General features: G+C 39.5%; 1 protein-coding gene across 2 annotated transcripts; it reads right to left on the reverse strand.

The window, feature by feature from the left end:
• Positions 1 to 28,403: 28,403 nt before the first annotated feature.
• On the reverse strand, positions 28,404 to 117,874 carry SAMSN1 (SAM domain, SH3 domain and nuclear localization signals 1). 2 transcript variants are annotated; one of them, XM_042458992.1, is made up of 10 exons: positions 117,815 to 117,874; positions 112,755 to 112,881; positions 111,498 to 111,877; positions 67,910 to 67,981; positions 66,761 to 66,916; positions 60,350 to 60,488; positions 56,184 to 56,335; positions 50,676 to 50,882; positions 45,034 to 45,184; positions 28,404 to 29,378 (listed from the first exon to the last, which is right to left on the reverse strand). In XM_042458992.1, exons 1-10 carry the CDS (start codon positions 117,872 to 117,874, stop codon positions 29,179 to 29,181), a joined length of 1,644 nt encoding a protein of 547 aa, XP_042314926.1. In that variant the 3' UTR covers positions 28,404 to 29,178. The 2 variants fall into 2 exon arrangements, with proteins under 2 accessions (XP_042314926.1, XP_042314925.1); XM_042458991.1 differs by lacking the exons at positions 111,498 to 111,877; positions 112,755 to 112,881; positions 117,815 to 117,874 and adding an exon at positions 96,554 to 96,676.
• Between the last annotated feature and the right edge of the window lie 26,305 nt (positions 117,875 to 144,179).

The following is a 144,179-nucleotide window of genomic DNA, read 5'->3' on the forward strand; positions in this document are numbered from 1 at the left end:
GCGCACACTAGGGTTTAGGGCAGTGCGGAAGCACCCCGCCCCGTCTTCTTAACCCTAGCCCGTCTCCGCTTAACCCTAGCCCCGTTCTTTCTTTCTTAACCCTCTCGGTAGGTACGCGCTCCGCACGTTACTTTTTAGCCCGTTATGTAGCGGTGCCTTTTTCGTTCTTACGAACTTTGCTCTTTCTTTTTGTCTTGCTTTCTTCTTTATGCGTCACCCCAACAACTAGCGTGTGTTTGTTGTGTTGTGGGCTTTCTAGAGAGAAATTCATTTTGTTCACACTAGTTTTTTCCTTCTTTGAAGCTAACTTGTATAGAAATCTTTATGTTACAGGAAACAAGTACGGCATTAGCATTAGTTATCATTCGTTACATTATTATTAGTTTCCCTCCCTTATCCTCAAGACACATTTTGTAGATCATGTGAGCGCAGCATAATTCAAAACCGACCATTATTCTTGATTATTATGTATTATTATTCTTATGTATCTCTTATTACGGTGCTTTATTTGATATAGCGCTGTATTTTGTAGAATTTGCACTGGCTGTGGCACCCCACTTGTGATGAATGAAATAGCCCTGCTCCATAGCGCACCAACCCTGGTATTCTTGGTACCAAGCCAATAAGCTTTTTTTTTACTAAAGGCATTGTTTTGGCCTGCCGAATGTGATTGTTAACCCTATCTACATGTGTTCTTAATAATTTCTTTAACTTGGTCTTAACTGGTATAAGCTTGTCTTGGTTTTTAACTTATTTAAAAAATTGTTCAATATGGGTTTAGTTCTTGGGGTTTTTATTATTTCTTTCTGTTATGAATTTGGGCCTTGATTGGCCCATTGGCCAATCTCACAGTGCATCAGACTGTGAGTTGTTTTAATTGATTTTATTGTGTGCTACTCTTGAAATCCTTGGATATTAGTGCCGCATATAAATATTTTTAAGTGAAGAAGTAGTACTGGCTCTCGAGATTGGGCTCCAAGCTGGAAGAAAGACCGGCTATAGCATTAAATAAGCAAGGAATCTTCTTTTTTGTTCGTCCAGGTTTATTACTGCATTATTGGTAGGATGGTCCAGCTCTAATATTCCTATTCCACTCTCACAAAACAGATCTAAATGGAAAACTGGCATCTTGACTGCAAATCTCAGTGACATGCAACTATTGTGGTTTAGGAGCAGCCAGTGGCATCACTAGAGGGCTGTGAGGAGTGTGGACCACAACAGGTAACTCCTCAGAGGAGTGTGGCACTTCGTCAGGATCTCTCCCACTGCAGGGTATATATAGTGAGTGGTGTCCACCCACCCTTCTTCTCCACTGCCCTGGCTCTCTCCCCCAAGAGGAAGCCAAGGCAACAAAAAGAAGGGGTGATCCCACACCCCTCATAGCTTCTCTTACGCTGCGCTGGCTATCTCTGCTGAGGAGGAAGTCAGACATGGAGAAGGAGAGGCAGCACAATCTTCTTCCATCCCCTCCCACTGACTCACTTGCCCGACCACCTCAAACAGTCCTGGGCAGGCATTTGGGCAGGTGGGCAGCAGATGAACAAGGGAGTCACATTGGCACACCCTGCCTCACTACTTTTCTCAGATGCCAGCACAATGGGTCTTTTAAAGCCCACTGCTTGGCACCAATACGTGACATGGCAGTGACGAGATTCTCACTCAGGACCAGAACCCTTTGGTGATTCCTTCCTTATCTGATTCCACTGCTGTCACCAACATGTGATGGCTTGGCAACTACCTCAGCAGCTGCCACCAATTATGTAGAGAGCACTATTACTATTTCACAGCATGTCTCTTCCAAATCTCTTAAACCTCTTTACACTGTGTGCCACCAAGTATGTGTGGAGACCCTCAACCTCGGATCTGTCACAAATGACTCCCACACTAGAACTTTCTTCAACTGCCAGCAATCTGGCATCTTGACACCAATTGTCAATTGATAACTCCACCATCACTATCTAAAGTGTCCTAAATAAGAAAAAGTCTTTCCCCTTTAGTAGTGTTTTACTTATGTTTGCTGGTGTGGATGATGTTACCTGTAAGCACACTTCAGGCAACTTGTTGAAACAACGGAAATAATTTTATTTCTAGGCAAGGTTGAATACAGTATCGTTCTTGTAGGATGTTATTAAAACTTGATGTGGTGTATAAATTGCTTCAGTAGTTACAAAATTTAGTTTCTTTCACTTGACTTTATAAACATTCCTTTATAGATTCCCCCCCCCCCCCAGAAACTTTATCTCCCCTCTGTATCTCTTAACCCTTGTGGTTATCTGTTACACCGACAACCATACTAACTGAACTTCCTCAGTTTCCTAAAATGTATTTCATCTATTCTTCAGATGACTTTAATAATTTCTACTTCCTCCTAGCGATTTATATATCTCACAAGATATTAACACATACACTTTGACTCCGTACTCCCCTAGTCCCCTAACTTGGGTAACTAAACCCCTTCTAACTGCACCTCACAGCAGTCTCCCTCAGCCTCCTTGGTTGCTAACTCCTCAGGGTACAATGATACACTCATCTAACTCACTCCTCTGCCTCTCTTTTCATACCTGTTCCTGGGAGCAGGCCCCATCTTTTCTAGCTTCACTCCCATTGACTGTTCTCAACATTCTAAACGGCCTGTGTTCTCCACACTTGCTATATTATAGACCAGTGATTCTCAAACTCTGATCCTCCAGATGTTTTGCACTTCAAGTCTAAGAAACCTAAGCCATCTTGGCCAGTGGTCTGGGATTCTGGGAGCTGAAGTTCAAATCACCTGGAGGACCAGAGTTTGGGAATCACTGTTATAGATGAAAATGAGATGGCCACCTGACAAGCCACAGAGCAGGGGTGCTGCCTCCATTGCTTTATAGTGATGTCTCTGGGGTGCCTTCAAAACCAGCCAGTATCTGTGTGATCCCAATATTTATAGCAATACAATTCCTGAAGCCATTTGGGATTCCAAGATGGTAGGTTCTTCCATCATTGGTACATGATGGACTAGTTCCAAATGATGAAGAAAGTGTGGGAATCATTACATTAAATGAAAAGAACTACCATAAATCTATTCATGCTTAACATAAAGGTAGACCTAAAGTCCAAAGATAGAAGGTCTGCACTTCTAAATGCTCTGGCACTATTTATGAATAATCATGTCTAAGGCTGAATCCTGTAAGTACAATGAAGGTGGGATAATCACATAGTCCAAAGCTCTCTGCATTCAAGGAACAAAGTTAAACGTAGCTTGTGATTATAAGCTTTCAGGAGGTTAAACATGTGCCAAAAGTCAGAGGAAATGGTTTTGAAAATATCAAACTTGAATATGTCTCTTAAAAGTTGCAGTTGCAAATTTCTGTCATAGTATAAAGAATAGGTCTGTGTTTCATGGAGACAAGATGTACAATCTTATACAATCTTGTACACTAAATGGGGAGTACTTTCTTAAGTATTCCCCATTTATAGGCACTGTGCAGTGTTTAACTGGGAGACGATCCCCCCCTCCGGTTGATCACAATCCCAACCTCCATGACTTTCAGGCAGAGGTGAGAGGTGTCATTAGTATGTGAACATCCATCATTATTTTACAGTAGGATATAGTTAATCAATGCATAGTGAAATAATGATTAATAAGGGATAATGTCCTGTTGGAATTGTTTAAAAACCAATCAATTTTTATCATTCTCTAGGTATGGTCACGTATAAACTATTAGGCACTATGCAAGATCATTTGTAAAGGCGCAGAAAGTCCAGCTCCAGCGGACCTTGTTCTAATTAGTAAAGTGAAAACTTCCAGCTCATCAACATAAGCCAAGGTCCTTAGTGTTATTGCTTCATAACTTTCCAGAAATCTCCAGTCATTTGGCATCCACTTTGCATTAGCTGTAGCCTTTGCTAAGGCTTTCAACATACCTGGAGGGTTCTGAGAGCTATTTCTGACAATACTGATGGAATCATTCCGACATTAGTCAGATTATTCTTACAAGACAAGCAAAAATGTTAGCCACAACTTGTCTCATTTTCTCAGCATCACCCCCGTATGCTGTCATGTGAGTAGCAAGTGTCTGTTTTGCCTGGAGAAAAAGTTTGTTGAAAGCAGATACTGTAAACCTACAGTCTTTGCACAGAGCCTGTACACCTCTCCTGAAAGTGATCCAGCTTTAAAAATAGAAACGATTCTTGACTGCACAAACCACAAAACAATAAAAATACACTGCCCAGCCCACTGCCTTTCTTCTGCCTGGCTGGTGTTTATAGGTCTATTGGGTTGCATCTTAGCTCTTTTTGCACTTCACCATTACTTTGTGCTCTGTTGTAATTCTTAGCTTTGTGTATATACTGTCTGTCATGTGTTTGTGTGTTAGTAAAAGATATCTATCCTTTGTTATACCTCAAAATAACTATAAGATTTTTGAATGGTGTTTTATCAGCTGCTATTTCCAGCCCTGCAATTGTAAGTGTTCGTGAGTACAAAGGGTGGTCAGCTTTTGATTCCATGCATCCTGCTAGGATCAGGAGACAGCAGATGAGCCAGGGGTAAAGTTTGCACTGCAGACATAATTTTTTGGTCTCCAATTCATGGTTTAAGAGTTTTATATTTCTTTCTACAGCACCAAATACACAGTGCCTTGCTACATGTAAGAATTGTACCAATCATTTCATTGTGTTATTTATTTATTTATTTATTTATTTAAATGTCGACTGATCATTTAAATACAATTTTGACATCTAACCCAGCATTATTAACTCCATTTGACTTCAGCTTTTCAAGACTTCATGTAGGGATTCTTCCCTTGGCCTGCCTGAAGAGCCTTGATATGCAGGAGAGTGATTACATATGATCTCCCTTTCAAGTACTTGAAACCAGGCAAGATCAGAAATGTTTGGGATGGGATGGTGGTGCTATGCCATTCTTGGATCTCCTGGTTTGTATTTTTAAAAAACAAAACAAAAACAAAAACAGCCATCAAATCAGATTGGGGGTGTGATGCAGGTGGCTGGAATTAACCCATTCATGCCTGCACTATTTCCCCATTCAAAATGTTTTTTCTCTTTCCCCAACTATTACCATTGTATGTTGAGGAGAAAAGCAGACACAACTCTACTAGTCTTTTCTTCCCAAACCTAGCAGGAGCTTCAATATGTGTGTGGAATATTGGGAAAGATTGGGAGGGAGTGTTTAACACCTTTCCTTGCCAAACACTATAGCCCTGCTTTGTTTATTAAAATATTTATGACTTACTCTGTCTTTGAAAATGTCAGGGTGGGTTACAGACAATAAAACCACTTACATAATGATAAAATATTTTAAAACAATTCAACATGATAAAGCAAGAATAACAACTCAGTAGTTCAGACTCAAGCAATGGCCACTGGGCCCCAAAAGCTTCTAGGAAGAAAGACAAAAAGTAACTTGATACGTAAAGGAGGTCAGCATTGAAGCCAATTGGCACTCCAAGGGCAGGGTGCACCTCAGTGGACATGCCATAGTAGAGAGGTCTCCCTCTTGTCTATATAGTTCGATTAAGGAGATCTATAAGGAGAGGGGCTTCCTCAAGTATTGTGCTTCCAAAACAAACAAACAAACAGTAACAAAAAAAAATTTGGGATCATCCTGTATCTGTGTTTTATTGTTAGGGCATATCTTAAAACAACAGCAAAAAGCTACACCAAAACCCCTTCAAGACTCCAAGTAATCACCCATATATTTATGTCTGTACCACAAAATAACAACAACAACAACTATTATTATTATTATTATTATTTACACCTAGAATATATTCCTTAACAATAAAGTAACATGTATTTGTCCCCACTGTGAATGAATTAGTGCACCATCCATGGTAATTACAGGCAGTAAAGGCTGTCACTGAAATGAAGAAATGCTCTTTCTTTCTAGTGATGGTGAGGATCCAGAGAGATGCTTCAGTTTGCCCTGTGGGACTTCTTCTCATGAGGTAGTAGAATTGGCTTTGATCGAGATTAGAGCTGCTCACATTATCTGATGTGGGAGACTAGCATTTCCCCCCTAATGCGGCAAGAACTGTTACCATATCTGGGTAAACTGGCTACAATTATTTCATTATTTCCTCAAAACTCTCAGTGGACTGTCAGCCAATGGCTCATAGACTGGCAAAATCCACAGACCACCACTTTGAATAGTGATGATTTAGGTAACACATATGTTCTGCGGTGTCACAGAGTATCTCCCATTCTTGACTTTTTTTTCATACTGGAAATTATCCAGGAAGAGTATTTCTGTTAGGGCAATTCAATCCCTTTTTTCAGGTGTGGATCTCCCACCTGCTATGTTTTGTTGTTAGGGCACATGTCTGATGATGGGTGTGATGACTTTTTTGGTTTTGGGAAACTCCCTCCTCTTGTCCTCTCCTCCCTTCTAATTGTGCCATTATAGCCATCCAAAATCAACAACTGTGCTTATTATGCGTAACCTTCTCCTTTAATTTTTTGGTGTTGTAACCTCAATTATGTTTCTTCATCCTACACAATATAGAGAGGTCGGATTTTATCTCCTTTATAATGTTCTATGCTTAATAGTACAATGGCTACATACACACTAGCCAGGTGCCCTCACAGGTTTGTTTCTGAGGTTCTAAGCTATTTCACCATGTTGGTACAGCACCCTGTCATTCTCATCCAAGGGATGTGTACTTGTGGAGAGTTGTTGACTGATGCTCTCTATAGGTTGTGTATTAGTGTTGTTGTTGTTTTAAATGTGTGGTGTTTCTGTGATTTTTACATATTGACTATCTTACCACTTTCATACTGTCCTGATTTTTTTTGTTTCTCTCACCCTCCACCATGATTTTCTGTTGGTAGGAATAATGAAGATGATGTCCTAGAAGTTATCAAAGGACATAGGGTGGGCATCTGGCAGAATTCGTTCAGGAAAAAAAATACAAGCCTTGGCAAGTATAGATAAGGCTTCTAAATACAGGCCTTGGCAAGTGTAAATAGGGTCTCACGCAACTACAGGAACTTCAAAAGGTTTTCCATTTGGGTGCTATGAACTAGTTGAAGCATCATGGATGTGAAGGAAACAAAAATAATGTTTTAGATGCATGTAAATGAAATGGATGGTGAAAAGTCTAACTCCTTAAAAAGGAAAGAAATATCTATCTAGATTTTCCCAGGATTTGAAACACAGCAGTAGTAAATGGAGGAAAAAACTAAATCCCCTCTTCATTCTTTCCCCTTTCATCACTCTGAATTCTGTTCTCCTGAGCCATCTTTTTAAAAAGGGTGTTGGGGCTCAGTAACAAACATGTTTATGTAATGTGTGTGGTGTCTTTCCACATTTCTCCTTGAGTCTGATCCCCTTTGGATATCACTGGGTGAATTTGGAATATGTGGCAAACCAAGCAACTGTGTAAATCCTGGCTTCTTGTATACAATCAATGTACTGGTGGATGCGGTTTGATTAACAAACCACCAAGCTTCAGTCTGTGGTTATTTATCATGCTGATCATGCATTACTAATAGCCTGAATGTGGGCTTTTACTACTCTTTGCTTTGTTTGTCTAGCAACAAACTAGAGACACAAACCAAAAAGAAATCATAGATTCTGCCTCTTGGAGTCAAACTAGAGAGGAAAAGGTGCCCACACGGAACATATTAACAAAATATAGTGAGATGCTCCATGGTTTGTGAAACTGCATATGTTGCAAATGGTAGTGACTGAGCAGCTGCTCATAACCAATAAGCCCAGATTCCCATGGTTCTCTGGCTTATATTGTCATGCAACTGCAACCATTGTTTCTTTCCTGATCATTGATTGTCACTGTCCTTTTTCATTCTGACCTACATCTTAACCCATCTCTCCAGCTGTACCTAGTACAAACCTAGTATGTTCACTCTGATCTAAACAAGTATACATACATGACATAAGTGGAGTCAGAGATATTATGACTGATAATGAATGCTGTCTATGCAAGAAGTCTAGGCTTTGTGGATGATCTATTCACCAGAAATGAATCAGCTTTTCCATATGTGTCTTCCTTCTGTTATTACTGCAACTTAAAACAAATGCTTTCAAAGTGCTGTTAAATTTAAATTATTCCATCGAAGTATTGCTTTCTAGTTTTCCATTTCAGCAGACACTGTTCCATCTGAATAGCAAAATGGACACTGGATCAGAGCAGTTAGAGACAGAAAAGCCCTATTAGGTTAGAGTCCATCACCCAGTAAGTGCAGGATGTAATACCTTGACAGAGGCCATATCAGATATTAAATTGATATAGTACATAAGTACTTCACATTAACTGCAATTATAAAGAAAGGGGACAGTCAGGGAGTGAATTTTTCATTGGAATAATAGCTTAGTAATCCTGAGAGCAAAAGGCAGTATCCATCAGATTAGTACATGAAAGAGTCCATAAAAATATACTAGAGATTGGAAAGTTTTAAAAATTTTTAGTGCAAGGTTTCATTGAAAATATATCATATTCCAAAGGCATCATATACTTTGTAGATTTTATGTATGCATCATCTCTATAACTATTATAATTGATAATTTACTTTGCCTTCTTTATCTAAATTACATACTGTTCTTTGGGAAGTCTAAGTTTAACTGAACTTACTTACATGCTTGGGCATTTCCCCCCCAATAAGCCAGTTTATACTCACAGCCTGACACTACAGGTAAACAGGTGTGAAAACTCGCCAAACAGTGTATACCAGTGAGCTATACAGATACTAGCATTTTGCTGAAGTAGATGTTATAAATATTTTGTTTGCTACATTCACACACAATGTGCTAATGATGACTCCAGCCACCTTGTCATCTTGCCCCTGGTTAATTTATGAGATAGCCTCTGCCAACATACTGGGGAACCCAAACATAGATTGTAATCTGTTCTGTACTCACATCTAGATTTCTTTCTTCTCAGCCACAATGTAAATACAGTTTTGAAATAAAAGATCCCAACATATTGTGGCTTGTGGGACTGCATTACATTGGGGAGAGGGCTTCTCATCTTTCATTTAAAAATGTTAGTATGAAATTCAATTCGTTTATTGAACCATATCTACTGTTTCTGATTTTCCACTACCATACATATCTGAGATGATATAATTACATCTACCTTGCATAGAGTATGTTGAAACAGTTCTAGGTAGGATGTAACTAGATTATGACTATATATTTTTCCCAAGAAGAATCATAATGCATTGACCTAAGGTGTTCAAATGCATTCCTGACAACAGCCACCATGTAGGCATCTAGGAACAATGTCTTGACCAGGATGCTGCAAATCAGGATTTTGAAGATTTTTGAAGAGTTTAACTCTTGAGGTCCTGGGAAAGTGTGTTTGGCAGCTGTTTCATAAAGCTAATTGGAAGGACTTTAAGGAATCATGCCGTGGAGAGCCATGTAATCCCCAATGGGCATGACACTGTACAGACAAAATAATGGTGGAAATATCTCATCTGAAATTATTATTCAAAACAAAGCACAAATGTTAATGGATGTGTCATAAATTTGTGTATTTTTAAGCAGAAATAATATTTGAACCTGATTTGTGAAAGTGTAAAGCAAAATTAATTTCTTGTATACAGCAATTAAAAAAAAATCATTAAAAGAATATTTGAAATACAATTCAGATTATACAGCTGCTATTGTCTAACATGGCTAAGAGAATACAACTTTTCCTGCACAGGAACAAAACCAAAATATTAAGATATTAGATGAAGCCCTTTTCATTCAGGCAGACCTCTGAGATCTAAATTATGTAGCAGTAGTATGTGTGAAGCAGTGTGCTGTATATAGTTATATATTTTTGTATTTTATTAATAAGTATGTCTTAAATGTGTTTCTTAACTTTTAACCATGTTTTTAATAACGAAATTATTTAATACTTTTTAAAACTTGTGTAAAATAAGATTTTTACCTTAAATCTTGTTTTAAATTAATGTAAGATGCCTTGGTTCAGATCTCAGGAAAAAGTTAGGGTTTACAATCAATAAATAAACAAATAATAAATAGCTCTACCCAAAGATGCTAGGAATTAAACCTGGGCAGATAAACATAATATGTGCTCTGCTAGTGATCTACAGACCTCATCCACTTACCATTCAGGTATATAGTTCCATTTTTATTTTTGTCATCCTTTTGAATTTCTCATTTGTGGATTATTTATATATTGGCAATAAAGTTACATAATATAACTCTTATCTATTCTCGTATACTGAGCAGATCTAAGGAAGCACATGCCATATAGAATCATAGAATCATATAGCTGGAAGGGGTCCTATGAGTCCTCTTGCTCACCTCAGGATCACCAGCTAGAGCATCCCCTACTGCCACAGCATCTTCTTGAAGACATCCAGAGAAGGAGAGGGGGGAAAACCATTTCTCTAGGGAGTTAGTTCCATTGCTGAACTGCTTTCACTGTCAAGAAGTTCCTTCTAATGTTCAATCAAAATCTACCCTCCTGTAACTTAAAGCTATTAGACCTAGTTCTACCCTCTGAGACAGGAGAAAGCGAGCCTGTCTCCCACACCTAGGGTTGCCATAACCCGGCAGGGGGTGGGAATTTCCCGCTTTTGGACTGTCTGCATGGTCACGCTACGGTTTGGGGCTTGTCCCGGGTTTGCCCCCGCCCCCGGGCTTTGTTATTGCGCTGCTGTGGCGGCGCCTTTGGCCACTCTTGCAGCAGCCGCCACCGTCACCACCACCAATGCAGCTGTTGCTGTGTGGCCTGCTGTGGCTGCTCCTCTGACCGCCGCCACCACCGGCGTGGCCTTAGCCACCGCCGCGGTTTGGATCCGTAAGCCGGGCCCTGTGCCCCATGCGCCCACACTCACAGTTCTGCGCGGGCGCGCGTAGGGCTCTGTCGGAGGCTGGAGCACCTCCTATTGGCTGGCAGGCTTGCCAATAGCGGAACAGCCCGCCCCCTGCTTCAGGAGTCTGTGACTACTGGCAGGGGGTGGGGCTGTTCCAGCTCTCTGACCCCATTGGCCACCCAAGTTAAAGAGGAGGAGCTCTCCTCTGTTTACTTCCTGCCCACCACGTGGGCCAGTGAGGGACTGAGGCGGCGGGCAGAGGAGGGCAGCGGGCAGCCCCCACCGAAGCAGCCGCAGCAGCAGCAAAAGCGCCAGAGCAGAGGACCAAAGGGGCGTTTTCAGCTTCAGGCCCCAGCCAGGCCCTGTCTCCCAGGCCCCAGCCAGGCCTTGGAGAAGGTTTAAAAATGTAGAATCTTTTTTTTTTTTATTTTTCTGGAAAGGAAATGAAAAAAAAAAAAAAAAACAGGTCCTACATTTTTAAACCTTGTCCTACATTTTTCCCGGTTTGGAGGTCCTCAGGGATGACAATCCTACCCACACCTCTTAATAATGTTTACTCATGTTCAGCTTGTGGTCTACTTGGACTCCTAGATTACTTTCACATGTAGTCTCATTCGGCCAGATGTTTCCCATCCTGTCTCTGTGCATTTTATTTTTCTGCCCTAAGTGCATTACATTTCTCCATGTTGAATTTCATTTTGTTAGTTTTGGCCCAGCTTTCTAGTCTATTCAGGTCATTTTGAATTCTGATCTTGTCCTCTGGAGTATTAGCTATTCCTCCAAATTTGGTGTCATCTGCAAATTTGATAAGTATGCTCCCAATTCTGTCATCCAGGTCATTGATAAAGATGTTGAATAACACTGGCCCCAGGATAGCTTGATTATGAAAGCATGTAAAAAGGAGTAGAATTGTCTTTGTTTCCCCACCCCACCTCATGTTTTCATTGTGCCTTGTAACAGTGTCTATGTTTGTCCAGTGATATCCATGCTACTGGGCACTCTGGGAAGTTTCTCTGCTTTGAAGACACATTTATGGATTATTTTTTATTGTACAGAAGCTTTGTTTCAAATATACAAAGTCATATTGACCTCATAAGTGGACTCAGGTTATATTCAACCTTAGTCACTGGAGTAACAGTATGAAAGTGTAGGCATTGTTTATTAACTTCTTATAGATTCACATACCTGCCTCTGTCCACTCTGCACAAACTGACATAATGGTAAAGAATACAAACTGACACTTCTCTTGCACTATAGAAATTCCTTTGACAAGTGTCAGTTTGCCCAAGAAACCACAGCAACTTTCCTTGCTGAAAGGTTGTGAATTCCAGCATTCTGTAGCTGCAGCAGCTCTCATAAATTTGGATATTGAACTGGAGAGCTGCAGCTGCCTTGGAGGTAATTGATTTCCTCCCTGAAGTAATTTAGCAGTGTTCACTTCAGAGAACATCTTTCTGATTATTGACTCTTTATTATTAGTCGTTTGCAAAATTATTGCTATAGCTATGAACGTCACAGTTCTCTCAGACATTGGCACCTTTCCTTAGGGCTTGCATTTCTGCCAAGCTGGCTTTAATAATCTGGTGCTTGCAAAGAAATATCCTGTTTCTTCATGCTTCCACCTCTGGAGAACTAGAAATGCAGGCACCTTTTCATACAAGACTGACCTTTCCAATTGGTTCTTTTATCAGCCTGTTGCCTCAGTCCTAACTGTATGGTCATCTTAAAAGAATGATTTGAAAGAGCTGAGTCAATGACAATCTTTCTGGAACAACTGCCTTTTTGCAAGGAGAAGAACATTTACACATGATTCAAATATCCTAGTAAATTTATGTGCCCTTGACTACATGTCACTTGCTGTTCACAGGGCATATACTGTCTATTTCCATTTTGTGAAAAAAATTCTCATGCTGCCTTGTCATTCCAAAATATAGAGAGTAAGATGTGGTGAGACAATGGCAGTGCCAAGCTAAGATATTTTTTTTCTGAAAGATTCAAAGGATAACATAGAACTCTCTAAATTCCATTGCACACATTTAAGTTGACCAGAATGTTATTTATATATTATTTCAGTAGAGGCAATGGGACAGCATCTTTGACCATACTTGAAGATCACAGAGTAGCTTAGGACTTGTGGGACAAGCTCAGTAGCACCCATTGCTTCTGCCTTCCAACATCTTCTCTTGCTCCCCAGTATCAGCTCCTTTACTTTGCCCACTAATAGGGCAGGATCTGCACTATTTGCTGTAAATTCCCCTAAGCAAGTCCTACAATTCTTCTGCCAGTGGGAATCAGCATGCATTTGGAGAAAATCCCTTGCTGTGAAGCAGTCTTGCAAGGTATGACACAAGTAGTTGCATGGCAAGGGAACTTCTTTGTGCTAGCAGCCGAGGACATCCTGGTGTGTGGCTGTTGTAAATGAAAGTAGACTGCACACTGTGGAGTTTATCGTGCTGCTAAACCCCCCCAGCAGGCAGCCTGGTCCTATCACATGAATTTTGCTGCTGAATCCACCAGCTGAATACAGCCTGGCTGCATCCAGGGTCCCAGGTGCACTCAGAAAGCTGCTTTTCAAAGTCAAAAGTTTTCTGACTTTGAAAAGCAACTTGCTGAGTGCTCCTGGGACCCAGGCTGCAGCAGGGCTGCATTCAACCAGCGGATTCGGCAGAAAAACAAGTGCAATAGGACCTGGCTGCCTCCCAAATTATAATTCAACTCAGGAGAGATAAGGTTTTTTAGCTGTGCAATAAGCTCTTATGTTACAGTGATCAGTAGGCAGTTAGGCCTGGCAAGGAGGCAAGCTGGGTAAATCAGAAGGAAATGGTGACTAATTCTACTGCTAGTATGTCCATATTATGTGACACATCAAATCAAATAAATGTTTTGGTTTTAAGAAAAGATGATTGACAGGAGTGCAGTTAGGTTGAATAGTGTCATATTATGCTGGCCAAAGTACCATTTTGCTGGCCAAAGTGTCTACTGGCTGTCATAGGAGTGGTGCTTTTTGAAAACCAAAAACTTTTGAAATGTCACAGTAAATTAGCAGTAGGCAACTCTTACCATATGACATCTCAGAGTTGCACTGTGACAACTAGGGGAATACTACATGGGATCGTGGCATGCAAACTTCTCAGAAGGGTGACTGTTTTATTTTCAAATCCTCCCCATCCAAAAATACAAGGGTGGTCATGTTGTCCATATAATGAAATACAAAATACACCTTGCAGTAATACTTTTATTAGGCCAACCAATAAATGAGGTTGCTAAAATGGGTACCCAGATTGTTGGGGGCAATTAGCTTACATTTTGTAAACTGCTTAGGGAGTGCTTAAGTGCACTTATAAGCAGTATAGAAAAGTACTTGCCATTAGTCCACACTGGCTTCTTCATCTGGCATCATCCAGTATGGGAACTTGTTCCCTCTTGATCCTCTCCACTACCACACCATATAGAATCCTTAATAATGCTTTTTGTACTAATGTTACTCATAAATTGTAATTCCTGTATATTACTGAATGTAATGCCAATAGTTGTGACATAGACTGCATCTACACTGCATAAATAATCCAGATTGAGACCACTTTAACTGCCCTAGCTCAGCACTAGGGGATTCTGAGAACTGTAGTTTTGTGAGACATTTAGCCTTCTCTGTCAGAGAGCTCTGGTGCCCAAACAAATTACAGTTCCCAGAATTTCATAGCATTGAACCATGGCAGTTAAAGTGATGTCAAACTGGATTATTTATGCAGTGCAGGTGCAGCCATAAGCAACAAAATTATACCTTTGAATTACAATGTCATACACACAGCCTAAATGTATTTACATCTACCTAGTTTCATGTGGTTAAAGTGAAAATTTGTAAGACATACTTTTAAATTACATTATATATATATATATATATATATATATATATATATATATATATATAGCCTGAGGCCTCTCCTTTCACTGAACCTTGCCCCACTCACATTTGAAAGTTTTAAAACTTCAGCATTTTAAAGGGACTCATGCAAATGCCACATCTTGTTTTTGCTAAAAGGTAAGGTGCAGTCTGCTCCCCTCTACAGTCCCTAGTGACACCCCTGAGATATGGTACTTCCAGTATAAGGTGAAACAATTTGAATTTGATTTCTACTGGCATGTTTTGCTTGTTGCAATCCTTACATTTGTCTCCCAAAATGGAAGTAGAGAAGCTTCCTGAGGAACTCAATGCAGTCTGCCTACAAAGTGGCTGCACACAGGATGAGCCAGTTCTTAAATGGAGACACTTTGTTGCTGTCAGTGGAGAAAACAATTGCAACATTTCCTTTACGTGTCTTTTTCTCTGACAGCTGCAGGGCCCTTAGGGGGCTGCTTCTCTATCGACTTTCCTTCAGGACCAGCTTAAACACCATATTTAGCCAATACCCAAACAAGATGTAGATCTGTGACTCTAACCTCTTCTGTATTTCTTTTAGCATCTTTGTCTGATGAAGTTATCAGTGAACTTCAAAAGGCTCATGTTATATATTTTGTGCCTTTTGTTTGCTTTAATAAAGGTGTTGCCACAATATATATTTAACTTCCTGTTTTATTGGTACTTCTGAACCATTACAAAGGATCATTGTGTAGCCTGAGCCAATTTGTTACAAGGGTGAACATAAAGATTTGAAGCACTTTGTTAAAGTGTTATTTCTGTAATAAGTCTTGTAAAAAATTATATTCAGACAAACTGACAGTGTTCTATTTTGCTGGGATGTCTACAAATACTGTTGGTACTGCAGAGGAATTCCAGAAATGTGGGCAGAAATGTTGGGATGGCACATTTGCATGCCTTTCAACTATCCCAGTTTGGCAGAGTCCTGATCAATCCTTTGTCACCTCACTTTGTCAGCTCCTTTTAAAATGTCTCAGTTTCTCTCTCTTCCTCTCACTTTTCCTCCTTTGGCCTTAACTTACTTCATTTGCTGCAAACTGACTTCAAAGTGCAAAAATAGTTGCCACTCAATTGACGGTGTGGGTGACGAGAAGAGGGGATGAAACCTTGCACTTCCCAATGGGCTTATACAAAAGCAAGCTGCTGCTTCATCTCCTAGCTTGTGTTTTCTTCCTTGTTAATAACTTTTGCCATCTTGATTGCACTCTGATGTTTCATGGTTTTATGTGTTCAGGATTTCATCTCTGAAAGGCTGGAGAGTATGCATTAAGTTCTGATAATCCCAAGCCATTTTGACTACCTCCTTCCATATAATCCTCCCCGCACACTCAGATTCTCAGGGAAAAACCTGACCCAGCTGTTTAATTTCAGTGATTTGTAATGGTTTGTAGTAGTTTACAGCCATCCCTCTCTGGCACTATTTTCTTTCCTTTTGGACAGATTTAGGACATGGTGAGGCCTAATGTATGTCAGGTATAAGAAGGCTCCATAAGATTCCATTTTTTAAAACAAAAACAAAAACATATTCCATGGGGCGGGGTGTATTCAGTATGCTGATGACACCCAGATATATTTCTCCATGTCTCGGTCTTCAGTTTTGACTTCAGATGGCATCTTGCCTCTCAATTATTGTATTAAAGTGGTAATGGATTGGCTGAGGGAAAACCAATTGAAGCTGAATCCAGACAAAACAGAGGTACTTATGGTATTGGCTCCGAACCCAGGCATCGGGATACAACCTCCAGTCCTAGAAGGGGTCACACTCTCCTCAAAGGACTGTGTTCGCAGTCTGGGGGTGCTCCTAGATTCGTCGCTTCACATGAAAAATCAGGTGAATGCGATGGTCAGGAGTGCCTGTTATCAGCTCCGGTTGATATGCCAGCTGCGCCCTTTCCTGAAGCTCTTCCTTGAGACTGTAGTACATGCACTGGTAACCTCACTCCTTGATTTCTGCAATGCACTCTACATGGGGCTACCTTCGTGCTTGGTCTGGAAATTTTAATTAGTTCAGAACATGGCAGCCAGATTGGTCTCTGGTACATCCAGAAGAGACCATATAACACCAATCTTAAGATGACTCCACTGGCCCATCAGTTTCCAGGCCCAGTACAAGGTGTTGGTTATTACCTTTAAAGCCTTAAATGGCTTGGGACCAACCTATCTTCAGGACTGCCTCCTTCCATATAATCCACCCTGCACAATTAGATTATCGGGGAAAAACTTGTTACAGCCTTGTAAAACAAGGCTGTCCACGACTTCCCAGAGGACCTTCTCAGCTGTCGCACTCAGATTGTGGAATGGCCTGCCGGATGAGATCCATCATATTACCACCCTAAACAGCTTTTAAAAAGCTATAAAGACAGATCTCTTCTGGCAGGCCTTTCCTGAATAGTTCTCTGGCCATCAGAAAGAAAATCTAATTGCTGACCTCTGACTTCACCACAGTTTATTGAATTGTTTTTAAGTATGTTTTATGTTTTAAATTCCATATTGTTTAATTGTATTTTAAGGGGTGGGTGTTTTGAGAGTTCAGACTGTATATTTTAACCTTTTAAGCCGCCCCGATTGCATTTTGTAGAGGCGGGATATAAATAAATTTTATATTATTATTATTATTATTATTATTATTATTATTATCTGAAGCCTTAAATTCTAGCTAACTTAGCTTTTACATAAATACAGCACTGCTTCCTCTTCAGTTTCTTCTGAATTACCAAATTATAAACTGAGGTGGGAGGAAAAGAGGGGAAGTGGCAGCTAAGCAGATTGACTATTTCTAAGATGTTCATTGCTCTCTGCAACAAAAACTTTGATGCATACTTGGAGTTGCACAGCTGGCTTTGAAAGTGTAGTTCTGTTCCCCCTGACTGAGTTTACTAGGAAGAATAACAACCCTCCCCAGAAACTATTTTCCTCTCCCCCACTTTACAATTTAGTGGTGGGGGTGGGTGGGTGATGAAAACTTGAGCTTCTTTGGGCAGTCCTTTTTGGGATTTACCAGTTTTCCTTCTGACTCACCAAGGCTTCTTTCACAATAAATAATTATAGCAATATAATTGCAGTTAAGGGAGAGCATTTAGCATTCTCAGCCAGAAATACCTAGTGCTTCACCAAACTATAAACCTTACTATTCCATAGAATGGAGGCATGGCAGTTAAAGTCATTCTCACCAGCTATCCCAGTTAATCCTCTCTCATTCCACTTTTTCAGTTGCTTTTAAAATGTCTTAGGGCCCAAACAGACAGGCCAAGGACTTTATTGCACCCGGTTTTTTTAGCGTTAAGGGTACGGGAAGAGGATGCTCGTGTGTGCGCGCGCGACCAGCCAGAAATGGATTTTACCACATGTCAAAGCGTTCTCCAAAAGGCCCTGTTCTGTTCCGTTGTGCTAAGCTGTCCTCCTTCAGTGCTGATGGGCGCCATTTTGCTCGGTTGGAAGACATCCGACCAGAACATTTCACATGCCTCAGCACTGAAGGAGGTTGGCTTGGTGCAACGGAACGGAATGAGGCCTTTTGGGGGAATGCTTTGACGTGCGGTAAAATCCATTTCTGGCCGGTCGCGTGCGCACACGAGCGTCCTCTTCCCGTACCCTTAATACTAAAAAAAACACCACAGGTGCGATAAAGTTCCAAAATAAAGCTGCTTCAGGTCACTTTGGAGGTATGCTGTTAAAATGACACACACACCTTAAGAGGTCAGATGCTGCTACGTGCGCTCCAGTCCTTAGGACACATGCAGCATTTAAACAGCATACATCCAAAGTGATCCGAAGCAGCTTTATTTTGGCCTGTCTGTTCAGGCCCTTAGTTTCTCTCTCCTTGTAGTTGCTGCAAACTTCCCAGTTGGTTCAGGCAAAAGCAAATGGCTGCAACCTCTCCTAGCTTGTGTGTTCTTCATTAATAACTTTTACTGTCTTGACCACACTGCAATATTGCTTGGCCACACATGTCTCATTTTTTATCTGTGAAATGTTGGAGGGTATGTAAAGTGGAATCATAGTACTAAAACTGCCTCTGTTTTTAGTCTTGCAGACAGAAATATAGTACTGTATTGTTTGATTACAATCCTACACTTCCAAAGATGTGTCTTGCAGTGCAAATATTTCTTTAAAGAAGTTTTTATAGCCTACATTTAAAGGAATTACTTCAACAGGGTGTAGTTCCAACAGCCTGAAAATGGAGACTTCTAGCGTGTCAGTAGCTGGCTGATGATCCTGCTTTGCCAGTAACAGGAGAAGAATTTCTTTGCCAGCTCATGCCTCAGGAGTTCCTGCTGTGACAGCATATCTTGTGTATGTGCTTGATTTAATGTCTCCAATTACCATATCTTTGTAATTATGATCCGTGTCTGATGAGGATGGTGGAACCTTTAAGGCCTTAAGCAAAGGATCTCTGATTCTTATAGGGATATAATGTCTTCCATTGATCTTCCCCTTTTTAATGTTTCATCAACTCTGCAGCCAATTGATCATTCCTTGAATAAAACTGTAGGATAACTGTATGCCAGCACTTGTGATTCATTTTCACTTAGCTAATCAAAATGTTGTTCCACAAGACCCTGGTGATGTTCAAGATGCTTTGTAGGAGGTATTGCCTCAACTCAATCAGCCTGCCTCAGATAGCATCTCTCTTGTAGTCTTATCAAAATCCAAGACATGAGTTATTAATCAGACTATCCTCTTTCAAATGTTTATCAGGTAGTCTATTAGGTTGTATTGCCAAAATATTTACCAATCAATAAGAAATTCCATGTTCTTTATTAACATTAGTGTCTGTCTCTACATTCCATATATTCATCCAAGCATCAGTAAACTTCCTGAAATGTCTTTGGATACATCATTTCTTTATCAATTTTTGATGCAGCAAAAACCACACAGTTGTGGAGCACTTTAACAAATTTATTTCAGCATCAGCTCATACGAGCTGTAGTCCACAAACAGGCCATGACAAATTTATTTGTCTTTAAGGTGCAACAGGACTCTTTTCAGTCATACAGTATTGAATAATTTTATACTAATTATTTAACAGTTCTCTCATAGTTTGCTGCTGATTATATTTTAGGTTGCTTCTTCCACTTCTCTGAAAGCTAGGAAGAAAAATACTGACCACATTTATTTAATCTAAATTTAGGAAACAGTTGCCTGCATTACTCAGTCATATGATATATTTCTTTCTCACAGATTTTCTAGAGTGCAGTTTCAGTTCTATGTCCCTGTGGACATGTGCAGTTTAAATAAATAGTATGAAAAACAAATGCGGAAGCTTTACTGTAAAAACATGTACATATAACAATTATGGATATTCCAAGATTTCCAAACATAAAAGTTTCACTTTGATAGCTATGTGGCAATAGGTGGCAGATTTAGAAAACATGCCCTACTACCATGGCAGTCTCCCCAGTATTTCCCTCAGCTTGATAAAATCAGCCTTCCTGAAGTCCAAGGTTTGTGGTATGGCTCTTCTTTGCCCTGCTCCACAAGTATGAATTCTAGTATTACATGGTGACTCCCTGCTAAAGTACCAATTGCTTTGATTCCAGTAACCAACTCCTTCCTGTTGATTAGGATCAAGTCCAGGATTGCTGCTCCCCTTGTTCCTTTCTCTACCTTTTGAAAGAAAAAATGATCAGCAAGGCACATCTGGAAATTGTTGACGAGCCTATGTATAACAAAGCCAGTCTCCCAGCAGATATCAAGATTATTGATGTTCTCCATAACTACCAATTCTTACTTATTGGAGATTTCTGAGATTTGTTTCTGAAAAGCATCATCCACCACCTTTTCTTGGTTGGTAGCCTTTAGTAAACTGCTTCCACAATGACAGTTGGTTTTTTGTGTTTTTTGCCTTCTTTTATTTTTACCCAAGTGCTCTTGATTGGTCCAGTTTGATCACTCGTGTAGATATCTGTAGAAATGAACGAGTCTTTAACATATAACATATTGCTACCTTCCTTTTTTCTCCTGACTATTCTTTTTGAACAGATTCTATTTCTCAGTTGTTATATTCCAAGAATGGGAGTCATACTAACAAGTCTCTGTTATACCCATAAAGTCTTGTTGCCTTCCTGTATTAGGAACTCTAGCTCATCTTGTATGTTTCCAAAACTCTGTTGTTTAATGTTGTTTGCATATAGTTATATTACTGTGCTTACTTCAGTGAGATCAAATGTTGCAAAGATACTGTTGCAATTGACCAGCTGTTGCAGATAAATGAGCCATATTCTGCAATATGCTTCTATTGGATCAGTTAACATCACCACTAGCAGTAAAACAATCCTCATAGAAGGTTATTCACGATGAGTTCTTTGTCAGTCACAAGGCAGGATGTGCCTTGGTCATTCTGATGAAATGTTGGTCAGACCACAGAATGAAGTTGTTGGAATCAATGGCTAAGAGGATAATGTGAAGTCAAAGGCTTTCATGACTGGCATCCATAGATTTTTTGTGGTTTTTTGGGGCTATGTGGCTGTGTTCAGGAAGAGTTTATTCCTGATGTTTCACCAGCATCTGTGGCTGCCATCTTCAGAGAATGCTGGCATGCAGTAGGGTGTATATACTGTGTGATCCTTGGTTGAGAGGAAGCGATTTACATGTTAATCTGTGGGTTGGTCTGTTGTTTAGTGACATGGCCTCAGGGTGGGAAGATATGTACAGAGGATTTGTGTCTATTTAATGGGTTGTTTACATTTGCACCAAAATCAAGACTCAGCACATGCAAATAAAAACTACCCAGGGTCAGTTTTTCCCCCCAGGCAGACAATGAATCACTAATTAAATAGACACAAATCCTCCTGGCATATCCTTCCACCCTGAGACCTTGACATTCAACAACAAACCAAGACACAGATTAACATGTAAATCACTTCCTTTCAACTAAGGGTCACACAGTATATACACCCTACTCACGTCCATGCCAGCATTCTCTGAAGATGCCAGCTAAAGGTGCTGGTGAAGGAATAACTTCTTCCAGAACATGGCCACATAGCCTGAAAAACCCACAAAAAATATAGCTAAGAGGATAGTTTATCTGTTATCTAGAATATCTGCCCAGATTTCTGTAATGGATAAACTGACATAAGGCTAAATATGAAGATGATGACAATAATGAAAAAAATAATATTTTACTTTCCATCTGTCTTAGATTATCATTTCCACTGTCCCCAGCCACAGCACAAACAGTGAGGATGCTGTCTTGGGATAATGGAAGTGGTAGTCCAGCACAACCAGAAAGCATCAGAAGAAGAGCTAACCTAGATTTTTACTTTTTTTTTTGGGGGGGGAGCCCATGATTTGACTTTATTAACACAAGAAATGATAGTTTAAGTTATGAACAGTAAAAATAAGATTGACATTGCTTGTCCTGTCGGAAAGAAATGTGAACAATGAAGGATTGCAAAGTTCCAAATTCCAAAATATTCTCTTGTTGTGATCTTCAGACTGCATCACAAGTCCTATTTGTCTGCATGGGACATGTGTTTGCTTGGTCCATGGATTTAACTAGACTTTGCATTAAGATCAGAGATTTTCAGTACAGAATGCAGATCAATTTTTTTTCCAAGCCAATTGTTTAGGTTTTAAATCCACACAGTAACTATATGCCTGCTTAGAGATTTGGGAGAATTTATTCATCTGTCCTTTGCCAGCTACTTAGAAGCAGTTTGAAATCATGTTGGGGCTTTGGGGATTTCCAGCTCCAAAGTAGCCTGGGGTATGAGACTTGTGGAAAAGATATCTACTGACAAATTGAATTATGTTTGTTTTCAGAAATAGTCAATGCACAGCTAATATATACTTAGAAGAAGCATACTTCTAATGTGAATTAGCTTTTCTATGAAAATGATTTTCAGTGAAATAGCAATAGATTATTATTTATAACACTACCATCCCCACATCTGTAGGCACATCTGTGCTTAAGTCTGTCCAGAAGTTCACCTACTTGGGAAGCATCATCTCCTCAGACGCCAAGATTGATAAAGAGATTGATCACAGACTGGCAAAGGCACATAGCGCATTCGGAAGTCTTCACAAAAGAGTCTGGAGTAACAAACACTTGAGGCGAAGCACAAAAATCAGTGTGCATAGAGCCATTGTACTGTCTATTCTCCTCTATGGGTCTGAAACATGGGTCACCTATTGCCAACACCTACGACTCCTTGAACGCTTTCATCAGCGCTGTTTACGCACAATTCTAAATATACACTGGACTGACTGTGTGACAAATGTTGCTGTCCTCGAGCAAGCAGGGATCACCAGCATTGAGGCCATGCTATTGAGGACGCAGCTGCGCTGGGCAGGACACATTTCTAGGATGAAGGACCATCACCTCCCCAAAATAGTATTCTACGGTGAACTCGCCATGGGTCAGCGTAAGAGGGGCGCCCCAAAGAAGAGATACAAGGACTCGCTGAAACAACATCTCAGGCTTGGCCAGATAGATCACCAACAATGGTCCTCCCTGGCCTCGCATCGGGAGGCATGGAGACGCACTATCCATGACGCTGCAGCCTTCTTTGAAAGCTCACGCCGAACGAGCCTCGAAGAGAAATGACAATGCAGAAAGAACTGCAACCTGGAAACATCACCCAAGGAGACTTTCTGCTTTGCTTTCTGCAACTGGACCTGCTTATCTCGAATTGGCCTTTTTAGTCACCAACGCGCTTGTACAAAGCGCGGGATGAGTCCTTCCTGAATCTTCGTTTGCGAAGCAAAGCCAGAGAGGATTATTTATAACCCACCTTTTGTATTTTTAAGAGCAACTTATAGAAGTATACTGATTGACAGGTCTGTTCTCGTTCATGATTGTTTTTACATAGTAAGTTGACATAGCTTAACTTTTTTAAAAAAAATAGTGCTAATTAGTTTGCTTTTCAACATGCATCAACATTCTTACTGGACTGAACATAGGAATACATAACAACAACAGCAGTTATGGTAATGTGGTGTAGAGTTATTTGCAAATGTCAACATGTGGATAGGAATAGTGTGGTAGATACTATGCCTTCCAGTTTTTAGAGGGGAGATTGGTCCGCAAAGGCTCCTGTGTAAACCTAGCAGTAATGGGATAGGAAGACATTTTCCATTATATACCAGTAACTGGTTTAAAGGTAGAAAGCAGTAAAGAGGAATAAATGGACTATTTTCGTGATAGGGTATTAGAGGTGTGGTCTTCCTAGAATAGTTGTTAGGATTTGTGCACTATATCTTATTCATAAACATGCTGGAATTGTGGCTGAGTAGTGAACTAGTGAAGTTTGCTGATGCCATTCGGTTTTTAGAGGGGGGGGGGGGAGGGGGGGGAGGAAACAGTACTGAGCTCCCAAAAACCTCTTTCCATGAGGTGAGTGGGGAAAAAACCAGGAAATACAATGTATTGTAAACAACTGTGGGGCCATTCCCACTTACTGGAAAATCTGTTTCCTGAACCGATTCCTGAAACCGGTTCGGAAAAAACATAGTTCCCACTATGTTTGTGCCGGTTTCAGGAATCGGTTCAGTGGCAGAGGGGCAGTTTGATGGCCCGGCACATCTCTGGCCTCTCCTGGCCCCAAAATCCCCAGCCCAATCTCCTTACCGGCATCTTTGGCTGCTGACTTGGTTCCCTGTGCTGGAAGGAAGTCGCAGAAAAGCCGGGAGAAAGCCAGGAAGGACGTTGCAAGGCTTCTGGCATCTCTGCGACCTCTTTCCAGCCTCCCCAGCCACAGGAAATTTTTAAAATGGCACGTGGAACCTGGTCAGAGGCCAAAGAAGCCAGTAAAGAGGCTAGGCCAGGGATTTGGGGGCCAGGAGCGGCCAGGCCATGCCACCTTCCCCCCTCCAGTGCTGGGCTGCCAGTGGAAACCAGGGCAGATTCAATTCCAATTCCTATTCAAATCCACCTGGTTCCCACTTGGGCTGAATTGATTTATTTCTAAATAAATAGATTCAGCCGAAAAAACACCCCATTTTCCCAGCGTCTTTTTGATGCGGGTTAAATGAGTAAAAAGCATGGCCCCCCTTTCTGAATCAATTTCTGAAATTGGATTCAGTGGGAACCAAGCCCCACTGAATCCGGATTTAAATGTAGTGGGAACAACGGCCTGAAAGATGGAGTACATTGGGACAAAAAATTCTAACTCCCAAACTGCACTGCTGAAGTCTGGGTCTACTGTGACCTGATCAGGAAAGAAATTTGTGGGTTATGCTGAATTGTTCAATAAATGTAAACATGTAGCAGCTGTGAAAAAAGGTAAATGATGTTAGGAATAATTATGAAAGTGATCAAAATAAAGCTACCAATAATGCCTTTATATAAATCTGTGATATAGTCATAACACTGTGTACAGTTTTAACCACCCTGAACACTAGACCCAGTGGCAGATCACAGCAGCAGTGAATCTACTTTTTTGTTTGAAATATACAGGATCTGTTCAAGGTGCTGGACCTGTTTTGGGGACAGAGCACCACATCTTGGATAACTCTGTTAAAGATTAAACCTTGGAAAATTTACCATTTTACTGACACTGATGTCACCAACCACTGCTGGAAAAAAATCTACCTGAAACTGGTCATGTGGATCTTGGACATTAAAAACAATCCCATAGTTCACTGCAGGAAAAAAGAAAGATTACAAATTGCTGATTCAAGAGAAGAGCAAGGTAATGATGATCCAGCACTCGGTCTTCCAAAATACTTGCTTTTATGGTATTTAGAGGGGGCTGTACCTTCACAAACCAATACTCCTGACTTCAACCAATTGCTTGTGCTTCAATTATTTCAAAACCACTGATGGGCCTTTCAATTAATGCTGTTTGCATAATTCTACACAAGGGCTTCCAAAGCTGCCCACTACATGGCAAACATTCTTCCTGATTAAGCAGAAGAGGTAAGCACTTGATTGACTTTTCCTATAAATGCTGACATGCTGAGGCCAAAGATAAAACCCCTTTACGATCTTGAAAGTATCCAGGCTTTCTTTCGCAAAGATTTCCATTTCCAGAGAAGTGTTAACATAGCCACAGATTAATTTTAACCTCTTCAAGCATTTGCACAGCACAGTGTTCAACCTTTCATGTTCACACTTAGTAACCTTCTATTTGCCTGGCATTATCACATGACATGTTGAACAATGAGATCTGCTTTTAAAGAAAAGCAGTCAGGATGCCAAATGGTTTTCTTCCAAAATGGACTATAACCCCAAATATTGGGACAAATGTTTTCAACTTTTATTTTTCTGCACTTGTTTGTGTATCAACCATGTGGCAGAGAATGAAAGAAAGCTCCTCAGCTGAGTTTATTTTAGTTGAGCACGTTAACTGGAATTGAGGTTAATTGACCTTTATATAATGGATACACAGGACAGTACTTACGCTGCGCACACAGAGAGCAAGTTTATTTGAAAAGCAAATTACATTAATTGACATTCATTGTGCAGCTTTCTGTTGTTTATTGCTAGCTGCTCATGTGAATAGTTTGTTGATGGTATAGATAGGACAAACATTTGTTTCTGATAAATAGGATTTTCAGTTGAGTAGGTTTTAATTACTCTACAACAACATAGCCTTTCATTTGAAGTTATAAGGTACTGTACACTATGGAGCTAATCCCTTCAAGCAGAATTTTTAAAAACCCAATTATAGCTCTTAAAAACTGTTCATGTTTGAGGCTCATAAGTCCAATACTCTTGACTTGAATATTATTGGTTCTCCCCAAATAGAATACACCCATTGAATCAACTGTTGAATGATGAGCCAACATATGTACATCCCATTGATTCAGGGGTTTTACTCTGATTGGAATTCATCAGGCCTTTGCCATTTCAAAACAGTAAAATAAGTGTGTTCCTCAACAGACAATAATAATATTTGTATTGTGCTTTTAGCTGCTCAAAATACTATTCATACCCCTCACAGCTGTAATCCTAACACTGACCCAGAAAGACAGGCTGATATATTTTCTCCTGTAATGCAAGTGGAGAAAGTGAGTCTGCAAGAAGATAGCATGTCCAATCCCACTGGGTTGTCCAATGCCAATGGCAGAACCAAGATTTAAACCAGGTGGTTCAGTCTCTTAGTCAGTATACTACTGTAGATCTCCTCTTATGCCAGCTAGCCCATTTTGTTCACTGTGATTGCCAGCAGCCCATCAGAGAGAAATCTTTACAATTATCTGGCTCTTTGAGATATCTAGTCTAGTATTGTGAGGATGCAGCACCAACACAGTGGCATCCGTGACCCTGGGAGTCTGGTGTGGTGTGGGAGTCTGATGGGGTGGGGTGGGGATAGCAGTGCCCAAAAGGGTGTGCTCAACCCTCTCCTTTACCGCCATTGTGGAGGCCTCCTCATGAGGAGACCACCACTGCTGTGGCAAAGCTGGAAAGGGTGTGCTCAGCCCTTCTCACCCTGTAGTAGGAGGAAGGCCCAACCTCTTCTGGCATATCACCTACCCCCCATACACCTCCTAAGGATGCCACTGCACTAACAAATTCCATGATGAATTTTGCCAGCATCCCTATTTATTGTTTCATCTTTCTTTATCACTTTTAGAAGAATTTCATGGGAAAGGAAATTTCTCAATATCTGTACAATCATTTCATAATACTGTTGTCAGCCTGATTAACATTTCACATTTTGAGCCACAAATGAATTTCAGCAACAAATGACAAATCTGCTAATAAAGTGAACAGGCTTTTTGTCATCCTCAGGATCTATATTCCTTAACCATGATAGCTACCAGCATAAATGGCTTTAAAGGGGAATTAGAAAAAATGCTGGAGAATTGAAGTATAAATGGCTACTAGTCATGAAGGCTTTATACTACTTCCAGGACCAGATACACTGTCTCTAAACACTGTTTGTTGGTGAACACAGAGAACTGTATTGCCCTCTTGTTCTGGGCTTGCAATAGTCATCTGGTTACCAGCTGTGAGGGGAAAAGATGATGGGCTAGATGGGCCTTTGATCCAGCAGGGCATCTTGTGGTTACCAGCACTACTTTTATTTGCAGATGGTTGTCTTGGTAATTATGGGCAATATTAATAGAGAAGGTTTTTCAATTCCCCTCTTAAGTAATGGCTATTGAGCAGGAGGTCCCAAACACACATCCACACTTTCTGTCCTATATATTTGATCACCAGAACAATAGTAATTCATCCTCTCATGGCCATTCACTTTGGACCTTTGCAAAGTTTCCTCACCCTGGGTGGTTTTCATTTGCATTTGCTCCATTTTGATTCTGCTGTTTTTCAGGACTGGTAGCCAAATGTTATTCACTTTAAGGGTTTATTCTTTCTTGTTTAAGTTGTCCAGGTGTTTATGGATTTCAATGGCATCCCTGTGCATTCTGACCTGATAGCTGTTGGCTTGGTCCAGAATTTCAGTGTTTTCAAATAGCATTTTATGCCCAGGATGGTTTATAAAGTGCTCTTCTACTGCTGATTTTTTTTTTTTTTTTGGCTAATCCAGTTTGCAGTGTCTCTTGTGTTCCTTGACTCACATTTGGATGCTACATAGGTGGCCCTTATGTAGATTTGTCCACAACTGCATGGTACAGTATATGTCACAGTCTTTCTACATTGGCACATGAAAACAGACATAAACTCAGTGATACTGGTTCATATTTAAGGAGAGTATTTTAAGAAAAAAAATGTGGGAGGGAGGAACCACCCTTGCAAAATAAATTCAGACAGTTCACAGAGAGATGGACAATATTATATATGCAATTTTATAAATCTTTAATTGACTGTTCACAAATAAATAGATACAGCTTAATGTCTATTATCTTCATATCATGGAAATGGGAGAAGGGTTTGTGAAAGAGATTAGGAATAATAAAAAAACTAGGGAATCCTTTATAAAAATGTGCAGATGAATTAAGTATTCAGAATACACATAGATTATAAATACTCTAATTTCTAATCATATTAATAATCCCTTTACTTTGTGGCAGTATAAATTGTTTAAAATTATTATTAGAGTTAACTCTGCACATTGTACTAATTAAATGAGGCCCAGAAAGATTCATATTAAAATATTTGGCTTGCTACATTTTAATAGGAGTGGTATTTTGATGTGAAGGAAATTACTTCATGGAAATATATTATTACATTTAAAAAAAGGACAAGGTAACTAATCTTTGCCTTACAAAATAACAATTATGTACACTGTTTACAATATTCAGAATGTTTCTTTTTGGAAATATACAGTCTTAGAACTATAAACCATTAGATAGTCATTCTTATAAGGTAGAAAAAAGGAATTTACTGTACAAATAATGTATAAAAATGCAATTAGTCTGTCTTTAGAAAAGGTACAAATAAAAGAACAGGATTTAAGAGACACATTCTTGTCTGTTTAAAGTTGGAAATCAGATAGCATGTATAGTCTTAAGATTGATTGTTAATGTCCATTTCTGCTTACTCATGCTAACAGATCAGTGCACTTGCTGAAGCTCCAGATTCAGTCCTAATAATTTTGCAGGAATAGTGAACAGATTCAGTTTGATTCTGTGATGGAGATTGTCTTTACCATGTCATGTAGGTTCTCTGTATCGAGGTCTTCTTTGCTGTTATCTGAGTTTTCTGGTGAGATGTAACAACCAGAGTCTCTTGGGCAGTCATTTAGCTGCGACTTGTTAAAGCTGAGGTCAGGGCTTAAGGTCTGTGGCACTTCCTGTGTTTCTTGCTCTTGTTCATCTGTAAAATTGAAACAATATGTTATTTCATCCCCTTGATAGTTATGTGGCTGCTTTGCAAGATCTGCAGAAAAAGCACAGGGTACTTTAAATAAAGCACTTATATAATAATGAGCCACATGTTGGGTACCAGTATAAGGGACATCTGGATTCAAATCCCAATTCACCCATTAAGGTCACAGTGGTAACCTTAATCTCTCAGCCTAACCTCTGTGACAGGATAGGCCCTCTCTAAATCATTTATTACTACTACTACTACTACTATTGTCATCATCCTGCCCTTATTCCTCATGGCAGCTGACAACATTAAAAAAAAACCCAATACAATTAAAACTATACAAAATAGTACATTAAAACCGAATGAAAATAGTACAACAATTAAAATAGATTACATATTAAAATATCAAAAACTTTAAAAAGATAAAAATGTTTAAAACACATTAAAACAATATAGCATCCCAGGGCATTCTTTAAACTCTTTCTGTTTTGAATGCCTGTCTGAAAAGGAAGGTTTTCGTCTGTTGGCGGAAGGCCATCAAGGAAGGGGCCATTCTGGTCTCCTTGGGCAGAGAGTTCCAGATGGCCATCTGTTGGGGAAGCTATGATTGTGAGTTCCTGCATAGCAGGGGTAGGACAGGATGGCCCTTGCGGTCTCTTCCAACTCTATGATCCTAGAACTAGAAAAGATTCTAAAATGTAAAGATACGTCCCCACCAACCGTACTTGTGATAGTGGTGGGATGGAGAGAAGGGCCTCCCCTGAGCATCTCAGAGCCCAGGTAGGCTCATATAGGGAGATACGGTCTGCCAAATAGCCTGGACCTGAGCAACATAGGGCTTTAGAGATCATCATCATCACTTTGAATTGTGCTCTGAAACAAACTGGCAGCCAGTGGAGCTGTTTCAACAGGAGTGTTGTGTGCTCTCTGTAACCTGCCCCTATTAGCAGCCTGGCTGCAGCTCTTTGGACCAGCTGAAGTATTCGAACACTCTTCAAAGGTAGCCCCAAGTAGAGTGCATTGCAGTAGTCCAAATGGGATGTAACCAAGGCATGCACCACTGAGGGCAGATTTAGCACCTCAAGGAATGGGTGCAGTTGGTGCAAAAGTTATAAATGTGCAAAAGCACTCCTGGTTACTGCAGATACCTGGGCCTCCAGGTTCAAAGCTGAGTCCAGGAATACTCCCAAACTGTGAACCTGTGTCTTCAGGAAAAGTGTGACCCCATCTAACACAGGCTGGATCCCTAGTCCCTGATCTGCCTTCTGACTGGCCAGGAACACCTCTGTCTTATCTGGATTAAGTTTCAACTTCTTTGCCCAGATCCAGTCCATTACAGAGACTGGTTTAGGACCAGGACAGCCTCCTTGATTTTAGGTGGAAAGGAGTAGTAGAGTTGAGTATCATCAGCATACTGAGGACACTGCACCCCAAAATTCCAGATGACCTTTCCCAGTGGCTTCATGTATATGTTAAACAGCATAGGGGAAAACATAAAACCCAGAGGGTCGAGCAGGAATCCCTTAGCACCACCTTCTGGGTTTGCCCTTCCAGGAAGGAATGGAGCCACTGTAAAACAGTACATCCAAGTTCCATCCCAGAACAGAAGGTACAGAAGGATAACATGGTCAATGGTATCAAAAACCACCAAGAAGTCCAGGAGAACTAACAGGGACACACTCCCCTGTCCAGTTCCCTGTATAATTCATCCACCAAGGCAACCAAGGCTGTCTCTGTTCCATATCCAGGCCTAAAACCAGATTGAAATGGATCCAGATAATCTGTTTCATCCAGAAACCCCTGGAGTTCAGAAGCCACTAGTCATTCTAAAACCTTGCCACCAAAATGGTAGGTTGGACACAGGTTGATAATTATTCATTATAGTGGGATCTAGGAATGGCTTTTTAAACAAAGGCCTCACAACTGCCTCCTTTAGGCAAGATGGAACTCTGCCTTGTTTTAGAGAGGAATTGATTACTTCCTTTACCCACTCAACCAGTCCCCCTCTCGCCTGTTAAGCCAAGAAGGACAAGGGTCCAAGACACATGTGATAGCTTTTACTTCTGCAAGGATCTTGTCCACATCATCAGGTTGCACAAGTTGAAAAGTATCCATTAACACCGGACAAACAGGTGCCAAGGTTACATCCACTGGCACTGTATCAGCTGTAGTATCCAAATCGGAGCAGATCTGAGCAACTTTATCTTCAAAATGCTGTGCAAATTCTTCACAGTTGGCTTCTGAGTGGTCTACATTTTCTATTTCAGGTTGGGTGTGTAAGAGACCCCTGACCACTCGGAACAGCTCTGCTGGACAACTTCATGCAAATGCAATACTGTCAGCAAAAAATAATTTCTTTGCTGTCTGCACTGCCACAGAATAGGCCTTCAAATACACTCTAGCCTGTGTTCGGTCAGATTTACTTCAAGTTTTACACCAATGTTGCTCTAGTCTCCATCTCACTTCATCACCATCAGCTCGCTGGAGAACCAGGGGGCTGGTTTGGCTCCACTCCATAAGAGTGGATGCTCAGGAGCTACTGTGTCCAACGCCCTGGCCATTTCTCCATTCCAAAGGTAAGCCTGCTGAGGTGGCAGGAAACTCCTCAAGAGCCCTCAGGAATCCACCTGGATTCGTCAGCCTCCTGGGGTGGACCATCCTAATTAGTCCCCAACCCTTGCAGAGGTTCTGAGTCCCAGTGAGTCTAAACCTGACCAGATGGTGACCTTTCCATGATAATGGAACCGTGGGGAGTTCTTTCACCCCATGATCATCATCACTGTACCCAGCACAGAAAATAAAGTCCAGTGTGTGCCCAGCAGCATGAGTAGGGCCAGATACCACTTGGGACTGGCCCATGGTTGTCATGGAGGCCATGAAGTCCTGAGCTGCTCCTGACAGGGCAGTCTCAGCATGGATGTTGAAGTCCCCCAGCACTACCAGATGAGGAGATTTCAACACCAACTCTGAGACTACCCCGGCTAGCTCAGAAAGGGAGACTGTTGAGCAGCGGGGTGGACAGTACACCAACAGGATCTCTATTATGTCTGAACTACCCACCTTTAGGTACACACATTCAAAACTTGTAGACTGTTCAAGGGGGCACCTGGTGAGGGGGGTGGAATCAGATAGACCACTCTACTCTACCTCTCCTCTCCCAGGTCTTGCCTCTGCTGCACAGAGAATCCTGGTGGGCAAAGCTAAAAGAGATTACCCCCCCCCCAGCCTCATCCAGCCAGGTCTCTGTAATAAAGGCCAGGTCAATTTGTTCCTCCAGGATCAGGCCCTGTATGGCAACTGTTTTAGCATTCACTGACCTTTCATTCAGTAGCAGTATTTTCAACCCGTGGGGGAGGGGGACTGTCAGCAAGGCTATCCATGCTATTTGGACTGGGAAGCAGCTTGGGGACCACAAGTATCCTATTGTGCTGCCCTCTTCCTTGATATTTTAATTATCTCCTCCCTCCATATCTCCTTCTGCCCTGTATGACTCCAATGGCTGTTCCCTGAAACTGTGTCTCTCTTCTTTCCTCTGAAAACCACATCCTTCCTGTTAGGCTGACCGGCTAGTAGCTATCAAAAAACAGTCCACTGAACAGCCAGCCAGATAATACGAACAGTGATAGTCAAAACAGATAATAAAACAGGAAAAAGCCAGGACCTTTCCCTCTATACCCAGCACAAATATGCTCAGTCAGGGCCTCAGATCTGGAGAGAGAGGAATCCCACTAGGAAGGCAGAGGTCCAAGCAGCAGTAATAGAACCAGCAGCTGCTTCTTTCCCCTGGTCCCAGATAGTCACTGTTGTTCTCCCTATCTTTCTCTGATGGGGTGTTTTCACAAAAGATACATAAACCATACATTCAGCCACCTTTCCACATGCTGGTCTTGCCCCAGAGTTTGGACTAAGGTCACATAATCTGTGATTATAATGGCTATGGATGATGAAAACTGTATTCCAGAATATCTGGAGAATTGCTGTACTGAATACCTCAAGATAAATGAACATGAAAGCAGGGCTGGTGCTGTCATTAAGCCAACAAGACAGCCATCCGGGTGCAGACATCAGAGGGGTGCAGCAATGACTTTTGAGGTGCACAAAATTTGCGAAGGAAAAGGTGCACAAAGTGGGAATTTGATTGAAAATTTGAAGAGACAGCCATGTTAACATTACAGATCACAACATTATTCAGAATGATTTGTATGCTAAAACATTTTCTTTGTATTTGAGAAAAACAATCAAGAATATATTGTTCATTCATGCAATTTAAAATAAATGTAGCAATTTCCAGGTTTTGTGCTTTCCATCTTTTGAAGAATCTGTTTCTGAAAACGGAGGATAGCAATTTTTAGGGGGATGAAGGTGAAAGTAGTTAGTCTTGTCTAGGGCACAAAATAGCCTGGCACCAGCACTGCAAGTGAGATTTCACTTGTGGATCTAAACCATGCAAGAACTCTGAAGTAACATATTTCAAACAATTGTGTACTGGAGTAAATGTTGTTAACATGGTTACATATAAAAAGTAACATAATTAATAATGGCATTAAATTTGAGGGGATTCGTAACATTTCCTTACTGCACCTAAAACATTGCTTTTTGTGGTGTTATTTTGTTTTGTTTTTTAAATATTTTTAATAATACATTATATATATATATATATATATATATATATATATATGAACTTGTCAACAAGCAACAAATCAGTCTTTTACTTTCAAACAATAAATAATACTAACAAGTTATTTTTCCCAACTGAGTAACAAATTACTTTAAAAACTTTGAATACTAACACAATATGACAAAGATTCCAATAAATGGAAGAAATAGTTCTGTATCATATAAAACCAGCTCCACAAACGTATTCAGAGAAATTGTGAAATGGATATCGAAGGCTTTCATGGCCGGCATCCATGTTTTTTTGTGGGTTTTTCTTCCTGACGTTTCGCCAGCGTCTGTGGCTGGCATCTTCAGAGAATGCTTTGCCTGGAAAAAGTTGGGTGTATATATACTGTGTGAACCTGGGAATGCAGGAGTGATTTGCATGTTTATTGTTCTGTGCTGACGGCAGGCCTCAGGCTGGGAGGCTAATGCAAAAGAGGATTAATGTCTGCTAATTGGCGATCATTTTCTGCTGGGAAAGCCCCTGATGGTGGCGAAATGTCAGGAAGAAAATCTAGAACATGGCCACATAGCCCGAAAACCCCACAAAAAACCATGTGGAAGGGATACATTTTAAAATACCGATTTAGACACTTCTGTTATATCAGCATGCAGAGTTCATTCAGAAGACTGTTCCAGAACCATGAGGCAACTACTGAGTAGGAAGGCCCTGTTTCTACAAATTAACAGATCTTACCAATAGATACACAGAAGAGGAAGGAAGATATTTGTATCACACTTTTTGCTCACAGTGGCGCAACCCACATATGCCACAAACTAAGAAAGAAACTGTTGGTGTAGCATGTAGAAAGCAGGAACAGAACTGGGAAAAAGATAACTATAAGATAGGAAAAGCCACAAAACAGCAATCTTGCAATACCACTGCAAGTCCTGCAACAGCTTGTGCTGATTGTGCCCCTTGCTGAGCCCTGCTAGCAAGCAGTTTAAGAGACTTTAGGATGAGGAAACATATTCAGGGGTAGCCAGCTTGGTCAGCAAAATATAACAAAATCTAAAGTCTACAATATCTGAGACCAAATGACATCCTGTGACTGTAACATCATCCCTGTTTTTTTCCTGTATGATTTTAAATATCTTTCCTGACGAAGGCCCCCTACGAAAATTATCTGGGTTGAATCCATGTTATTTTCTTGGTGTTCACACTCGCTCCAAATGCACTTGGTGCATTTTTGGAGGGAGGGGGGTGGCCTACCAAAAAACCCACTTAACCCAGGATATTTGATACCATTTTTTCCTGAAAGATCCACATCGATCCACATCTTTGACAGTGTGAATACACTTCCAAATTGATTTGGATCACTCTGTATCATTCAAGGGAACAGAGGCAGTTCAATTTTATCCCAAAACGATGGTATGTGTGAATAACACAAGAGTTAAAATGACTCAGAGATTTATGAACCCAAAACCTAATGGATACAAAGATATGCATCGGCATGGCAGTCTACATCTCCTTGGGACAAAAAACTGAGTGTGAATGCCCTCAAAGAACTTGGTAAAACTTTGAAGGCATGCATGATGCATTATGTGCTTTTTGGTTGGCTCAAAAAAGGTATTGCTGTTTTGTGGATTTTGGATTTTGTTCTATTTTACCATATGGCTAACACAGCTATCCCTGAATATATTTCCTAGATTCCAAATTTAGGTGCAACAGGGGAATCACAAACAAGAGGGAACCAAGGGACTAGGACTTAACTCTTTGAGGTTCCTATCTCCAGCAAAGGTAAAGCTCTTACAGTTGGACTACAACTAGCACATTTTAACTATACAGCACCTGAAGTTTTTTTTCCAGATGTTACAGAGACTTCTTGAGAAATTCAATGTTTTCTGCCTAGGAAAGGGGCTGGTAGCCTCACACAGGACAGAGGTAGCTTGAATCTCAAAGAAAGATACTTTGCTGCTGCTACTGGAACTGAAATGTTAATACCCAGCTTTTAATAGCCTTTGTCCCCAGTCTTCACATGGCTAAGAAAAGAAGTAAACTCTGCTGCATTGAGATCACTTCAGACTGTCAAATAACAATAGAAGTAACATCTGAGACAAAATGTAGGCTTATGAGTTTAAAGAGATTAGTGGACAGCTAAAAAAAGCGACTTACAGCTGCCAAATTCAATTTGAATTTGGGATATATCCAGATTTTATTGCATGGATTTTTGCCACTGATGCTGCTGGGTGGGTGCATCCCAGGTAATGTCGAGCTAGTATCCGAGTTCAGCTGGCCTCTTTTCAAGGCCAGGAGCTTCCTGGCTTTGCAAATACTGGGATGCACCCACTTGAATTTGGCAGTGGTAAATTACCTTTTTTTACCTGGCGCTAATCCTCTAACTTGCCACTTTTTTCTCCTGTATGGTTTTAAACTTCTTTGCCTGATAAAGAACCAGTATAGCTTCAAAAGCTTTCATGTTGTGTTTTGTGCTTTTAGTTGGTCTAAAGGTAACACTGCTTTATGGATTTTGGATTTTTGTTGTATTTTGAGATGAGGACAAGGGAGGCAGAGAAGTGTATATCTAGACTAGTGAAGAGTCTATTGCAGCTACTACTTCAACAACAGCAGAAACCAAGAGAACACAGACAAATTATTCTCAAGAGGCTACTCTTGTCCAGAGGAGCCTCCCCTCATTCTGAGCCCATGGAAAATGCAGCTAAGCACTGAGACTAAAGGACAGACCCTGGGATTTGGGGACCCTATTTACCTCCATATTTAACTTATATTTTAATCTATAAAATATAGGTGAAATATGGTCAAATATAGTGAAAGACACGAGACAGAAATAGATTTTGCAAAGGCTACTGTTTAATGTTGCAGAATCAGTGGAACATATTATGTTATCAGCTATGAGAAGTCATGTAATTTTCCTAAAGCATAGCAGTTTCATAAAAGATAAATGGTTTTCAGTCAAAGTTGTCTAAGATAGGGTTAGCAGAGTCTGAGATATGCATCATTTTGACATGTATATTCTGATACTCTTTTAGTCTGTAGGATTAGGCTATGGATACTGAAGAAATATAAGGCTGGTTCATACACTCTGACAAGAGCTATGTTATAAATATTCATTATCTTCCTTTTTGCCCTTGCGTTGCCCTTGGAGCTTGCTTCCATAAAGGAACAGGTGTATAGCTTACTCTAATAGAAGATGTGAGAATGTGGTTCATGTCATAAATATATTTCCAGGAACTTTGTTTTAAGATTATTGTTGCATACATGAGGTTAGCCTCTTGTGATTTTAGTAAAGATCTGCATTTATGTATCACTAGAAGCACAGGGCCATTTAAAGACTATTTCAGGGATGAAGAACATGTGGCCTTCAAGGAACTGTTTGACTGTAATTTTGTATTATAGCACTAGATAATATGGTCAATAGAGGTGGATTATGGAAGGTAGAGTCTATCACAGAGGACAAAAAAGAAGCACACACACACACACACACACACACACACACACACAAAACCCCACTGGTAGACTGCACAAAAAGGATCTGTGAACTCCACTTCCTGGAAGATGAACTGAAATTCCTTAACCGGGCTCTACAAGCTAATGGTTGTTCCAGCTCAGACATCAGAATAGCTGCCAGACCCAGAAAAACACACAGGAATGAAGAAAAACAACTACCCAAAGGGAAGATATTTTTAATCATACATCAAAGGAATTACAAACAGAATAGGGAAACTGATGAGGAAAGACAACCTCCAATGATCTACAGACTGACCAAGAACATCCAGCAAATGCTGCACTCAGCAAAGAACAGGAGAAACCCTCTCACAGCCATAGGAGTTGACCACATACTGTGCAGCTGAGTACAAGTCTACATAGGGACCACCAAATGCAGTGTTCAAATGTGAATCAAGGAACACGAGAGACACTGCAGACTGGGCCAGCCGGAAAAATCAGCAGTAGCAGAACATGTTGTAAGCCATCCTGGGCAAAAAATGCTATTTGAAAACACTAAAATTCTGGACCATGCCATCAATTATCAGGTCAGGATGCACAAGGAAGCCATTGAAATCCACAAATACCTAGACAACTTTAACAGGAAAAAAGAAACTTTGAAAGTAACATAGGTGCGTTACAGACGGGCTCATGAGGCGCCATCATTGTGCCGTCATTACACACGAGGGGCGGCGCTTACTGACGCGCCTTGCCCCTCGCATGTAATGACTATGTCAAAATGGTGGTGGCCGTTCCACACGGCCGCCGCAATTTTGACGTAGCGGACGTTCTGCGTCCACACGTTGTACCCTGGAAGTGACGCCACAAGTGTGCGACTAGTGCCTCGCAGCATCTCTTCCAAGGCTCAGGAAGGAGCGTGATTTCCGCACTCCTTCTCTGCAGCATCCGGGAACCGCGCCATTTGGCTGCTGCGGTTCCCAGACGCTGCAACTGGCGGCGGCGGCAGACCGCCGCTTCTCGGCAGTCTGTAACGGGCTATAGTTTGGCTACCAGTCCTGAAAAACACCAAGATCAAGACACAGCACATCACCCAGAGTCAGGGGTTTTTCCAGCAGACAATGGATCACTAATTTTTCCAGAACATGGCCACATAGCCCAAAAAACACACACAAAAAATCTGCAAAATTACATGTTGCGCAGTCCCTCAGCCTACTTCTGTATTCCAAATAAATATACATGTGGACCTCTGTATTCACAGATTCCTTATCCACAGATTCAAACATCCGCAGCTTAAAAACATTTTTAAATTTATACATTCCAAAAAGCAAACTTTTATTTTGCTATTTTATATATGGGATATTCTATTCTTTGGGACAAGTCTATTTTTCAGGATAGAGAATATTCTTTGTTCTCTCTATTGTGAGGGTTAGAAATTCAGTTCAACCTCAACTTACAGAAAATCAAGCATTTCTGATAAAATGAATGTCCTCTAGTAATAAGTAAATCACAGTTATGGAGAGCATTTTCTCAGCTCATGATGGGTCATCAGCTGAAAGAGAAGACCTTTCTAGATATCTCCCCAAAAAGATATGTATGTGGTGGTGCTAGCATGATACAGATCTAAATTTAATATTATAATAACATGTTAAGAGAACTTTGCAGAAGATAAGCAATAATGGCTTAGTAAAGTGCTCCTAGTCCATAACAAGCTGATAGCTATGTCCTATTAAAAATCAATGGAACAGATTAGCATAGCTAACTGAATTACCATAATGGGACAAGTAAAACTCAAAATTTGACCTGATCATAGTGTTTGAGTTTAGGAACTGTCCTAGAGTAAATGAAAAGGACTTCAGAGAATAGAATTGGTTAGAGATCTGTCATCAGTACTCAGAGTTAAGACAACTCTTTTAAAACTGTATGAGAGAAAAAGCATTGTTTATGTACTTTATTGGTAATACATTAAAGGAAGGTTCACTGAATTTTATTTGGCTATGTATGATGGTGATGATAGTTTATTGAGAACACATGGCATTTACAAGGGGAAATGCTTCATAGACTAACAAGGTAATACAAAGTATCTGGTTATAATATAGTCATATAATTAAAATGGCAATAAAGATCTGTCTTATACAATTAACCTATAAAATATGCTATGGATTTTAAACAATATGAATATTATTTTTTAACAATATGAATATATATCTCCTTGCAGAATCTATGGTTGCCAGGTGAAAAATAGACAGGGCTCCTGTACCTTTATTAATTGGGCAGAAGGAAAAATTTCAGCAAATGTTGCTTGTCACTGCATTGATCTGAAAGGTCTGATCAACTTAGAGCTTGCTAAATTTAGGCTTGTGATGGTCACACACTAGGCACTTTGTTCTGACCTCAGAACAAGTGACCGACAGTGCAGAAACAGAGGGCTCCAGAACTTTCCAGAAGATCCAGAGTAATAGACAAGTTTTAAACATTGTTTTAACCCTTTTATTTCCCAGTTCTGGTGTGGGATGTGCCAGACATCATCCAGATTGTCTACACTTGGGTTTTGGGCCATGTGTCATTGAACAGGATGATGCCAGAACAGAAGGAGGGGGGGACAAGCATTTTGGCCTACGCAGACAAGACCTAAATTGCAGTAGAAGAGCTGCAGTACTACGGATCTTTATCTAAAGAAAGTAAACATTAAGGCCATACTAAACCGCTGGATTCCCCTCCCCCAGCAGTCTAAACAAAAGAACATTTTTCCATCTAGGTGATGGCTTGGCTTGTATTTTGGTTATTTCCAATGTAATTTCTGGAGTCAGTAACTAGATTCTCTTGTACAATTGGGTAATTATGCTTCTCTCTTCTAAGCAGTACAGATAATCAATTTTAATTAGGAAATCATTTATAGTCGGCAGAGTCATGCCTCTTTAAGAAAAAATATTGACCTTGGAAAGTTGATTTCAGATGCAATATTTAGTTACAACAATGATGTTCAGCTTTTTCAACCCAATTTTCCACTTGGGTTGACTTAAGCAGAGTAGTTTAGCCAAGGTCATGCAGAATTAGTTACTCTGCTAAGAGCTGACCTCAGGATCACGTTGGCTCCCATTCTTTCATTATAATTACTTGACTGAATGACCTATTATATCCCATTGCATACTTACTGATTTTTCTTATCTTCTGTATTACTGATCTACATTGGTGAAATACACTACAGTTTTATACCAAACAGGAAAGATCAATTTGCCTTTGAGACTCACTTCAAGTTTTGTCATTCATATATTATATATATATGTATATGTATATGTATATGTATATGTATGTATGTATGTATTAAAACTAAATTCACAATGTCTACCAGATATATTAAGGCCATGAATGGATTGCTTAATGTATTATGCAATATATAAATTTGACTCATATATGCCACATTCTCTTCTGCTATTTACAGACAGTGCAGCCATTCTTTTAACATTAAAGATTTAATTCGGTCAAAATCAGGTTATTGTTGTATTACTTTAGGCTAGAATGCCACACCCACTCAAACAGGAATGATGTATATAGAACTCAGTGGAGCTTATTTTATTTGTCTATTTTATTCATTTATTCAATTTATATCCTGCTTTTCTCCCACCAAAGGGCCCCATGTGTCTAAGCAACAAGTTTGTGTAGTCATCTCATATTCACAATTTCTGCTATTCTAAAAACATTAAATTTTCTGCATCAAAGCACAAGAAAGTTAGCATTACATTCATGGATGGTATGACTGTTTACCTGCTTCTTTAGTCTGTATTGGTATCTGTGAGAGTAAAACATGTGAAATATCATGTGTGAATAGATACTCCACGGCCTGCATTTATTTCCAACACTTATTTTAGCTGTTAACATTACAACTCAGTTTTTGCCCTTTGTTTAGCGCCTTCAAATTGTTCAAGGCAACTTGTGTGTTATTTCAGTGTATAAAAGTAATCTTGTTGGGGAAGTCGATGCCCTACACTCAGCATTATGCAAGTAGGCTTCACTTGCATAATGAGAATTTCTATTTCACTCTGCCACATCACTTCCCAAAAATATGTTCTGAACACCCCCCCCCAAGTCTCCATAGCAGATATTGGGGTTACTAGGGTATGTATATGCTGCATGAAGAACAGACAATGTGTTGTGCCAGCCATACCGCTCTCAGGCAGACAGTACTGGCAGCAGCCCAGTTTGACTCTCTATTGTACTCGTGGGTTGGGAAAGATTGAGGCTGATTCAGAATGAGTTGTCTAAATCCACTTCATATTTCAGGGCAACAAGTGTAAAAACTGGAATTTCCAGCTGTTGTTCAACAGGCAAGAGCCAGACCCCTAGGCAGTTATATTTTAAAGTGGATTAATTATTTGATGATTTGTAGATATTGAAGCATCAATGTATAAAATAAACTCTCTGTTAATTAACAGAGTTGGTCAGAACTGTGATGTCTGATAGTGCCTGGATCAGAGGACATTCTGGGGAGAAAGAAGTGATTCCCTATAATTTCATTTATCTATCTTTAGGCAGCAGAACTCATTAAAGTTACTTGTTTGAACTATAGCTCCCAGCACCTTCTCAACGTATCATTTGGTACCAGTGATGGGAAAGGTTCTTGCTGCTCTTGAGATTTTGATCTCGCCATCTCAGCATGAAGAGACTGCACTGCCAGCATCCATCAACCCCACTGACAGATTTTGGCTCTAATGTAAGACCAAAATGCTAAAGTGCCTTCCCCTACCTCCTACCTTTACACAAACAACAAATGCATTTGTGCAAAACTCCTGATCACTAAAAGCAAGTCCAGGAACAATAGGCTATTTTCTATGAAGTTCATGTTGTGGATTTATTATAGGTTGGCCCCAAGTCTCAGTATATGCAAAATCCATCTATCACAAAATTTAGTGTAAAGTACTGCATCATTTACTGAATGCTTAACAAGCAAACCAACCCACCAATCACTAAACCACTATCTGAGCAAATAGTCCTGAGAAGAAAAAATTCCTTTCCTTTTCTTCTTTTTTTGTGTTTGGCAAAACAGACTAGGTCAAATCTAATGAAGGTTTACATTAGTACTTTCTCCAATTGTATCCAAGTGGAGATCTTCCACTATTGCCAGTAAAAGGTGGAATTCATCTAAAATTTCTTCATGCTACAATTTATACTTTCTTTAAAAAGATATATAGATTTGAAAATTGGATTTCCTATCCCACCGCTAATGACAAGGAATCTGACAAGGTTCTCCATGATATCCTTGCAAAAACACCAGTAAACCTAGTAAAATGTGGGCTAGACAATGTGACTGTTAGGTGGATTTGTAATTAGTTGACCAAACAAACCCAAAGGGTACTCAGCAGTGGCAGTAACACTTATCCTGGGAAAAAGTGACTAGCAGGGTACCACAGGATTTTGTCCTGGGCCCAGTACTATTCCACATCTTTATCAATGATAGATGATGAAACAGAGGGCATGCTTATCAAATTTGCAGATGACACCACACTAAGAGGGATTACTAATAACCCAGAGGACTGGATCAGAATTCAGAATGATCCTGATAGATTCGAAAGCTGGGCCAAAACTAACAAAATTAATTTTTAAAGGAAGAAATGAAGGATACTACAATTGGGCAGTAAAAATGAAGTGCACATATATAGGATGGGTGACATCTGGCTTGACAACAGTACATGCTAAAGGGATCTAGGAGACTTAGAGGACCATAGTATGAACATGAATCAGCAATGTGATGTGGCAACTAAGGGGGAGTACAGACCATCGAGAAATGGTGGTCTGCAGGCACCTGTAGGCACCTGTTTTTACTCCGGAGGGATGGTGAAGTCCCCAAACTGCGTGCTGTCATTCCGGAGTAAAAAGAACCCAGAAAAAACGGGTTCTTTTTGTGCCGCCATTGTTACATTGCGAGTGCGGATGCTATGCAGACATAACAGACACACCGCGATGTGCGGACGCTATGCATCCATTATGTCAAAATGTACACGAGATGCTGCCATTATTGCACTGCCGGCACGTACTATGGTTAGGGACCATGCGGTTGGTGTGCGGTCCCTAAAATCGCCGCCAGCACGGTGCATTTGAATCATCTGTTCCGGGCCATAGAAAGCCAGTATAATTCTAGGCTGCATCAATGGGAATATAATACCTAGACTGAAGGAAGTAATAGTATCACTCCATTCTGCTTTGGTCAGACCTCACCTGGAGTATTATGTCCAGTTCTGGGCACCATAATTCAAGAAAAATGTGGACAAGATAGAATGTGTCCAAAATGGTGCAAGGTCTGGAAATCATGCCCTATCAGGAGTGGCTTAGAAAACTGGGTATGTTTAACCTGGACAAGAGAAGGTTAATAGGTGACATGACAGCCATATTTAAATATTTGATGGTATGTCATATTGAGAATGGAGAAAGCCTGTTTTCTGCTGCTCCAGAGACTAGGACACATAGCCATTGATTCAACCTACAGAAAAGAGATTCCACCTAAACATGAGGACAAACTTGCTGATGATAAGAGCTGTTTGACAGTGGAACACATTCCCACAGAGAATGGTAGAGTCTCATTCTGTGGAGGTTTTTAAACAAAGGCTGGATGGCTATCTGTCAGGAGTGCTTTGATTGTGACTCCTGTGTGGCAGGGGATTGTACTGGATAAGCCTCATGGTTTCTTCTAACTTTATGATTCTGTTATTCCAAGATCTAATAAATATATACAATAACATGAAATTCAATAGAGACAATTTTAAATTCTACATTTAGACCAGAAAAACCAAATGTATAACAGATATAGCATGGTGGCTACATGGCTTGGTAGCACTACATGCAAAAAGGACCTTAGGATTATTGATGATCATAAATTGAATATGAGCCAGTCACAGTATGCTGCAGCAAAGAAGGCAAATGCTACTTATAGGCAACATTAATAGAAGCATAGGTTCCAAGCTGAGGTAGTCCCACTGTATTTTGCACTGATTGGGTGTCATCTGGAATACTGTGCTCAGTTCGAGCTGCCTCATTGTAAGAAGGATATAGACAAGTTGGAGCAAGTTCAGAGAAAGATAACAAGGATGAAAGGGGTACAAACAACAAAACATGAGAAAAAGTTGGACATGTTCAGCTTGGTGAAAAGAAGACTGAGAGGGTGCATGGCTGCAAACTTTAAATATCTCAAGGGCTGTAACCGATAGAATGGAGCAGGCATGTTCTCTGCTGCTCAGGAGTGTGGGACCAGGTCTAATGGTTTCAAATTAGAGGAGAATAGATTTTATTTGAAAGTCAGAAGGAACTCTTTAATAGTAAGCATTGTAGGGTCTCCCTCTCTGGATGTCTTTAAAAAAAAAAAGGCTGGACAGCTACCTGCTGGGGATGCTCTGCCTGGAGATCCTGCATTGAGCAGAGGGTTGGACTCAGTTGGCCATGAAGCCCCTTCCAACTCTATGATTTCATGAACAAGATTCTGAAATCTTTTGACACACAAATCTCACAGTGGTGCATTCGACTTTACCATCCCCCTTTCTTTACACCTTTAAAATGTTTAACTTAATTTATTAAAATGCAAAATGCAAGATGAATCTTAGTACATACTTTCATAGTCCTGCAGATTCTCAATAGCAGACAGTAGCCTTGTTCTGTCTTCTGAATCTTTGATGTTCAGTTCGATTAAATGGCTCTCTTTTAGGTCTTTCAAATCTTCCAGTGTCTCATAGCCGTTTAGCAAGAGGGTTGATGAATAATCCTAAGAAAACAAATCCAAATTTCTACTCTTACAATGACAGCTTTGCCTCTTACACTATTTTGTTAGAGAGAAAAGCTAATAAGCTCCTGGAGTTCTAAAACTACTAGATCAAAAATAATTCATATGATGCATTTATAGAGAAAGTTATGACACCATGGTCCATTCTTAATAGGATATAACACATTCAGTCAATGCCTTGATTTTTGCTCAATGAAATTAGTGGGGCCTAAGTCCCTGAAATTTCACTTTACTTGGAAAAATTCAATTCATAAATAGTATATAAAGATACATGAAGGACGAAATACAACAAACCCACTGAAGTGAATGAAGTCAAAACTAGGTCCCACTGGTTTCACTGAATCTACCGTTGGATTTAGTCCAATGTATATTATAGAGAGCCAGTGCACCATAGTAGTTTGATTATTAGACTGCAACTCTAGAGACCAGGGTTTGATACACTGCTCAGCCATGAAACCTACCGGGGTGACATTGGGCAAGTCATATGTTCTCAGCCTCAGGGGAAAGCAGTGGCAAACCTCCTTTGAACAAATCTTGCCATGATAAAAGGCTTACAGTCACCATAACTTGGAAACGACTTGAAGGCACCCAACACATGCTATATTAAAACTGAAATTGATGAATTAAATGATTGTACAGTATGTGTGTCTTCCCTTTATTACAAAAAAAGGCATGCTATGATAACCAGTACATCATCAGAGCAAAGTGAAAGCCTTTGAAGTCTTACTGACTAATCTAGCTTATCTTTCCCACTGACACCCAGTGGAAGTGAGGTTACAACCTTCTACATATTTACCTGGCAGTATTGCTTTTGTATGCACAGGAATGAAACTGTTTTGTTACAATGGCATAACTTTTGCAAGATTCTGTCCAAGAGTGATAGTCAGCTAGGGTGATGGAATGGATTCTGTCAGTGGAATGGATTCCCCTCCCACTGTTGTCTCACACTCCTCTCACACCAGTATGGGCCGCAGGGTTGGGGATCTTGCAGAAAAGACTGGGAGGATGCAGGTGGCAATGGAGGTGGAAGGGAAACTTCCAGTGCATGAGAGAAGGTCCACTTGTGCCATGTAGACTAATAGCCCAAGTTTTAAAATTCAGAAAGGCACCTCTACCTTTATCTTTTCTTTATTTACTGATTTACATTTTCAGCAAGATGTTTCTGAAATTAGAATGGGGCAAATCTCAGACTCTAACACCCTCTTTTCTATTTTTACATTGATTTACAGTCCCCTTTGCTGTTTTCCTTAACCAAATCATAGTTGAATATTATGCAAAGAAATATTTATATCTGGTTTGTAGGGAAAATAATGTCAACAGGATAATTTACAACTCTGTCATTTCTAGCAGTACTACATTTGTACATACACAGCACAGACATTTGACTTTATTGTGTGGTGCATGCTTATAGGTTTACATGTCCCATATATATGAATTTATTTATTGCACCTATGTTACTTAACAGTTCAAGGTTAAGCACAATAGTTAACATTTGAAAATGACATTGTAATTGTTAAGCACTATATAAACATTACTTATATTGTTTTATATCAATGTTGTAATATTATTCTTTAATTTAACAGTAATGGTAAGTGTGAAAGTTTTATATACCTTAGAAATTAAATTTTAATCAGTTACATACTGTTCTTTTTAGTACACAAAGAAACTGGAATGAAGGATTTTATTGACTAAATAAAAAGTATAAAACTGCCAGATTCATGAAAAGGAATTCCTGCTTTAAACAATACTGTTCCCTGCCTCCTCTTTTAACAATATGTGGGATGTTGGTAGCAAATGTATAACATATTACAGTGGTACCTCGGGATACGAAATACCCAGGTTACGAACTTTTCGGGAGTTACCGAAAAATCCCATAGGAAATCATTGTTTCCGGGTTCGAATGTTTTTTCGGGTACGAATGAAAATTTTGTGTGCTTTTTTTTTCGGCTTTTTCGCACGAAATTCCCCATTAGCGCCTATGGCAATTCGGCTTACGAAGGCTTTTCGGGTTACGAAAGCGGCCGCGGAACGAATTAATTTCGTAACCCGAGGCACCACTGTAATTCAAAGCAAGCCCTTATATAATTACTGTCACAAAAATGCCTCTGAGGAAGTAGACTTAAGTCTACAAAAGCTAATGCTGCCAACTTCTTTCTTTAGTAAGTCTCAAAGGTGCAACAAGATCTTTCTACATACTGATTCTGCACACTAACGTGGCTATATCTTTGAATTCTGTAACAACAACAACAAAAACCAAACACATAAAAGTGAAAATCCTGCAGGTTTCTCAATTCCTCATATGTTTGTTTTCAAACAGAATGGAGAATGGTGTGACATGGTCCTTTTTGTCCAACAACTCTGTAATAGGAATAAGAGAGTGGAAGATGGAAAGCCATTTTTGAACCATCCTGAACTGAACCTTCAAAGAGGCTCTTTTTGCTAGTTCTTCTTTTAAAGTAAAGTAGAATTAAAAACAAGGTGTAGCCTTATTATTATTATTATTTTGCCCTGTGTGGTCAGCTGACCCACTAGTGAGAATAATGTATCAATGTCACTTAGGTGTCTGACAAGAATCCCACGTAAACATCTCAATCTTGTCCATGAAACTGGGATGATATTCACACAGCACTGCTCTGAGGTTACAAAGGCAGCACTAAGGTCATTTTTGTGACCTTCCAGAAGCCACTTTTTGAAAGGGGACAGTGGAGTGGAGGGAAATCATTCCTCCAAAAGCCCCAGGACAGTGATAGAGAAAGTGCAGCCCATGGGTTGCATGTGGCCCCAGGGCCTTTTGGGTGCCCTAGGGTCCCCAGAGTTCTTTTTTTTTTGGGGGGGACACTATTTGTAAACAAAAATGTTCTCCAAATGCACCTGAACATCACCTTGGAGAATGGGGGGGTGTAAAATGTCATTTTATACACCTAGGCCATTTTAAGCCTAAAAAATGCCTTTTTGATAACATAAAGTGAGCCGGATGACAACTTCTGGATCATTTACTGCTAGGAAAATGTCCTTTCTTCAGTCTAAAATGGGCCAAAAATGTAAACAATGCTTACCATGCCTCCCAGGGAGGCATTCTAAAGAGATGAAAGCGAAAGAGAAAGGAATAATTTTTGTGCTGGGTACAACCCCCAAAACCAGGACAGTTGCCCTTCCCTGTTCTATATAAATATTCTGTGACAAGGGTCACTCAGTATATAGATACCCCACTCATTTCCATGCCAGCATTCTCTGAAGATGCCAGCCACAGATGCTGGCGAAAGGTCAGAAATAAACTCTTCCAGAACACAGCCACATAGCCTGAAAAATCCACAAAAAACTATGGATGCTGGCCATGAAAGCCTTTGACTTCATGCAATAATATATACTAAACAAATAATTTTAATGATGTAAATTATTTTAATTTAGTTTATAACAAGTTTTATGAATCTGGTAATAGGCAATAAATGAATCAACTAAAAAACAAACAACAGTCGGCTCTCCGTTTGCACGTGGATCCATTCCATACCCCTCCCCTGCAAAAACAGTTCTGCACACATTCAAACACCATAGGCTTGAATGGGGTGCCCCCTCATGGGGTGGGCACCCCATTGAGGATGATGGAGGTCAGCCCTCTGTGAATAATCAAGAACGCAGATCTCAGGTCTGCGAGAAAGGAGGTCGACTGTAAAATAAAATTTAAAAAACAAAACAAAAAAAAGCAATTCTAGTGAACTGGAAAAGTGTTCCCAGTCCTCACAGGAGTTTAAGGACCTTATCACATTACCTTTTAACCCAGCAGAAGCCTAACGGGCTACATCTGTGATACAGCATAGTAGCGGAAATTATAGCATTGTAAGTCGCCACCGAATCGGCAGGTGCCAGCATCCCATGTCTCAGCCATGCTCAGCCAACCTCTTTTTGAAAATAAAAGCTCCCTGAGTTTTAAAAGACTCTGAGCATGGCTGGGACATGGGATGTTGGTGCCCAGCAATTTGGCAGAGAGTTACAATGCGATAATCCCTGCCTCCATGACGCATCCTGGCTGCAGCCTGTTAGGCTGCTGCCAGGTTAAAAGGTAACGCAGTAAGTTCCTAGGTCAATCCCTGGCCTACTCTGCAGTTCCTAGATCATGACTACTTGATGACCCAGATCTGATCCATAAGAATAACTATAGCAGCTTAGTATTTGATATAATAGCTTTCCCCAAGCATTTAAAGCTTGCATCGCATACATTATTTCAGCAATCTTTACAAGGACTTCATATAAGCTAGTATTATTTCCCCATATTACAGACAAAAAAAAAATGACAGACTATCATAAAGGATTTTTTTAAAGGACTGTGAAGATAATGCTTTTATCTGTTCATTCATTTTAGTCAATTTATATCCCACCTCTCCTTCTAAGAAACCAAGGGTGACTAATAACATAAATATGTATAAAGCACTTTGAAGGCTTTGGAATGGGATCTGTATAAACAAAGTGGTTGCTTTGTTATGATATCAGATATGGGCTTTACACAGAATAATCCTCAAATTTCCCATTGTTAGAGACGCGGCTGAATTCACTACCAGAAACTAATGTAAATGCCAGAAATAGTGCAGTTTTCCTGAACTGCACACTGTGCTATTGTTTATGACCTAGTCTACATGAATAACTAACTTGTACATGCCAATGCCTGATCAGATAACCTGTGCTGACATGAAGAGGCTGTATGAAAAAGTGAACAGAGGATTTATCTTGCCCCACCCCTAGTTTTTGTCTAGTATTTACCTCCTATTTGCTACTTAACTGACTCTGTGTACATAACCAAACTGGGTGATGGTTGGAAGGACAGCTAGTCAGATAAATCATGGTGCAATTTGAATGCAGAAATCAAATAAACTATCAAATTCAGCTAAAAATATCATGCTTTCATGTGGTCCCCTGCAAAGGAAATAAACAATAAAAGGACATCTACATGTAGGTGATACAATACATATATTTATTGTTTGCTTTTGTGTGCCTTCAAGCTGTTTCCAACTTATATAGAGTGAAAGGTGAATCTATTATGGGTTTTTCTTGACAAGATTTGTTCAGAGTGGTTTTGCCATTGCTTCTTCTGCAGGTGAGAGAGTGCGCTTTGCTCAATGTCACTCGGGGTGGGGGAGTTCCCATGGCTGAATGGAGGTTCAACCCCCTGGTGTCCCAAAATCCTAGTCTAATAATCAAACCACTACACCAAGCTAATTCTTTTATAGTGACTAGAACTCAGTATCCAGTTTTTAAAAAGTGTTATACAAAATATATACGTTTTACATAAAAATACAAAAACATATATTCTGTGTACAAAAATGTATAAAATTTATATTAAACATTTCATATAAAAATACCAACTGTGTCAGTGCAAAATGGCCCAAATTTCAGATAAGAGTGCTTAAATACGAATTTTATAGAAGAACAATAAAAATATGCTAAATAGGCATAACCAAAGAATACTCAGTTTTCAACTAACCTGGAGATTAAGTCGTTCCAGGAATTCTTGCAGAGAATTAGGCTTGGCCCTTTTACTCCTCTTATGTGGCTTTCTCTTTCTGGGTGTAGAATTCTCCTCTTCAATAAGATCCACATAAATGAACTTGAAGTTTCCCACTTTGTTGTTCAGCAGTCCCGTCCACATGCCCATTGGAGTTTTACAGATGATGTCAATTATGTCTCCTTTCTAGAAGGAGGAGGAGGAAGAAGAAGTGGAAGAGAAAAGGAGTGTAGATTATTTGTGTGTAACAAGGCCACATTGCCACAGGTTATTCCAAAATAGATCTACGTTGCATCAAAGGGAAATAAAAGTCTCCACATGCATGTAGGAACATCTGCTCAGCTTATTATAACACATAAACTTGTTAAAATTAAAAAGCTGGACAGACATAACCCACTTGATATAGCAATTCAATCTTCCTCAACCTAGTATCTACCAGATGTGCTTGATTACAACACCCATAATCCCCATCCAGGTGGGATTATGGGAATTGTAGTCCATTACATCTGGAAGTCACCAGATTGAGGAGAGCTGAGTTTCTTACTGGAGCATAGCTGCTTCCTACTACAGTCCAGTAAAACTTGAAAGCGACTAATGACATCAGGATATCTGACATGGTTATTATATTTCAGTGTCATCTACCTCCCAGGATACATACATATTCAGACAGAAAATATAATTTAGGAGTTTATCGCATAAACCTAAAATCGGGTCAAGCCTCCTGGATTGCAGCCGGGGCATGGGATGCAGGCAGGGATTATTACATGCTAAATCACTGTCTAATCGCTAGCTGCCATCAACCCAGGTCCCAGCCATGCTCTGCCAGAACTTTTTAGAAGCCAGAAAGCTTCTGACTTCTAAAAAGTGCTGGCAGAGTGTGGCTGGGACCTGGCTTGGACCCAGGTTGATGGTAGGCAGGGATTAGGCAATGATTTGAGCATGCAGTAATCCCTGCCTCTGCTTCGTGTCCTGGCTGCAGCCTGAGAGGCTTGAGATGGTTTTAAAGTTCATGTGATAAGCATGTTCAATAGGTTTATAAGGTATTGGTGAAGATCAGAGCTACTGCTGACACATAGGAAATGAATTAATTATTATTATTATTATTATTATTATTATTATTATTATTAACCTTTATTTATGAAGCACTGTAAATTTACACAGTGCTGTACATACAATCTTTTAGTTAGACGATTCCCTGCCCTTGGGCTTACAATCTAAAAAGACAAGACACAGAAGGAGAAGGGAGTGGTGGAGGGAAAGGGTAAGAGGTCCAGCAGTTCCTCTCTACCTCCAAGGCCTGGACCAAGGCAGATGGACTGGAGGGAGGGCGAGGCTTCATAATGGATGGTTAATCATTTTCCAGGGAAAATACATACTCTCAAGTAGGATAATACATATACAATACATAGCAATACAGGAAATGGTTCAATAAACAGGCACCACAAGAACATCAAATAGTAAGCGACAATTATGCAATGCCTGAACAGGATGGTTTTCAACTCCGTTTTGAAGCTGGTTAAAGAAGTGATGGCTTTTGCTTGTGGGGAAAGAAGGTTCCAGGAGTGAGGGGCAGCGAGTGAAAAGGGGCGAATCCGAGATGGGGCAGAGGAAATCCTGGGCTGAGACAGCAGACCTTGACTACCAGAACGGAGGGCCCTGGTGGGAAGGTGAGGGGAAATAAGGTCTGATAAGTAAGGAGGGGCCAGTCCATGGAGGGCTTTAAATGTCAACAGCAGGAGCTTGTACTGAATACGGAAAGGGAGGGGGAGCCAGTGAAGGGATGCCAACACAGGAGAGATGTGGTCAGAGTGGTGGGTGGAAGTGATAATGCGTGCAGTTGAATGCTGAACAGAGATTAAAGGACGGAGGTGAGAAAGAGGAAGCCCAGCCAGGAGGACATTACAGTAATCAAGTCGTGAGACCACTAGGGCATGGACCAGGATCTTGGCAGTAGAGGCGGAGAGATATGGTCGGATTTTGGCAATATTGTATAAAAAGAATCTACAAGCCTTGGCTGTGGTCTGGATCTGAGGGATATATGACAGAGAAGAGTCAAAGATAAAACCAAGACTGTGGGCTTGCTGGACTGGTTGAATAGAAATGTTGTCCACAGAGACAGAAAAGGAGTGTTGAAGGGTGCGCTTAGGAGGAAAGACAAGAAGCTCCGTCTTGGACATGTTGAGCTTCAAACGCCGATGGCGCATCCACTGCGAGACAGCTGTGAGGCAAGACAAAACTTGTTGTTCAAGCCTTGGAGAAAGGTCAGGGACGGAAAGATACAGCTGGGTGTCATCGGCATACAGATGGTAGGAAAAGCCAAAAGAGCTGATGAGTTTTCCTAAGGACAGCATGTAGAGAGAAAACAGAAGGAGACCCAGAACAGAGCCCCGGGGAACTCCAACAGATAAGGGAACAGGAGAAGAAGTCTGACCCCCTACAACCACTGCAAAAGATCTGCCAGTAATTCGGCTGAATTACTACAGTAATTCAAACAAGGTACAGAAAAACAAAGGCTTTCAAAACAAGACTTTGATATCAAGTCAAGCTCTGTTTGAGCATTATTAAATGGTGTTTTACTAGACATGTGAGGAGTTAGAAAATACTAGCTCTACTTCTTCTATTACTTTCTACACACTGAGCACAGCAATTTCAAAAGGAGTGCCTCTGCTATTTACAGAAGTCCTCCACATGATTTAAAAGCCTGGTTTTCTATAGTTCTACACTGCAAGGTGAGCCTTCATGTGCAATGGATAGTGGGCAGAGAGGGTCAGTCTAGCCCATTTTTTCTTTTTCTATATTGAGTAAACACCTTTTAAGAACATCTGATCCAAGAATATCCATCAGGGACGTAACCAAAAAAAAAAAAAAAAAAAAAAAAAAAAAAAAAAGAGAGAGAGAGAGAGAGAGAGAGAGAGAGAGAGAGAGAGAAGAAGAAGAAGAAGAAGAAGAAGAAGAAGAAGAAGAAGAAGAAGCACCAAGGTATGCAAAAACATGAAACAGAGAAGCTACAGCTCAAAATAAATGCTCTCTCTCTCTCTCTCTCACACACACACACACACCCCTCTCACACACAATCAATCTATGGATGGTTAAATCTGTGGATAAGGAATATGTGGATATGGAGGGTTGACAGTATTTTGCCCCAATACTTCACTTGACATTTGCTTATATAAAGCACATTAGCAGTTTATATGGTCATTTTTCAAGTTGGGATGGATTCATTTGGAGGTCTTTGCAATGACTTTTTTCTTTAATATAAAGTCAACAAACCAGGAGTTTACCGGTCAACATTGGATCTTCATGTGTTCTGTCACATCCTTTCAAAACCTCTTTATATCTGCATGCATTTTGTTTTGTATATTAGTTTTCTTTCCTATTCTTTGAATCCAGGTACTACCCCTTTTCTTCTGAAGAAAACTTTCCCTGTACTAGCTTCCTTTATACTGCTTGTGAATTATGCTTTGACCTTTTGGAACTTGTATGTTCTAGCCTAGCTCCTATTGTTACTTTGACCAACCCTCAAGCATTGCAGAGATTGGTCCCTTTCAACTTCCTTTTTACTAGTTCCACCACTTCAGAAAGGCTTCCTCTTTTGAGCTCAAATGTGATTGTGCAAAACTTCCTTGGCAATTTCTCACTTACACACACACACACCACATTACTGTACAGCGTTTCTTTTTCTGTGTCCTGAGTCTCGGATCAGTCACCTTCATTGCATGATCCCATGCTCTAATATTATGACAGAAGAAAAATAAATCTGCCTATCCACTTTGTCCACATCATGCATACTTTATACACTGCTTTCAAGTCTCTTGAGTTGCCTAATGTGTATAACTACAGTTCTAATCAGGAAATTTAAGTTTTTTGTGGCATTCCCTCCTCCCTACTGGCTCAAATATCCAGTGTTCTCTTTTGTATTCCTACTGGTTGCAGCTTACAGCCACCTCGTCCACTCTGCTCCTTGGGGATGGGGAAAACCTTCAGAGACAATATGAAAAGGAGTATCGCAGGAATGGCAGGCAAAAGAGAGAGAGAGAGAGAGAGAGAGAGAGAGAGAGAGAGAATTCACACATCCCTATAGTAGAAGTGCCTTTCTACTTACACTGTTACATCCAAGACAAAATAACACCAGATGTGTATTATGAACTATTTTACGTTGTTAACTGCCCTCGAGTTGATTTTGACCTATGGTGACCCTGTGGATGAGATATCTCCAAGACTCCTTGTCCTTCACTGCTTTGCTTAGCTTCTGTAAACTCATACCCATGATCTCCTTAATAGCATCTATGCATCTAGCATATGGCCTTCTTCTCTTTCTACTTCCTCCCATCTTTCCTAGCATTATTATTTTTTCCAGTGAGTCCTCCCTCTTCATGATGTGCCTGAAGAATCACAGCCTCAGTTTTGTCATCTTGGCTTCCAGGGAGATCTCTGGCTTGATCTGCTCTAGGACTCTTTGTTTGCCTTTTTGGCCATCCATGGGATCCTCAGCACTCTTCTTTTCTTCCTATCTGCTTTCTTCACTGCCCAGCTCTCGCATCCATACATGGTAATAGAAAACATAGTGGCTTGTATGATTCTAACCTATGTGATGAGTTGTATATCTTTGCATTTTAGAATCTTTTCTAATTCTTTTATAGCTGCCCTCCCCATTCTTAATCTTATTCTGATTTTCTGACTGCAATCCCCATTTCTATCAATGTTTGATCTCAGGTATGAGAATTCTTTTACTATTTTTATTTCTTCATTGTCTAGGTTGAATTTATCAATATTCTCTATTGCCATTATTTTTGTTTTCTTTATGTTCAATAGTAGGCCTTTCTTTGCACTTTCTTCCTTGATCTTTCTTAGTAGTTGCTCCAGGTCTGGGAGGTTTTCTGCTAGTTTTACAGTGTAATTTGCATATCTTAGATTGTTGATATTCCTTCCTCCTATTTTAAGTCCTCCTCCTTCTATTCTATTCTGTTCTATTCTATTCTATTCTATTCTATCCTCCTCCTATGAACTACTACTGGATCCAAATATTTCACAGCAGTAATTCCACTTTTCAGAACATTTGCTTTAAATTATTGAAGTTTTAGAGCAGCTATTGGTTTTTCCTTCATCCACCTTAACAGAGGCTCATCATTGTTATGCATTGGTAAAAACTGACAACTTAGGCGGGCCCTCTTTTCTCCTGGAGCTCAAATTATTACTTTAGAGTTTTTAGCCAGCAGTGAAGTAGCACTTAAGCATAATCCACATTGCTGAAAGATGAACACAAGACATTACCTTGTCTTTGCTAATATGGAAAACTGAAACACGGCTCCCCACACCACCTTCCTCAATTGTAACTCATGTCACACTACAACAAAATGTTTGGTGGCACTCTACAAAGTGAGACTAGGACACAAACTGCCAGGTGATTATTAGTTGTGTCATTTTTGATTAGACACACAAAGCTTTAAGATATAAACATGTATATAGCAAACCCAAGAGTTGACTCACCTTGATTTTAAGAGAGTCTGTGTCATAAGGACTTGGTGTGAAGTCTGTGTGTACTTTGGCTCTGCCACAGAATGGTCCAGTATAAGGAACTTCATCATCAATCCTGAGGCTGTCCCTGTTGCTAGTCCCATCTGAACAACTTGTTACTCCACCTGAAAGCAATAAGAAAGCTCAGTCTTACATATCATCAAGGATGGATACAATGTGAAGACAGACAGCATCACATGTAATCTGTGGAAACACATGATTACAGTACTTCTTCTGTTGTCCATTTCCATGAGATGGAGGGAGGAATTCAGTCAAAGCTAAGAATGGCTGCATCCGCACTGCAGAAATAAGACTAGGACACTACAGTAACTGCCATGGTTCAGTGATATGCAATTCTGGAAACTGTAGTTCGTTGTGGCACCAGAGCACTCTGATAGAGAAGGCTAAATATCTCTCAAAACTACATTTTTGAGCCATGTCAGTTAAAGTTATGTCAAATAGGATTATTTCTGCAGAGTGATGCAGCCCAAGTCTTAGTCCCATTGTATTCAAGTCTATGGGATTTAACATCACTTTGAATGGAACATGCCCTATGTAATTAATTCACATATGCTGCAGGATGATCCTTACTTAAGATAATGTGCTAACAGATGGACAATTTGATCCTCAAAGAGCACAAATGCCTAGAAAATGATCAAAAGCTTCATTGGCAGAATGCTGTGTGGACTGGAGTTTAGATTTTCCTCAGATCTGAAAAGCAATAACAGGTACTGTCAAACGACTATTTAAATAATCTGCTGCTAAATGTTTCATCTTTATTCAGGGAAATGGAATATAATTTTACTCTATGTATCTTAAAGTAGACTAGCAAGCAGTGCTTCAGACACTCTAGGAGGCATAGTTTTGGGTTTAAGATTTCTGTCATTTTGTTAGAGCTGAACAATCTTGCATCAGAACATTTGAACAAGCACTGCAGTACTCCATTCAAATATGCTTTAGCTAACAGTTGCAGCACCTTGAAAGAGATAATGGAACAAGAAAATGGTTCTCTTGATGCACTTGTTTAACTGCACAAGAATAAATATGGTTGCCAGGTCATGACCATTCTGAAAAGGAGGCTGGGGCATTAAAAGACTGTAAAAAGAAGCTTCATTGACAGGCTTTGCTTCTGCATAAATAATCCAAGTTGACACCACTGTAACTGCCATGGTTCAATGCTATGGAATTCCAGGTTTGTAGTTTGCTGTGGCACCAGAGCTGACAAAGAAGGCTAATGTCTCACAAAACTACAATTCCCAGAATTTTAAAGCATTAACCATGACAGTTAAAGTGGTGTCAGCCGGGATTATTTCTGCAGTGTGGATACAATCTTTGTTAAGTGAAATATGGATTATTATTTTATGTCTGTCTCACCTTTCTTCTAACATAGGACCCAAGGTATCTTGGAACAAATTTTAAAAAGTATAACTAAAGTAGTCTAAATACTCTCAAGTTACCAGATCCTGTCTGATATGGATGGGAAGTCACCAATGAATACCAGGTGCTGTAATCTGTATTTCAGAAAATGGAACTGGCAAAAACATCTCTGAATATTCCTTGCTTAAGAAAATTCTATGAAATTCATGGGGGTTACCATAAATCAACAGGCAACTTGAAGGCACATACACATGCAGCTAAAAAAAAGGTTGGTGCAAAGGTTTTTAAAAACCAATTTTAAAAAGAGATAAAAGCACAGCATCCCTCATTAAAAGCACATTTTGCCACGGCAAATGAAGTGCCAAAGGCCTGCTTAAATAAAAAGTATTTTTGCTGGCCATCTGAAAGAGCACAGAGAGGAGCCAAAAAAACCCTTCACACTGTATTTATATGGTATGTCATTAATGTGTGTAATTTAAATAAGTATTGACTTCCTATTTTTTTACTGTTGTTTCATATGTTGTGAGCTGCCGTGAGGGCTCTATGGAGTCATGCTTCATGGAAATTCAAATCTTAAGTAAGTGAAAAATAAAAAAGAAATGACCAGACTACCCGGAGTGAGAGAGCTCGTGTCAGGATAAGTTAGTTCTCCTGTATAAGCTTACTGCTGCATTTCTGACAGAGAACAGCCCCTGCAAAATATGGCTCTGCATTTGAGCTCTTAAATTGGCAGAATTGACAGAAGCCATGTCTCTTTGGAAACACAGTTAACCTAGACCCAGGACATGAAATGGAACTGATATATCAGTGAACAATTCTTTTTTTTAAGTGGAGTTATGCTTTAGCTCAAAAGACTGAAATGGGCAGCTTTAATGTCATTAATCAATTTGACTAGACAGAATGGCAATATCAAAGCTTATATAAGAGTTTCTCAGTGAAAGCATACAATAGGAGATTCTCTGTTGGTGCTTGCCATTTGAACATTGTGCATGCCCTCACCAGTTTGTAGCTCATCCATAACTTTTTATGTGCATTGACAATTAGGTTGAACATGTCCTAGGACAAACTTTTTATTGATGTACAATGTAAAGGGAAAGGAAAAAAAAAAGAGTTTGCAATCCTACACTTTGCTCCTTGAGACAGAGTAGCAAATGCCATCATCCTACATTCCCAAAGCAATGATGTACAGGATTCTAGGCCAGTAAAGTTATTTTGGCACCAAGGCAAAATATCTTCTGTGCAGCAGTAAACATATACATATCAGTGTAAGCTTTCCCTATCCCATCTTCATAGCCATGCAGTGTGTGTTTGCCTTGTCAGGACCACAGCTACAGACAGAGTTAACCCGGACTGATGCAAATCACCTTCTGCATTTCTTATCCAGTCAATTATAAAAATCTGATGTAATTCCTAATGATATATTTAGCATCATATGTAGTTTCGCCCTTAGGGTGCAGTTCAACTCACTCAAAGAATGCTTAACTTGGTGTTGAATTGTGACTATTAATTTCCCATTTATGTGATGTAATGTTATAAAGCATTTCATTTGACACTGCATTTGTCATAAAATCTGATTTAAAACTCAAGAAATGTTCAATGACTGGAATTAAAACTCTTCTTCAAAAATGTCCCTCCACTTCCACCCAGGCTGGCTTGGAGGGAGGTGGGATTACTTGGGAAGGGCTTGGCACCAAATTTGTTCCTCATGACAAACAGTGATTTAGATTATGTAGGTTATATCAGCATCTATTAATGACATACATTTATATATGTACAGTACTATAAAGCTGCTGCAATTCCCCCCCCCCCCCACATTTTGTGCCTGATGAAGAGCAGCAGTGATGACTGAAGAAATGTCTGGCTACTCTCCTGTAGCCAGATGCAAAATGCCTACATCATTTTCTAAGGAGCAAAACAGATGGTCAAAATAAGTATCTCTCCCATCGGTTTCCAGGTGGGGCATTTAGATGACACAAGCCTCAAAGTCATCCAGAAACCACTCTAATAATAATTTAGAAGATAGGCAGTAAAAAGGAGAGAGTTAGAAACGAGGGTCGATTTGTAGATAGAATAAGGATAAATAAATATGAGATAGAAAATAAAAACCAATATAAAATAGGAGGTGACTATAAATAAGAAGAGTATGATGAATAGAGAATGGGAATTAAAAGTGAAGGAGAAAACAATAATTATCTAGGAATGTGGATACTATGAAGTTTTATTTTATGTAAAATGTAAGTTGTATTGTATTGTAAAGTAATGTATTTATGTATATATTTATCTGTGTTTGTTTGTAAGTTTGTGTGTTAACAATAAAAATAATTGATATGGCTTTCCCCTCTGCTCTCCACCAATGGAATGGCATTGAGGAAAGGCTACAGTGGCTCTATAGTATGTTCAGGGGTTGGTGAATGGTAAGCTGTAACATAGTTCCATATGAGAAACTACTATCCTACACTGACCTATACAGGATGCTGGTCCAAGTGTGAAATATTATTTTTTTGAACCACAATTCCCTCAATTCTCTGATTAGACAGAATAACAGCATAAAATCTGTGGAGTTTTGCAAATTGTCATAATACATACATACATACATATATAGTTTCTAAGCTGTGGTTAATCTGTTTGGATGGGATGGGAGCAATATAGAGATGAGCTGAGAGAATGTTGGATGCAAAAGCAATCTCATTCCCTTCCTAGATTTATTATTCTTTCTAACCATTTACTCTCTCTCTCTCTCTCTCTTCTCTACAGATACTTACTTGATGAACTCTGGCCACTGTTAAGACTATAAAGGCTGTCCATGGAGTCACTGGCCTTCAGAGACACCTTCTCTGTGTGTAATCCTCCTCCAGGATCACTGTCTCTGTTGGAAGAAGTATATTCTTTTCCTTCTTCTTCCTTTAGATCAAAAGAAAGAAGGAGGAAATCAGTTTAAATATTAAAGAAATAGAATTCATGCATATGCTATTGAACAGCATAAGTTCATTGGGACTGCAGTCCTATGCCCCTGGGTGGGTGTCAGATTTTCTCCTTGTAGGAAAGAAGGGAGAAAATTAGAGGTATGCCCCTTGCAGAGGGAAACCAACAGGCTTCTGCGATTTTGTAAAAATAAAAATAAAAATACAGAGCCAGGGCTTTTCCTGGTCAAAATATAACAAGACAGAATAAGGCTGCCTGAAACCAGAGTAATTTTGACCCTAAAGATGCAATTCTCAGCACTTAGAACAATACTACATTCCTCTCTGCCAATGCTCTGCATAAAGGTATAAGTTTTCAAACAGTTATCTTTTCTGAATTCAAGAGAATAAACATGTATATGAAAATTGCAATAACAACAAACTTTCACATAATAAAACTATTTTTTTTACAAAAAGCTTGAATTCTTTTCCTCCATTAACTTTTTTTATTTTTATAACTGTTCCAGTAATTTTGGGCTCAACAAGTACTTTACTATATATTATTATTATTATTATTATTATTATTATTATTATTATTATTATTATTATTATGAGGAATATTATGCCCTTTCCCAAAACTGAGACTCAGAGCAGCTTACAAGATTAAAACAGTACAATTAAAAACAGAGAAAAATGTTATATTGAAACAATTAAATTATAGTAATATTAAAACCAACTGCATATAAAAGAATAATACACACACACACACACACACATATACAATGGTAGGAAAAAAGAAAAAAAGGTAGCTGCTGTTTGAATAGGGAACTGGAGGCTCCTACAGCATGTTCCTGGGGATAGGATAGCTATTTTCTGATCTGATGCATTCATATGAGCAATACAAATGTGTTTGTGGGTTTTTTCCCCCTAAATGGGTAGATATTGTTAAAGTGACGCCAATTGGTATGTGTTACTCTGTGTCTTCGTGCATGTTAAACAATTAAGCAACAAAAAAGGGGAACCTGAAGAAGCAATTTCCCCCCAGTATTGCATTATACTAAAGCAGCATAACAGGCCAATGAAGAGATAATGTCTTCCTTGAAAGGCTGCACCCAATTTAGGAGAAAAGCATTGCTGAATTGGAAACAGCTTGGTTAGTTGGTTTGCTACATTTTTATCATGCCTTCATTCATCCTTTCCATAACTCTGTGAGGTAGATATGGAAGGACTGGCCTGGTGAGGTGTCATGGCTCAGTGGGGACATTATTATTATTATTATTATTATTATGATTAATTATTATTATTATTATTATTATTATTATCCTTTATTTATAAAGCGCTGTAAATTTACACAGCACTGTACATACAATCTTTTTAATTAGACGGTACCCTGCCCTTAGGCTTACAATCTAAAAAGATATGACACAAAAGGAGAAGAGAGTAGTGGTGGGGAAGGGGATGAGGTCCACCAGTTCTCCTCTACCTCCAAGGCCTGGACCAAGGCAGATGGACTGGAGGGAGGGCTTGGCTTCATAATGGATGGTTAATCTTCTTCCAGGGAGGCCTGTTGGAGCTAGCCTGCCTCTCTAGTAGGATAATACATATAAAGTACATAGCAATACAGGAAATGGTTCGATAAACAGACAGCAACATCAAATAGCAAGCGACAATTATGCAATGCCTGGGAAAGCTTCTCTGAACAGGATGGTCTTCAACTTGAATCTAGATTTCCCAAATCTAATCCTCTAACCACTGGATTACTGCACCATTTTGTTATTTAGGAGATTACCGCATGGGAAAAGAGGCGCAGGCAGCCTGTATGCAATTTGGGCTTCTCCTGCAGCTTTTCAAGAATGGGAGAATCCCATTCTTGAAAAGCCTGTGTTGCATATAGGCTGCCTAAAGTCCAGGCACAGGGCAGTGTGTTAAGATCCATCAGAGACAAATGCAAACCACATGTAACCCATGCTTCTTTTCACATGTGATAATCTGCTTAGTCTACACATGCAGCAGAATAAAGTAGTAGACTAATAAACAAATGCTATCTCAAGCTATAGATTCAAAATTTTGAAATGCTTTTAAAAAAAACCTAAAAACCTCAAACACATCCACAAAGCAGGCAATAGGACAACCATACACTAAAATCTTTCTCTCTTATGTTCTAAATTAAATGTTTTCTTGTGGAAAAGCCCTGGTGGCGCAGTGGTTAAATGCCTGTACTGCATCCATTCACTCACAACCACAAGGTTGCGAGTTCAAGACCAGCTAAAGGGCCCAAGCTCGACTCAGGCTTGCATCCTTCAGAGGTCGCTAAAATGAGTACCCAGACTGTTGGGGGCAAATTAGCTTACTTGCTAATTAGCTTACTTGCTGTTCACAGCTATGATCTTTGGAATAGCAGTATATAAATAAAACATATTATTATTATTATTATTATTATTATTATTAAAAGCATTCAAGAATGTTGTCTCGCATCAACTGTCTCAAGCAGTACTGTTTAATTCACCATCCCATTCTGCACCAAGTGCTGAAGGACTGCTGTCCAGTGCATACTCACCTGAGGATAATCCTTGCTGAACACAGGACTTATTTCTAACTAAACTTACATAGCATTGTGCTACTTCCTTTTCTAAGAGATAAACATATTTAACCATTTAAATCTCTTTTGCATGAAAAACTTACTATGTCCTGAGAATTTCTTTTGATCTTTGAAGATATTCACATTTTGACACTTTTTCCAACATACTCTTTATGAACAAGAGGTATGAATGAACCATTTGCTTATAAAGGCAATTATGATATATTATTTTCTGTTCCTTGAAAAATAATCACTAACATTGTTTGCTTTTTCACGATTTCAGTGGCCTGATCTGACATTTACAGAAAGTATGCACAATGACTCCATAATTTCTTTCCTTGACAGTAATAGCTTATTCAACACCTAACAATGTATAAGTAGAATTGGACTATTTTCCCTCCCAAGATTCATTTTTTTTTTTTTTTGCTATAATGTACATTCAGCTGCTCCTTTGTTTCCCATTTCTTAGGGCCTAGAGATCCTTTTCTAATTCTTCACAGCCTTCTTCATACTTTCTTCAAATTGTGCCACTTCACTTTTCTCAGCCTTACACTTCTGAGGTCATTAATTATTTTTTTATATAATCACAATATAAATCACTGATCCATTTACTGAACATAACTCCAAGCTGAAAAAGTTGCTTTTCCTACCATCCCTACCTTATTCAACATTTAATTCAGAGCAGAAATTAGCCTCAGCCTGAACATCTGTTTGTCAGAAGTGCTTCACTAGTCACACACAATGAAATTCATCAATTTTACAATGCATGTAAAAAAAATAGACAAATTATGATACTACTGAGAGAGAGAAAAGATATGTGACATAGTCAGGCCTTGGGTGTTTCTCCAGACTGTCAAGCCTTAGCAATTTGTACTGGCATTCCTTCCTTGTTGCCTCTGATATTAAGAAGTGTTTGCTGAGCATGTGCAATATGTATTATTATCACCACTGAGGGCAACATTATTATGGATGCACATGTAAGAAGAGAGGAGCTGCTGACACACTGCAAAATTAATGCAGTTTGAAACTGCTGTAACTGTCAGGACTCCATCCTATGGAATCCTGGGATCTGTACTTTGCGGTGGCACCAGAACTCTCTAACACAGAAGGCTAAATAGAAATCACAGAATTCCATAAAATTGAGCCATGGCAGCCACATCTATGTCAAACTGCATCAATTCTGCATTGCAGATGCAGCCTGGGAGAGGAATCCTGTAAATAGAAAAGTGGCAATCAAAGGATTGTCCATTTCTCTGCTGCTCCAGTCTGACCTCTAAGCTGCTTCTGCCCTCCTGCAGAGCTCCAAAGACATATTTACTATTATGATACAAAAAGGGGTTAAAGTGGTGGTTTGGAGAAGAGGAGAATCATCAAGTGAGAAAACAGCTAGCATCTCCTTTTGCTTTCCACTCCACCTGGAAAGTCTATTGGTTCCTGTTCCAGGGCATGCAAATAATGTTCTGCCCAGATTAATTTCAATCAGCTGTTGCATGGGGATGGAAAAAATATTCAAAACATAGCTGAATACCATGTTTTTTGAGTGTTGAGAAACCTTGAGGAAAAGAACCCTATATTGTTGAGTCTGGCCATTATTCTGCACAATATTTGCATGTGGGTGGTCAGCACTGGAAACAGCATTTTCTCAAAGGAAATTAATATTTCTGTGTTGAAATATTATTTTCTATGCAAAAATGCTGTTTTTTTCTTTGAAAATTTTGCACAGATCAGTCCCAAATTGCAAATAGCCTTTGAAAACTTGTGGTTTTTGAAATCTTTCTCACAGTAAAAAGATTGCTGAAATTACTTACATCTACCTTTGAGAAGAAACTTAGTGAAGAATTACATCCTATCTGTTGTCTCTCTACATGATAAAATGTGCAATACAGGTGAGAAAAAAGAGATTCCAGATCAAAGAGCACAGCTTCTTTGAGACCAGTTTCAGATGCTTGCCATTTTTGAAATACAGTAATGCTTTACTTTTGTTCTGTGTATCTGAAGAAGAAAGCTGGTAGGATGTGGCATACAAATGTGGTCCTGGATATCTTTAATGACCCTTCTAGGTTTATCCTTCTCAGGGTCTCCAATCCAGAAATTTGTAGCCTTCAATCAGATCTTAGCACTAAATGTACAAAGATCTCTAAAGCACCCAAGAATGCAAGGAGGTTGTGAGAAGGGCTCTCAACACACTTTTTAGCTGTCATGAATGCACTGAATCTTCTGTGAGCTTTTGATTTCCTACGACATAACCCAGTATTTGTTCTTAGGGAACTTTCCAAGTTCAGTTCCTGAGATGTCCAGATCAGACTAGAGAAATCTCTTATTTGAAAGCCTGGGGAGCTGGAGTATTATTCAATAGGAATCTACCTACATTGTTTTAAGTATAATAAGCTCCACTGCCAAATATTTCAGCACCTTGATCCTAAACCATGCATCTTTATTCCAGATTCTAAGGCTGTGGGGATAAAAACTCATGGTAGAAAGGCCACAAGACTTGTTGGGAAATTATAACAGCTTCCCTTCTTGGGGAGAAGACTTGCTCATTTCTTCTGCATAACAACTGTACTAACTGCACCTGTATGAAATTACTGGTCAGTCTGAGTCAGTGTCTAGACCAGTTGACCACACTGTTGCATTGGCAACTAACTCACCTGCCCTCCTTGATCATGGCACCCCTGGATCACACCTTATTACTTCCTTCTCTTCCGTTTCACTCTCTAAAAACCATGAACACTTTTGCCCTTTGTCTGGATATAGCAGTTTCTTCAGTTCCTATCCTTCTTGTCTCCATTTCCTCACAAGTCCCTCTACAGAGAGAGTGGGCAAAGTGAGGTCCTCCAGGTATTGTTGGATTGCAATGACTAGCATTCCCATGTTGGCTAGGTCTTTTGGGAGTTGTAGCACAATAGCCTCTGGAAGGCCACAATGTGGCCATCACTGTTCTAATGTCACCAACCTATTTGTTGACAATGCCACTTCAATGTTGCTGATGTTTTGCTGGCACAGAAGATTATCACATGGAAGCTTACCATCCCTAGAACATCCCTAAATCATCCAAAAACCACAAAGGTGTGATAGCTAGTTGTGTTTGTCACCCATGATTAAATCGTCATGGAGGCGTCCACTCACCTCTCCCGTCATTAAAGCATTCACAGAGCAACCATTTCTCCAATGACAGAAATTCCCTTTAATGACGGGAGCAAACACTTTAATGACACTTTAATGACACTCAACATTAGGAGGAACTTCCTGACAGTAAGGGCTGTTTGACAGTGAAACACACTCAGAGTGTAGTAGAGTCTCTTTCCTTGGAGGTCTTTAAACAGCGGCTGGATGGCCATCTGTTAGGGATGCTTTGATTGGGAGTTCCTGCATAGCAGGGGTTGGACTGGATGGTCCTTGTGGTCTCTTCCAACTGATGAGAGAAGCAAGGAGATGCCTCCATTACGATTTATTCACGGGGGACAAGCGTGATTGACGATCACATCATCACATTTTAGGGACGCTTTAGCCATGTTTTAACTACAGTAAGCCTCTGTGTGATAATCTCCACAGTGTATGACGTCCTTCGCCTCTTTTGATCCTTTTAAAGTATTGTGTTACTATGAAGTAACACAATACTTTAGAAAACAGAGTTCAAAAACTGACATTAAAACCACAATAAATCATAGACGATAAAAAAGTGAGTTTGTATTTACCATCTCTCCTGAAAGTGCTTTGATATACTTTTTCCCCATCTTTTTCTTCATGGTCATGGAAATGGCCCGCATCTTCTTTCCAAGGCTTCCTCCATTATGTGGTGTTTTGTTTTGTCCCAGTTCTCCACCATCACTTACAGTATCCACTTCACATGGCTATGAAATAAAAGGCATGTTAAAGACAATATGTAATGAATTAACTGTGCAAAGGTCCAGTTGGGACTATTTACATATAGCAGTTATAGGTAAGCTTCTAAAAGCATGGCAAGCAAGTGTGTGACTAGTAATGTTACAGACATTGTATGAAAGTTTACCATGACATTTTAAACTACCCAGCAATTTTCTATTTCTGATCTGGGAAAAGTAAAGTTTCCCATAACCAAAATTGGGGGGGGGGGGAGATGATTTAGCCTTTGGAAGCAATAAATATTTAAAACAAATAAAAAACCAGAAAAAAGGTTTTGCTCAAAGCAACACCTGTCAGCTACAATAGCTGGAGAAAACTTCACTATGTTTTGCAGTGTGTTTTGTTTCTGTTCAAAAGTCAGAGACATAGTGTGGTGGAAATTCCTTTTTGAAATATAAAAACTATAGAAAGATGGAGTCACCTTTGTTAGCCAGAGAAATGGTTTTGAAATAAAGGCTTGGAGTTACTAGAGGAAAGGAATAGTGAGTGCATCTTGACCTAGATGGAAGCTGGCACCAGTAAGAAAGACATAACATAAACTACTGAGATAAGGATACATAGTAGACATGCAGAAGCAAGGTTAGAAGGGAAAGCCACTAAATTCCTACAGGAGGGGTAAATAGTGATGATGCAGTTTTAATGTATGCATGTATTTCTGTTCTGATTGTAAGAATTCTATATGTTTAAATTGTAATTAGCCAATCAGGTGTATTGAAGAAGCCTCTTTGTCTTGAATAATATAAAAAGAGCCATTTTGTCTTGTTCGGGGTTCTCAGCTTTTGGAACTTGAATTCCACTGAGTTCAATGTTTTCCTTTGTCGACAACTGGAAATAAACTTATGGATTTTCAATTACTAGGTCCTCTTGCCGATCCTATTAATCTGCTAATCCTAGAAATCTAAGTTTCCTGAAATTTCTGTTACAATAGAGGTTAAAAGAGCTAGATTGTGCAATATACAAACCTCAGATGAATCATCTGGTTTTGATGCTGAGTGATGTCTACGATGGTCAAAGTTTCCAAAGCTACTTGCACGCTACAAAAAGAAAAGGTTTATACAAACAGTGTAAGAACCTCTTACTGTTTGAGTCAACTGATTCAGATATTTCATAATGGTATTCTATGCTGCATTTGACACATGATATAAAAATTAGTAGCAGGATAATTGCCCTGTACAAGTATTTGCTCTGTTCAGAGATTACATTAAAATATGCAACGTATGATGCAACTAGATCTTTGCATAGTTGTGGGCTGTTCACTGTGATTGTATCCAAATTCTACTCCCGAAAAAAGGTTCCAAATCTTACATTGTTTAAAACACCCAATCCACACCTTGGGAGTACCACAAATAGAGCACATAATTTCAGTAAATGGAACAACGTTTTAAAATCCATTTTGTATGCATATTTGCCTGACGATGCATTATAGTGAGTTCTTAAATAAGAGTGGCCAAAGCAATGATGACTCTAAGGAGTTTATCACATGGAGGCCTCTCTGTGAGATAAACGTCATGCAAGTGCCACCCAAACATCACACAAGCACCATGGGTGTGATCCCCCATGACGCTACGGAAGTGAAATCGCAGCTCCCACTCCATTCCCGTCATGCACTCGTAACTGGGGGAGCCTCTTGGAGCACTTTTCTTATTAACGATTTATCCCATTAATAAGAAAAGCGCTCCAGGAGGCTCCCCCAGTTACAAGTGCATGACAGGAATGGAGCGGGAGCCATGATCCCACTTCTTTAGCGCCATTGGGGATCACACCCATGGTGCTTGTGTGACGTTTGGGCGGCACTTGCGTGATGTTTACCACACGGAAGGGCCGCTGTGTGATAAACTCTAAGATCAGAATTCTATCATCATTGTTTCTTTATGTCAAAAGTTAGATTGTCTTCCTGGTTGGGTCTCACAGTGTTTTATGGTGGATTCTAAATGAATCTCACCAATAAAAAGCAGGTATCCCCAATTGCTGTGCATTAAAGTTCTGCAGTGGTGATTCTAAGAATGATGTTCATGAAACTGACATTAACTGCACTTCACAAAATAGCTTCCCTGGAGAATTTTCCCTCTGGAAGGTGCCTTATCTTATTCTGATTCTTCTCAGAAATCATAGGTTTACTGTCTATCCCTTAAAACCTAAAATGACACTCCCTTAAAACTTAAAATGATTATTGCCACAGCAATAAGACAATTTATTGACAGCAGAAAATTAATATTTGGATGACTAGTTGAAACTCATTTGCAAACAAATCTTGATAGCTACAGCTTTGTTTTGAGTGTTTATTTTATTTTATAGTCCACGTTACTTCCTAAGGCACAGAAAAGGCTTACAGTAAATCCTTCTCTTACTAGTGAGTAAATCCAAATTAATTCAGTGGGAATGACTTCAAATTTACATTGGATTAACACTGTTATTTATCATCAGCAAAATACCTAAAATGTTTTGAGAGTATAAGTCCCATTTGTAAAACACAACTTAAGTAAATTATCCAAGGCCACCAAATTGGTTCATGGATAAAGTAAGATCCAAACCAGGATATCCCATGCCTACCTGCTTGTAACTAAACTACTGAAATACTTTAGCACCCATTCATAACTGACCTATGGACCAGGGCCTTAGAAAGGTTATTCATCTTTAATGTGTGTGTGTGTGAGAGAGAGAGGGGGGCAGGAGGGGGGAGAGAGCAAGACTGAGGCTGCATTGACACTTCAGAATTAAGACAGTTTGATGCCACTTTAACTACCGTGGCTGTATGCTATGGAATTCTGGCATTTATAGTTTTGTGAGATATTTAGCCTTTTATGACTGAGAGCTCTGGTGCCACAACAAACTACAAATCCCACGATTCTATATGATGGAGCCATGACAGTTGTGTCAAACTGCATAAATTCTGTTGTGGCAGCTGCCTAAGAGAAAAAGAGAAAAACCATTGGGATTTCCTTTCCAACAAGTATGCTTACAATTGGTATGTAATAGTTGGAGTAAAGAATTAGCCATGCTAAAGTAGAGCTGCTAAAGTCAATGGACTTAGTAATGATGAATGTGACCCATTCTCTTTTGAGTTCTTAATTTTACGTAACAATGGTGCGAGACAGAACGCCCAAAAAGGGCAACTTCTGGCGCCTGTTTTTCCACCGGAGGGAAGCTGCAGCTGTCAAACCGTGTGGCTTCCCACCGGTGGAAAAAGAACCTGCAAAAGCGCTTATGTAACAATGGCGGCACCCATGTATACAGGGTGCCGCTATTGTTATGCCCTCATCACATGCTAGTGGTGCGGGGCATGTGGGCACTCCACTCCCAGACAACCATAGCATGTGACGAGGGCGTCACAAAGGGCCCGTATGTACCGGGGCAGTATTTTGTTAGGAAAAAAAAGCTATCCATGCATATGATCGTTCAATCAAATTTTTCTTATTGATTTCAGATTGTCTGCTTGAGGCACAAATACTTTGGTTCTATCCCCATTTTTTATTTCTCATAATCTTTTTTTATTTCATTTGTTCACTAAAAGTCAAACTGTAAAAAAACAAAGAGGTTATAAGTTTTTACCATGCTTTATGTTTTCAGTGAGCTGACCATTATTTCTGGTTTGGGACCACTGGATAAAACCTACTGATAATACATCAGTAGGAAGAATTTAATCTTTTCCTTCCACAGTTAAAACTTACATACAATTTTTCTAAGCTACAATTACTCTGGAAAGAAATATATTGGTGAAAGATCCCTTTCTATATGCCATGGTCCCAATGTTACCCATCAGATGCAATAAATTAAAATACAGCACATTAGTGCTTACATGCCTTTAACACATCATGTCTGCATTGATATATAAGTTAATGGGTACAGATTAAACCCTTTGGCCTATACAGTTAACATTTTCATTAAAGATTTTCCTATATTAACTCAATGAACAATATCCTGACAAGTGATATAACGCACAGCCCCAAGGATGATGAGTCTGTGAAGCAGGATTAACACCTTCTGCTGACTTTTCATTCCCGCTAAATGCACCTCATAGGAAGCACTGTGGGAAGATGGAAGATAGGGAAGGACAGGGAAAAATGGCAACTGCACAACAGTCCTGGTTAACTGGGGAACAGGCTTGTACCATGATACAAATTGAGCATCTAGTGATTTTCTGTATCATCCACGATGCTTACGATGAATTGCTGTTATTGAAGGGCTGGTGTAATAGCAAGACACAGAGGAGCAGAGGGGAAATAATGCTTATTGTTGCTGTTCTCATAAACAGCTAGCGCTCAGGGAAATCAGTTATTCCTTCAGAGCCTCACAACCATCTTACTGTATATCCTAACAAAACAGAGGCCTTGGGCTATTTTATCTTGTACCCTTGTGTAGCTCCATCCTTATTAAACATTAATAAGGATTGCAGGATAGTTTCCACCATTCCAGATAATGGGTTTGTTGCACAGGAAAGCATTAAGCAGGGCTACTTCAGCATTTCTCAGTCCTAACTTCTCCCTCCCCCATTAAATAATCAATACAACTGCCACCTTTTAAAGTGTGTCCAACCCCAGGACAACAGTATAGAAAAACAGATGGGGGGGGCATGACTCTTGCTTGCTTCTGCTAGTCTGTATATTACCTACCACATTAGTTGCAGTGAGTTTCTGCTTGGGGAAGCCATTGGTCTAATGCACAAACCTTATTTCCAGTTTTAGGAAAGCTTTTAAAGCAAATGCAAGTCTCTTGGAAGAGAATGGGCCATTGATTTTGACACTGCTATTCAGAGTCCCATAAAACTAAGTGATTCCTTTTGGCAGAATGGCTACATTAAGCAAATTAACCTCCCTGAACATAAAATGTGCTGAAAGAGGGGGACAGGTTGCTTGCACCCATTAAGAAGAAGAAAGACCTCAGAGGGCCAAAACATTCCCTTTAATCCCTAGGTCTTTCTGATTGGATAATTTGTTGGGGTAAAAGAGAAGGTTGGGGAGGATAACTTCTTGCCCAATGGATTGTGCTTGGCATTATGTATAGAAGCAGCCATTTGATTATAGGCTGATATCAAAAGACTGTTTTCAAATTTGTTTCATTCCTCCCTTCCAGAAAAGCAGATAGGCATTACCCCGAAAGAAGGCATTTCATTTGTATAAATCTTCATGGCCTAGTAATATGTGTAGTTAAAAATTTAGAGACAAGTGCTGAACTTTACATAAAAATATATTACATTTCATAGCAGTGGGAAAGATTTTGCTCAGGTGCTCTGTTTCTCTGTTAGCCAGTCCAGGTGCTAATTATTGACAAGTAACCTTTAGGACCACCTGGTTTCTCTTTTTGGGGAAGCACCATTCCAAATAGAGTAGCTTGATTATGCTTTGAAATAGAGAGCTGTCTTTTCATAGCCCTTCAAGCAAAGGGTTACCTTCTGCAAAGGAGATTCTGCAAAACAGATCTCAATTTTACTCCCAACTATGGAAGTTCATTGACTAATTGGAACTTGCATTAGCCTGGACTAATGGATTTCCCACCCTTTTAGTGTGTTTATTCTAGTTGAGACTAGCACTTGAATTGAAGTTATACTACTAGCAGAAAACAGCAAAGACTTGGAACAGTTATTGGAGAAAGTCAAATAAGAAAGTGCAAAGGCAGATTTACAGTTGAACATTAAGAAAACAAAAATAATAACCAAGGATGATTTAGGTAACTTTAAAGCAGATGATGAAAACACTGAAATAGTTCAAGATTTTCCATATCTTAGCACAGTCATAAATCAGAATTTAGACTGCAGTTAAGAAATCAGAAAAAAGACTTGGACTTGGAAAGGCAGTAGATAAATGTAAAGATGTATAATTGAAGACTAAGGTTAAAATTTTCCATGCTGTTGTATTTCCAATTTCTATGTATTGTTGTGAGAGCTGGACAGTGAAGAAAGCTGACAGGAATAAAATAAACTCACTTGAAATGTGGTGATGTAGAAGAGTTCTGTGGATACTGTGGAATGCTTAGACAAATGAATGGATCCTAGAGCAAATGAGGCCTGAATTCTCCCTAGGAGCTGTAAGCCCAGGATGGCTAAACTAAGACTGCCATACTGCTTAGTAAGGTAGAAGGTAGAAGGTAGTAGGAAAAGAGGAAGACCACATTCCAGATGGACAGATTCAGTCAAGGAAGCCAAAGCCCTGCATATGCAGGACCAGAGCAAGGCTGTTGATGATAGGGTGACTTAGAGGTTTCTCATTCATAGGGCCACCATGTGTCAAACTGGACTGCAGATAACAACAATATCATCAATTGGTTTGTATAGTTAGCCCCACTTGTGTGGAATAACAAACAAGTTACTGGTATGAGTTTCCTTTCACTAGAGATTATCACACAGGAGGGACAGTGTTTTTCTTTTGTCCTTCTCTCATCCTTAAACTTGGCTAATCCTGTGATCAGATCTCTCTCTTCTCTCTTACACTCTCTCTCTCTCTCTCTCTCTCTCTCTCACACACACACACACACACACCAACCACACTTTTCCCATCCTTCTCCCATGGGTAAATTGTCATGGAGCTGTTCCTGTGCACTTCTCCCATTGGTCAAGTGTCATGGAGCCATCAACTGGTATTAACAAGAGTTCCCATTAATACCAAAAGATGGCTCCATGACACTTTACAGATGGGAGAAGCGCATGGGGATTGCTCCATGACACTTCACCCATGGGAGAAGGATGGGAGAAGCATGCAGATGTGTGATCCCTGATTGCATGATTAACTCAGTTGAAGGATGGGAGAAGGACACTATCCCTCCTTATGAGATCCTCCACTGTGGCAGGATCTCATAAGGAGGCTATAAAGAGATCATATGGATATAGAATATAGGCCAGAATCTTGTTGGTGCATACCATGCATAGCAAATATGTGCAATTGTACTTTCTCAGTAGTTGCAGAAGAAAACAGTAGCTTGGGAATTCTCAGAGTCAAGGCACACTTGGATGGATGGTTTAGAAAATCGCCTCAGCTATAGAAGAAAGAATTATTTACAGCCATCCCTCTTAGAGGGAGGAAAACAGGCATTCAAGCAAGACACACCATGGAGTCATCAGCCTTCTTCTGCTAGCACAGCCAACTTTTTCTCCCTCTCCTCACTGTTACTGCACCCATGGGCTTGTTTCTTTTTTAATTGCCAACATTTCTCAAAATGTATTGTATTTTCAGTTTCTGAATCCTAGCTAAATATGTATTTTCTCTTTGATGCGGGTGTGTTTTGCATGTGGATGAATTCAGAAGAGAATTAGTCTGATATGGTCAAGGTTCAGGAGATCTCTGATTCGAAGTGGGATGTATAAATTGAGGACAGATTTTGGAGACCAAATTATGGATTTTGATATGACCTGTGGATAAGTCAAGGGAGAAAACTTTGGGGCATGTAACAAAGCAAAGTTTTCAGAAGAAAAGCAAAGGAAAACAATGCCAAAGAACTTAACAAAATTTCAGCAGACCTAATTGTTTGTGAAGGCAGAATGGATGAGAGACCAGAGAGGGAGTCAGTGCTTCCAGGACAGATTATATACACTTGCCTTTCACCAGGGGATGGTCCTCCCCCCCCCCACTTTTTAATAAAGTACCGTATTTACATTGACCTGTGGTTAAGTCGACTCAGGTTTTTCAAAAATTCTAGATTTATACATTAGTATATACAATAAATCTGAACATGAACACCCTTAAAGATTTCTTAGCAATCTAGATTCAGAGTGACACAAAGACACTGACTGTGGCCTGTTACAGACTGCCAAAATAAAGCTGCTTCGGATCTCTTTGGAGGTATGCTGTTTAAATGATGCATGCATCCTAAGAATCCAGAAGCTGCACCAAAGCTGTATTCCAGTGCTTAGGAATGGGGTGTGGCTTTGGCGCGACCTCCGGACTCTTAGGACCCATGCATCATTTAAATAGCATACCTCCAAAGAGACCCGAAGCAGCTTTATTTTGGCAGTCTGTGGCAGGGTACATACCTCCGCTTTGCGGCGCTCTGCCGCCGCCGCCAGTAGGTCCGCGGGGGAGCCGGAGCCTTCACACGGCCCGACTCCCGCGCGTACCGAAAAAGAAGCTCCAAAATGGAGCTTCTTTTTAAGTCGCGTTTGCGACGTAGCGAGGTGCCAGGGGCGCACTCACTACGTCACAACGCCCGCGATGCGTACGGATGCTCAGCGTCCGATACGTAAAGATGGCGGCGCCCATATGAACAGGGCGCCGCCATCTTGTACGTATTCAATACGTACTAGGGTTAGGGGGGTGCGGAAGCACCGCCCCTTCCTAACCCTAGTACGTATTGATGACGTACTATTTGGCGGTCTGTAAACCGCCTGTAACAGGCCAAAGTGTCTCCAAAATTTTGCCCCAAGCTTTTCCCCCATACAAGAGAAACATCAGAATAGTGAGGGAGAGGAAGAGATTTTATCAGTTCTAGTTCTAGTTTCTGATCATACTAAATGGTTTCAACATATGAATTTCAGGACTGGTCTACTATTCAATATTTTTTTTGTTAGCTCTTTTCCAAATAACAGGTAAGTTTAAAGTTTTTGGTGTGTTGTGTAAGACCTGGGATGAACTTTGATGCTTGCTTAGAAAATTCAGTACGGTACAAAATACAGGTTATCACCCCGTCCTTCTGTAATTTCTCTGACTTGATGTCAACTAGGCAGAAAAGAAGAATCTTTCACCGATTTTCATTATCACAATTCCTTAGTGCTGTACCTGTCTTTCTGAAATTGTGCAGAACTTTCTATATGCCACATACAATTTTCAAATTGTCTCTGCCATCCAATAAAACAACAAAGCAAGATAGATATAAGGAGAAGCAATGTGCTGAAATTTGAACTACTGTTGCAAATTTCATTCAGTTAAGCTAAGTAATCCAAAAGTTATCAGCAATCCCCTCTTTAAAAGTGTTATAGATAACACTCAATTTGATAATAAAACCACGGGAACCTAGGCACCCGGGGCCTTTTCTCACAATGCCTCAGGTCCAAGATGAAACCAGGAACTGGCAAAGGACCCAGAAAGTTGAAAATTTCAAAGTTTTATTCTTTAAAATCAGCAAAGAATAATGTTCTCAGTGGATTTCAAGATTCCAAAACTGAGAGAACCAGAACAAGACAAAATGGCCTAATCTTATAGTCAATTACACAAAGAAAGGTTTTCATCATTTCTCATTGGCCAATTACAATTTAAACATACAGAATTCTTACGATCAGGATAGAGATACATGCATATATTAAAACTGCATTTCTTACTCTTTACTCCTCCCTTAGGAATCCAGTAGCCTTCAACAGTCTCCCTTTGAACATCAACAATGTCTCCTTATCTTAAATTGTGTATATCATGTCTATTTTTCTGGTGCAAACTTCCACGCATGTCAAGATGCCCTCCCCATTCTTCTCTGTTCCAGTTTTCTAGTTTCCAAGCCTCATTTTTAAAATTAATTTTCTCTTAACCCAAGTGACTCCATCTTTCTATAGCTTCTATTATAACAGGAAAATTCCACCACTACAAAAGAAAAACCACAGTTTGAAGATATATAAGACTAAAAGCTCTGTACTTATTTGTCTGCAATTTGACCAGAATAATCCTTTCAGCAGACCTCATCCAGTTCTGTAAAACAGAAAACCAGTTATAGCTCTTTAATTTCCAATGATAATCAATGGGATACACAAAATGGTGGATTTCCAAACTGAGATTCAGATCTAGAGCTAAGCCAAAAGTGGTGTGAGCCAAGTCAGGCTCCCTATCCCCAAATTGCAGACATGCAATACAAATAAAATATTGTGGCTATTATACATTTCTTGTTTCTAAGAGGTGTGATCTTCTAAAGAGTGATCTGAAATAACTTCTGAATCATGGGCCCTGTCCAAATGGGCCATTTTGTACATACTCCGCATGTACTAGGGTTGCCTGGGGGCGTCTCTTTTAGACGCCCGCAACCCTAGTATGTACGGAGTACGTACAAAATGGCGTGCCCTGATCACATGAGTGCCGCCATTTTGATGTAACAGCTGCGCCGCGTCCAAACAGCGCGGTGTGACTGTTACGTCATGGCGCTGCTATAGGGCACTTGTGGCGCCCTTTCAGCAGCGCTGAAAGGAGGTCTATTTTGGAGCTCCTTTGGCTGCGCATATCGCTTGCACAGCCTTTAAATGGCCGCGCCAGTGATACAGAGAGAAAGGGGCCAAGTGGCCCCTTTCTCCCTTTCCTCACCGCTGTCAGGGTGTCCTTGGGGCATGAAGCCCCAAGGACATCCCTTTCCAGGCCGTGGGGAAGCATTTTGCCGCTTCCCCGCAGCCTGGAAAAGCGGTGGATCTGGGCTGCTGCTGTGGCAGCTCAGGCCCTGATCAGTTGGGGAAAGGGGCAGGTGCAGGCCACCCCAAAGGGGCAGTCTGTATCCCGCCAAAGTTCTGAACAGCAATAATGAGCACCTAATACTGGGGAGAATTAATAGCAATATTTCTTAGAGTAAAACTCTAACTTGCAGGTAACTGTAAGCCATATCTTGAGCTTACTTCACTTATCTATCTCTCTGGTCTATTAATAGCTCCATACAGACAGGCCAAAATAAAGCTGATTCAGGTCACTATGGAGGTATGCTGTTTAAATGACACACACATCTTAAGAGGCCAGAAGCTATGCCAAAGCTGTGCTCCAGTCCATAGCACAGCATCATTTAAACAGCATACTTCCAAAGTGATCCAAAGCAGCTTTATTTTGGCCTGTCTGTACAGGCTCAATATTTGGTAAGGGAGACAGTGTTAATATGCAAAAATCTGCTCATATATTAGCTCAATTGAAGTTAAGTTGTATGAGACCACTGCGCATTCCACTGCACCTCTGGTAAAAATTTATTGTAGAAAAAATTGTCTCTGGGCTCACTTCAGCCCAGACTCTGGTGTAGCATCAAAATAAAAGATAAAGCAGCAGGGGGATCTCATGTTGGCCTTCTGCACAGGGGTGAGATTAACCCACCTATTATTATTATTATTATTATTATTATTATTATTAGCCTTTATTTGTGCAAAACGTCTTCAAACATACGGTCATATGCTGTTTCATCACTGTAAGTGCACCTCTGGAACTAATGTTTTAAAATAGCTGTTTCAAGATTTTAGTAAGCTGCTCACATCTCGAATAATTCTCCAGACCTTCCACATTTCTCCCTTCAACATGCTTTCTTTGCCTTGAAAAATTATTTTCTCGACTGGTTGTAATACACTAGACATTCTTGGCAGATAGCAGTTTAGATCACCCAATAAAACAGAGCCCCTGTCCAGATGGGCCTTTTAGCACGTACTGACTACGTGCTAGGATTGCCTGGGAGCATCTTTTACAGACTCTCCCTAACCCTAGCACGTACTCCGTATGCCAAAATGGTGGTGCCTTGTACAGATAGGCGCTGCCATTTTGACATGACGGCCATGCTGTGTCCAAACGGTGTGGAGCGGCTGTTACGTGCTGGTGCTGCTACAGGGCACTTGTGGCGCCCTTTCAGTGGCGCTGAAAAGAGCTCCGAAACGGAGCTCCTTTTGCCGCATGTATCGCTGGCGCGGCCAGCGATACAGAAGAAAAAGGGGCCAAGTGGCCCCTTTCTCTCTTTCTCTGCTGCTGTCAGGGTGTCCTTGGGACATGACTCCCCAAGGACACACCTTTCCAGGCCACGGGGAAGCAGCATTTTTCTGCTTCCCCGAGGCCTGGAGAAGCGGCAGATCAGGGCCTCCGGGCTGCCACTGTGGCCGCTGAGGCCCTGTTCAATCGGGGAAAGGGGCGGGTGCAGGCTGCCCCAAAGGGGCGGTCTGTATCCCACCAGACTCTCTTTTAATTGGAAACTAAGAATGTGTCGAACTGGGAAAAGAAATTAAAGCACTTTCCAATGATACTTTAAATATATGAGGCTGTAATCCTATGCCTACCTACCAGAGCTTGAGCCATGAATTCAATGCCATTTGCTTCTCAGTAGAAGGAATAGCCAGTGATTTCCATGTCAGTGGTGCAGTGAATGCACTTTATTCCAGACTGTAAAGGTCTGAACCTTGTCTCAAAAAATAGATTCAGGTTCTTGGGTATCTTCTTTACAGTCTGGATTAAATCCAGATTTGATTCACAGCTCCATGGACATGGAATCCTCCAGTCCTATCTCCTACCTCCATGGAAAGGTACTGCAAGCACCTACAGATGTAAGATGTCCCTTTGGGATATCTGTTTACATGATATTTGCAAGATTAAAGTCACCCAACAAATGCTTCCCACCAAAAAGAGGGGGGAATGGAAGACATAAACTTTTAACACTTTCCCAAAAGATTGATATTATTATTTGCAAAATATTTAGTCATGAGTCTAAAATGAGTGTGATGCTTGCGGTGGCCTCATAATTCTTGGCCCTTTCCTCCTATAGCCCAGTCCAACACCAAAATCTTTTTTTCAGAGAATTTTCCAACCTTCCAAAGGAATAATTTTGATTTGTATTTTGAAAGCTGGATTATACAGTATCCCTTTGTTATCCACTGAGTTTTGTTCAGGTCCCATTATATACAGTGACATAGTAAAAAGCCCTCCCTTCAGCCACCATCTTGAGGGAGAGAGAGGCAGGCTAGCTCCAACAGGCCTGCCTGGAAGAAGGAGAACCCTCCCTCCAGTCCATCTGCCTTGGTCCAGGCCTCAGAGGGAGAGAAGAATGCTGGACCTGATGTGCCCCGCCCCCCTCACCATTCCCTTCTCCTTTTGTGTCGTGTCTTTTAGATTGTAAGCCTGAGGGCAGGGAACCATCTATTATCCCCTCTGTTGTAAACTGCTTGGATTCCCAGTGATTGGGCGGTATATAAATAAATCCTATTATTATTATTATTATTATTATTATTATTATTATTATTATTATTATTAAAATGTTGTCCTTTGTATAAAATGGCAAAATCAAAGTTTGTTTTTCAGAATTTTAAAAAATGTTTTCAAGCTATTGATGGCTGAATCCATGGATTCAGATTCTGTGAATATAGAAGGTTGGCCATATAGTTTTTATGCTTTTCAGTATGAATGCATTGATATATATATATATTTATAGGGGAGGGGCATCTGTACATGAGCCAGCATGTTGTAGTGGTTTGAGCATTGAGTCATTACTCTAGAGATAAGGGTTTGAATAACCCTGTTCGGCCATAAAAAGCCACCTTGGACAAATCACACTTTCTCAGCCTCAAAAGGTGAAGGCAACCCCACTCTGAACAAATCTTGATAAGAAGATATCAACTGTGATAGAGTTGATTTAGGACTGTCATAAGTCAGAAACAACTTGAAGGCACACAACAATACTTTTTAATCCTTAAATCTTGTTGTAGACAATGGTATATTTTAAAAAATAAATCATAGGGAAGAGGTTGTAATATTTCTAATACATAATGCTGCTAGTGCTATATTTTAGAAATACAGTTGGCCCTTCTTATACACGGATTTTTAATACACGGATTCAAGCATACACATTTTGAAAATGTTCAAAAAAAGTATAAATTTCAAATATCAAACCTTGATTTTCCATTTTTTTTATAAGGGACACTAGTTTGTTATGTCATTATATTTAATGGGACTTGAGCATACACGATTTTGTTATACACGGGGGATCTTGGAACCAAACCCCAGCGTCTTTAGTGATATACACTTTATACACTTTATAGTCTTTATACACTTTGAACATAGGCCCTGGCTTAGCCATCCATTCAGAAGTCATGCAAGATTACAAAACTAAGGCTTGTTTAGCTAAGTTATCTCCAACTTGATTTAGATTTTACCTCCTGTCAAAGCCCAGCTGGGAGGATCAATAGCGCAAAGAACTGGAAATAGCAGTCCTAATATCTGAAGGACATCCGGTTGGGAAGAAATATATTAGTGATTTCACTATTAAGGATTGTTGAAATCTAGAGTTGAACCTTCATGACAGTTTTTTCATTATAGGGTCTAAATGTGTATGCACACATTCATACATCTCCATGCATTCCACTGTGCACAAACTCTATCACAAATGTGCACAAACTGTACCACAAACTTGGTCTGGGAACTTCAGATGAATGCCATGTTCAGATAATGATAGCTGCCAAATGACCCAGAAGGAAAAGGTGTATCAGGCCATTATGGTACCATTAAATTCTACATTGGCTTCATTAAAAGATCATTGCAAAAATCAACGTGAGCAGGAGAAACTAGTCACCTAGTCTGAATCCATTGATCACAGTTTCCATTAAATTAATGGTGAAAACTACTTTCTTGCTTTCTCCAGCAGTGTGATCAAGCACTTGAGCTCCTTTTTATCAATGTTACCGCACTGTTATGAATCACAGTGTCAAACAATTTTATGGTCATGGGAATTAGAGCAAATATGTTCTAGGAGATAAAGTTTGTATTAAATAAAGGTCCTAACCTAACCCATTATATCTAACTTTCTTCTTAAGCCTGTTTAGTGCCTGGAGATAAACAAAAGTTTCAACCCCACTGCTATGTTTTACTGTGTCTATGGAGCAACGCCCTTGACCATAAGCAATGACCAACAGTACACTAATTCTTAGGAAGATTTTTTAAAAGTGTATAGAGAGGAAGGAAGAATTTTACTACTTTTAAATGAGTGTTTGATGCATCATTTTGGTTTACCTGATTAATGTGCACAGCAAACTCAGCCACGAGGGTTGTAATGTTTCTGCAAGCTTCCCTAAAGCAAAGCTCAGCCATTAATTCAATGGCACATGTCAGCTCAGCAGAACAAGGTCACTCTTCTCCTTCAAGGGGAACCTTTTTAGAAATAATAAAACTGACAGAAAGTTCTTTTTTGCATGCTTTATATCACCTGGGGTTGGGTGCTGCAGTGAATACAGCAGGGCTTATAAACAACCTCATCCCCAAACAGCCTCAAACCCTCACATGATTTTTGGAACTTACACCCTAAAAGTGGGAGGGGGGATGTCAGTGATAGTTTTATGCTGCATAAACGTGCCATACATAATCCTAAATGAATTTGTGAGCCTAACGAGCACAAATGCTGATACTGCAGGTCACCTACCCCGGGCTAGTACTTAGGAAGAAAAATGTATAGCAAATGACTTTGTGAAGAGGATTCCACCAAGGATTCACTCTTTGAGAACAGAGTGGAGAAACTTGTTTCAAATATTTTTGCATTACTCTGCCACCAATTCTCTTAAACAGCCAATTGTAAATCAGTACCAGGAGTTTTAAAATTTAAAGTAAATACAAAGTTGACCAATTTGATGACAATTTTTATTGCACAAAGATTTGGAATTGAGTGGAGAGAGCTGTCTGAGTGATTATCAAAACTTAAACAAGCTTACAAAGATGGAGAAAACTAACAGCAAAACATAACCAGAGACTGAACACTGAAGAATGTTACAAGTGGACCCAGTGCTGGGTGGGCATGAGCTTTATAAGCAAGCCTTAACTAAACTGAAGCTGAATTAAACATTCTCAATTATTAAAAGCATTCAGTATACATAGCTTTGACCTCTGCACCCATTCTCACAGTACAAATAACTTTATACAAAAGTACAAAAAGTTGAATTAAAAATTACAAATTTTAAAAATATACATGTAAAACATCTTTGTTGTTTTGCCTTTAGTCTTTCCTTTTCCAAGATTCAGAGGCCCACTATAAATGAGGTGGTGAAATCCTGCAAGCCATACCCATTGAATGGCACATCCATTCAAAGGCCCAATAGTAGGGAGAGGGGCAATGCCAAGATGTAAAGTAAATGCATCAGAGGAAGTAGACTGAAATCTATGAAAGTTCATGCTGCTAATTTCTTTCTTTCAGTTAGTCTCAAAGGTGCTACAAGATCTCTCTACAAACTGTAAAGGGTTAGGATTAGATATAAACCTCTTCTTATGGCTAATCTGTAACAGACCTATCTATCTGCCAGTTGAACTGATATTGGCTAAGATGTGCTAGCAGAACAGCCAAAAAGGTGGTGGAGAAGGTTTGGGGCAAGGCAGGAGTTGAATTACACCAGATCCAAAACTGTTCCACTATGAGACCTAGCCAGAGTGCCATCACAGAGTTAGGCCACACAAAGTAGGAGAAGTCCTATGCAATTTCCAACATCCTTAAACTTGAAAATGTATGGATTTAGCACAGCTTCATCTATACTAGTATTTGGCTCAGTTGGTCCTTAACCATCTTCTGGGACAGCATCTTCTGTTTAATCAAAACCTCACACTCAAGGATGAGTATGAACCACCTTCAGAGGCAGATCATACATGTGATAGAATTAAACTGGAATTGAAGTCTTTGTTTTTGTTTCATCTGATGCAAGATATCTTTTTTCTCTAAAAGGGACTTCATTGGTATGAAAATGCAGATCATTTTCAGTAAAGTTCAGTAAAGAAATCTTTATATAAGCATTTATTAATTTCAATCCTCTTGCTTAATGTTACATTCATGTCTACTTTCCTTGCTACATGTCTACTTTCATACTTTATTGTCTTTATACTCTAGACTCAGTCCACTATAAAGGATGAGTGCCTTGATCTTATGGGACACTAGGCCCATTAAGCTTAATCAGAACCAGGATGTCTGTTTAGAAAAGTGCAATTCAGTTCATGTATCAAATTGTAAAACCTGCATTTCAGACATCACGTGTTGACCAAGGATTGCCAAGGATAAACAAATCAGCAACCTAGTACTATTGAATTTCTTACATAAAAATACAATTTAAGGTTTCAAGTGACAGGGCAATTTACATCTTAAGTTAAGGAATGACATCACCCTTGTTCATTCCTTTAACTCCATTACTGCAGAAGTTAATAAAACGAACTAATTTCATATACTTTTAGGATGTTAAAATGGTATGTTTAATTGATTTCTCCTTCTTGTGTCTTTATTCTTATGTTCATGGGATTGCAGAACAACTGAAGTCCCCTTTATGAGGGTATCTCAAGGAGCATCGGGGCAATGCATCATTCCTCATGTTTTGATGGCTATGCAGTAGACATAGACACCTGAATGGCTGAATAGCTGAACCCTAAGTATTTAGACCTGTATTGCTAAAGCATTTTGATACTTTCTGAGTTGTCGATGGTCCCCAAGTAGACACCTCACTGCAAAGAATTTACATGGAACGTTGCAGATAAAATTGCTCAAATCTGGTCCAGTTTGGATGCTGTTGCTGATAAAGTTCCACTGTGTATAACCTTGGCTTTTGCTTGCCCAGTGTTATGGATACTTTTTAGTTTGTTCAGCCTAATTAGTGTGGACTGGATCCTTGGTGAGATGACAATGAACATGTGTATACCAAACCTTTGCTCTTCCTGGCTAATTTAACTGGTTTACTGGGTGAAGGTGGAAGTCAATGCCTGTTACAGACTGCCAAAATAAAGCTGCTTCGGGTCTCTTTGGAGGTATGCTGTTTAAATGATGCATGCATCCGAAGAATCTGGAAGCTGCACCAAAGCTGCACTCCAGTGCTTAGGAATGGAGTGTGGCTTTGGCGCGACCTCCGGACTCTTAGGACCCATGCATCATTTAAATACCATACCTCCAAAGAGACCCGAAGCAGCTTTATTTTGGCAGGCTGAAACAGGCCAAAGTCTCCTATAACAAGAAGACAATGGTGAGCACTTTGTTGGAAAAGCTATTACTGAATTCCTCTATAATGTATAAATATCAGCCAGAGTTCAACCTACAATTTTTGGGCAATGTATCGGAGCATGTGATTACTTCCCAGTTCCAGGGGTTTTTGGTTGAAACGGATTATCTAGATCCATTTCAAACTTGTTTCAGGCCTTATTAGGACAAGCTACATAGAGAAGTGGTCAGAGGGAGTGTATTTCTGTCATTTCTGCTGGGCCTCTCAGCAGCTTTTGATGCCACCAACAATGATATCTTTCTGGGCCTCTCTGCTGGGATGGTAATAGGAAGCATTTTTACAGTGTCTCTCTTGCTTTCTGGAGGGCAAACCCAGAAGGTGCTAAGGAGGTCCTGTTCAACCGCTTGGCTGTTGGCCTGTAGGATCCCTCTACATTCTGTCTTGTTCCCCATATTATTTAACATATATATGAAACTTCTGGGAGGGGTTGTCTGAAATGGATGTGGTGCCATCAGTATGTAGATGATACCCAACTGTATTGCTCTTTTTGGCCCCAATCCAATAAAAATAAAAATAATACTTTGACTACAAACCCTAAACTATAATTAAAAAAAGGTTGGTGGAATCTGGTGGAAGTCGATTTCTGAAACATCGCCTAAATCTAGCTGTGACATGTGATCAGTCGAAAAGGGAGAGGCAAGACTGGATATTTCAAGATAGAGTTTGGATACAGGAATATGAAGGTGAAATTAAAGCAAAAAGAACTGGAAAGTTTTGATACTTTTAGGGACTAAATCTGTAGGTACTAACACTCTTGTCTAATACACACAGAGAGATATACACATACAGGCTGAATCTCTGTTATCTAAAATGCTTCAGACCAGAAGTTGTTTGAATTTGGGATTTTTATGGATTTTGGAATACCTGTATCTCCATATATGTACATAATGGGATATCTTGGAGATGGGATCTGGGTCAAAACATAAAATTCATGTATATGTCATATACACCTTATACACATTGCCTGAAGGTAATTTTTTACAATATTTTTAATACTTTTGTGCATGAAACAGTCTGTGTACTCAGAGGTGTCACTGTCTCAGCTATCCATGAAAAATGTTTTGGTTTTTGGAATATTTTGCATTTCAGAATTCTAGGTAAGGGAAACTCAGCCTCTTGTCTATATGTGTGTGTATATGTGTGTGTGTGTTTAGGGAGAGGGCAGGAAATATATAAACAAAAAATGTGGTTAGTAGATTAGAATCATATGACATGGATTACTGGCAGATTTTTGTGTACTATACAAAAAGAACCTTCAACCACATCCTCTGTTTTTCCTCTTTCTTTGCAACTTTTAAAATGTAAGTTTTCTTATAGGCACTCACCAACTGAAGTTTGGCTAATGTTAGAGGGTAGGCAGATACTGTACACAGAATACAATCTAACAATTCAAAATTTCTTAACATTTTTCAAAATCGAACATTAGAATTGATCACACAGCTCACAACACGTTTGATTACTACAATCACAAGTAGAGAGAAGAAAACTGCACCTAAAGTACCACTACAAAATATAGGCGTTTTCTCCAACATTTTAATGTATGTTTTTCTTTTTATACATATAAAAAAATCTTGCTCCTACAGAAATTAAATATTATAATATCCTAAATTGTATTTAGAATGTTGGAAGCTGGGGGCAGTATCAGAATATTAAAATATATAAATATATGCAATATATTAATATGAGTAAAGCACATGTAAATGAAAAATAATTTGATAGGGGGAGCATTAATGAGAAACAAAAGTCATAAAGTCATTTCCAAATAAATTGGAGCAGGAAAACAACACAAATCCACATAATAAAAGTAAACTTAGCAAGTGAACACTTCCCCCAATTCTGTTGTTCTATCTAACCACTGGATTTTGGGTCATTCTTTACCCCTAAAAGTTTCCCAACCTTAGTATCTGTATAGAAATGCAAGACAATAGGCAACAGTGTTGGCTGCAGAAACAGACCACACAAGTGCAAGCAATGAAAAAACCATTGTTAGCTCTGACCCAGTTTAATTTACAGGCCTGCAGGAAACAGGAAAACCTTATCTGTCATGTCACCTCCAGTCCCCCCCTTTAATCTGGTGTACAAAGACATGTTTCCACAGTATTATACATGCAGACCTCTATCTGATAAGGCTCACAGGTATTTTCATAAAAAATAATCAGAACCAGATGTTGTCTGTTTGGGGCAGATTTGCAGAAGCTGGAAATGCCCTGACAGTTGCTTTCTTGCAAAAGTGTATTCAGGACCTTCCGTGACAGATCTACATGCTGTCTTTGCTTCTAAGCATAAATTTACCCATTTGGAAGCTGGAAGAAGATAGCTTTTTATCAGCTTATCAGCTGTATTATTAGAATAAAAAGCAATAGATAAAAATGTGACTGCAAAATAAATAAATAAATTTCAAAATTTATCTTCAGCAAATTTACAATTTTTCTATTTTACAGATGATCCTCTGAAATGCCTTTGAAATAATATCAGGAAACTGCTTAACCCTAGTTAATATTCATTAACTGTATATCACCTTCATACTGGAGATCCTGGCCTTCAAAACTTGCCATTAAAATTCAAATAATGTTGAATGTTTAGTGTGATAGGAATGTCATCTGTCAAAATACAGAGGAGCAATACCATAATTTTTTTAAAAAATCTACCTGGTTTTATAAGAATTTCAATTTCATGCATTTATAACAGATCACATCACTAATTTATAATTCACTTTATACCTTATGTGTGCTCATGATGCAATAGCACAACTTCCCTGGATAACAATTATAGAGGTTTTCAGCAGAGTACTTCACCAAATTGAATACCTACCCCAACCTTCTATTTAAAATAATACCACACTATTCTATGTATGCAATGTAGATAGATATAAGAAAGTTGGTGGTAAAGGGTTAGGGCATTTAGTTAAGAACTAATATGCTAAAAAAATAATAAATTGCATTTATATTAAAAGAAGAGAACTGTATTAGGTCTTAAATTTGTACTTAAATTTTAGTCACTTAAATTTAATGTAATGTAGGGTCAGAATAGATGGGCAGAAAAAGTGGTTCAAGCATGCATTTTCCAAATATAAATCAAAAGCCTGCTGTCCATGCCACCTGTTCCCAAGGTGGGCTGAACACCCATGAGCTGTCCACACCATGTGGTGTCAAGCCACAGTGCATTATTATTATTTATTGTTGCCTCCCCACCATGCATGTGCATCATTGCACAACCATCCCATCTACAATTACTTCTCACTTACTGCCCAGATACCATTCCATTGGATGGCCACCCTTTTGATCGTCCACACCGTCACACATGCGATGTGTCACCAGTACAGTGTATTGGTGCATCGGTGTGCTGAGTGATACACTGGCAAAACACAATCATGGAGGCCTCCCATAAATGCCCTCTTCATTCCCCTTAACCTCATGCCTCCCTGTTGGACTGTTTGGTTTGTATATGTTGTAATTATATCCATTACATTATTGGTGATTGCCTTTTTTGACTTGATGCAGTCCCATACCAGCTCTGGGCGGTTTATATTCTGGTGTGATGAAACACCAGCTTCTTTTTGTCTGGGTTTTTAGTCTCAAAACATGGCTTCATTTTGCTTTCCACCCATTTTCACCTTGTATGTTGTCTAAACACCCGAGTTCAAAGCAGTTAGAAAGCCACTTTATTTGACCAGTGTGGACTATGCCCATAGCAAAGCCTTTACAGAATGAAATTTAAAAATACAATCCAGGATTTTACTACACCCAATCCATGTCTTTTGAGAGAAAGAAGCAGATGCATGATTTTTGAGGAGGAAATTCTAATTCACCCACCAAAAACCTTTCTCTTGTTTCCCCTTTCTCCAACCCTTACAATCACATCTCTTTATCATTCCACTTCCTTTACTGGCCTGAAACAGACGGGCCCGAAAGATCAGTATGTGGTCACTGATCACTGATCACACCGAGGTAGCTGCAACCACACGTGCCTGGCCCTGATCCAGGCTGCTGCCAGTAATCCTTAACCAGTGCCACTGGAAGGAACAGATCTTGTTCACTCCATCATGGCCTGGTTCTTCCTGGATAGCAGGGCATATATCATCTGAACACTACACTCCAAACACAGCCGGAATCCACATCATTTGGCCCATGGGCTTCAGGCCAATGATTCCCACATAAAGGCCTGAGATCAAAATTGGATTCCTGGAATAGACAAGGAGCATCTATGTGGTGTCTTGTTTAGTACACAGTGAAATCACATGGATACAAAGAAGACCACCCCCAGTTTACCCTTGTTACTGTAATCAGGCACAAATCATTGAAATTAATAATGTAATTAATGATTTATTTCTGAAGTTAACACCCAAATTCTAACTCAACCAATTAAGTTCAAAAGAAATTTAATGGCTCCTATTTTCATTATAAAACATGCAACTTAATTGATAACAGTAGATTTTAATCAGTTAGTTCATATTGCTGAGTGCTCAGCTCAGTAGAAGTAGAGGAGAAGAGAAGAGGGAGCAGAATCTTGCCTTTCCCAATAGGCTGATGATACTGTAGAAATAATGCAATTTGACATCAGTTTTACTGCTATGGCTCCATCCTACAGAATCCAGGGATTTGTAGTTTTGTGAGGCACCAGCATTCTTTAGCAGAGAAGCTAAAGTCCTTGTAAAACTGCAAATCCCAGGATTCCATAGGATAAAGTTACAACATTCAAAGTGGGGGTAAACTACATTATTTTTACAGTGTAGGCACATCCTCTGGCACAAGCAAACTGTTGCAGCCTCTCACAACTTGTGTGTTCTTTCTTATGAGTAATTTTGGCATCTTGACCATACTCTGATGTTACTTGGCCATGTGTGTCCTAATTTTCAACTGTGTAATGTTGGAGGGCATGCACCACAGAAGCAAAAGATGAGAAATTGAGAGAGTCTATGTTGGAGTCCAGGAATGGATCATACACCAAATCAGGACTTATTGCTAATCATAGATGATTTGAACACAAAAATAAGAAACAGAGCAGAATCAGAGATTATAGGAAAATTTGTCCTGGACTAGAGAAACAAATCAAGAAATAGACAGACTGAGTTCTGTGAGACTAACAATTTCTTCATTGAAAACACATTCTTCAAACAATCCAAGAAGAGACTCTATACATGGACATAATGTGATGGCCAATATAGAAATCAAATAGAATACATAATTGGAAGCAGAATATGGAAAAAATTCTTTTCACAAGAACAAGGTCAGAAACAGACTGACATACTAAAAGCAAAAAGTTCGAGTTAAGCTAAGGAAGAATAGCCATCATGCCAAAATACAACCTAGAAAACATCAATAATTTAAAGACAAATGATACTGCCCAACTTACCAGGCCGCCATTGTTGCTGGGGTGGAAGACACCCTAGTCTCCATAATTGTGGGGGCCTGTCTCACCCCCAGCAGCATTTGGGCTGGCAGGAAGGCCTGCTATTGGCTGCTGGGGCAGAAAGGGCAGCTCTTTTGCACCGGGTGCTGGGACTACATGTCCCACCTTCCATTGCAAAAGGGAAGAGGCCATGATTGGCTGGCTCAGACCCCTGGGGGCAGCCAATTGGTGGAAGGGGCCTGGGAGGCCATGCCTCCGCTCTTTCCAGGCACCTTATTGGTGGGCGGGCCTATTTAAGGCTGCATCATATGCCATCCGGCGCCATTTTAGCTCTGCTCTCCCACCCTCCCTCCCTCCCTTGGCTAGGTTGTTTTTGTCACAACTTTGTTTTAGGGTGGCAGCATGGTGAGCATGGTTTCCAGGGCCCTGTAGCACTGGACCCGGGAGCACTGAGGGCAGGTGGTGTGGCCATTGCGGGGGGTACATTGAGTGAACATCTCCTGGTGACTAGGGCCTTATTGGAATATGCGACTGACATCATGCCGATGCTTGGTCATGACCAAGCAACCTTACATCAATCAGCCAGGGTATTGATTGATGTTTCCAGATCCAGATCTTATGCTTGGGCCAACCCTACCCTTTGTGCTGTTTGTTAATAAAGTTGCGGCCTTTTCCTCCAATTCTGTGTTGTTGTCTTATTGGGCAGCTTCCTTCCCACAGCAAAGTGAAAAACAGATTTGCAATTTTAAGCCTAATTGACTGGGAACCAGAAGAGGCATTAAGGATCATATGGCAAACATACACTGGATAATGGAAAGTACTAAGAATTTCAAAAGAGGATCAACCTGTGCTTTATAGAGCATAGTAAAGCATTTGATTGTGTAGATTATGAAAAACTATGCATTGCTCTCAATGAAATGGTGTGCTACAATATTTGATAGTCCTGATGTCTAACCTGTACTCAGAACAAGAGGCCACTGTTAGGACAGAATATGGAGAAACAGCATGGTTTCCAGTTGGAAAGGGGATCTTGGAAGGCCAGCTAGGAAGAACTAGACAAGATCCTGAGGTATAAAGATATTTCATTAAATACAAAAGTTAGGATTGTCCATGTTATCATATTTTCTTTTCTATGTATGATTGTGAAAGCTGGACAGTGAAGAAAGCTAAGAGGGGAAAATATGAATTCATTCAAGATGTAGTGCTGGGACTGCTAAAAAGATAAATGAATGGGTCGTAGAGCAGATCAGGTCCAAACTTTCCCTGGAAACAAAGGCTGAAAACAGATGGGCAAGAAAAAGCAGCTTCTGGCCACTTTGGGGACATGGTGTACAGATGACATACACATCATGAGCAGCCAGAAGCCACGTGGAGAGAGTGTCCCCAGCTGGGAAAAGGAGTAGGGAATTCCACTCTTTTCCAGCATCCCATTTGGGACTGTGGCAGAAGCCTGGATCGAGACTGGGCTGTGTGGCACTGTGATTCCATGCTGATAGTGGCCTCAGGCTGCTTCAAGCTGCCGGTCTGCATGATCCCAAAGATGACTGAACCGAGGTTGTGTTTTGGCCATATCCTGAGAAGAAAGGACTCACTAGAAAAGACTATAATGCTTGGTAAAGTGGAGGGAAGTTGCAAAAGAGGTAGACTGCATTCCAGTTTGATAGACTCAATCAGAGAAGCCATAGCCATGAATCTGCAGGAACTGATCAAGGTGGTTGAGGATAGGTTGACTTGGAGGTCTCTCATACATAGGGTCAAAGGTGACTCAAAGGCAATTAACAATAACAAATGCACCACCAGCCTACATGCTGGCTATTGTAACTCAAACAAAGCTTGAGCCCCAAATTCTCAAACTGACAAAGAAATAGCAGGTGAATGTCCTTCTGGCTGTCCATAACTAGATGATCATCTGAGTTTGGCTTGTAGTATACAGGCCAACAGCAATATCAGCATTTTCTTCTGAACATATGACTTTGGTCTAGTTTACCCAATATGTTTCTATTTAAATTTATGATCCACCTGTTCACATTAAGGTGTCACAGTCAGATAACAGTAATAAAATAATTCCAGTGCAATGCAATTTAGAAGCAGCTATAAAAATGCATAAAATATCAGATAAAAACAGAAGCCAGTTGAAAATGAAAATCTGACATTAAGAGAACACAATTAGTTTGGGAGTCCAAAGGTCTGTCTAAACTAGATCTTCCTGTAAGCAGAAAACTAACAAAATGAAGGTTAAACAGGTAAAGACTTCCAGAGACTTCAGTTTTCTCATGTTGTCCCAAACAACATCCCTGATAATGACAAGGTGAAGACATTGCTGAGCATGGTATTAGAAAAGGTAATCTGTTCAATACTTCCCCATGATTTCTTTTTCTAAAAATCCTATTTTTGTGTAAAAATAAAAGCTAAATGTTTCATTTCTTGTTAACTTTTCCTTCATTTTAAAATCTTTTTATTAAAAGAAGTAATGATATTAATATGATCATATTACATTAATATGTCAGCCCTACCAGGGGCAACGTTAAGTGTGTTATCAAGTCCAGACTCATTCACCATCAAATATTCAGTTTGCTATTTTTTAGGTTTTTCTAAGAAAGAGAAAAATCTAAACAACAACAACAACAACAATAATAATAATAATGAAACACTTGATTGAAATGCAATCCTGCATCCACTTAGTAGTAATTCCTACTTCTGAGTAACTGTACACTCATACAGGTGAAAGACCAGACATGTGTGGCCAACCAACATCAGATTGTGGTCAAAACAGCAAAAGTTATTAATAAAGATGACAACTTAAAAATGTTTGCTTTTTTCTGAGTTTATAGGGAAGGGCAAGATTGTGTCCCTCCTCTCACCTTCCCCACTCCAAGTTAATTGAATTCAAACTACTTTTGCACTTTGAGCTCAATCGAATTGAGGATGAGAGGGCGAAAGTAGGAGAAGAGAAAGAAACTGATACATTTCAAAAGCAGCTGAAAAAAAGTGGAATGATAGACGGTTACTGTAATTGAGACTGTTCCTGCCCAAATCAGATGGAGGGTATCTAACCATACACAAGATAGCGCCATTAGAAGTGAGCCAAGCCAGAAAAGAAAGAAGTAAAAAAAAATTAGAATAATAATTTAAAAATCCCCTGTCTATCAGCATATCAAGGGGATTGTGTGTGTGTGTGTGTGTGTGTGTGTGTGTGTGTGTGTGTGTATGTAAGAGAGAGAGAGAGAGAGAAGAGAGAGAGATTAGGATGATAAAGTGTACTGAAAGTAAAATTTCTATTTTATGTTTGTGTATAAACTTATACAGTATAGTCTACTGTTCTGGAATTTTAACTTTTAACTTTACAAACACACACACACATACACAGAATAGCCATATATAAATCTTCCAGAATTAAAACAAATGCAAATTACTATTTAATTATTATTTAAACACACCTGTTGGAAGCTTTTTTACAATGCACATTTTGCTTTATTAAATTCTGGCTAGTGAGGAAGACATGCAAGGAACTCAATTGTGAAATTGTACCAGTGTCTTTGTAACTACAGATGTATGCGTTAAACATTTCTCAACCATATGGTAAATTTGCCAACTATCTTGCTTTGAGGAAGCAAATTGTGAAATCCATCATGACGATGTGGGATTGGTTTTAGTTTGGGGTTTTTCCACTCCCTATATCAAAAGCATAATTGATGTAATCAGCTGATATAATCATCTTTTTATTTTTTGTATTTATATGCATGCAAAGTAAGTATGAGAACCAGTATGGTGTAGTTTGGGTCTTGGACTATGATTCTGGAGACGAGGTTTTGATCTCCTCTTAGCCAGCAAACCCACTGAGTGATCTTGGGCCATACTGTCTCAGCCTCCTCTGAACAAATCTTACCCCCCCCCCCAAAATAAAGAAAACCAAACCAAACCTGTGACAGGTCTGCCACAGAGTTGCCTTAAGTCAGAAATGACTTGAAGTCACACAATAACAATAACAACAAAAGTAGGTGGAAAAATAATGTAAGACCATTACATTAGTGAAGACAGAAACTTTAGGTTGGCTAGCATAAGCCCAGGGTGGGCTGGAATTAAAAGGTCTCCAAATATTTATTGCAGTAAAATGAAATGATAAACCTATTACAGCACAGGCTAAATGTCAAGTCTTTGTCATTAACTGTTATGGCTTGAACACTAAGGAGAACTCTGTATATTCTTATAGAGAAAATCATGGGAATGGGATACACTTGGGAACCACTGTGGAAGAGATATTGTTGTCAATTTAATACTTCTGAAGATGCAGAGCAATCTACCAGGTTGCTACAAGGAATCGGTTCTTTAACTAAGAGGCAGGATTGTTTTGTAAATGATTTGAGGTCTTTTTTCCCCTTCCCTGAGTGATAGACAAATATTTGGTGTCTTTTCTTGAGACCTTCATATACAGTTAGCTGCTGAGGAAAAAATGCTTTTCTTAAAGTTTCAGCCCTAGTATATTGCACTCATTGCTGCCACACTGCAGAATTAATGCAATTTGATAATGCTTTAACTAACATGAATCCATCCTATGGAAACCTGGGATTTGTAGATTGTTGTGGCACCAGAGCTCTCTGAGAGCAAAGGCAAAATATCGTACAAAACTACAAATCCCAGAATCCGACAGCATTGACCCATGGCAGTTAAAGTGGTGTCAAACTGCAATAATTCTGCAGCTAAAGCATGTAACGATCATTTAGTTAAATCAAATTATGTCCCCTAATCCTGAATGTATCAGTAGTCCCAGCTCATGTTACTCTATAGATTCAAAACAAAGATGTACATTGGTGATCTGTAGAAAGGAAACCACTTTCCTTCACCATTTTTATCCATTTAATAAGACAGATAGATATCAATACAATACAGACAGCTCCAGTATTAACAAATTAACCATATGTCAACCCTCATACATCGAGATAAGGGATTTTAGTCCCCAAGTATAATGTTTTGTTGTACAACACATACAAAACTATACTTACAAGGGAGGCACCATTGTCACTCCACAGCATTGAACAATATCTCTGAATTTCAGCCATTTATTATGCACAGTATATCCCGCCCAACAACAACAAAAGTCCAGGATAAATTATTTTCCAGTAAATCTAGTGAGTTGTTTTTAACTGGGGTAGTTTTCATCCTAGGCAATGTACAATGTGACAAATAAAATAAAGTTCTATGGCCTTTTTGGTGAACCTTGACACAATGAGGCAGTATGTTAGTGTCATTCAAGGGAAACTGGGGTTTTTTTTCCCAATGAAGGAGAGTTGTGAGACTTCAGCAGGGTCAGGAAATGCCCCAAGGACACATTTTATTTTATATGAGTTTATTTGATTTTTATTCCACCTTGTGTCTTATTTCTAGATGGTTGAGCAGAACATACTTGATTTTGTACAAAACACCTCTTGGATATGGGGCATTTTTATACAATGAAATTCTCACTGGGATTAGAAAACACCCTGTAACTCATACAACGCAGGTTTTTTCCATCATGGCATATGATGATGGTTAAAGGCCAGTGTTACTATGCCATAAGAGAGACAGAATCTAGCAGCAAAGATAACCACAACAAAAACTACCTGCAGTTTGAGATCAAATATATTAATGTTCTATGCCTGTTAAGAAAACAACTCACAGTATTTATTACTGTAAAAATGTTATACTTCCCAAACATTTAAAAAATAAATATTTCTTTTAAAATACTTAGAAACACAGAATTATTGGTTTATAAACCAATAGGTATGAGCCTGAATACCCTAAAGGCACAAAATCCCATCTGATCTTGGAAGCTAAGCAGGGTTAGTCCTGGTTAGCACATGGATAGGAGCTTGCCAATTAATACTAGGTGCTGTAGGCTACATTTCAGAGAAAGGAACTATAGCAAACTACTTCTGAGTATTCCTTGCCTATGACATTCTCTATGAAATTCATGGTCACCATAAGCCAACAGGTATGCGTGCATGCATGTGCACATACACACACATGCACACGCACACACACAAAAAACATTTGGTGGATCTGCTGTAATTATGAGGTCATTGTAATGCTCCTGTATAACCCACAGCAAAACACAAAAACTATCTTAACACAGTAATTTATTAAGTTTCTTTGCACACCCATGTTCTTGATATCACATCTGTGTGAAGAAAGTAAATCATACTTTATATCATTGTTGGTACTGAGACTAGTCAGACTGGTTTACATGTATATCTCTGGATTATAATGTCTGACTAAATTAAGGAAACTGAATTTTCTTTAAACTAAATCTAGGCATTACTTAGTATAGGATGTTGAAAATCCTATGCTAAGTAAGAAAATTTCAAGAACATATTTTTCTTGTTGGATATATGGGCATATGAGCTGCATATTGGGTGGTGATAATATCTACATATTATTGCCTTTACCTTATAATGCAAAGGGGCTGTTTGTGTAAAATTGCTGCCCCAGAGAATCTCAGCAATGAGCATGTCAAACTGCCCTCAGTTCCAGTGAACTAAGACAAGTGATTTTGTATGATTTTGTTGCTACACAATCTAGATTACTTTTAAACAATACGGTTATACTGTTAGTTTATTTGCCTTAAAAGTAATTTTTCAATGTTAATTTTTCTTACCTTTGGTTTTTGAGATTTCTCCTTCTCTGAAACATTGGAGGGTTTTCGCTTCAACATATTAAAATTCAGATTACTTTAAAAATATCCTTACACAGCAGAATTTTTCAGTTTGTCTCAGCTAACATGCAACAGTGAATGATACACAGAGCTCACATCAGCAACCTAAAACTTCCTTATTCTGCTAAGGATGTGACTTCACTCATCTCTCTGCTAGGTCTCTTTGAAACAGACAGAGGAAGGAAGGCATTAAGAGAAGAGGAAAAAACCCAGCAAAAAGAAATAAGGAAGCTCTCCGGGTAAAACTCATCAAGTCAAACTCTCAGTTTTTTTCCTCACATTTGTATCAAGGCAGTTTTCACAGAGGCAGTGCTGTAATTATATTATTCCAATGCTTCAAAATCTATGCTAGCTACAATTCAGTTTCTAAGCCTAATTCATGTGCTGATTTTATCATTTAAAAACCTTACTGGAAGCAGCCTTCTTTCCCATCACCATCCAAGGGCCTTGGTCTGATTCCCCAATCAAAGAATAGGGCTTTTTCAGTGGTTGCACCCCAGAGAGAGATTTCCTTTCTCCTTTTCCAGTACTAGGGTACCACCGTGTGTGTGTGTGTGTGTGTGTGTGTGTGTGTGTGTGATGTCCTATTTGTTTTCCTGTATAATTTGCCAGCTCCTCAAAAGCATATGGCCCACCAATATGTGAAACAAAATACTTATGCTTACCACACCGGCCCTGGATTGGGCCTGTTGCATTACGAAAGGGGTTGTTATTGTTAGGGCGTGGAAAGACGTGCTGTGTCCACCATGACTACCTACAGAGTTGAACCACATTGACAGGACACCAGGTAGAAGGAATCTGAAGAGATGTCTGCAAAGGTATTCAGGCCAAGAAGGAGAATATTCCTTCACCACTGCAAACGGCCTTAAGCTTGAGAAATAATGACAAGAGCACTTCAAGCCTTCAATCTACATGAGAGCTTTAATAAATAAGTTATTTTGCCAACCAAACAACCATAACAACCAAAAACAGAGAGGGAGTTACTCTAACACCAACTGTCATAACTGACACACTCTCTCAGAAGGACTGACAGCATCAACATTCCATAATGCAAGTATCAACTGTCAACTGCCACTGGAACTGTAATAGGTTCCGCTACAGCTCTATCTTGTGGACACATAAATATCATTTCCTAACAGTTATGAGAATGGGAGGCAGCATAGAACAGATCTAACCACACAGGAGAACGCCGCCACTGCCACCAGAAGTTTCAATTCTCTTCCAGATGCGTCCCAGAGGGGCCAATTTTCAGGATGCTTCTAAACAGTTCTCGAAAATTGGCCCCTGGGGAACTCATCCGGAACAGAATTGGAACTTCTGGCAGTGGCATTCTCCAGTGTGGTAAGATCCGTTCTATGTCGCTTCCCGCTCTCATAACAACCTCTTTCGTAATACAACAGGCACATTCCAGGGTCTGTGCGATAAACTTAAAGATGTGAAATAATAATAATAATAATAATAATAATAAATGTTTTATTATAGACCGCTATTCCGCAATGTATGCAGTGTTACAGTAAAAAATTGTAATACATACAAGATAAAAGGTGAAAGTTTAAGGGTTGAGAAGTCTGCGTCGCTGCAGCCGTCCCCGATGTTGCGGGTCTGCCTGATCGCTCCCTCTGAGGCCAAGATGACAGTTGAGGAGGGAGGGGCCTCTTCCTTCAGGCAGTCCCCGATGTTGCTGGGTCTGCCTGATCGCTCCCTCTGAGGCCGAGATGACCTTGATCCACCTTGGTAGGATGCAGCATGTTTCACTCATGGATTTTCTTGAAAAGAGGTTCTCTGGGTGCAGCTACAGTTTGACATGACTTTAACTGTCATGGCTCCATCCTACAGAATTCTGGGATTTATAATTTTGTGAGGTACCAGAACCCTTTGGCAGAGAAGGTTAAAACTACAGAAGGTTAAAACTACAAAACCTTGTAAAACCACAAATCCCAATTATTCCATAGGATGGATCTACAGCATGTAAAGTTCTGTCAACTGCATTATTTCTACAGTGTAGATGCAACTTCTGAAACTCCCAAAAAAGCAATGGGAATGGACCATTGCAACATTTATTAAATGACCTACCAAATAAACATAGCCATCTTTATTGAGTTCTGGATGTTTCTGATGTGTGATGGAAACAAGTTTACCAAACCTAACAGTTTACTGAGAGCTGTATTTTAATTTAATACCTCTAAAGTGAACATAAAGAAAACAAACAAACAAACAAAATAACCACACAAGAAATACACAGATTCAATCTAGACAATGAGGAAATTGAAATAGTTAAAGAATTCCCATATCTAGGTTCAAACATTGACCAGAATGGAGACTGCAGTCAAGAAATAATAAGAAGACTAGGAATGGAAAGGGCAGCTATGAAAGAACTGGAAAAAAATACTGAAGTGCAAAGACATACAACTGAGCACTAAAGTCAAAATCATTCAGGCCAATTACCCAATTCCCAATTCCCATGTATGGATAAGAGAGCTGGATAGTGAAGGAAGCAGATAGAAAGAAAATAAACTCATTTGAAATGTGGTGCTGGAAAAGAGTACTTAGGATACCATGGACAGTCAAGAAGACAAACAAATGGGTTCTTGAACATATCGGACCAGGGCTCTCCTTGGAAGCAAAGATGATCAAATTGAGACTATCGTACTTTGGCCACATAATGAGAATGCATGGATCACTAAAAACAAACAAACAAACAAAACAATAATGCTAGGAAAGGCGAGGGTAGAAGAAAGAGAGGAAGACCACAAACCAGATGGATAGACTCTATCAGGGAAGTTGTGGGCAAGGGCTTGCAGGATCTGGGCAGGGTAGTGGAGGATAGGGACTCTTGGAGACGTCTCATCCTTGGGATCGCCATGAATCTGAACTGGCTCAAGGGCAGCTAACAACAACAAAATGCTCCAAAAGAAGCACATGGAAGTACAGTCAGCCCTCCACACTCGCAGCGCTGATACTCACGATTTTGATTATTTGCGAGGTCAAGGCTACGTGTGCATACACTTCTCCTCCTCCTTCCCACCCATTTTTTCTCCTGGAGGGGGACCCAAGAGGGAGAGGCCTGAAGGAGTGGACATGCCAACCTTGCCCCTTTCTCTATTGGAATAGTTGCCTTCCCCAGGCAGCTATCCCAACGAGAAAAGGGAGAGGAGGATCAATCCCCCCATGGCTTTCCCACTGGAATAGCTGCCTAGAAAGGGGTGGGGAGCCAGTTAAAGGGACTGGAGGGCAGGGGAAAAAGAGGAGTACGTGCGCCTGCTCCTCTGTCCCCTGCCCACCTGTCCCTTTAACTGGTTCCTCATGGGGGGGGGGGGGAATTTGTGATTTTTCCATATTTGTGGAGGTCTTCTGCCCCATCCCCCATGAATGTGGAGGGCTGACTGTATATATATTAGGGATGTACATCAACTGTAAAACAGAGTTTGGACTCTGATTCAGGACTTTAGAAAATGAGCCACTTTACACGGATCAGTCCAGAGACAGCCAATAGTGAATGTAAAGGTCCATCACTCCTATAGACAATTACAGGAAAACCATAAATAAATAATTAAAAAATTAAAAATAAAAATAATACTTTTAAAAAAATTATAACTTTTTCTCTTTGTCAAAATTGGGTGAAATTTGCAGGTGTAGGAGCTCCATATGAGGGGCTATGGCAAATAAATTTCTGATGAATAAATTTGGGGGTTCTTGTGCTATGGTCCTTTATGTTGTTGGTTTTTAATGGAACTGCCAATCAATGTTTTCATTTCTTGGCAGAATTACAAGAAATATACAGGCATAGGGGTTTTTTCCCCCTTTTAAAAAGGGTATTGAATTAGTGTCAGTATTCCTAACTCAGTTCTATTTATGTATGTATGTATGTATGTATGTATTTTGTGACTGGGGAAAGGAACAATGGATCTGATGCTTACATTCTACAGTATGTACATGAATATCTAGAAATTAAACAGCAGCAAAATACGAATCTGAATAAAAGAAAGATATTTCAATGCAGGGAAAAGTTAGAAATCAATTAAAAATGCTGAAGAAAGAGAAAGGAATTTGATGAACAAAAGAGAAAGTGTTTTTCACAAAAAGAATCTGAAGCAACTCCACCCTGCAATGCCATACTGAACATTTGAGATGCTCATTGCTTTTACAGAATAATCCAGCAGCTGAAAAAAAGGAGGTAGCAGCAACTGTATATTTATATATTGATTACTCCTTCTCCCAAAGCCCAGTGATTGAAGCACCCAGGTAGAATCTGCCCTAGATTCAGTAGATGAACCTATCTATGACTCTCTCCTTACAGTTTCCCCTGCCCTGTGCATTTTCCTAGATATGAATTCTAAAAAGGAAAATTTTGTTTCATTTTGTTTTGGCCCAAACGTTCCAAGGAATGCCCATTTCCAATTTGGATAGGCTTGGAGGGAAGCATGCTTCTCGTCAGAAAGGACCAGAAGTGAACCAAATAGACTAATCTAGTTTATGCTACATAATTTCTCTAGATCAAGTGCTTACCATTAATACACATTGCTGAACTACTGATATTATAACTAAAATGTTGGCAAAAACTACAAAAACATACCAACTGTTGCAAGAATAAACATATTGTCTATCTTTCCTTAATATATATCAACCTGTTTTGTTTCTCCACTCCACCCACAGTGGTGCATGAAGGAGAAAGAGCAGCTAAGTACTATATCTTTAGAAATGGCCTCTATCTTCCTGGAGTTAGTAATAAATATTCTAAAATAAGGGTGGTTGATGCCTATATATCACCGTTCAGATGAGTTATGTTTTTAATTTTATCATTCGAGTCACTACACATATTTATGCAAATCTCAAGAAGCAATATTATATCCAGATATTTTGAGCAAAATCTGTTGACTAGCCAACAAAGAAAGATTACAAAGGCATCAGCCATTTATAAAGGTCTTGTGACAAGTTTCTTTCAGATGCTTAGATATTTTTTTAAAAGGCATCTATAGCCACAATTTAGCAAGAATATAACATGTTCTATATAACAAAAGTGGAGCTAGTGCCCCAAGTTCAATTCTATTCTTTCAATAGAATCACAGAACCATAGAATCATAGAGTTGGATGGGGATTCAGGAGCTGTCATGTTCAACCACCTGCTAAATGCACGATCTCCGGTTAAAGAATCTCCAGAAGGTAAGCTCTTTTTGAAGATGTCAAGAGAAGGAAACCCCACCGCCTATCTAGGCAATTGGTTCCACTCCCAAATCACTCATACTGTTAAGAAGTTCCTTCTAATGTTCAATTGAAATCTACTCTCCTCTAACTTGAAAACATTTAACCTGGTCCTAACTGGCAGGGGCAGCAGAGAACAGGCCTGCCCCCTCCTTTTGTGATGACCTTTGAGGTATTTAAATCATGCCTTATTCTTTTCTTCACCAAGCTGAATATACCCCGCTCTTCCAACTTTTCCTCAAAGATTTTGTTCTCTTATCATCCTTGTTATCAGTTTCTCTTATCATTCTTGTTGCTCTTCCCTGTAACTGCTATGACTTTTCTATATTCTTCTTAAAATAAGATGTCCAGAACTGCTTCAAATGAGGTCTGACCATTGCAAAATAAAGTGGGACTATTACTTCTCTCCACTTGGAAACTATGCTTCTATTAATGTTGGCTAAAACAGCATTCATTTTATTTGCTGATGGCTCATGTTCATTTTATTTGCTGATGGCTCATGTTTTTCATCATGTTTATGATGAAAAAAATTCCAAGGTCATTTTTGCATGAACCAAATATCCTCCATCCTATACCTGTGCAAATAGTTTTTTCTGGCCTAAATGTAGAATTTTGTTATTGTCCCTATTGAATTTCATTTTATTATCTTTTGCCCAATTTTCCTGTTTATCTAGATACTTTTCGATTCTGTGCCTATCTTCCAATGTGTTAGCCACCCCTACCAATTTTGTCTTCTTCTGCAAACTTGATAGGATTTCCTCCACCTCATCATCTAAGCCATTGATTTAAATGTCAAAATTTAATGGTTCCAGGACAGAACCTGAGGCACTTCACTTGAGATGTCCTTCCAGTTTGAAGTGCAGCCAATGATGAGAACTCTATGGGGCTTGACAGACCACCCCTTTGAAGCAGCACTTTGCCGGCACTAAAAGGAACTGCAAAATGCCGCTCCTTTTTTGGACTGGCAAAAAAGGCACCCTTGCTTCTGCGGTGGTGGCTTTTCAGTGTTCCTTTGCCACAGTGTGTCTAAACGCTGCACCAAATGAGTTTCATGATGCCCTCCGCTGGGTGGTCAGGTGCACGGCATGACACCAGTACTGTATTGGGGCCATGTAAGGGTGTGTGGTGTGTGGGCGCCACACTTCCACTCTGCTCCGAGACTGGCATTAAACGCCTGTCTGTTTAGCCCCTACAAGCATGATTTTCCAAACAATTATGGATCCATTTAACAGGGTTCCCATCTATTCCACATTTAATCAATTGCTAATCAAAATAGTACAGGAGAACTAATCTAAAGATGTTCCCTGAGTGTTGGGCCCTATAGTCAGGCATGACCCTTTATCAAAACTTTCCCTGAGTTTTTGTGTAGTTTGACGTGTTTAAATCAGTGGTGATAGTCTGTCTTGTATTCTTGAAATGAGATCAAGAATGAAATACCTGGAAGGGCAAAGCACTCCATCCCCATGCATCTGATAATGGCAGCTGAAATGCCAATGTGGATACCTGACCCAACTGACAATGAAATGATTTGAGGAGAAATACAAGAACACAATCCACCCAGTCACACATCTATCACATAATTTGGTGATCCATGTTCAGTGTTTTAGAGTAATTACAATGCCAGTTCATCTAGTTTAAATTTGTTACACTCTTGCCCATTCCTGCTATTTTTAAAGCAGCATGTAAGAAGAAATCAAACTACCCTGATCATTCAAACATTAATCCCTTTTCTGCCCACTCTTAACATCTGTGTGATTAATAAAAGGAGAATGCATATGTACAGTAATATATGAGCTTCCTTTCACTAGAATATTTATTGTTAAACAGGAAGAAAGAGACCATTTCAGGAGATATAGTGCCCACCCATATCTATTTCCTCTCTTCATGCATCAGAAAAATTATAGCAGCTTGAAGGCTGACCTGATTATCTCTTTGTCCTTGAAAGTTTGACCTCTGCACTAGTTGTAGAAAGTACCAAACACAGTGAAAGATTGACATCAGTAACATTACAAGCACATAATTTAGTTAAGTAGGAGTCTTGAATGAATTTTAATGTCTTGATAGCTAATGTTGTCTGAGATTTTTATCTTTTTAATTCTCAAATGGTCTTTAAAATGAAGAATGGAATGTATAACATTGATCATAAGATGGGGCAGGAGAATAGGGAGCTTGTGAGTGTGTGTGTGTCTTTTGTGTGATTGTATGTGAAAACAGATTTAATGACTAGTTGTAAATAACACGAACACACACATTAGCTTTTTCATTATTTAAAAAAGGGTACAGTCTATGCTACAGAGTTTCTGGCTTTTCACATAAGTAATACACATGTGGAATGTCATATTTGATAAGGGCTTTATTGATCTATATGTGGTTTCTTTGTTTCCTTGTCGTTGCAAAGAAAGTGTGGACCCAGCCAATAATGGCTCCATGTATCTGTTTAGAATATATGTTAAAGTTAAAATGACTCTCTTTCACTTTCTACAGTATACTAGCATTCATTTGTGAGGCGATGGAGATTTAAAAATAAGCTGCCGGTGGGAGTTTGGGGCTTTTGATAAATATAATGAAGAGAGGTGGGGTGTTAGGCATTAAACTGGAATGTTCATCCAGAATTTCATCTGGGTCAACAAAGGTCTAATGTTCCTTCCTTCCTTTCTTCTTCTATTCCTTCATGGATGAGAAAAGTTAACTTTAATTCACCTATATCAGATTCCTAATGTAGATTAGCCATTATGCCAAGTTTACAGGGAAAACTCTATATGAGGACTGGATGAGGGCAAACAAATTGAAGCTTAATGCAGACAAGACAGGAGTGGTTCTGGTCAGTCAAAAGACAGATCCAGGAATAGGGATTCAACCTGTGTTAGATGGGGTTACAGTCCCCCGAAAATGCAGGTTCATAGTTTGGGGTTACTTCTGGATTCAGCGCTCAGCTTGGAAGCCCAGGTATCAGCAGTGACTAGGAGTGCTTTTGCACAGCTAACGCTCATTCGCCAACTGAGCCATTCCCGGAGGAGTCAGAACTGGGCAAAGTGGTACATGCCTTGATTACATCCCATTTGGATTACTGTAATGTGCTCTATGTGGGGCTGCCTTTGAAAAGTGCTGCAGCCACGCTGTTAACTGGAGCTAGCTACAGGGAACATAAAACTCCCTTGTTGCAACAGCTCCACTGGCTGCCAGTCCATTTCTGGGCACAATTCAAAGTGCTGGTTTTGACCTATAAAACCCTGTATGGCTTGGGTCTAGGCTATTTGAAGAACAGAATCTTGCTGTACGAATCCCCCAGAGTATTGTGATCATCAGGAGAAGGCTTTCTCTCTGTCCCACCACCCTCTCAGGTGCGTTTGGTGGGAACAAGAGAGAGGGCCTTCTCAGTGGCTGCTCCCAAGCTCTGGAACTCCTCCCTAGAGATGTCAGGATGGCTCCATCTTTGTTTTCTTTTTGACAGCAGACAAAAATGTTTTTATGTCGCCAGGCCTTCACATATTGATATGGATGCTGTTTTGTTTTTGTTTAAAGGAGTTTTATTTTTAATTTTTTTTAAATAATGCAGTGTTTTTAATTGTTTGAACTGTGCAATTGTTTTTTAAATTTTGTATTTTTAATGTTTTATACTGTTTTAACTTAGACTGTTTTGTTAGCCACCTTGAGTCCCTATATTGGGAGGAAGGCAGGATATAAATGAACAGAATATAATGATGATGATGATGATGATGATGATGATGATGATGATGATGATGATGAATCAAAATTCTGTGTAAAATAGTCTTCAGTTGAAGCTAAGTGGGATGGGTCCCATGAAGGAAGAAAGTGTGCTATGCTCATTAAGTGGCAGCAACTAAACCATTATTTTCCTGCAAAATTTAGTTGTATAATATACAACTAATACTGCCTGCATTTAGAGGTTATTTTAATAGTTAGAACCATTTTGGGTTTATTTGAAATGACTTCAAAACTATATTTTTCATTTTTAAAAATAATATAAAACATATTGGTTGTTTAAAGCATACTTGAAACAGCTCATTGAAGTTTCTGAATCCCAGTATCTTGCACCACAGTTCTGTCTTGGGCAGAACTTGGTTGCTCTTCCCAACTCCCATTTGGATAAGCATACCATAAGCAGAACCTGGAATTTTTCATGCTGCAATAAATATCCTGTATACAAACCAAAAATGCACCATCACCATACAGCAATTAAGATTAAGTGGTGACCTGTGTCTTTGAAAAAGCCATCACAAATAAAATGACTCAGAACAGTCCCATCACTATGGTCTAATATGCACTGTGGAAATAATGCAGTTTGACACTGCTTTAACTACCATGGCTCAATGCTATGGAATTCTGGGTTATGTAGTATTGTGAGATATATAGCCTTCTTGGTTTGAGAACTCTGGTACCACAACAAAATATGAATCCCAATATTTCATTGCATCATGCCATGATAGTTAAAAGGGTGTCAAATTGCATTATTTCTGCAGTGTCAGCTCTAAGATAGCACTTCACTGTGAAGCCAGTTCACATCTTTTGCTGAAGATTTATTAAAACTTGCTAGTCTGTAGCTGTAAGCTGCTTTGCATCAAACAAACAAACAAACAAAAAACATGGATGTGTAAATATACTTGCAATATGCCTTAATGAAAAACAAGAATGATCACCCATGAAAATGGTTCAACAAGATATGATCAAGCATTTATTAACAATGCAATTATCATCACCAACCCTAAGCTAAAACTTTAGATTCTAGCTATAATGTGCTTTGCATTATATGATTTGTCTTTCACCAAATCAGACCCGTCAAGCCAAGGTATTTTGCTCTAACTGGTGTTGACACTACAAGATACTAGGCAGAGTTTCTGCACAGTCTTTTTATTTGAAATGCTGAAGATTGAAACAAAACACAGACATGTGTTCCCCCCACCCACTCAAAAGAGAACAGGGGCTGTCAGTCACCTCAGAGAGTTTTAGTTATAGACAGATGGTGAAAAATATTTATATAAGCTGAAAGAAGAGTATTCAAGGAGTAAACAAGAAGATAACAAAAGTCCTCTTTTGTCATAGGATCTACATACAACATACTGAATGAACTATTTGTGGAGGCAAAGTAGAAGGTCTAGAACTGAAAAGCTTTTTTGGTTTGAAAAACTACTCCATGGACAACCAATATGTAGTAAATGACTTTTCATGCTGCACGTGTGGTGTCAGCTGTCTGCATATATCTGATTAAAATCAAGATCAACAACTGTATATTCTGAATAATGCTAAAGCATTCAGGATACTCTTTTCTGCCGTAGCCATTTTCTATGAGTGTACAGTTCATGCTGAAAGAAAACATTTGTCATCTTTCTTATTCATGATTTTATATAGGCATAAAATATTAGAACTTCATGGGTAGTTTCCTGCCTTTTTCTGGCTATTTTAATTATTCTAATTATTAATTTCCAAAATACATGTTGCAATTGTTTTTCTAAACTTTCTATGGATACTCTGATGCCAACTGCAGCAAGGCTATCAGAAACTGCATGCAAGAGAAGTAAGAAATGCAGCATTAGTTATGAACAGAATGTTTTTAAATAGGCTTCCTGAAGCTGTTTTATCTGTGTAAATACGTTTACAGTGGTGGTAAAACACCAAGCATAGAAAATAGAAGTCTTCTTATTTGGCTGTACTATCAATGGCCTTTCAACTATTTCTAGAAATACAATGATGAATCAGATAAATTCCTTTCTGGTTGTAATGTAGCAGAAAAGTGCATAAAATGTAGAAACAGCATTGTTAAGTGAATAAGGAGGAAATTCTGTCATATCAAGGGCACTGGATTAGGAACCAGTAGATAATCTGTGAAGGTCTACAAGGTCATACCTGTGAGCTCATAAACAAGACTTAAACATATAAAGGGTACTTTGGGTCCCTAGTTTCTTCAGTTCCAATTTGTATGATCTCTGCTCTATCTTGGATACTGTCACACAATAAACATCTGTCTGAAATGTCTCCATGACATACATACATACATACATACATATATTGAAGTTGAGGCATGCTGGTTTTCTGGCATGCAAAGACAATTACTTGCCTGGTTTACAGTGGGACTTACATATATGTGTGTATGCAACTAGGAATGGGAAGAGCAGAAATGAAAAGGGCAGCTAGAAAAGATCTTAAACTGTAAAAATATATAGCTGAATGCTAAAGTTAGAATCATCCAAGCTATCATGTTCCCCATCAGCATGTACAGATGTGAGAGCCGGACAGTGAAGAAAACAAATAAGAAGAAAATCTATTCATCTGAGATGTGGTGCTGGAGAAGAGTGCCAAGGATACTGTGGAAAGCCAAAAAAATCCCTAACAAATGTGTCCTTGAACACATCAAACCTGAAATCTCTTGGGCAGCCAAGATGATCAAAATGAGACTGCCATACTTTGGTCATATAATGAGATGCCACGACTCATTTGAAAGCACAATAATGCTAGGAAAAGTAGAGGGTAGCAGAAAGAGAGAAAGACAATATGCCAGATCGTGGGACTCTATTAGAGAGGTCATGGGCATGCATTTGCAGGAACTAACGAGAGCAGTGAAGGACAGGGGAACTGGAGAAGTCTCATCCACATGGTTGCCATGAGTTGGGGTTGACTTGAGGGAGCTTAACAACAACAAAAATGCAACAAATGGATAAGACTGATGAAAACAGAAATAGTTTAAAATTGTATTTGTCACACACTATCTCTATGGACTTTATCAGATGGGGGGAAATTTGGGGTTTAAAATCCCTATGAAGGATTTGTTGCTGGAGCATTCCTGGTTTTTTCAGGATAAGTCCTCTCTAATCGCAACATTGTGGGAAAATCTTTGCTGTTATCAGGAAAATGCCCTTTTAAACCCTCAATTTCCCCCATGTGATAGTCCTATATTTGTTTTTGTTTCTCTTTGGGGACTTGTACCTTGTTGTAAATTAGCCTTTTATCCAAATATAGAGTATCAAGTGTATTGTTATCATATAATAAGCAGACAGTATCATTAAAAGAATGGTGCAAAACTAAGCATAATATAATAAAAGAATGACTAAACACACATGGGAATTAATTCCCAAAATGACAAAATGTGAGATGAAAAAGGCCAAAAGCAGGCTATGAAAGACCTGGAATAGCAACACTATGTATTCAGCAATTCAGTTCCTTGAACAAGGAAATTACAAACTAGTAAGAGAAATGTTTGAACTGAATTATATTAACAAATTCCAGTTAATTAGCAGAGGTATGAACAAGAACAATGGTTACATGGCACAATACATATAAAGTAGGCCATATCCACAAAAATGTCATCTGTGGATCCCAGCATCTGTGGACAGCAAGCCTGTGGAGGAGGAGGAGGAGAAGGAAGGAAGGAAGGAAGGAAGGAAGGAAGGAAGGAAGGAAAGAAGAGGAGGAGGGAGGAGGACACAGTGGCCCCATGGAGGAGGAGGGAGAAGAAGAAGAGGAAGAAGGAGGGAGAATGCAGCAGTGGCATGCAGAAGAGGAGAGAGGAGGAAGAAGGAGGCGGTGGCGGGGCAAAGAGGAGGAGGAAAAGGAGGAAGGTGGAGGAGGTGTTGGGGCAAAGAAGAGGAGGAGGTAGGTGGCAGTGACAGGGGGGAAGAGGAGGAAGAGGAAGGAGGCAGCAGCAGCTGGGGGAAAGAGATGAAGGAGGAGGAAGAGGAGGAGGAAGGAGGCAGAGGTGGTGTAGGAAGAGGAGGAAGGAAGTGGCAGCAGGGGTGATAGAAGAGTAGGAAGAGCCAGAGGAAGAGGAGGCAGCCCCGTGCTGCCCCGTGCTGCCCCATGCCAGCCGCCATGGTGAGAGCATCGAGGTGGGCTTCAGGCGGCCAGGATGGCAAAATGCCATTGTCCTCGGCCGTGCCACCATTGACGACAATGGGATTTGACCATCCATTGATTTTGGATGATTCTAAAATGGATTCCCCATGGATACTGTGGGTCGACTGTATTAACACAACAGTCCTCCTTACTGCACAGATACCAACACCCCCCCCAACCTTCTGAGTTTTAAACCCTGGGAAACTGACTGTTGGGTATACAGATTTATTGCTTTCACACATCAACACTAACTCATCACTGCAAAGATCTGAAAGACCTGTATCATATTATGCAGCCTTTTGAAAATTTAGGACAAGGGTCATGATTTGCTGGATTGCTGGACAAAAGAAAGCAAGCTGATAGAAAATCAAATTATTTGATATGTAGTGCTGGCGAAGGGTGCTGAGAATACAATGGAACACAGTGGACAGCCAAGAAGACAAACAAATAGATTGTACAACAGATTAAGCCTGATCTTTCCTTGGAAGCCAGGATGACTAACTGAGGTTGTCATACTTTGGCCACATCATAGGAAGTCATGGCTCACTGGAAAAGACAATGATGCCAGGAAAGGGAAAGGGCAGTAGAAAGAGAGGAAGACCACATAACAGATGTCTGGATACAATCAGAGGCCACAGGCATGAGCTTGCAGGGCCTGAGCAAAGCAGTAGAGAACAGAGGGTCTTGGGGATGTCTCATCCCCAGGGTTGCCATGAGTCATGGTCAACTCAAGGGCAGTTAACAATAGCAGCATGATTTCCATTGTTCTGGATCCTATTGCATTTTATCCCACTCCCACAACTGTATAAATATGACTTATATATGAAACCTTAATACTACTTGGTACTGAATCTGAAGAAGTGGGTTTATATCCATGAAAGTTCATATGAAAATAAAAACCAGTTAATCTTAAGGTGTCACTACATTCCTTTTCTTCCTCTTCCCCTTCCTTCCTTCTTCTTAGTCAGTCCAGTAGTTTATAGGATCTTAGGTTTAAAACATATTGCAGAAATAATCCAGTTTCAGACTTCTTTAACTGCCCTAGTTCAGTGCTAAGGAATCCTGGGAACTGTAATTTATTATGGCACCAGAGCTCTCTTGATAGAGAAGGCTAAATGTCTCACAAAACTACAGTTCCCGGGATTTCTTAACATTGAGCCAGGACAGTTAGAGCTGTCTCAAATTGGATTATTTCTGCAGTGTGTTTTGGACCTTAGAAGAAAATGTGCACTCAGTTTATCCAAATCTGGTACTTATGTAGCTTAATGTAAGAAATAGGGTCCCCAGGCTAGGCTCATTATATGTGTGTCCAATCTTTTAATGATGTCCACTGTTGCTACTCTGTCTCCTCTTCTTTCCATCCTCTGCCTCAAAATGATCATGAAATGCCCATGTTCCAGTCCTTTGGTAAGCACTGCCTAGTTACAGCTTCCTTATTAGACCATCCACTTTTACACCTCTGCTCTGCCCCCTTGAATACCAGAGAATAAGCAAAAAAGAAATGAAAGGGCAGTGGGAATAGGCTGTATTAGCTAGGAAGCCCAACCACAGAGCATGTCCCCCAACATTTCACAATGAAAACTTGGTCACATGTGGTCAAACAAGATAAGAGTGTGATCAAGATGTCAAAAGTTATTCACGAGGAAAAACAGGCAAGTTAGAAGAGGCTGCGATGGTTTGACTTTGCCTGAGCATACTAGGAAAGGTATGGTTCCTGCTCTCCTCTTCTCAGTTCCCTGCTGAATTAACTGAATACAAACTAGGTAGTACTAGGGAAAAAAACCTTTCCCAATCATGAGAATTTTCTGTTACTAAGTTGTATAGCTGGGAAAAAGCCACTTACCCATGAACTTGGGAGATCCACATCTGTGAGAGAGCAAGTAAGGCGAGGCTCATGAGAGCAGCAAGTACATTTTTCCCATTCTTCTATCTTGGTGATAAAAAAATCACAAGGGCATAGTTGGTTATCTGGAAAAGGCTTCCAGTCACTCCACAGATGCAATTCAGTTTCTGAATGGATGGAGATATTGCCTACATTGTTCAGTCTGGACGTATAAGATTTGCCCAAGGAAGCAGATATAAGGTCTGTTCTACTTTCAGTTTCTTCCTTTCGTCTTGTGTTCTCTTTTGAATTTTTTTTGTCCTGGTATTTGGTTAGTTTCATACATGATGTTGGTGCTTCATCCTCATCTTCAGAGAGGAAAACATCTTGTGGTGCTGGATCTTTAAAAAAGTTTTTGAAAGGTTGTTTAAAATGATGCACCATTTCCCTCCCAAAGACACAAAGAACACAAAGTTCTGGTTGAATCCAATTCAATAAAAAGTAAGGAGAATCATGAGCACACAGAAAATGCAAATAGTACCTGAAGTGAATTATCCAGGGAATTAACAGCACCATTTTTGTCTGTGCATCAAACATTTTATGTATGTATGGTTGCACTTAGATTTTCTGTACTTGTTATAGGTAGCTGAGGATAGTAGAGGTAGGGGAGATAGGTCTGCTCCACAGAGTGGACTGAATTAGCTCTTTTCAGCTACTGTCTGAATGAGAACTAGAAAAATTGGACATATTGGGTGGGGGATTCTGAGAGTTGCAGTCCAAGAAAGTAGTTTGTGCCAGCTCTGACTTATTTCACATATATTATTTTGCTGAAGCAGGACATTCTGCTCATTGATTTTAGCATTCACATACTCCTTAAGCTTACTTGGAGGGCACTATATGCTTATTTGTGTTTATGTACTTGCATAAACAGTATAGAAATGAGTGCTCTTTTTGCTGTACAATACATACCATACCTTTTGTTGTTGTTGTTGTTGTTGTTGTTGTTGTCTGTCTTCAGGTCATTTCTGACTTATGGTGACTCTTCGGTGAACCTATCATAGGAGTTTCTAGAGCTGAGTGTGACTTGCCCAAGGTCACCCAGTGGGTTGCCATGACCGAACAAGGAAGCAACCTCTTATTTCCAGAGTCATAGTCCAACTCTCAAGCCACTACATCACTCTGACTCTATTGTACTTTTACTCTGATCCCACGCTGAAAATTAAATAGTGTATACACTAATAACACAGATAAAAAACAAACAATTGTTTATTTACTTACTGAGTGGCACCAAAACATGTTTGATGTCATCTAAACTATGTACACTGGCCTTCTTGGTTCGGACTAATTTTTGCAATCGCTTTAACGTTCCCATTGTTTCAGCTTTATTTTCATCAGCCTCTGTAGCCTAAAGTAGCAAAGAATAGGATGAAAAAAGTCATATTTATACGGTGTGCAACAGTAGCAGGACTGATTATTTCTTTACTTACTGAAGTGCACCCTGCCTTATAGTAAAAGTTGGAGTTGTAAGTCTGTCTTCTGCATACATTCTCCTGGCCTTCTGAACATCAGAGTGATGCACTACTGTGAAAGCTATCACTAGGGATGTACTCAATTTGGCTACAGCCTCATCTCACATTTCAAATAGCATAACACCAGATCCTCATCGCTAACTTAAAGTATAGTTTTGAATAGGATCAAAGTAGGGGGCCTTTGGCCCATGAAAGGAAATCCCAGCTTAGAAGGATCTTGAGGGTATGATTTTATAACCCCTTAATTTAGGCATTTAAAAAAATGTGGAAGAATGCTCTGCTTGTGTTTATGCAACTCATTTATTCCACTGAAAACAATTCTCTAACAACATAAAGAATTTCATGTCATGTAAGACTTACTTATTATTGTAAGGTTTCTTTTTGCCACTAGCCACCTGGGTGCCTCACTGAGGTTCAGAAGGTGGGTATGATAGTAATACCTATCTCCTGGATATGTCTCCCTCTGTGTTAGATTTGTATGATGCTTTTCTTCTACTGAGCTCAAGGTGGTTTACAAGGTTTTCCACCTCCCTTTTTTCTCACAACAGCTCTGAGATAGAACAGGCCAAGAGGCTGGGAACCAAGAGTAAGCAGTGAATTTAGGGCTCAGTGTAGATTTGACCATAGGTATACCGTAAAACCATCAGATCCTGTCTAATTTTGGAAGTCATGTTCGCCCTGGTTAGTACTTGGATGGGAGACTGCCAATGAATACCAGGAGCTATAGGCTATATTTCAGAGGAAGGAACTGCTAAAACCACCTCTGGGTATTCCTTGTCTAATAAAACCTATGAAATTCACGAGACTGCCATAAGTCAGCAGGTGCCTTGTAGGGATCTGTATCTGTGCATGCACCCATACCCACACATCCTAAATTCCTCTCCAACTGGAGCTGTATTCTCGGGTGAAAAATTCACCTTGGAGCCTGTTTAATATTTTTTGAATCCTACAAAGAACTAATTATCTTTTAGCTGTGATCTTTGCCTAAGGAGGCAAAGCAGACTGAATGTTCTCTTAGTGATCTAGATAGTAAAGGCCGGTGAGTAGGAAACATCTGACATGTGAATGTCATATTAAATTATTTCATGATGTTAATGCTTCAAAACATGAAGCTGTTTTGGGATGTAACAAGTCAGTACGCAAGTTAGTAGAATGCTTCCATCTGCAGTCATAAACTTTCCTCCTCCAAGAGGTATGAAGCAAATCTATGATTCAGACTCTTGATATGGGACATCTGGTTTATCTTTCTTAGTCCTTCATCTCAAATTCAGGATCCGTTACAGGCATTAGCTGCCCTTTGACAGTGGGCCCTTACTATCAGGTTGGGATTGGTTCCAGGACCCCCCATATATACCAAAATCCATGGATGTTCAAGTCCCATTAAATACAATGGACAGTAAAATGATGGCCTGTTACAGACTGCCAAAATAAAGCTGTTTCGGGTCTCTTTGGAGGTATGCTATTTAAATGATGCATGGGTCCTAAGAGTCCGGAAGTCGCGCCAAAGCCACACTCCATTCCTAAGCACTGGAGTGCAGCTTTTGGTGCAGCTTCCGGATTCTTAGGATGCATGCATCATTTAAACAGCATAACTCCAAAGAGACCCGAAGCAGCTTTATTTTGGCAGTCTGTAACAGGCCCTAGTTCCTTATACAAAATGGCAAAATCAAGGTATGCTTTTTAGAAATTATATATTTTTTAAATATTTTCAAACTGTGGATGTTAGAATCCATGGATAAAGAAGTCATGGATACTGAAAGTGACTGTATTTCTGGGATGAATTCATCTTCCTGGAGATTAAATTTAAAGGTCTAAATGGTTTCAGATCTCTATACTTAAAGTAACATCTCCCCCCCCCCCACACACATGTAGATTAAAGTCTGTTGGAGGCACCAGTGGGGTCCATTTACTATGTGAGTACATGAGAGAGGGCCTTCTGTGTTGTAGCACCCCAGTTGTGGAATGCTTTCCCCTAGGAGGCCTCCTTGACAGGAACACGGTTTTCATTTTGGCACAAAATTGAAACATGACTATTTATTAAAGCTGGTGGGTCCAAAGTGATTTATTTCAAAATGCCCAAGGTGTCAATGTACATGATTTTAAATTTTTTAAATTTTTATACCTATTTTAATTAGTTAAATTGTTTAATATATTTTAAGCTGTTTATTTATTATTTTAAATAAACTGATTTTACTTGTTTGCTGAAATTGGAGTCTAATATTTCTTATACAAATGTGCAGAATGCCATTGTGGGTCAGGCAAACTTTCATAGAACAATTGGCCCAAGGAATAAGCTCGCAATGGGGAAAAACCAGAATAAATCTATATAATACTACATTTTTGAGTAAGTGAATGTAAGAGTTGTGAAACAAATGGTTCTTCAGACTAAACCACAGTTTTCAGAGTGCACAAATGATATGAGGAATGGACAGGGTTGCAGAACAGGCAAACTATAATAGAGAAAAGATTGAAAAATAATAGGATTCTGAGATGTAATATAACATTAAAGATTGTGTCGAACCAAGCATGACCTCTTGAAATAGAATGATTTTACATATCTAAGAACTTTTCATCAGCACACTATTTGGAAGATGAAAAGTAGTCATTTGGTTTTGCATGGAATTTTATTTTATTTTATTGTTTCATCATTAGTGTATGCCAACACAACTCAAGTTACGGTATGTTTCAGCTTTTTTTATTGGAAAAGAGCTACCTCAGCTGGAGTTGCAAAGGAGAAAGGGTTTAAAAATTCTTTTTTAAAAAATAAAAATAAAAATAAAAATGGCTGTTTTGCTAGGGCTGCTGCCATACTGCAGAAATAAAGCAATTTGATATCACTTTAACTGCCATGATTCAATGCTATGGAATTCTAGGATTTGTAGTTTTGTGAGGTATTTAGATTTGTGAAGAGAACGCTGGTGTCCCACCAAACTAAAACCACCAGAATTTCATAACACTGAATCATGGACTTTAAACTGAGCCATGGTATCAAACTGATTCATTAAATTTGTAAATAGAGGTAATGCAAATTGAGACTTTCCTTTACATGCAAACATGAATATCACAATCTTATAGCTAAAAACAACCATTCCAAAATAACACATATGTAGTATGTTAAAACATATGCAAAAGCTCAGTTTAATCTTATTCAAATTGAAACACTCTTGAACGTGGAAGCCTTCCAACCTTGATCCCAAATGAACAGAACTTTCATTGGGATGACTCTAGACATATGGACAATGGTTCTCCCCTGATGTGACACCTATGAAATCTATTTTGCAAAGTATGCATCAAGTGATTGTAAAATGCTAGGAATCCAATTAGGTAATGCTTAACAGTCAAATTGCACAGCTGCAATTATGAACAAAGAATACCATACCCATGAATTTTGGTCATAGAGGTTTGAACTTGCATTTTAATTGAGAGGGCATCTCAAAGTAGAACAACATATAATCTACTCAAACAATTTTACTAATGGATGACGGGTAATCCTCTTTGTCTTAAAAGCAGTTAATGTGCAGAGGGGGAAATTTGTGTTCAGCTAAAGGAAGGCATGCAAAATAACAGATGCAGTGGTTATATTTTGCATAAACTACCATGAAAACTCTGTTAATGAAAGGGACACTTTCAAAAGGCCTGAAAGTTTACTTCTTTGGTTTGATTAGACTGAAGCAACAAGATGAATTTCATATTCAAATACTGCAAAATTTCCATAAAACTTGATAATCTTACCAAATGAACTATCTGATACAAACAGAACATTCTTAGAGCACCCATACGTCCTATGGAAAGGAAGACAAATATACCACTTGTACACTAGGCAGGTAGGAGCAATCAGTAAAAAAAAAAAGTCTTACCTGAACAATGTTGCTGCCTTCTTTTTGAGGCACTAAGAATGCAATCCTAAGCATGTCTACTCTAACAAATGATTCACTGGATTCAGTGGGACCTGTTCAATATGCATAGAATTGTGTCTGGAGGATTTCACAGTTATGAAATCTCATGAAATCTTCAACTCATGTTCACATTACGAAAGGTAAAGTTCAGTGTGCTGACTTTCACAAACCATACTGTATAGAGTATGGGGCTTTCCAGAGGAGCAGTTTGACTTTAGATCCTTTAGGTATCTTTGGCGGTTTACAGACCACCCTTTTGGGGCGGCCTGTTCCCGCCCCTTTCCCTGCCAGATCGGGGCCTCAGCTGCCACAGTGGCAGCCTCTGAGGCCCCGATCCCCCGCTTTCCAGGCCGCAGGGAAGCGGCAAAAGGCCACTTCCCCATGGCCTAGAAATGAGTGTCCTTGGGGCTTCATGCCCCAAGGACACCTGACAGCGGCGGGCCTGAAGAGAAAGGGGCTGCTCAGTCCCTTTCTCATTTGTGTTGCGGGTGCAGCCGTGTAAAGGCTGCACCCAGTGACACAAACCTGTAAGGAACTCCATTTTGGAGCTCCTTAGAAAGGGTGCCCCAGGTGCCCTCGCGCAGCACCAGGACATCACTTCCGCGCCACTCCGTTTGGAGGCAGCGGGGTCGGGACATCCCAATGGCAGCGCCCATATAGAATGGGTGCCACTATTTTGTACGTACTAGGTATGTACTAGGGTTAAGGGTCCGGAAAGGAACCCTTTCCTAACTCTAGTACGTACCCAGTACGTACTTTTTGCGCATTTGGAACGTGCCTTTGTCCAACATGACTGAAGGGCATGAGACTGGGGAAGACCACCATACAAAAAAGTACATTGAATCTACAAATACGTTATTTAATTGCTTTGTTTATTTAGTATACACTAAAGGAGTACAGTGCAGTATCTTACCATATCACTGGATGTGCCTGGCGTATGATTCTGAGGTGGAATCCATTGTTCAAAAGTCATTACCTTGAACCACACAAGAGTAAACAAAATGTTTAAGCAATGTTAGTTTTAAATGTGAGAAAAAGAAAAAAAAACAAAGGGATGGAGGGAAGAAAGAAGGAAGAAAAGGAAAAATCAGAGAAAGTATCTTATGAAAATAATTGGGCTACGTAGAATGTATTTAAAATACACTAATAATACAAACTTGTTTATTTTTACCAATTCCCTTGATACTAAGAACCTGACCCAGTTCTGTTGTTTGTACATCTAAAGAGGTAAACACTGAGGAAAGTTTAGAAAGAATGGCAGAATGAAAGACAGACAAAAAACCCAAAGTACTCTTTTATGGTTCCTCAATTGCTTTTCAAGGACACAATATAATTTCTCCTACATTCTGCACGACATCTGAATTGTCAGGTTAAGGACTGTCAGAGAAGTAGAAGAAAGTACAAGGAAGCCAAAATTAAAATGTTCAGCCTCAAGTACTTCCTCTCAGGCTATCATTACCTTTATAGGTTTATGAGTTGCTCTAACACAAGACTGCCACCAAGTCTAGTTCAAATAAGACATGCCACTAGTCCTTATGTATATAATCTTTCTTAAAGGTGTGCTGTGATATACCATCAACAATAGAGAAAAATCATAAGCATTTTGTTCAAGAGTAACTTAAGTGCCCTTCAGATTCTTACACATCCATTTATACTAACCAAGCCCTCCCCATACCTTAGCAGCTTTAAAATCACTGAATGGCTTCTTTCAGACAGGCCAAAATAAAGCTGCTTCAGGTCACTTTGGTGGTATGCTGTTTAAATGATGCATGCGTACTAAGAGTCCAGAAGTCGAGCCAAAGCCTAAGGATCAGACGGAAAAGTGGTATACAAATTTAAAAAAATTATATTTTTATTTATTTATTTTTCCAGACTCTTAGTATGCATGCATCATTTAAACGGCATACCTCCAAAATGACTCGAAGCACCTTTATTTTGGCCTGTTTGTATGGGGCCAATGTTTATTATTTTAAAACTCATTTCAGTGGTAGTGAATGCTTCTTAATATTTATTTAAATACTTTACGTTTCCCTGGAAATGTGTCTTTATTCCCTTTCTTACCCATACAGAACTAGAAAACTTTTCTACTTTGGCAGTGGTCTGTTGTGGGTTTTTTTCCCTATGGTAGGAAATGGGGAGTAATTATATTTTCCTAAATTTCTTTAATCAGTTCTATCTCACTGAAATATCTGTATCTACATAAAGGAGCCATTCCCACTTAACAGATAAATCAGTGTGCGATCTGAATCGATGGATTGATTTGACAGCAGAGTGTGGTTCCCACTACATTTGCCCTGACTGCATTTCCCCCCTCCAAAACAATCCACTCGTGGTTCACAATGAAGCATGAATCGATTCAAAACGCGCTCCAGCTGGATGAAGGGCAAATTTAAATTGATTCTGAGCCACATGTGGTTCACACTTGCGCAGATTCAATTTATCAAAAAAGAAGCGGGAAAAAAATCAGCATCAAAAAGATGCGGGTTAAATGGCCCCCCTCTTGGAATCACTTCAGTGATTCACAGTAAGTGGGAACCAGGGTCGTTTAAACCGGTTCAAACCAATACACGATCCGGTTTAAAAGGTAGTGGGAATGAGGGCTTAGTCTATATCTGTATCTATTACAGTGCAATGCAAATTGTGTAGTCACATTTGGTGTTACTTTAAATTTATTGTTATGTGCCTTCTCATCAACTCTAGTTTACATTGATTCTATTATGGAGTTTTCTTACTAGATTTATGCAGAGGAGGTTTGTCATTGCCTTTCTCTGAAGATGAGAGTGTGTGACTTATACAAGGTTACCCAGTGGGTTTTCATGGCTGATTTGAATCTTTGACTGCCAGAGTTCTAGTCCAACACTTAAACCATGGTCCAAAATACACTGCAAAAATTATCCAGTTTGAGTCCCCTTTAATTGACTTGGGTCAGTCCTAGGGAATCCTGGACATTGTAGTTTATTGTGTTGCCAAAACTCTCTGATAGAGAAAGCTAAATGTCTCACAAAACTAAAGTTCCCAGAATTCTCTAGCAGTTAAAGCGGTCTCAAAATGATTTTTTTTTTCTACAGTGTGTTTTGGACCCATGACAAAACATGGCATTTCTTGCTGTTTCAAATATTCCAACATATGTTGGAGTACAAATCATAAAACATTTTGCAGCACATTTTACAAATTAGGGTAATTTGTGATGGAGTGAAAGGTGTGGGCATTGTTGACCCCTCTCCCATCCCATAACCTTTCAGAGGCCTATTGCACAGAGCTGCCTGGGGCCACTCAACATCTTTAGCACTTATTCACTCATCCACTCTTTCTCCCTTGCCCACAGAGGGTCGATGATATTGGCAAGAAAGAAAACTAGAAATCTCTGATTGGCCACCCACCATCTGTTTTGGTGGGCAACCAAGACTTCAAATGAGGAAACTCCACAACTACTGATGACCATGATAGTAAGGAGAAGATGACTCTACAACCAGTCTGGGGCCTCCCGGAAAGTATGCCCAGAGATCTTCCTACATATTGCTAAGAATATCTTCAGTGAAGGAAACCTTCACTTCCATGATTGTTAAGGCAATCTATAATATATCAACCTTTAACTTAAGAAGGAAGAACATACATTGATGAAGAAAAGGAGCATCATCTTCATTTCTTTTAATTCCTCCACTGACTTCTGAGTCATCAATAACCACAGCTTCATTAGCAACACCTATTTCTGCTGTGTCTTCTTATTCCTGGGTATTCAGCAACTGATGAATCATTAATTACTTTTATATTATTATGCACAGGCCCAAAGGGTCAGGCTTCTTTAATTGCTCATACTAGTGGGTTAATTAATGTAGTCTTCTGAAGAAGAGTGCCTGGAGACATTGTATATGTTTATAAAAATTGAGAAGTATTCTGGACACATATACCAAAGTAGAGGTTGCTATATTGATTGAAACACTTAATATAGGCTTGTGCCAGATAAATTCCCAACATGCTAATTTAATGGCACACTAATTTTATCTATTTTTAAAAGGCTGCAAAACATTCAGTCCATATGGCATTTTGCTGAATAAGGACAAATGAATGAAGAGAGATGAAAATACTTCAGATGTTTTGTTAATCAGATATATGTATCACCAGATTTAGGTCAGCATCCAGAGGTGGCAACATATGCACACAACCACCAGTTATGCAAACAGTTGTATATTTTCAGATCTCATGCAAGGAAGCATCTGATACGTCCTTGAACAAACAGTTCTCCATCTTCTACTTCTGCAGTGATCTACTTATGGGGTAGCTTTGCTTCCCCATAAGTCAAGCATTTTATTGATTGGCCCAGTAGGGCATATTGGAAGAACAATGCCAATTCTATGGATGCAGGAGTAGCCCACTACTCTTCTAGGTGAAAGGAGATGTGTATGTCTCTGTCCTTTACCCAGTGTAAGTGAGAGATCAGTCTCTGAGAATGTTACTCCAGGACACAGAGAAGCTGCACTGGCCTATTTCCCTCACTAAAAGTGTATGCACACTGCACAGCAGTTTAATGGCCATGGTTCCGTCCTATGAAATCCTGGAATTGGTACTGGAGTGAAACAATTAGGACTCTATACTACAGTGTTATACTTGAAATACAGCACTAGCACTCTTCAACAACATAAAACTACAAATTCCAGTAGGATAACAAAAGGATGTCAAAGTGATGTAAAACTGATACACTACTGTGAAGTCTCCCAGCACATTAATAATAAAAATATCAGCCAGCTTATAAAACGAAAAGGCATATGCACACCTCAGTATAGACTGGGGTCCAAAACACACGGCAGAAATAATCCAGTCTGAGACCACTTTAACTGCCCTGGCTCAGTGCTAGGGAATCCTGGATACTGCATTTTATTGCAGCACCTGAATTCTCTGGCACAGAAAGCTAAATGTCTCACAAAACTACAGTTCTCAAGAATTCCCTAGCATTGAGGCAGGGCAGTTAGAGCAGTCTCAAACTGGATTATTTCTGCAGTATGTTTTGGACCTAAGACACATAGCCATATTGTTCTACCAACAGTACTGTTTCAAATGCCAGAAGAGTAGCCATGTTGGTCTGCTGCAGCAGCCACATCAAAAACCTCGCACCATTTTAAAAGATGAAAAACATGTATTAACCATAAACTTTCAAGAGTTACGGGCAAAATTACCTGACAGGTTGTTTCTTCTATTCTTGTTTCTTGTACTAAATGGAACTTTTCACCAATAATAAAATCTTCATTTATTTCTGTTCAGAGATGGAGAACATGGATTAGAAAATTACAGTTATGATTACCATAAAGCAACTAATCATTTTTTTCAATTTTCGGCCTTCCCGGAATAGAACCCGGCCATGTAACGCTCCCCCCACAGACATATATAAGCGAAGATTCTGCCCACCATTATTTTATTATTGCATTATTGTTTTTAGATTTTATTGTTTGTAATTTTAATGGATAGAATAGTTTAATTCTTTTTAAAGGGGGGAATTGTATATATTGTATTTTTTAAAGGTTGTACGCCGCTTTGATTGTGGTAACAAAAAGCGGGATATAAATTAAAGTTTTATTTATTATATTATAACTATGCTTCATTGTGAAGGAAAAGAATAGTGACCTCTTGCTAGCCACTGGGGTTTGGTTTGGCTGTAGATACAGAATCTGTGGATAAGGTGGGCCAACCACAATACAATTTTACATGTAAAATGAATTAATATAAAATAAATTTAAAATACAACAATGAAAATTTAGAAATGGTTTTACTATAACAGTTAAATCAGATTATTTTAAATTTACAAATGGTTTGTAATGGATAGGTCAGATTATTTTAAATTAATAGGCCTGGAAAGTTTCATTTTAGTAAATCAAGACAAGCTACTTTTCTTTCTTGCTGCTGAAAGGTTTTCCCCTTGTTTCTTTAAGGATTCTTTTCATCTTTGCTTTTTCCTGTTGTAAACTGAGTAAAAACAAGGCAAAATCTTGAAATCCTGAAATGAACATAGAGCCAAGACCAATCTTCAAGCACTTGTGGCAGTGTTGGAACACTGCCTAGGCTGATGCAGAGCTGCAAAAAAGGAAGGCAGGTAAACTGGACCCTAAACTGGGATAAAGACCCCCAAGCCATGTGCCATGGGCAATGAAAAGGTTAAGGAAATGTTGAAAGCTAAAAAATAAGCTCATGAATAGCCTATTTGAAATCTATGGCTTTAAGGTGCTTAAAGTTAAGCCTGTGGCTTAACGTTTTTCATTCATCAGGTTCTAGTGTTCAGTAGGGTCAAGCACTTAATCCTCACACCAATTGTCTTTAGAAAGAAGGGCCAAGTGAGGGGAAAATAATGTCTCATTTCACAGTGTGTTCAAAGCAAATAATATTTTTGTTGTGTTATTAGAAAAAACCAAACATGATCTTTTGTCAACTACCTCACCTAAACTACTTAAACTAGATCTTGGAAATAACTTTTAAAGAGATAACTGCTTTCTCAAACTACTTGGTGTTGTCACAAGCATGGTGAGGGTTTGTGTTTCATATTCTTTCTCTTCATGTTGTTAATTTTTGTCAAATTGGCTTCAGTCTATGAAAAAGCTATGAATGAGAGCCCTCTAAAACAGCCATGGTGCCCTTCAAGTTGTTTGGCTGATGTGTGACTTGAAGGCATTGCTTACAGTGATTCCAATCTTTCTTGGCTGAACATTCCCAGAGAGTGGTTCTAGGGAATTGTTGTTCAGCATTTTGGCCATTAGCCTATCAATATTGTCTCGTATACTTTACAACATCTACACGAAGACTCTGGGAGATGTCATACTGAGGGCATCAGTTGTTTACAACTGATGCCAGGGACACTGTGGTAGTATTTAATTGCTGTCTGAATGCAGTAAAGCACTAGATATCAGGTTCGTAGCTTAGGATGCTGTGGGACCCAGCACTTCTCTTGCAAAAGCATTGCTGTTAATGACCAGGAGAGCTTTTTCTTAAGTGCCCTTTTGGGTAAGGCCACAGTGGTTCATGCCTTAAGGGTGAAACAGATGGGCAGGAAAAAGTGGCTTGAAGCTGCCTTTTCTGAAGCCACATTGAAACCCCACCAGCTGCACTGCTGGTTCCCAAGGCAGCTGGTGTGCTTATGTCATGACCACATGATATGGCTTCAAGACAGGAAGAAGCAGAAAAAGCTGCCTCTTTTTGAAACGGCTTTTCTCTGCATAAGGTACCTAGAGGGCACTTTCCTGCTGGCTTCAAGACATGTGTCACCTAAATGCCACACCTTCAAGTCAGCCTGAAGGCACCTCTTTTTGTCTGTCTGTTTAGCCCCTTAGTTACCTCTTGATTAGCTTACTGTAATATGCCTTACATTGGGACTGCTCTTGAAAAGTGTTTGGGAGCTGAAGCTAGTGCAAAATGCAGCAGTGAAACTGGTATCAGCTGTGCATTTTAGAGGCCATGTAACATCAGTCCTGTAAGAACTACACTGGCTTCCTATTTTCTTCTGAGCTCAATTCAAAGTGCTGGTGTTGATCTACAAATCACTAATGACTTGGTGCCTAGATATCTGAAAGACCACATCCTTCCATATGAACCTGCCAGAAATTTGAGATTTTCAGAGGAGGCCTTGCTGCATGTCTTAAAACCTTGTGAAGTTATGTTGGTGAGTAGACTGCTTTTCAGTACCAGTGCTTCAACTGTTAAACTCCCTATTGAAGGAAGTTAGGCTGGGGCCATCTCTTTTAAGTTGTGGAACAGCCAAAACAGATTTCAGTGCTTGAAATTTCTGTTTTAACTGTTTGAAAATTGAATTTTAAGATTGTTTTTACACTGCTCTTAGGAGTTTTTAAAAAGTTGTTTTAATGTGTCTTAAACATATTTTTATTTTTGTATTGTTTTAATTTGTTTTATTTGTTTATGACCTTGGGAACAATACGGAAATACAATGAATGAATGAATGAATCCCCACAGAACTCTCCTCCAGCTCTCACCAGAAGTAAAAAGGTAAGGAAGGAAGTTTGGAAGGATAGTGTAAGAAAGATTTGTAGGAAGAAAAGCAACATTCAGCTGTAATAAAGCCTTCTTGGAGATAAATACAGTTTATGATCCATGCTAGAAATGGGCTCCACAGGTCAATTTTATTTAGACGTTGTTGAACTACAACTATGAGCAGCCCTAGCCAACAAGGTGAGTGGTGAATAATGCTGGAGGTGGTAGTACCACAACACCTGGAATGAAGCATGATTCCTAGTCCTTTTCTTCATGGTTTTAGGATTTTTTCTCCTTAAAGAATAATTAAGGGTGTATGACTTTACTTATGTATATGGTGGTGTGATTAGTTGCCTTGCTGCCCAAGAATGTGATCCTAAAACTTGGGGGTAAGACTAAATGGATATCAATGAGGCTTTCATCTAAACAAAACATGTTCAACACAAGGGTGCATTTTTCTTTTATCTACTGGGGGTTTCACTTAGAAAAAATATTCAGGGTACACAGAATGCCTAGCATTCACTTCAAAACACACAGCAAAGAGCAAGCACACTAATCTACCATTATGGTTCAATAACCAAGTGGCCACATGTGGGTCTTCTACTGATCTATAAGCTACAGGGAGCATTTAATACAAGCTATGCAATTTGTTACTTCAACTTTCCCTTTTATTTAAAGTGCCTATTTTTCCCTTGGGGAAGAGTCCACCCTCCCCACCAGAGGCTTGACAAATTATTTCACTGTTTTTCTCAGTGCCCTTTAAAATGTTTTGTGGAAAATGCAAAATCAGCTGAAATGCATTTTGCAATTACCTTCAGACTGACAGTGCCTTCCGAGGTACAAATCATTTTCCTGCTTCTTGGGAATCTGCCCAAATGTGCCATTCATGTTTTTTCTATCTAAAAGTGAAGCATAGAAATTCAGTTTTCTGCATTCACATCATATTAGGGAAGGAACTGAAAACTTTATATAATTAGCATTGGGAATGCATTTCAACCAACTTGAATAGATAATTTCTTTGAGAAAACTTCCAAAGTAGAAAAATGTTTTGACCAGCTGGCATCTGTGTACAGTAGTTACTGCTTGATTTTCAGATCTGTATTGCTAATGCAATGATCATTTACACTAGGGGCCCAATGTGGCTCTATACCACTCCTTTATGTCCCACCTCCTATACACACACACACACACACACACACACACACTCTACAAAAGATCCCTCTTTGCCTTCCAGGAAGTAATTTTACAATTTTTTATAATTATGCTAGGTAACAAATTTGCACATTTGTTGTGTGTTCCATTCACTTTCACAATTGAAAAAAAAACTTTCCTAGGCTTAAAACAATTGAAAAGGTGACAATTCTGTCCTTCATATGATTAGAGACTCACCTGATTTAGAAGTCCACCTGATCAAGGCACTATACTGACCCTGAGTATATCTGGCACTCTATTTTGTATTTTTTCTTCCCATACATGGGAGGCAAAGAATCAGGCAAAAGAAATGCACTAGAAGTATCATGCCCCACTAGTATATCCTCACTCTTTTCCTTCTGTTACACTAACAATGCACAACAGTCCTACTGAATGTAAAAGATGCAAATTTGAATATGTATGTGGGACAGAGGGGTGAATGCAGTGGTTTTCATTTCAATGAGGCAGTGAATTCCCTCTGGGTTTAGCTTAAACTTTAAAAGCACCAAGCAAGATGTTGACTTCTATCCTCCAAATATGCTCAGCACCTTGGACAACTTCTTCAAAGTTCAGACTAACATCTAAAACACACACTGATATGGAAGCTACCAGCAATCCCAACTGAATTATTTTTATGCATATTTTTATGAGTAGGGAGTGAGTAGGGACTAAAATAGAAGCACCTGGCAGAGGCAGGTCCTATTTGCCAACTCTGAAAATGGGCAAATGTGGTTGAATACAGGTGAGAGGGACTTGGGTTAGCTAGAAGCTGGGATGTAGTCCTGCTTCAATGAACCACATGTCAGATTGAAAACCTGAATTTGTCTAAAAATCCTTAGAAAAGCCTTTTGCAATTTTCCTTATAAATAATGGTGCAGTTTTATCTGGTTTTGGTTTCATTTTGCATTGTTTTAAATGCCTGATTTGTAGAAAAAATAACAAATTGGTTTTCACAGGATAGGACTTTTTTTTTTTTTTTAAGAAAATGTGTTTTAAATGTCATGAAATTTGCAGATTGTTGCTGAACAAATTCCCAATTGTACTTTTGGAAAGTATCACTGATGAAAATGCTATCCGCTATCATTTTCATCTGTGAGGCAGAATATAAATGAATGCAAATGCTGCTGAACTGCAAAATCCACTGAAAGGTCAATAGGCTCTTTATGATGGATTGATGTGTTTTTGTTTATTTTCATATTCAGCAAAAAGAAATCTTAAAATTTCAGGATCAATCAGTTATGCAATTTGCCATAGGTGGAAATAGGTGTTTTTGTTTTAAAAAGTTAACTGTCCAAATTAGATTATTTTGACTACAAGCACAGAATAGAAAACTAATGAACAATGATTCCAGACATTTTATAAAAGGAAACTGCTCAAATTCCATCTGTAACTTGGACTAGCCAGAGAAAATAGCTGTTTTAACCACAGACAATAAACAGTCTATACATTGATAAATCAAAGAAGAAAATTTATAATTATTTCTAATAGACATAACAAAAATAACACAGTCTGTAAACTATAGAATGCGACCATGATTGGTTTTGTTTCATTTCCCTTTAAGTACTCAGAACCTAGAGTATTGTTTTTATTTGCATGATAAAAAACCTTACAAAAGCCAAAATTAAACATGATTTGAATTACTAACCAAATGCTTCATTTTCTGACATGGACTTCTGGATGGACCTAAAAAAAAGAGAAGGGAATGCAGAGTATAGTCCATTATTAATGGCTTCCTCCTAGTTCTTCCAAAGACTGAACAAGGATTTTAGAATGCTGTCATTAAATGACATTTGTATACTCTTTTACCACCATAGAGCTTTGTGATAAAATAAGCTCTCCCTTATAAAATTCCATAGCATAATTTGCTATAGAACTCTAAAGTCTATTGTTGAAAGGCTGACCTTACTTTGGATAAGTGAATTATTTTCAATGAGAGTCTAATTTTCTACTCATCTATTATTCATTGCTAAGCATTTACCAAATAGTTGCATATGGAGGGAGGGGAACTCACTTAGTTCTACATCATTCACAAATAATTGACTTTCATTATTCATGATATGAGATGAGTGCATGGTCACCAGACTTAATTATTAAATGTACAAATCCAAGGGTTTAGATTGGTGAAGAATCACTCCCCTTGTAAAAGGCAAGGGGTGGCCTTTCTGTATCCATCGAAATCTCTCTCACTCCCCTTGAAAATACTTTTTTTCTACCAGCACAAGGTGGTGTCAGCAGTATCTGAATCAGATTGTTCATCTTTGGGCCTTAGGATTCTATGACAACAACAGCAATACTTTATTTCTGTGTCTCTACATCACGAATCTAATCCCTTGCTGCAGCACTCCTGGTGTTGTAGAAAACAGCCACCTGTGAGCCTCTCTCACCAGCCCACAGCAAACCTATGGCTTGATAGAGCAGATGAATGAGCGGGGACTAAAGTCAGTTGAAAATACAGAGTTCTTTATTATGCCAGCAGTCCCAAAAGGAATCAGTATTCCAAAAATTCTGGGCCCCACACCAAAGGAAAATGGCTACTTTTATAGGGGTTCAAACAAAGGGACCATGTAATACATCCCATTGGTCATAGGAAATTTAAACATATAGAACTTTCTTGCAATCAGAACAAAGATACATGAATACATTACAATATACTTAAGGTACATCTGGTTACATTCCATCCTTCCCTTATCACCTGTGTGTTATCCTGGGGCCCCTTCCTCTGCCAGGGATGCTGCTCTCTTATATTTGATTTACTATGGCTTTCATAGTAGTGCCAGGCACCACATTACCCCTGATGAGCAAGGTTCTTTTGGAGGAGTCGTTCTGTTCTCTAAACACTTCTGTTCCAGATCCTCTTCTGGCATTCCTTGCTGGGACCCTAATTTCAAATTCTTTCCCATGTATTCAGTTAGGCCAAACCTTTGCCAATACCTTTAAATCTAATGTGCTTTCTATATTTCTACTATGCATTTATAGCCTAAATATTGATTATTGAAATCTATTAATCTCACTGGAACACACTGTGGCTTTTCTTCTGTGCCCAGGATGGCAATGCTGTTGACTCCTTATCCTCTTAGCTCCCCCTGTTGGAATTCTTTTTGAGGGTTTTCTCTCAATCCACCTTCTTCACAGGTGCAACCAGTGAAGACCCAGGAGAGAGCCTTCTCAGTGGCTGCTCCCAGGTTATGGGACTCTGCCAAGGGAGATGTGGTTGGACCCTCCCTGCTCTCCTTTTGTCAACAGGCTAAGACCTTTGTACTGTACTTAAAACAAATCTGGTTTTAACTGGCTGCGGTAGTGTAATGGGTTAGTTTTAATGTCCCTATTAACCCGGCGACTGTCTTTAGTAATGGACTGGATGAGGATGAACAAATTGAAACTTAATCAAGACAAAATGGAGGCGTTCCTGGTCAGTTGAAAGTCAAAGCAAGGAACAAAGATGCTACTTTGCTGGATGGGATTATACTCCTCCTGAAGATGCAGGTTCACAGTTTGGGTGTGATCCTGGATTCAGCTCTGAGCTTGGAGTCACGGTTTCAGTAATGGTGAGGTGTGCATTTGCACATTTAAAGTTTGTGTATCCACTTCCTTGAGACAGATCTGGCCATGATTACACATGCTTTAGTTACTCTAATGCACTTTCTGTGGGGCTGCTTTTGAAACGTGTTCAGAAACTTTTTTATTTCATTTCATTTATATGCCACCTTTCTCCCTGAAGGGGCCCAAGGGGGCTCACAGATTTTTTTTTTAAAATTACAATAAAATTTAAAATAGTTTAAATAATCAAAAACAATATAAAATTGCATTAAACATATAATGGAACTTAAAAGGCAATACCCATGCTCAGTATAAAAGCCACTGTGGTATGCTTATATTTTAAATGGTTGCTTAAATAAAAATGTCTTGTCCTGCTGTTGAAAGGCAAGCAGGGAGAGGGCCAGTCTAACCTCCCATGGAATTGAGTTCCAGAGGGTGAGAGCAGCCACTGAGAAGGTTCTCTCATGTATCCTCACCAGGTGAGCCTGGGATGGTGGTGGGATCAAGAGAAAGCCTTCCCCAATGATTTTAGTGTTCTGGCAGATTCATATGGAGAGATACAGTTCTTCAGATAATCTGGACCTAAGCCATTTTAGGTCATGACCAGCACTTTGAGTTGTGCCCAGAAACTAACCAGGAGCCAGTGACTTCAGCTGATCTAAAGAGCTGCAGTCACATTGCTAACTGGGGCTGCCTAAAGGAATCATGCAGCTATTCACAGGCTGCTGGTCTGTTTCTGGGCATATTCAAAGTGCTGGTTATGGCCTTTAAATGCTACCCACCACACAGCTCAGGTCCAGGTTATTTGAAGTGCCATATTCTCCCTTACGAACCAGCTTATGCTTTGAAATCTGCTGGGGACACCCTTCTCTATGTCCAATTACCCTCACAGGTAGATTTGGGTGGGGAGAGGCTTCTCAGTGGCTACTCAAAGGCTCTGGAACTTTCTTCTCAGAGGAATTAGACTGATACCTTCCCTACAAGGTAACATTACGGGTGGCACACATTTTTTGTCCACCTTATTTGGAAAGCCCTGCAACTAAGTCTACATTGTATTGTTATGGTAGAGGGTGGCCTGAATCCTATTGGTTAGTCCCAATTAGAGTTCACCTATGGAATCAACTGCTGAATGGTAAGTCATAACATATATAAAGCTAATTGATGCAATGGCTGTACTATAGTTGGGAGTACTATTAGGGTTCTGGCCATGAACAGCTTTTAATTGTCCAGCAGATCACATTTCAGTATGATAATTCAGTGGACAGAAATGACAGTGACACCTAAAACTCCTGACACTGTAAAACTCTTACGGTCTAACAGTTCTTCTCTTGGGGAAAAAAAAAAAGAAAAGCCCCAAACAAAACTGCATGTTATGGTCATTAGCACAAACAACAGATTGGCTCACAGGCATCTCAGTCAAACTAAACTGCTGTCACGGAAACACTTGATAAAATACACTGTGGCTAACTTAATCCAAATCATTTTGCAAACTAATTTGTATTGGGGTAGAGAGGGGGTGGGGAAACTTACCAGAAGATTATCAGGTCAATGGTACAAACATGCTCTGAAATAGGTTACCATTAAGTCTTTCAGAAAGGCAGACATATGGCTAAACCAAGCACAGATTAATGGTGAGTAAGTACATCTGACTTCTGATGTCACTCCTTCGGTTATTGCAAATTGAAAGCTTTGTGACTATAAGCAAACTGGTGAATAAAATTTAAGTAATGAATTCTATTTTAATTTTAATTTTCAGACTATACTTGCAGCACCCCATTCATGGGGCAAGTACACAGATAATAAAAAAGAATGAAGGAAGACATTCAAGGCTAGGAACAATGCAGAGATGAAATTTTAAATGAGCTCCACTTACTTTCTTTTCTTCATTAATGTATTTTCAATATCAGAAAATTCCTTTGGGGAAGAGAAAGAGGAAAAAAAGGTTAGTTTAACTTTAAAAAGTGTGTGTGTGGGGGGGGGGGGGGGGAAAATGAGAAGGGAGTGAAAGGTGTCCTACTAGTGACTTAGGTGAGCAAGTTCCTTTTTGGATGGGACATAGAGTGCTATCTACTTGCCCTTGCACTCCTCATTTCATTCTCTCATGACTGAGCTGAGACCAGTTGCTTCTCTATTGATCTGAATTGCCTTCCTCTCCTTTTCCTCCCCACTGGTAAGTGACAGTGACAGGGGTCCTTCTCAGGGTTTGACAACTGCTGAATGGTGGGAGAACACAGAAATGTGTATGTGGAGTAATGCGCAGATGTAGGATCTTGGCCAACATACATTAAAAAATAAACATCTTAATGCCACCTTTTGAATCAAAGTTTGGAAATAAGGAGTTACATGTAACATTGCTACCTGTAAGCAAGATAACAAAGGTGTAACAAAGGTGCTGTATAGAAGGGCCCTATCGGGGGCGGTGCTTCCCGACGCGCCTTGCCGTTCGCACGTAACGAGGGCGTCAAAATGGCGTCGCCCTGTACATACGGGCGCCACCATTTTGACGTGACGGACACCTAGTGTCTGCACGTTTTGGCACCTTTATGACACCACAAGTGCGCCATTGGTGCCTTGTGGCGTCATAATGGCACCGCAGAAAGAAGCCGCTTTTTGCGGTGTCTTTTTGTTGCGCGAGGGAGCTGCACAGTTTGTTCGCTGCGGCTCCCTCGCGCAACAAACGAGGGTGGTGGGAGACCGCCCTTTTGGGCAGTCTGTATCCCACCAAAGTTACATTTTAAAAGCAATGTAACAAAATGAACACATTTGCTTTACTGGTGTATTATTTATTTATTTATTTAGGTATTTATATCCCGCCCTTCAGCCCCAATGGCTCTCAGGGTGGCTTATTAGGTATTATTATTAGTATTAGGTACTAGTTATTTTGAAAAGTTACCTTTGAGAGCATTTTAAGAGACATTTTGAGACATTTGGAAAGTTTTCAAGACAGATAGCATTTCTGTATAATTCCTAAAGATTTCATAAGGAATACTGGGATTTGTAGTTTGGTGAGACACCAGAGTTCTCTGTCAGAGGAAGCTGAATACCTCACCAAACTACAGTCATGGCAGTTAAACTGCTTTTATTCTGTAGTGTGGCTACACCCTAAAAGAGGCTGCTTAAATACCGTGAAGGCACCAAATCACACCTGATCTTGGAAGCTAACCAGGGCCAGACCTGATTAGTATTTGGATGGGGGACCACCAAGAAACACCAGATACTGCAGGCTATATTTCAGAGGAGGGCAATGGCAAGCCAACTCTGAGTATTCTCTTCCTTAATAAAATCCTTTGAAATTTATGGGCTCAGTATAAGTTGAGAAGTGACCCAAAGGCACAAACTCATACATTGGGGGTTTAAGTAAAACATGGAAAACCTTTAACCTAACATGTTAAATCAGAATGTTTTTTTGACTCAGTGATTTACAGTGTTTTGTGTAGTGAGGTTCTAGTTAGCATTCCCATCTCTGATTCCAAAATGTCTTAGAGTATGTCTTTCAGTGGATGGAGAAAGGATGTTTTATTTGGCTCATGCAGACAACAACATGGTGACAGCCTAAGGTCATATGGCAAAGCCCATGAAGAAGCAGAGTTTTGGGTCACCCTGTTCCAAGTCCAGCACTTTAAACATAAGCATGTACTGGTTTTCTCAGAATCGATGTAATGGCTAAAAATGCTGTGTGGGCTGAAACACAATAAAAGGAAAAATGGAAGAAAGCATGTGGTTCAAAATTAGAATGAAAATTAGCATAATTTGCACCATTAGAACAAGTTGAATATCACAACATTTGGAATATGGCAACCCTAATTAAGGAGGATCTTGGTCCAGATGTTTTGGACTTGAACTCCCAGAAGTGCCAGTCAGCACAGCCAATAGAAAAATCTCATGAGACTGAAGGGCCTTTAAATAATTCCTCATCCTTAGCTTAAGGCGGGTTACAGACCGCCATAAGGGACATACTTAGGACATCCCATTTTGAAAAGGGGGCATCTCTTCCAGACACCCCTTACCTTGTTACGGACAGAGTCCATAACAAATGACGGCGGCCGTTCCACACAGCCGCCACCATTTTGATATAATGGACGCTTTGCGTCCGCACGTCGCAGCCCGGAAGTGACGCCGCGAGTGTGCGCTTTGGCACTTGCGGAATCTCTTCTGGGTTGCCGGAAGGAGCGCGATTTTCGCACTCCTTCTTTGCAGTGTGGAGGAGTTGTGTGGTTTGGCTGCTGCGACTCCTCCACGCTGCAACCGGCAGTGGCCCAAGACCACCCATTTTGGGCGGTCTGTAAAGGGCCTAAGTATCCTGGAAAATGTCTTGACTGGGACCCTGAATGCTCCTGTTAAGAGGTGGATATGTGGTACAGCATATTGTTGTGTGACATTAAATGGACTGTGGCAGGAATAAACACACAAACACAAATGTCAGGATGGAATTTAACTGAATTCTTGGAAGCTTTTAAAGGGACTGAATTCCTGTTTCTTTTGCAGTCCATTTGGGCTCCTGAAAAGCATGAGGTGACAGTATTCCAGTGGCTACTGACAACGTTCAAAATGAGAGTACAAGAAGAGTTGGCTAATAAGCTTAGAGCTGCATATAAGTTGTAGGCCTAATAACTCTCAGGCTGGAAATAGCAGAGAGAAGATTACACATTTTGCTGTGGCCTGAGCAGCATTTTTCCACAGGGTGCACTGCTGAGACGTCACCACTAATCTCATTTTCCATTTCTAGAAACTATTTTATAAATAACTATATTGATTCTGCACCTAGCAGTGTGACACAGCAGAAAGCTGTTATTTTTAGTTAATTACCACACTAAACGTTCCTTAAAACAAAAGTAAAGAGATCCAAAAAGATACATATGTATCTTATTAAAATTAGTTGAAGACTAGTTTAACTCATTTAGCATGTATTTTAAAAACTGAATAAAAGTTTTAATTAATGATATATTGGACTTTTTAAAAAAAACACAAGGGTGTGCAGTATTTAAAAAGCATTCCCTCTTCACAAGCATGAACTATGTGATAAACATTGTGTGAGAGTGAAGAGATGGATTGTTTTATTTACTACTGTGCATGTCTATGATGTGCGTCATTGTGGCAAATCACCTTCTTTTGTACTGTTGAAAAATTGGAAAAAAATGCCATTTCTCTAGATAAAAATGTTCAGATGTCTGTTAAGAATAATCCCCCACCTGACCTCCTTATTTGCCCCTGTTAAAAGTCAAACACAAAACTGACAAGGAACTGTATGCTGCACAAAATTAACACCCACCTCTGTGCTAAAATAATGAAGCAACCTTAATCTTAATTTGACATCCTTCTGCTATTGATGGAGAGTGTAAATAAATGATCACAGATGGTCTTTTAGGGAGTATCGATGATATTCATCCAAACTGCTGGTTTCAGCAGAACAAGGCAGCTAACTCAGGACCCTTTCATATTACACAATTATAATGCTGTAATTCTGCTTTAACTTTCACAGCATGTGTAATCCTGCAATTTGCCATTTAGGAAGAGGTGCTGTATTTAGAATTCTTAGCCAGGGAGCTCTAGTTCCACAGTAGATTACAAACCCTGGTATCTCACAGGATGCCGTTGCGGCAGTTAAAGGGAAATACATTGCTACCACTGCCTAGTATGAAAGAGTGCTCAAATGATGGGAAGCTGGTAGGGTTGCCAGACTGAAAACTGGAAAGGGCTATTGTACCTTTAATGATTGTGTAAAGGAGTGAAATCCAATAGGTATTGTTTCTCACACAGTCAGGTAACAAGCAATGATGTCTGAAATTCCCTGTTCTACATAGCCATTAAAGGTACATGAGTCCTGCCCAGTTTTCACTCTAGTTATCCCATAAGGTGGTAAAGCAGGGGTGGGTAAGAGTTGAAAATCACCAAGAGACCTTGAAGAATTCAACATCTCCACATTCACATCTTCCCAAAATAAATAAATAAAAATGCTCCCAAATGCCATCTTGGGCTGTGGAGTGGTGTCACCAGGGAGGTGTGGGGAGGGTCAGACTGCAGCAGGTGACACCCTATGGGTGTGTGTGACACCACTGCTCCTCAAACAGTGGCCTTTGGTCAGAAACAGGCTCTGGCATTCATCTGTGTCTCTTTAAAATGCTGAAGTGATGGAGTGAGTGGGGTGGGGTGAGACTCAGTGGGAGGAAAAAGGAGAGGCCCAATTTGTTTTGGAGTTTGTTTGTTTTTTAAAAAAAATCAAATTTCAAGATTTTCTTTTAAAATTAATTTTTATTTTTTTATTTTAAAAACATATTATATAAAATTCTCACTTTGAGTACATGAAATAATCTGAATGCAAATTGTAATTTAAAGGTATAATTTAAATTTTGCTAGTTGTTCTGTGTCATAGCTATTACCATTGCATTCACTGTTGTGTGGGAATTACAATTTATGAGCAACAGTAGTACAAAACATTACTAAGGATTCTGTATGGTATGTGAGGAGGGCAATTGAGGGGGTGACACTTGGTGACATCAACTCTAGTGACGCTATTGCTCCCGCTCCCCCACCCCAGTTTGCTTAGGCCTTTTTCAACAAAGGGAAGTACAGTCCTCCCCCTGTTCTCATGGTTTTCATACCCGTGCCCCTCGCTTATGCACAAGGGACAGCAGAGGGGAAAATAATGGGGTTTGTACCTGAGGCACGTGCGTTTGTGCGTTCCTGCAGACTCTGTTTTTGCAGGGGGGGAGTTGCCTATGTTTCAGACATGGAGCTGCCCATGTTTCAGCCAGATTGGGACTGTGGCAACCACATGCCGCTGCCCTGATCTGGCCTTTCCAGGGTGCAAAAAGGAGCCTCAAATAGTGGTTGTGGCTTAGCAGCACTCCTTCAGTGTGTCATATGGTCACAGCGCCGGAGGAGCGCCATGATGCTTTGCACAATGTGGAGCAGTGTGCACCATCATGGGGCCCTGGGGGTGGAGTCAGGGCATGCATCATGTGGATGTTATGCCCAACTCCACTGCCAAGCTGGTCTTAATGGTAGGTCTAAACAGGGCCTAAAGATCTGTTTTTTCTTGATCTTTTTTAAAAAAAATCTTTCCCCCCTTGTTCTTGGAAGTGCTGATATTTTCCAAGGCAAAGGGAGTGAAGATCGCCCCAGCCTATATATTTGGGAAAATATACAATGGAACGCAGCAGATGTGAGGGGGAAGCAGCATAAATTGGATTCTCCAACATGCTAGTTCTTTTGACTTATTTTTAAACAACAAAGCAAGATAATCAATTTTAGATTAGACTACAGATCTCTTTAGTCCAATTTCCTGTTTCCATTGTGTTCAATCTATTGCATATGTAATGCCTACCAAAGGAGATGAGTACAACTGCACCTTCTATGCAATGGAATGATGGGAACAAGAACCAAGGCTGACCATATCTAGTGAGCAAGGACATGTCTCAGAAAACTTTGGTTCACAAATGCGTGAAGGACTGTTATGGTCAACACAGAGGACAGTCTGCTTTGAAGATGAAATATAGAACACAAAATTGGGAGACAGCCATTGAAGAACATGTCACCCCTTTACAGATGGACTAATGAAGTATGTCTGAAGATAACACAACAACTCCATGGAAAATATTCTGCCCCTCCTCCAAAGTTGCGATTTTATGTCTTAATTGTCTCTCTGGCTATGAAATAATAATACGGAATAAATATAAAAGTCAAAATTATTATTTTTTCTTTCATGTGAACGAGTCTTGCTCCCCTCGTATGCTATCATCTTCTTCTCCTTTTGTCTCATGTCTTAATAAGATTGTTAGCCTGATGACAGGGAACTAGATTTTTTATTTATTTTATTTTTGGGGGTGAGTGGTCTTCTACTTGTAAGTGCCATGTACATTGAATGTGCTATATAAATAAATGACAATAACAATATTAATAATTTGCATCTCTGAGAAATCTTTGCTACTTGCTTCACCACACTTTTAAAGCCAAAGAGCCCAACTTTAATTAAAGTTGGATGACAGATTTATGGCAACATGGCTGGACACTCAGAAGAATAATTGGGCACAAGGATTTATATCTGTTGAGTTTTGATAGCAAAAGTTAGACAGTTCACAATTAAACAAGAAACATCAAATATGTTTTGTAAGCTTTGGTATAGTAATTAATCAATATGAAGATAATTTTTGTAAGAGGACATTCAAAAGTTTATGGTGTTACCATGAGTGAACAGTCCTGTATATCTATGTTTGAAATAAAGGAGAGCTGCTCCTGTGGGGTGTTGGGGATTTCTCTGTTTAGTTTCTGATGCTTTCAGCTGTTTCAGCTGCAGACATGAGGTATTCTCTCTCTGAAGATGAAGGAAGAGGACACTTGTTTTGTTAAATATTTCTAACTATTCTTATTTTATTTTTGATCTACTTTAGAAGAAAAAACAATATTTTTAAACATTTTTAATTTTTATTTATTTATTTTGAACATTTTAAAAGCTTTCACCTAAATAATATTTTAAATACTTTTTGGACCTTTTGGAATTTCTTGGCAGAAACTAAGAATCCTAGAGGTTGGGATAGCATTGGTGGGAATTTCGAATGTTTTAATTAATTAGGCAACAGTGGATGTTAGATCCAATTAGGACTTACTATTTAATAATTACTCTGATTTTCTTATATACTGTTTACTATCTATTATGCTTTTATTACTATTTCATTTATTATTTCATGTTAGCCTTTTATAATAATCACACTGCAATTGCTTTAATTATTCTGCCAGATGCCAGAATCTTTGATAGCTTTGCTTTAGCCTTTATTAGTAACCACAATATAATTCTTGTTATCAACATTAAGAAGAACTTCCTAACAGTAAGAGCTGTTCAGCAGTGGAACACACTCCCTTGGAGTGTGGGAGAGTCTCCTTCTTTGGAGGTTTTCAAACAGAGCCTGGTTGGCCATCTGTCAGGGGTGCTTTGATTGAGTCTTCCTACATGGCAGGGGATTGGACTGGATGGCCCTTGTGATCGCTTCTGATTCTATGATTCTAAGTAACAATCATCATCATAATTAAATATATTTCATTTTATTCACTATCTGTTGTTTTTGACCATTTTGCTTATCATTTTATTAAACTTTCACTTTATTTTGTTTCTGTGACTTCTGGTTCAGCTCAATCTCTGGCTTTCATTGGGAAGGCAGAATTCTTATGTGGCAGGTAGTGCCTTCATTTTGTACTCTCATATAGCTACATCCTGATGGGTGTTGCATGAAGGCCCAAGACTGTATTTTGTTCACCCCTGGTTTATAGCAAAGGAAGACCTAACTGAAATGAAACTGGGTCCCTGTCTGCACTGGAGACGATCTTGCCTCTGGGGCTGCCTCGACCCTCTATTTCAAAGCCCACCATTCTAAAGCTGGGTAGCTGACCACATGTACATCCCACAGAGCTGCCCAGTACATCACCAATATGGGTCATTTGACTCTAAGGTCAGAATGAGGTGCCCCAGCAATGGATGTTCTGATTTTGTTCTGACCTTAGAGTGAGTGATTAGCAGCAGCAGTGGATGCTCTGGGTGACTCAGTGAGACACATTTCAAACAGCCACCTGGCTTCAGAATGGAGAGCTCCATATAGTCCCAAACATCTGGAGCAACTGGTGAATTATTAAAATTCAGGGTAAGAGGAGTATAACTTGGTGCTGGTGCTGAGTGGACCAGATGTTATTCGGTCTGCTCACATGATAACTGGGCTTTTGGCCATGAGTTGTTCAGTCTCCATGCTGAGGGAATGTGGGGCAGTCATTGGATTTGGCTCTTGCAAACAGGGCCAAGGAAGGAATCTTAATTCAGTGGTAGTACATACATTTTATACAAACCAGGTTCCACATTCTATCCTTGGTATTTCTAGTTGAAAATATTCTCTAGATACAGGGTGGAACCTTTCTCTAGCAGGGAATGACCTAGACTCAACTTATTATTTGATTCGCACAAGAAAGAAATCGTGGCAAGAGTGCAAGAACACATATAATCTAGAGTTTTAAAGCTGTCATGTTCTGCCTGTTTCTTGATTTCATGACAGTCCTAAATAGAAAGTGATTTTAGAAGAGGCTAAATTTCAACAACTACTTGAGTTCAAATATGACAACCAATTTCCAACTACATTTACTTAGAGGTAAGTCCAATTGATTTTTTTTAAAAATCCAACTTAATTCCAAGTAAATATACTTATACTTTGGATTAATCTTGAATACACTGGCTAACAAGAACGCAGTGGAAATCCCAGCCAGGGCTGCAGTGGATAAAGGAATGACAGAGGCTTACAAATGAAGGATATAGATACAAGGAAAGTGATTGAAAAGAGTCCAAAGGGTCAAAAGTGAAACTTGTGGGTGAACATAGGAACCTCACCAGTATTGCTTAGTTCAGCAGAATCATTTGAGAATCAGAATAGAATATAACAGAATTTCGAAATATGGGTTTAATCAAGGCATGAATGTAAGACAGAGGGACTGTGGTGGACAGAATACTAATGTGTGTGAGAGGACATGTGGATGAAACCTCCATTACATTGTGAATCAAGGGAATCAGAAAAGGATACAGCCATACTACCATACTGGTTTGTAGCAACACTGCTGAAGTTCTGGAGTGGCTAAAAATGTATAGCAGTAGTGTCGAGATACTAGACAGATGTTTTTAAAGTTAAAATTTCAAAATTTCATTGGGGAGAAAGAAAACTTTGTGAAGATGGTAATAATTATTACTATTATTATTAAACTTTATGTCTAAAGCACTGTAATTATACACATATGGAAACACATTCAGAGGCTAAAAAGGTAGATGTGTGAGCGGTTTGGACATACCTATGTCGAACACCAAGTGAGACATCCGCAGATGAAACAAAATGTGATGCCTTTTTATTAAGGTTTCCCCCCAAAAAAATCAAAAGAAAAATTGAATAGGGAAACAACTAGAAGTGTCAACAAAGTTAAATGGTACAGCACCATGTGGCAAAAATCACCAGTTGGGATGAGCTGTAAAGCGGAATAAGAACTGGGGAGGGACAAGGAAAAAAAGAGAGCAAACTGCCAATCTGGATGTAAAGTAACCAGGCATATTAAGCTGAGATAGACATGACCCTTGTACCTGGCCTTTTTTCCATCCTAGTTTAAAGACGGTGTTCTAAGGTTATTCTTGCATAGTAAGCAGTGGTCAGTAGATAGATGCTCATTCAGAAAACTGTTGCAAAACTAAATCTGCTCTAAGCAGTCTGTCTTGTCTGGCTGCCCTTTGTAGCTATTTGGCTGTTGCTTATGCTGCCATTTTAATTTTAGTAACATACATTATCATGGTGACCTGATTTCCAAGGGATAACTGAAATAGGTTCATAGTGATACCACACTGTGTTTGAAAATAACATCTGTTGATTCATACTGCTTTCTACCAAGATCTTGTGCCCTGTTTTTCTCTAAAATAATATTGCCGTTAAACACTACACAGATGGCTTGCAGTTAAGGTTTTTATCAGAACCAGATAGAGAAGGCTTCAATGCCATTGCGTTGAAAGCAATATACAAACATAAATGGGACAAAATTATGAAATTAGTTACTGTTTCCCCTCCCTTCTGATGTGTGTATCTTTGTTCATGATTTTTCTAGTTATATTGTTTAGATTATTGGCCCAAGCTAGCAAATATTTTGCATGCAGAGCTGATGCATATAGTAGCAGCAGGGCTTTGCATGTAAAACCAATTGGTGATGCACATTTATAATGTGTTGAATGTTCCATCCCACCTGCCATGGCTTTTGATGCTAGTTGGGGTGTGCATCCCAGGTAGCACCTCTATGTACTGTGCATAAATTGCTGTGCATGACTACAGACAAAACTGTTCACTCTTTTCCATTTTCCATAACTATTTTATCATTGTCTTGATGAATATTATACATATTCTTCCATGTTAAGCTTCATTCAAAATGTATAACTTGATGGGAAATGTTAATTAGGAGTCAACTAATAGGGGGGGGGGGAGTGAGGATAAAAAGAAACCATGCTGCTTCCAGACATATATGTCATGGACAGTTTCTATAACAGGGAAGATATAGCTGTACTCACATACTCTAATTTCTTTTTGTAGTTTACTGTCTACAAAACTAGCAAATCAACAGTGTAGCCTCATAAATGATTACTCAGAAATATATTCTATTATGTTCAACAGAGCTTATTCCCTGGTAAATATATTTAGGATCACAACCAAAATCTGATGTTTGTATGCTTAACTCCTGTTTCTTTCTGGCCAATTGCAAGTGAAGGGAAAAAGTAAAAGAACAACATAATAAGGCTCCAGGAACTTTTCACACTACACAATCATCAGGGCATTTTTAAAGAAATGATTACTAGGTATCCTTTCTCCCTTTCTAAAGGTACATGAGTGCAAGTTTCATCAGTACATACAATCCTGACATTCTGTTTGTGTTGAAAGTGATTTACAAAGCTGCACATAATTTTATTCACATCAGTATCCTAGCAGTTTTTATTATCCTGCCCATTACCAGAAAATATTTGAAATAAAAAATCCCTAACACTCTTATCAAGACTTAGAAAAAATGGTTAAAAACCATAATTAATCTGCAGAATACATAAATTTGGGGATTTAAAAAAACTTTTGGATTGCATTAATTTGAAGAAGATGTTAGAACAGAAGTGGGAATTGGTTAAATTACATAAGTCTATTTGTTTCCACACGGTGTCCAAAAGCCAGGATAGGATGCCCATGTAGATATGAAAGCATTACTTTAAAATTGGTTGACGGTGTTGGACTATGACTCTGGAGACCAGGGTTTGAATTCCCACTCTGCCAAGAGTGACCTTGGGTACCTTGGGCAAGTCAATTCTCCTAACTTCAGAGGAAGGCAGTGGCAAAACCTCTCTGAACAAACCTTGCCAAGAAAACCCCATGATAGGTTTGCCATTAGTCAGAAATGTCTTCAACAAAAGGAAAAAAATCATTTGAGACAATGTGATTTAGTGGTTTGAGTGTTTGATTATGACTCTGGAGAGGAGGGATTCCCGCTCAGCAATAGAAACCTGCTGGGTGACCTTAGGCAAGTCACACTCTCTGAGCCCCCAAAGGATGGTAATGGCAAACCCCCTCTGAAGAACCTTGCCAAGAAAACCATGCAATAAGTTAGTTTTAGGGTTGCCATAAGTCAGAAATGACTTGAAGGCACACATAGTATAGTAGTATGATTTCATTTTAACTGGCATGTTGACATCCTTTGGAAGCCTGGTATTTGTAGTTTGCTGAGGCAGTAGAGCTCTCTAGCTGAGATATCTAAATATTTCTCATTAAATTTCCACTCCTGGTATTCCATAGCCTATAACTATGGCAATTAAAGTGGAATCATTGTGTGACAATTGTGTAGTGTGAAAGGTTACCAAATGCAGTAGTAAAACAGGAAATGGGTTTCAAGCAGAGATGAGTTATGGCAACATCTGCTGATTTTTCAGCAAGGCACTTTCATGTAGGGAATGCACATATTTGGCAGGAATGTTTACATTTTATAATGGAGAGTGGAATATCTTGTTCTTGCATGAAGATGCTACTTTTTCTGTTTTCATAGTTATAAAGCAAGAGAGGAAAATCTTTAGATATTTTGTTAGAATAATTACTACTGTCCTCTGTCATTGGCCTGCTGGCAGAACTTCTGTGACTTGCTCCAGAAGATTTTTGGAGGACCAAAAGGTTTGAAAAGACTGGATTTATTTCACTTTTAATCCAATTAAAACAATGCTACTCAAAAACAGAAAGAAAATGCACTCGATATACAAAATGCTGTTAGTGATTTAGCACCACTTACCAAAGACTGGGATCTTTCTGGAGGTCCACATTTCACAGAAACACTTACTGGGGTGTTAGCCCTGCTAGTCATGCAAATGGTTTCTTGTGGGTCTTGATTTTCTTTAACTGGTTCATATAAGCTGTCCATAGAGCCCTCCTGAAATTCAAGAACATTTCTGTCAGTCACACAGTACTCTGTCATATTTCTGATGAAGGGAAAGGCCCAGTTCTTCTTTATTTCTGGTTCAAAAGAAATAGCACTCCAGATAGTTATTATAGCAAAGATATTATGTGGAATTGCTAGGGCAAGCTAATAAAGCAACAATTCATATAAAAATAAAGCTTTTAAGCCCATACAACCATCTTGGGGCCTCATATTCCCATTTTGGGGTATGGTCAGGCTTCCACAGGGTCACTCACATTGCTCTCCATGGTGTATCCCATCATCTAGTTGGTATATCACACTCACAACAAGGCATTGGTCCAGACACAGGACACAGAAGAGGTAAACTCTCAATCATTCTCTCTCACACATATACACATACCCAGCAACCTATAGATATCACCAAGATTAGAGGGGAGCTTTAAATCTGGAACTGTTTATGTGTGTAGGAGCACCAGCATGCCTATGTACCTTCCCCAGCTGACACCGAATGTGTCCCTAAACCCCAAACCTTGTACAGCCCTATATTATCAGGAATTTGACAATGGATGGAGGTCCCATTATCAATGAAAGCACTCCTTCAAAGTCCAGGGTTAGAGGTCTTCCCTAGTTAAAAAAAAATCATTGGAAATAGT

Source organism: Sceloporus undulatus, chromosome 3 (genome assembly GCF_019175285.1).
Source record: "Sceloporus undulatus isolate JIND9_A2432 ecotype Alabama chromosome 3, SceUnd_v1.1, whole genome shotgun sequence".
Lineage (NCBI taxonomy): Eukaryota > Metazoa > Chordata > Lepidosauria > Squamata > Phrynosomatidae > Sceloporus > Sceloporus undulatus.

Excerpts from the sequence above, each read along its gene's own strand:
- SAMSN1 (XM_042458992.1), bottom strand. The coding sequence starts at position 117,874 with ATGACTTTTGAACAATGGATTCCACCTCAGAATCATACGCCAGGCACA. Across the intron at positions 112,882-117,814 it reads CAGGCACATCCAGTGATATG|GCTACAGAGGCTGATGAAAA; the intron begins GTAAGATACTGC and ends TTGCTACTTTAG. Across the intron at positions 67,982-111,497 it reads TGGATCTCCCAAGTTCATGG|CGTGCAAGTAGCTTTGGAAA; the intron begins GTAAGTGGCTTT and ends TTCTTTTTGTAG.